Source organism: Oncorhynchus mykiss, chromosome 19 (assembly GCF_057628025.1).
Source record: "Oncorhynchus mykiss isolate SJ-2025 chromosome 19, ASM5762802v1, whole genome shotgun sequence".
In the NCBI taxonomy this organism is placed as follows: Eukaryota; Metazoa; Chordata; class Actinopteri; order Salmoniformes; family Salmonidae; genus Oncorhynchus; species Oncorhynchus mykiss.
In genome coordinates this window covers 58941659-59085837 of record NC_143040.1, presented here as the reverse complement: position 1 = coordinate 59085837, position 144179 = coordinate 58941659, and the positions used below count along the sequence as shown (strand labels likewise).

The following is a 144179-nucleotide window of genomic DNA, read 5'->3' as shown; positions in this document are numbered from 1 at the left end:
TCCGATGATGTTGTGATGCACCGCATCAGACCGTGACGGACCCTCCACCTCCAAATCGATCCCGCTCCAGAGTACAGGCCTTGCTGTAACGCTCATTCCTTCGACGATAAACGCGAATCCGACCATCACCCCTGGTGAGACAAAACTATGACTTGTCAGTGAAGAGCACTTTTTGCCAGTCCTGTCTGGTCCAGCGACGGTGGGTTTGTGCCCATAGGCAACGTTGTTACCGGTGATGTCTAGTGAGGTCCTGCCTTACAACAGGCCTACAAGCCCTCAGTCCAGCCTCTCTCAGCCTATTGCGGACAGTCTGAGTACTGATGGAGGGATTGTGTGTTCCTGGTGTAACTCGGGCAGTTGTTGTTGCCATCCTGTACCTGTCCCGCAGGTGTGATGTTCGGATGTACCAATCATGTGCAGTTGTTGTTACACGTGGTCTGCCACTGCGAGGACTTTCAGCTGTCTGTCCTGTCTCCCTGTAGCGCTCTCTTAGGCATCTCACAGTACGGACATTGCAATGTATTGCCCTGGCCACATCTGTAGTCCTCGTGTCTCCTTGCAGCATGCCTAAGGCACGTTCACGCAGATGACCAGGGACCCTGGGCATCTTTCTTTTGGTGTTTTCCAGAGTCAGTAGAAAGGCCTCTTTAGTGTCCTACGTTTTCATAACTGTGACCTTAATTGCCTACCGTCTGTAAGCTGTTAGTGTCTTAACGACCGTTCCACAGGTGCATGTTCATTAATTGTTTATGGTTCATTGAACAAATATGGAAACAGTGTTTAAACCCTTTACAATGAAGATCTGGGAAGTAATTTGGATTTTACGAATTATCTTTGAAAGACAGGGTCCTGAAAAAGGGACGTTTCTTTTTTTGCTGAGTTTATAAGCCATGTATTAATCAACATGCTAAGGGTCTTGGTAAGGAAACTCTCCAAAAAGAGGCTTCTTTTTTTTCGTTCTTCAAATCCTCTGTCTGCAAAACTTTGAGAGGAGATGAGGTCTGATCTGGATTTTGTGTCAGTAATCCGCTCTTACCCTCAATCACATTTAGATGCTCAAGTTATGGTCACTGGGAGAGCTCACTGTAAGATTCACAGTCAGCAAGTGGGGCTCACATGTTAGTGTTTTCCTGTTGCTCTTGGTGACATAGGAGAAACAAAAACACCTCAATAATTTACATAGGCCGGTGTCGTGTCTTTGGCTATGCCGGATTAAGTGATATGACATGCTATTCTATAAATTCCTTTCCCTGTAATTTATATTACCTGATTGAGCTAATCATGTAAATGTAATTAACTAGAGAGTTGGGCACCACAAAATAATATTTATAGAGCTGTTATCTTCCGAATAAAGTCTTAAAGACCTAGTAATATTTTACATCAATAGCAGTCAATATTAATCGTCATCTTAATTCAGTCTCATCTGAAAGTTGTCAATTCTTGGTTATCTGCACCAACCCTGGCTAACAAGTTGTATCAGCAATACAAAATTGGGTTTAATTATTTATTCACTAAATACCTAACTAATCACACAGAATTACACATACACATTTTTAAGTCATAACTTGATTACAAATTACGTCATAAAGGAAAACATCCCTAGCTGGCGGAACAGATATGACAGCTGGTTACACAAAAGAAAAGGGTCTGGGTTTGAGTGAAAGAGCGGGAAGACTGAGGAACAAAGGGTGAAGCTGTGCTATCGTAAATACAGTATCTTATGCATTCTAAATTACCGTCCATTTGGAAAAGGAAAATGCAATAAATATATACTCTGAGCTGCGTTTCGGCAGGTTGGTGGTAGATGGAAGGCCGTGTTGCCCAACCGAGTCCTTTGTCCCTTGAAGAATGTCTCTGCTGGTAAATTGAATACGTTGTAGGAACGTCGTTGTGTGGTAGACGGGATGCTCTGTCTGTTCCTTCCTAACCCTCGTTTGCAGCGACTGTTGCTAACTCAACGGCTAGGAGGTATCACTTCTGTAGTGAATAAGAGTTCAAAGTTCATACCATTCGCAACCAAAGCTCACGCTGATATTGGCTTCGTTCTGTAGTTATTATCTGAACCATTCTGACATCAGACCGTCGTCCTCACATCCTCGGAACAGGAGGTTACATTGTTGTCAAGGGCTTATATAGGAAGGGAGAGGAGGGCGTGTTTGAAAAGTTTTATAGCCCATGTCCCTTCACAGAGCGGGCCACTGATTGAGCTGAGCCCTATCTTATGAAAACCCAAATCTCACATTTTAGAAGCTAAAATCACATTTCATCCCACCACGAATCATTTCATATTCAAACATTTAAATTGAACAACAATTCCATGTGAATCCGATAACTCTGATGTGTAGACTTTCCACTGTAGAGTTTATGTCATCTTATCATTGATGAGAATGTCTCAGATGACAACCGAACTGACATCATATTCATTAAGTACCACCACATATGTTCAATTGGTCGGATTACCAGAAAATAGTTCATTTCCCTCCACCTTCTGATGTTCCCAGAATCTCTATGTTAACCAAGGGGTTTACAAATGTAACATCAGTAGGGTAGAGAGAGGAAAAAGGGGGGAAGAGGTATTTATGACTGTCATAAACCTACCCCCCAGGACAACGTCATGACACCAGTTAATAATTTAATGTGAGGAGACCCGTGTTTCCCCCAGTCACTACTTCCCTGGTTTGCCCCTCTGGACAGAACAAGGTCCCTTTTGGACCTGACCTGCACCCCCAAATACAGAAACAGCTACCCCATTTACAAATAAACACACATAAAGACAGACACACACGCACCATGCATTCTGACCCCCAGTTTTCATCACTGTGGGAACTTCATCCCTCCCTGATTGCATAACAAAAGCCCCATTGTCCCTCCAAGGCTCCCATCTTATGTTTCAGAGGTAAACTCATTTGGGAGACGTGAAGAGAGGGTTTGGCCACTCTTTCACTATAGTCACCACTGCATGACCCCTTCAATCCAGTGTGTGTTCCACTCTCCTTAACACGCAGACCCCCCCCCGCCCCCCGCCCCCCACCTGAAACCTATAGAGAAACCTGAGTGGTGGTGTGGGGGGTTGTGGTTGGAAGGTGGAGAGTGGGGAAAGAGTAAAGGTTGGGGATTAAAAGCAAGTGAATGGAAGAGAGAGAAAAAGGGGAGGGGAAGGGGATGGGGGCAGAGGAAGGGTGGAGGGGGTTCGAGAGGTATGTTATCAGAGTGGGTAGAGGGCAGGTGAGGGCATATGGCCTGAGGGACACTATGTACTCTCACCACTTGACGAGAGATACGGGGATACAGGGTCCTTGAGCCAGAAATCCGCATTCCAGAAATCACCAGCGTTATCAAAAAGCTACAGTACTGTATGTCTGTCATGCACATTCTGTGATGATTTTGTCTATGTTGCTACAGTGCCTAGGGCTGTTATAGTGACCGTATTACTGGCACACTGGCGGTCACGAGTCATGACGGCAGTCAAAAGCCTACCTGGGTGGCATGAAAATGAACCACAGGAAAAGCTTCCTCTATTCACAATTTAAGTTAATAGATTTCAAAAATCCCCCCATGCCCCTGTCCCGAGACAGGTTCATGATAATGGTCCAGTCTAAATCAAAACTAATTTCACACATATTAATTAGTATACTGTATATCTATATAAGGTCCCACAGTTGACAGTGCATGTCAGAGCAAAAACTAAGCCATGAGGTCGAAGGAATTGTCCGTAGAGTACCGAAACAGGATTGTATCGAGGCACAGATCTGGGGAAGGGTACCAAAACATTTCTGCAGCATTGTAGGTCCTCAAGAACACAGGGAGGTGACCAAGAACCCAATGATCACTCTAACCTAGCTCCAGAGTTCCTTTGTGGAGATGGGAGAATATTCCAGAAGGACAACCATCTTTGCAGCACACCCACAATCAAGCCTTTATGGTAGAGTGGCCAGATGGATGCCACTCTTTAGTAAAAGGCACATGACAGCCCACTTGGAGTTTGCCAAAAGGCACCTATAGACACTCAGACCATGAGAAACAAGATTCTGTGGTCTGATGAAACCAAGATTGAACTCTTTGGCCTGAATGCCAAGCATCACATCTGGAGGAAACCTGACACCATCCCTACGGTGAAGCCTGGTGGTGGCAGCATCATCCTGTGGGGATGATTTTCACCTTCAGAGAATGGGTGAAACTCTCCACAGGTGTGCCAAGCTTGTAGTGTCATACTCAAGAAGACTCAATGATGTAATTGCTGCTAAAGGTGCTTCAACAAAGTACTGAGTGAATGGTGTGAAAACTTTTTTTTGTAACTTTTTAAAAAAAATATCCATTTGCAAAAAAAAGTTAAAACCTGTTTTTGCTTTGTTGTTATGGGGTATTGTGTGTAGATTGATGAGGGTAAAAAAAATAATTTAATCAATTTTAGAATAAGGCTGTAATGTAACAAAATGTGGAAAAAGTCAAGGGGTCTGAATACTTTTCGAATGCACTTTAGGAGGACCTGTTTGTTTGTTAACCTCTCAACACAGAATAGCCGCAGGTGCGTACTTCCTTTTAAATAGTTTGGAGAAAATATCCTTTCTATTTTATTCAGTAATGTTCAATTGTATTCTTCATACTATAATATAATAAAAAAACAATGTCACGGAATTCTAAGTAAATTTTGTCTGCTAAATTAATTAGTATATCCCACAGCCATATGGAATAGGCATATCAGGGCCTAACAGATGGACATCTCAGAGTATGCAAATTCTGTTCTTCTGAAATAGACAACATTTTCTCCTTATAATGTTTCTTTAGACCGGTCTAAAATAAATAAGTGATTCATTGTGATGGTATAATCTAGTAAATGGATTTACTAGACTTTTTTAAAATGTAGATGCTCCAAAGGTCTGTAACAGCCAGGAGATGCTAAATGTGTTTATTATCAAGGATATCTCCAGAGTGTGGTGTGGTCAGCCCAACGCATCATCGGGGGCACACTGCCTACCCTCCAGGACATTTACAGCACTCAGTGTCAAAGGAAGGCCAAGAAGATCCTTTAGGACCTCAGCCATGGTCTGTTCACTCTGCTTCCATTTAGCAGACAGACAGTATAGGTGCATCAGAACCAGGACCGAGAGACTGAGAAACAGCTTCTATCACCAGGGCATCAGACAGTTGAACAGCCATCACTAGCCAGCTACCTTTACAGTACTCAGATCTGCACCTTGATACTAATGCTCCATGTACTGTACAGTCGTGGCCAAAAGTTTTGAGAATGACACAAATATTAATTTCCACAAAGTTAGACTCACTTCTAGACTCACTTCAATTTGCTGACAGCAAAAACCCTCACTAACTTTGACATATGCACAATTGAAAGTATCCTGTCGGGCTGTATCACCGCCTGGTACAGCAACTGCACCGCCCGCAACCGCAAGGCTCTCCAGAGGGTGGTGCGGTCTGCCTAAAACATTACCGGGGGCAAGCTACCTGCCCTCCAGGACACCTACAGCACCCGATGTCACAGGAAGGCCAAAAAGATTATCAAGGACATCACTGCCTGTTCACCCCGCTATCCTCCAGAAGGCGAGGTCAGTACAGGTACATCAAAGCTGGGACCGAGAGACTGAAAAACAGCTTCTATCTCAAGGCCATTAGACTGCCTACAGGCATAGATTAGAAATCACTGGCCAATTGAAAGAATGGAACACTAGTCACTTTAATAATGTTTACATATCTGGCATTACTCATCTCATACGTATATATACTGTATTCTATACTATTCATTGGTATCTTAGTCACTTAATAATGTTTACATATCTTTCATTACTAATTTCATATGTATATACTGTATTCTATACTCTTCTACGGTATATTAGTCCATTCTACTCTGACATCGCTCGTCCATATGTACTATATAGTCTTAATTCATTCCTACTTAGATTTGTGTGTATTGGGTATAGGTTGTGTAATTTTTTTTAGATATTACTTGTTAGATATTACTGCACTGTCGGAGCTAAAAGCACAAGAATTTCACTACTAATCACGTGTATGTGACCAATAAAAATTGATTTGATTTGATATACTGTATTCTCGACATAGCTCATCCTAATAGATCTACTGCTGTACATACCATTTTCCTTCCAAATTATATAGCGTCTATACACACCATGTATTTAGACTCTGGATTCTCACACATACTCACTCTATGTATGCGTTTAGACAGGTAGCCCAATTCTTATAATTGTTTTCACTAATGGTCTTTTGACCAATCAGATCAGCTCTGAAAGAGATCTTATGTGAAAAGATCTGATGTGATTGGTCAAAAGACCATTAGTGAAAACAATTATAAGAATTGGGCTACCTGTCTAAACGCAGACATAGAGTGAGTATGTGTGAGAATCCAGAGTCTAAATACATGGTGTGTATAGACGCTATATAATTTGGAAGGAAAATGGTAAAATGGCTTTTGACCAATCAGATCAGCTCTGAAAGAGATCTTATGTAAAAAGATCTGATGTGATTGGTCAAAAGACCAATTAGTGGAACACATATCAGCATTGAGCTGCCTGTGTAAACACTGAGTTTACAAAACATTAAGGACACCTGTTCTTTCCATGCCATAGACTGACCAAATCAAATCAAATCAAATGTATTTCTATAGCCCTTCGTACAACAGCTGATATCACATAGTGCTGTACAGTAACCCATCCTAAAACCCCAAACATCAAGCAATGCAGGTGTAGAAGCACGGTGGCTAGGAAAAACTCCCTAGAAAGGCCAAAACCTAGGAAGAAACCTAGAGAGGAACCAGGCTATGTGGGGTGGCCAGTCCTCCTCTGGCTGTGCCGGGTGGAGATTATAACAGAACATGGCCAAGATGTTCAAATGTTCATAAATGACCAGCATGGTCCAATAATAATAAGGCAGAACAGTTGAAACTGGAGCAGCAGCACGGCCAGGTGGACTGGGGACGGCAAGGAGTCATCATGTCAGGTAGTCCTGAGGCATGGTCCTAGGGCTCAGGTCCTCCAAGAGAGAGAGAGAGAAAAAGAGATTTAGAGAGAGCACACTTAAATTCACACAGGACACCGAATAGGACAGGAGAAGTACTCCAGATATAACAAACTGACCCTAGCCCCCCGACACATAAACTACTGCAGCATAAATACTGGAGGCTGAGACAGGAGGGGTCAGGAGACACTGTGGCCCAATCCGAGGACACCCCCGGACAGGGCCAAACAGGAAGGTTATAACCCCACCTACTTTGCCAAAGCACAGCCCCCACACCACTCGAGGGATATCTTCAACCACCAACTTACCATCCTGAGACAAGGCCGAGTATAGCCCACAAAGATCTCCGCCACGGTACAACCCAAGGGGGGGGGGGGGGCAACCCAGACAGGAAGATCACATCAGTGACTCAACCCACTCAGGTGACGCACCCCTCCCAGGGACAGTATGAAAGAGCCCCAGTAAGCCAGTGACTCAGCCCCTGTAATAGGGTTAGAGGCAGAGAATCCCAATGGAAAGAGGGGAACCGGCCAGGCAGAGACAGCAAGGGTGGTTTGTTGCTCCAGAGCCTTTCCGTTCACCTTCCCACTCCTGGGCCAGACTACACTCAATCATATGACCCACTGAAGAGATGAGTCTTCAATAAAGACTTAAAGGTTGAGACCAAGTTTGCGTCCCTTACATGGGTAGGCAGACCGTTCCATAAAAATGGAGCTCTATAGGAGAAAGCCCTGCCTCCAGCTGTTTGCTTAGAAATTCTAGGGACAATTAGGAGGCCTCCGTCTTGTGACCGTAGCGTACGTGTAGGTATGTACGGCAGGACCAAATCAGAGAGATAGGTAGGAGCAAGCCCATGTAATGCTTTGTAGATTAGCAGTAAAACCTTGAAATCAGCCCTTGCCTTAACAGGAAGCCAGTGTAGGGAAGCTAGCACTGGAGTAATATGATCAAAATCTTTGGTTCTAGTCAGGATTCTAGCAGCCGTATTTAGCACTAACTGAAGTTTATTTAGTGCTTTATCCGGGTAGCCGGAAAGTAGAGCATTACAGTAGTCTAACCTAGAAGTGACAAAAGCATAGATACATTTTTCTGCATCATTTTTGGACAGAAAGTTTCTGATTTTTGCAATGTTACGTAGATGGAAAAAAGCTGTCCTTGAAACAGTCTTGATATGTTCTTCAAAAGAGAGATCAGGGTCCAGAGTAACGCCGAGGTCCTTCACAGTTTTATTTGAGACGACTGTACAACCATCAAGATTAATTGTCAGATTCAACAGAAGATCTCTTTGTTTCTTGGGACCTAGAACAAGCATCTCTGTTTTGTCCTAGTTTAAAAGTAGAAAGTTTGCAGCCATCCACTTCCTTATGTCTGAAACACATGCTTCTAGCGAGGGCAATTTTGGGGCTTCACCATGTTTCATTGAAATGTACAGCTGTGTGTCATCCGCATAGCAGTGAAAGTTAACATTATGTTTTCGAATGACATCCCCAAGAGGTAAAATATATAGTGAAAACAATAGTGGTCCTAAAACGGAACCTTGAGGAACACCGAAATTTACAGTTGATTTGTCAGAGGACAAACCATTCACAGAGACAAACTGATATCTTTCTAACAGATAAGATCTAAACCAGGCCAGAACTTGTCCATGTAGACCAATTTGGGTTTCCAATCTCTCCAAAAGAATGTGGTGATCAATGGTATCAAAAGCAGCACTAAGGTCTAGGAGCACGATGACAGATGCAGAGCCTCAGTCTGATGCCATTAAAAGGTAATTTACCACCTTCACAAGTGCAGTCTCAGTGCTATGATGGGGTCTAAAACCAGACTGAAGCATTTCGTATACATTGTTTGTCTTCAGGAAGGCAGTGAGTTGCTGCGCAACAGCCTTTTCAATTTTTTTTGAGAGGAATGGAAGATTCGATATAGGACTGATAGTTTTTTATATTTTCTGGGTCAAGGTTTGGCTTTTTCAAGAGAGGCTTTATTACTGCCACTTTTAGTGAGTTTGGTACACATCCGGTGGATAGAGAGCCATTTATTATGTTCAACATAGGAGGGCCAAGCACAGGAAGCAGCTCTTTCGGTAGTTTAATTGGAATAGGGTCCAGAATGCAGCTTGAAGGTTTAGAGGCCATGATTATTTTCATCATTGTGTCAAGAGATATAGTACTAAAACACTTGAGCGTCTCTCTTGATCCTAGGTCCTGGCAGAGTTGTGCAGACTCAGGACAACTGAGCTTTGAAGGAATACGCAGATTTAAAGAGGAGTCCGTAATTTGCTTTCTAATAATCATGATCTTTTCCTCAAAGAAGTTCATGAATTTATCACTGCTGAAGTGAAAGCCATCCTCTCTTGGGGAATGCTGCTTTTTAGTTAGCTTTGCGACAGTATCAAAAAGGAATTTCGGATTGTTCTTATTTTCCTCAATTAAGTTAGAAAAATAGGATGAACGAGCAGCAGTAAGGGCTCTTCGGTACTGCACGGTACTGTCTTTCCAAGCTAGTCGGAAGACTTCCAGTCTGGTGTGATGCCATTTTCGTTCCAATTTTGCAGTTTGGTGAATCCAAGGTGAATCCAAGTGAAAACTATGATCCCTTATTGATGTCACTTGTTAAATCCACTTCAATCAGTGTTGATGAAGAGGAGGAGACAGGTTAAAGGATGTTGAAGCCTTGAGACAATTGAGACATGCATTGTGTATGTGTGTCATTCAGAGGGTGAATGGGAACGGGGTTTTGTAGTAGGTGCCAGGTGCACCGATTTTTGTCAAAAACTGCAAAGCTGCTTGGATTTTCACTCTCAATAGTAGAGTTCATGCCCCATGATACTCAGTGTATCTGCTTTGGATTGTTATTTCTTGATTTCTTGTTTACATTTTAAAATATTGTTTGTGTATTTATATTGTATTTGCAAGACATTCTACTGCACTGTTGGAGTTAGTAAAATAAGCATTTCGCTGCACCTGTTGTAACACCTGCAAATCTGTGTACGTGACCAATAAACATTGATTTGGTTCATACAGTACATTTAGTAGAAAAACATTGGGCTTGCTTTGTAAGTCATACATATCCCAGCATAAAGGATATTGAATTTCAAGGACCTTCCAAAAATCACAAACCGTATCCTTGGAAAAGGATTACGCTGACGTTATGTCACTATTCAATCAGGCTAAAAGCACTCTAGATCTTTTAAACACATACTTTAGGCATAATGTCAATGAGTTGCTGTGTAACAGTGACTGGTCAGAGCCAATATATCAGCAGTTTTCCCCTGATGTTCTCCTGTTCTCATTCAGTAGCTTCTAAGGAGACATCATTATGAAACATTTTTAACTGATTACTGATTGTTCAGACAAATAACATGAAGGACAGTGACTTACAACAACAGTCAGGCAAAAGGGAGAGGTAATTTGACTATTAAATGTACATGATATAGGGGTGTGGATATTCCTTTCTCAAGAACAGAACAATACAAAAACAGAATGATACACAGTAGGTCTCTACACTACATTACCAAAAGTATGTGGACACCTGCTTGTTGAAAATCTCATTCCAAAATAATGTGCATTAATATGGAGTTTGTCCCCCCTTTGCTGTCCACTCTTCTGGGAAGGCTTTCCACTAGATTGGAACATTGCTGCGGGGAATTGCTTCTATTCAGCCACAACAGCATTAGTGACGTCGGGCCCTGATGTTGAAGTGATTAGGCCTTGCAGGCAGTCAGCATTCCAATTCATCCCAAAGGTGTTTGATGGAGTTGAGTTAAGGGCTCTGTGCAGGCCAGTCAAGTTCTTCCACCATTTCTGTATGGACCTCGCTTTGTGCACAGGGGCATTGTAATGCTGAAACAGGAAAGGGATTTCCTCAAACTGTTGCCACAAAGTTGTAAGCACAGAATCGTCTAGAATGTCATTGTATTCTGTAGTGTTGAGATTTCACTAGAACTAGAACTTCACTAGAACTAAGGGGCTTAGACCGAACCATGAAAAACAGCCCCAGAACATTATTTTTCCTCCACTAAACTTTACAGTTGGCACTGTGCATTGGGGCAGGTAGCGTTCTCCTGGCATCCGCCAAACCCAGATTCATCCATTGGACTGTCAGATGGTGAAGCGTGATTCATCACTCCAGAGTCCAATGGCGGTGAGCTTTACACCACTCCAGTCGACGCTTGGCATTGTGCATGGTGATCTTAGGCTTGTGTGCGGCTGCTCGGCCATGGCAATCAATTTCATGAAGCTCCAGACAAACAGTTACTGTGCTGACATTGCTTCCAGAGTGCTGCTAGTGAGTGCTGCTACCGAGGACAGACGATTTTATGTGCTACGTGCTTCAGCACCCAGCGGTCCTGTTCTGTGAGCTTGTGCGACCTACCACTTCACAGTTGAGCCACTGTTGCTCCTAGATGTTTCCACTTCACAATAACTGCACTTACAGTTAACCGGGGCAGCTCTAGCAGGGCAGAAATTTGATTAACTGACTTGTTGGAAAGGTGGCATCCTACGATGATGCCACATTGAAAGTCACTGAGCTCTTCAGTAAGGCCATACTACTGTAAATATTTGTCTATGGAGATTGCATAGTTGTGTGCTCGATTTTATACACAGGTGTGGCTGATATAGCCGATTCCACTAATTTGAAGGGGTGTCCACATACTTTGTTAGGAACATGTGGGCTATGTCATGCATGTGAGATTTCCTATTCTTCTTCTTCTTAACACAGTGGTGATTCTATTTAACACTCAGGACACAAAGTGCACCAGGGGTCTAATCAAGTCCACTTTTAATTGGGTTCTCTGCTAGTAATGACAGGGCAATCATCCAATCATCTGTACCTAAGCCAGATTGTCATCGGCAACCTTCTTGTCACCATTGTGATCTAATGACACCAGACATACGCACTAGCCCTTTCTGTAATCCATCTGTCTGACACCAGAGTGCTACAGTGGGCCTAATGTAACTCAGCATGAGGGTGGAAGGAGATAGGAGAATGTTATTGGATTATGATATGGAAATGTTACGTGTAGCATGACCATCAGGCACAGTTTTATAAGGGTGTGTATGTGTGGCTTTGTCTTCCAAATCTGTATTGAAACCAATGGAAGGGATAGCACCCAAACTAAGCTTCTCGCCACGTCCTGTTCCCATTCTCAGACAGAGTCAGAATCCATGTCTACATGGGAAACCAGACCAGCCCTAACCATATGATAGTAATGCAGATACACAGCAAATTCCTCAGGACAGTGGAGAGATCAAATCTCTGTACAGCTATTGGCTGTTTGCAGAAAGATAACCCAGCCTGCGCCTTTGCCATTACCCTGTGACATTTTGCGATGTGCTACAGACTATCATGCTGCTGGCCTCCATTGCATGGCAGGGCTGTGACCTGTGGCGGAAGGGAGGAGAACTTTCCACCACTGCCCAGTCCATGGAGGTTTGGAAATGAGATGGTGTTGACGTTTAAGTGGCTGATTGTGGATGGCAGCTCTCGTCACAAACAGTAGGTTTCTCTATCGTTTCATCACCACCACTATAATAGCACACAGTGTTGGTTTGTATTCTGTATTTACATGGCTTAAAAATACAACTGACTTTATTGGTCTTTGGGGAATGTCAGTTGTTTTCTTTAGAGATAGGCCTGACTGTTTATCTTTTGAGTGAGGATAGGACAACCACATTCAACATCCCATCACCTGGACGGTGCCCAGCGTACGCACGCACACAGTCCCCAGCTCTAACAGGGCTTAGATACACGCAGATACATACACACACCCACACAAACATGCATACGCGCACGCGCACACATAGTCCCCAGCTCTAACAGGGCTTAGATACACGCAGATACATACACACACCCACACAAACACATGTACGCGCACACACAGTCCCCAGCTCTAACAGGCCTAAACACACTTCACAAATTTGGTTATTATCCTCACCTGCTTTCCACTTGAATGAGCAGGAAGAAGACATCCTGAGCATGGGTTATTTTCGCAATGCAAAGTCCCCAACGATGTCCGTGCAGACAGAAATATGATTTAATAATGGGCTCATGTGGTCATTGCTTTTCATCGCTTTCTTTTCTTCTTGCTGTAAAACAGATGCTGGCATCCACCTCCGAGAACACTGAGATTATGTTTATCATTTTCCCAGTTTTGTGCCATATACTGTATGTTATAGTATGCGAATCACATGGGCAGATGACTATAAGGTTAAATGTAGGTAGTTCATTTGCACATGATCTTGATAAATCAATATAGTGTGGAAACAAGCCATAACACAGTATCTACTGTTACAGAACAAAGATTTTATTAACATGTCCCTCTCTCCTGTCCGTCACTGCAGCAGAGCGCGGGTTACATTTGCATAATGAGTGGTGATGGGGTCAGGACTAAATGGGGAGTGCTGGAAAGAGCACAGGGGGGTGGAGGAAGGGGTACGGAAGAAAGAGGGGAGAGGGGGATACAACACAAATCCACATGTCCAACAGAGAGAATGTCAAAGGTCACAAGAGGAAAGGCAGGGCTCTGAGTTATCCGCTGTGTCAGTGTATGTATGTATGTGCCTGTGTGTGTCCTTCAGTGCAAACATACTGCATTCATGTCGCTAGTGAGTTTTCACTACAGCTCTGTAACTGCAATGAAAATTACTGTTCATCTGATATTTAGGCTACCACAGTTTGGGTTGTGAATACGGGCCCAGATTATCCTACACCTAATCCTAAACGTAACCTTTACGAGGATGAAATTATCCCTCCTATACGTGGGTTAAAATTAGACAGAATCTCTATATCAGACTCCGTGTTTATGTTGTGCCCTCTTACTCCACCATGCCTCAGGGTATGGTAACCTAGCTTAAGGCAAACGAATCTTCTCACAACCGTCTCCTGTGCACTGTTTGGAACTGCACACATGAACAACCCTTCTCAAAATTACAAAAACATCTTCTGAAACATTTGTTACGCTAATCTTATCAGGTCAAATGAGGTAGACATATCAGATTAATATTGCCTGGGAAAGGTTACCTAGCGGAACTGTGTATGGAAAGTTAGGACCAAAAATCAGCTCTGGCATTTCTAACACACCGGCCCATTTTGTGTTTTTTCCAAGGCCCCCACTATTAACCAGAACATTGTAATTTTGCACAAAAAACCTGAGTTAAACCGGATAAAGGCTCATTTGTATTAATAATGGCCATTATGACCAGACAGATGTGTAAACATGTCCCTAATGAAACTCATGAAAGGGTTCTCTCTGTACAAATCAAAAACTACTTGTGTTTATCTTCAGACATGTGTGCAGGTTTATTTGGAACAACATCTCTTAGTCAAGGCCAACTTCCACATTTCATGGTCACGTTACACCTGAAATATAGCAGTTGTATTACTGTATGTAATGAATGGATTTCCCTCAGCTCAGGGGAGGCTGCCTGTCCAATGTTATAGACTAATGGGATGTGAGATTTTCTCCACCCCGCAAGGTCTGATCAAGCCCCCCATTTTTTATGGGGCAGAGCAAAAAATGTGCAGTATTATAGCTAATGTCATGCTCTTTTGCACATTTTCCCAAGAGTCGGAGAGAAATGTTGCCGTTTCAGAGCTCAGGGATTCGTGAAAGATGGGACAATCTCAATTTAACATTAATATGAACAACATTTGAAATATATATTTTGAGAGACCAAAGTATCAGCTATCACACCATAAACAACCTAATTTATGTTTTTTCCTAAATTGCAACTAACTGGATTTATGTCAACTCCGTCAGACACCATAAAAGGCATTTAACAATTATTGACCAATAACTGTTTAAAAGGCTTTGGCTTGTTTAATTTTAACATTAGATTATTCAAATATGTAGCACAAATCTCCAAACTTGTTTTATACCACTATATAATGCTCCAGGGCTAATTTAGTTAGCATTTTGACATGTTTTTCTACATTTAGAACACAAAACATTTATAAAGCAAACATTATCCCTTAGGTTTAGCACAGCAAATATCGCAATCATTTAAGCATATGGTGCAGAACAGTGATTTAAAATATTTTTTTCCTGAATATTTACCCAAAAATATTGACTCAATCAGTGACAGAGTTGACAGATACTCAAAACTCTAAAAATAAAAGTTTAATACAAACATCTATATATAAAATGCTTTATTTGAAAATCCCCAATAAAAACAACCATTCTATCAGCACTTTGACAGAGTTGACGTTAGACAAAGATCTGACAGTTTTTTTTTTTTTTACCTAGTTGACAAAAATGTAATTTTTCTTATTCAAGCCTCTCTCAAAATACAACACTGCCTCTTTAATGAAGACAAACAAGCTTTTTTCCCAACTAGCTTTTCAAAGACAGCTTGAAATGTAGCCTACACGTTTTGTGCTAGGAAGCAGTTGCTGTTGCTGACCAATATTTAAAACTGGGCTAATAGCTTGCTAACTAACAAAGAATATCAACAAACGTGCACACGCTATGCTCGCTGACCTGAACAGCACATTCACTTATGGGTGATTGAAAGACCGTTCACTGCTACCTGTCAATAGAATGCTATTCCGCGGCACTCTGGTTCTGCCTACAACAAAATCACAGACTCTTGCAAAGTTAGATTTGTTTTGTTGCATTGAAAAGGGGCATATATGTTTATTCGATCACATTAAATGGTGCAATCTAATGGGGCGAACTCAGTGAAGTTTAATCTCGTGTCTCTGCGCGGCCTGGCACTTCTTCTGCGCAACAGTCTTGGAGGAGGTCCACGCCGCATGCGGTTTAGAGGCGAAATTGTTGTGACCATTGTGATTCAAATATTGTTTGTTGAAATCTTTCTTTTACACTTTTTTGGATAGTTTGAAAATCGGGATCTATGCATAGAGTCGACATGGAAATAAATAATATTCCTCTAAAATGTACATTTTAAGCTCAAATAATGCAACAAAATGTAAAAAAATTAAATGAATAAATTTCCCTGCCGGACAAGGATTGACCCGACTTTCAAGAATCTATGAGCTATGAGCTAATTTCCTGCTATTTTACACATTTTGCCATGAGGCTGAGGGAACATTTTGCAGTTTTAAAGGTAATGTCCTGTAATTCTAAACATTTCCTTCATGGCTTATGATGTGTTCATATGCTTTCTGGGGTGGCTCGACAAAAACACATTTTAATTTTTTTTTGTGGGGGGGGGGGGCTGCATGCTACGCCAGTGCTTACCACTGATGTTCAACGCCCAGGTTCACAATACTTGTCTTCTGGATACGTGACCTAATCTTTAAGTCATTCATTCAAACTCATACTTGGAACCGCCAGACAAACAGCAAGTAATAAAGTGTCTTTAATGGAAGTCAGTAACTTCAGAACAAATCCAGAAAAGGCCATACATCTTTGAGTATGTCCTTTACATGACCATGATAATGGCACTCATCTGAGTAGCTCTGTATTCATTAGTTTCACCTCATACAACTGAGGTCTGCTCTCGCTTATGGACCTCCGCACCTCGCTCCCCCTGTACGGCATCTCCATGGTAATGGATAGGGGTAAAGCCCACCTTCTGCTCTATCCACTGGGCTACTGTCAGCAGTGTCCTGTCCTGGAGGGTGGGGCCTATTAGTTGCAGGCCAATGGGAAGGTATGCTCGATAACGCTGTTGTCACAGAAACAGCAAGGAGTCCTGGAGCAGAAAATGAGAGTTGGAGGGGTAAATGTAAGAAAGTCGAGAGGGAGAGGGGTTGGCAGGGTAAGGTTGTTTGAAGGCCAGACTGTGAGGGGGATAAAAGATGGGTTAAACTTTAACTGCCCGCAAAGTTATCAGCTTCCCTGATGGAGATGATTTGTTTCAGATAGACCTTCATCTGGATTTGTAATCAAAGGGTTGACCGAAATAGGAATTCCAACCCAATTCCTTTGAAAAGGGAGAGTTAAATGATGAACATATTATTTCCTGCCATGTTGCTGGGTGAAGATGTCCTCCTGGGCACTACGTGTGGGGTTGTCTTCCTGCATGAAGTCCGTGTTGCGCATGGCGTCACTCAGTGTGGTGGGCATGAGCAGCACGTCAACACCCGAGCTGGACACTTGCTTGAAGTCCTCTGCTATCAGACAACGCACCTGCTGGGTCATCACAAAGTAGTGCTCATAATTCCTGTTAGAAGGGAGGCAAACATGAGGGTCTGTCTTAACTCTTGTCCAAATATTCAAATTCCTGCTTCCATCCTCAACACGACCACCGATCTTACAGTAGTAGAAAAGTATTGGTTTATACTGAAAAATGTGTTTGCTGTGTTTTACTGTCTGAGCAGGAAGTAGTTCCCCGATAGGATTCATCCTTGTATAACATTGTTAAATCCCTGGTGGCATACATGGCCACTACGGTGGCCTGTGGAGAACAATTCACAAATAATTCCATTTCAATCTTGCTTTACAATAACAAAATCCCTTGTAAATGTAAACAAATACGAAGTACACATACAGCAACAATTAAAATAAACAAAGGTCGCCATCAAGGGCTCTGCTAGTTATAATAGCAGCATAATATTTAGAATCCACTCATGGTCAATTTGACTTTATTTGGCTTCATAGCAATGGACTTCTGTCTTTGTCTTGCATTAAGTGAGCGCTATTAATTCACATCATAGATCAACAATGAAACAACAGCATTACCAGACAGACAAACAGTCTGACAGATGTGTGGCATGTGCCACATGCCTCACATGTTCAAAGTTTTACCAACAATCTTCATGTTAATGTTAAACCACTGGGATGAATTGAGATGCCTGATCCTACTGGGAGGATAGGGTGATCTCACCTTGGGAATGCCCACACAGATGTTCCTGACATCAAAGTCACCCGGTAGGTCTGTCAGTGTGGAAGGGTTATGGTAGTAGAGTCTGACATCATGGCCTTGGAGAATACCTGTGTGACACAACAACCCGCACCCCAGGTCAACAAACCCCACATAGCAGTTTTACATGCCATACAATTAACATTTCAGAGTAATACTTTTTACCTGGTCAGGAAAAAAATACAGGCCCCATGGGATGGCCATATAACATGCCTGACCCAGGACGGTGGCTGAGTCATGAACACTCCCGAGTCATGATGCCTGGGACCTCCATCGAGTTGACCAGGCGGATGAGGCCGTGTCTGGACACCAGGCCGTAGGTTGGCTTCAGGGCCACTATGTCACACAGGGCCCCTGGGTTACGGGTGGAGCCACCTGTATCCGACCACAAAGAGCTGTCAGGGGCCAGAACCAGGAGATAAGACCTTTAGTGTTTCAGAGTTCAATAAAAAGGTGTTGTTGAGTCTCTTTGCTCCACTACGAGCTAAAAGTAAAGTGCTTCATAAATACATAAACTACGGTATTAGTCAATGCTCAGGAAGTTGCATTGTTAGCCACAGTGGTTGAGTATGTTCCTATTATGCAGCATTTTGCAACAGTATGGGAAACTTGAACTCAGACCTGTGTCTGCAGACTCACAGGAAGCTGGTGAGAGAGGCCATAGCTGCAGCACTTCCTCCAGAGCTGCCTTCCGTGATTACCCAGTCAGAGTCAGGGTCAGCCCCAGTCTGCTCTCTGTAAGGGGCGGCGTAGCTCCAGGTGTTCCGGACAGGTTCAAAAGCACGGTCAGTACTGCCTGCACTGGAAAATAATGGAGGGAGGGTACTATACACTCACTTTCAGTCATGAATGCAGGTTGGGGCAGTTTACAGATATGATAATACTTTGGTAATTCTGCAAATACATGTATTTCCTAAAGGGAGATTGAGAGCCTTAGCCTATAGCAAACTCATCCAAGTTAGTTTCCCCAATGAGAACAGCACCCTGGTCAAGGAGCTTCTGAACCACTGTGGCATTGTATGGATGAGTGTATTCTACAAAACATATACTATAATAATAAATGCATCCAACTGTAAAGAGGAGGAATGAATTCATTTTTAGGCCTGTCAGCAGATATACCTTTCAGCATTTGAGGCACAAGTGTTCTTGATGTTCTCTGTGTAGAAGTTGTCCTTCACAGCAAAAGGGATCCAGTGGACCTTTGGGGGCACCTGCAAGGAAGATAAAAATGTGAGACCAGATCATAATGTGCAACACATGCACGTCCAGTACACACAGGCAGGCAGACAGACAGACAGACACAACACACACCTTTGAGGAGCCTGCGCTCAGCCTCCTCTGCCTGTTTCAATGCCAGCTCCTCTGTCACTGTGATGTAAGCATTGAGATTGTGGGTTTTCTTGATAAATTTCAGGCATTTTTTAGAGCCAAGGAGACCAATAAAATAATGTTGAATAGGTACTGTATAATTATTTCCATTTGTTATTATTACCAGTATGCTAGCTGAATCAACATGACTGAGCGGACTGCTGAAAGGGTGGAAAATAATGTGTAACGTTCCAACAGGAATCTGTTCCAAAAACGTCGTAAAGTACAATGTTGCCAACAAACAACGCATACAAAGTAGCACGATCAATTCATGAAGCTACCTAGCTGCCGAATAGGCATCAACTCACCACGTAACATATTCTTAATTCTTGTCCATAGGCTACCAGAGTGAGGACATACATTTTTCGGAATAAACGTGGGGACTTAAAAACTTAATGAAATTGCCCACTCCCTACCGGGTATCTTATTCGGCCGCTATACAGCTTTGTATGCGTTGTTTGTTGACAACCTTGTATTTTACGTTTTTGGAACATGTTCCTGTTGGAACGTTCCACAAATTATACCCACCCCAGCTGAAATGGTTGGAAATGTGTGCCATTCAACTTTGACCACGTTTTTGCTAGATGTGATAACGTTAATAACTAGCTAGCTCCCACCAGAGTTTGATGTAATAATTGAGTTGTGTAATTGTTACATTGCAGCTAGCAGACTACACGCATTGTGACAAAATTAATCAGAATACAAACTAGCTAATGCTATTGGTAACGAGTTGATTTAACTTACGTCTCTTATTGACAAGCTCAGCATGCTTTCTGTGTGTCAAATCAACCCAAATATACAGCAACCTTCAGTTTATGCGGCGACAGGGGGTTCTACCATGTTTGTTTAGCTTCTGGAAGCTCAACATCGGATGAGTAAACCGCACTCCAATTGCTTGAGTATTAGCTGTCAAATGGTGTTTGCCAGATGAGGAAGCAGCATGAGTGCAAGAGCTAGCTACATTTTTGTCCTTCCAGAGTGTAAAAACGATAACACAGGTAGAACAATGAGACAGATATTTCAACGGATGTACAAATGTGAAGCATCCGTTTGGCGTTTCTACTCAGTACCAAATATGGTAGTGAGAGGGATCCCATCCCAGCAGTTGGAGAATAAGGAAGGAGAAGGATTTTGGCCGACATTCTGCAAAATCGATTAAACATTTGATCTCAATACAGTTTTCTGTTCCCAAAACTAAAATATGTTATGAACAGGGTGGACTAAGTTTTGTAGACTTTACCGTTTGCCAAAGTTTATAAAATGTCATTGTTTAGACAAAGTACAAATGCGAATTGAGTTATTGCACATGTGCACTTCACAGAGTAGTTATTCCCTTACTGAAATATGCAGATGTGTGCTAGAACAGACCAATTTGAATCTTGCTAGCTCGTGCTTGGCTCTGTCACCTTGCTTGTTCTGACCGCTATGACTCATTTGTTCCCATTGGAAACAGCAGGCTGTGGTCTATCTATAAACATCTTTGGTAGTATCCAACTTCCTTGCTCATTTTTAGGTCAAATATACACTATGCAGACTACCATGAACATCTTGCAAACTAGTTTTGCAAATTAAGACTAGTCTCAAATTATGGAAGCAACACTTCACTAAGGTCTAGTAAAAAAATATTGACCAAGACCACTGCTCCAGAGTTCAATGGCGGGCGAGCTTTACACCACTCCAGCCGACACTTGGCGTTGTGCATGGTGAACTTAGGCTTGTGGAAATTCCTTTCATGAACCTCCTGACGAATATTTATTGCGCTGACGTTGTTTCAAAAGGCACTTTGGCACTCGGTAGTGAGTGTTGCAACCGAGGACAGACGATTTTTACAGGCTATGTGCTTCAGCACTCCTGTTCAAGGTTCAGCCTTTACTGACATTTTTTGTCTATGGACATTGCATGGTTATGTGCTCGATTTCATACACCTGTCAGCAACAGGTGTGCCTGAAATAGCCGAATCCACTAATTTGAAGGGGTCTGTAGTGTATCTGACTCTGCTCATTCATGTCACGTCCACTCCCGCTCCGGAGCTTGACATCGCCGGTTTACTAACCACCCGCCCTGGCCCTAGATACGCGACCATTTGGATCCGGCACAGTTACCCACATCACTGCAACACTCACCCTCACCAATGGACCCATGCACCAGGAAAGTCTTCCCTTCATCACCACAGCACCCGTACACAAGGTAATCCTCGGCCTCCCATGGCGCCAACGTCACAACCCCACTATGTCAACTCATGTTCCATATCTCCCTGGCACACTCCAGCAGGGAAACTCCTTCCCGTTCCCATGCCTCAGCGGCCTTGGTCTCATCTGTCCATTGATCTCACTTCTGATGGTTACACTACTATTATGGTTGTTGTGGACAGATTTTCAAAATCCTGCTATTTTATCCCTATCTCTTGTCTCCCTACCGCTCTCCAGGTCGCTGAGGCCCTGTTCCAGCTGGTCTTTCGGCACTATGGCCTTCCAGAGGACATCGTCTCTGGCCGTGGCTCCCAATGGAGCCTTCCTGGAGAAGCTGGGGATCACTGCCAGACTCACTTCCGGGTACCGGCCTTATACGGGCAGGTGGAGAGGATGAACCAGGAGCTGGGGAGGTTCCTTAGGAGTCATTGTCAGTAACGGCAGGGGGAGTGGGCCCAGTTCCTTTACTGGGCGACGTATTCCAAGAACTCACTTCGTCATTCCTCCACCGGGCTGTCTCCTTCCAGTGCGTCCTGGGGTACGAGCCGGTCCTGGCCCCATGGACCCCGATCCAGATTGAAGCCACTGTGGTGGACGAGTGGTTTTGCTGACAGAAGGAGCAGGCGGACTGCCACTGCAGTGAGGTTCCCGTGTTCCATTCTGGTGATCATGTCTGGCTCTCCACCAGGAACCTCCCATCTGCTTGCCCTGGGTTCCAGTGGATGACGTTCTAGATCCCAACATCATCTGAGATTTCCACCTTCGCCGTCTGGACTGGCCCGCTCCTCACGGGCCGCTCTTAGGATTTTAGACACAAATCTGACGGACCAAATCTGGAGACACACATCTTTTAGGAATCACAGTTTTGAAATAAATATTATTTTAAGTCAGTGGGATTTTGCAAGAAACTACATAATTTCATTTTCAGTTAATAACCATTATTGACAGATTTTATTTTTAAAACTTTTTGGGAGATTTAGAAATTGGGATCCAGGCATAGAGCCAACATGGAAATGTATAATATTGAAACTACACTAAGAAAATGATCCTAAATGTAAATTATGGTAATGCAGCAACATGTATTTATTTTCAACCTTAAAAATGTTTCCCTGCCGGATTAGGCTTGTCCTTTACATGACCATGATAACATCACCCATCTGAGTAGCTCTGTATTCATTAGTTTCACCTCATACTCATACCTCATACTGAGGACTCTTATGGACTGCCACACCTCGCTCCCCCTCTCAGGAATCTTCATGTTGCGCTTCCAGAAGCTAAACCATCATGCTCTGTGTTTGGATGTAGGATGAGTAAACCTCACTAGCTTGAGTATTAGCTATCAGAGGGTGTCTGCCAGACGAGGCAGCAGCATGAGTCCTTCCATACTGTAAAAATGATAATATACAGTATCTGCAACTTAATCCATTGTATTTTCTAATGAATTTAATTGAGATATAATTCATTTAGCTAGCTAGAGTCGATGTCCGTGAAGACCGTGGAAATCTAATTAGCATAATACAAAAATCCCCATAAAAATCTGTCAGTTTAAGCTAGAGATATCTGTTTTTATGCATTGGATGCATCTCAATCCATGTCGCACTAGGCCAACCCGCTCTTCTCACGAAATCGCCTGTCTCAATCCACCACATCCACCAATGTCTCACTTCTGCATCTGCAGTGAAAAGTGAAAGAGCTCGAGCTATGTTTGTCAGACCATGAGACATCCCAAAACGTATCTTCTTCCATATGTGTTATTTCACAGTTTTGAAGTCTTCACTATTATTCTACAATGTAGAAATAGTAAAAATAAAGACCAACATTTTCGGGATGTCTCATGGTCTGACAAACATCGCTCGAGCTCTGTCACTTTTCACCGCAGATGCAGAAGTGAGACATTGGTGGATGTGGTGGATTGAGACAGGCGATTTCGTGAGAAGAGCGGGTTGGCATACTATTATGACCCCTCTATGGAAAGATGAGACTTTTACGAACACTATGGTGTACTCCGTTTTGCTCTATGACCCCCCACAAGCATCTGAAGTTGGTATAGCCGATCTGCCAACTTCTATCTGTAGCGTCAGTACAGCTTGAACTACACACTAATATTACCCCTCTGTGGAAAGGTGAGACACTCACGAACACGTACAGTGACAGTCAAAAGTTTGGTGGAGGGCATACAGAAAATATCCCTATTTGGTAAAATACGAATTTCATGTTATGGCATGAACAGCTCAAATAAGCAAAGAGAAACGACAGTCCATCATTACTTTAAGACATGAAGGTCAGTCAATCTGGAAAATGTCAAGTTTCTTCAAGTACAGTCGCAAAAACCATTAAGCTCTATGATGGAACTGGCGCTCATGAGGACCTACTCAGGAAAGGAAGACCCAGAGTTACCTCTGTTGCAGATGATAAGTTCATTAGAGTTAACTGCACCTCAGATTGTAGCCCAAATAAATGCTTCACAGAGTTCAATGATCAGACACATCTCAACATCAACTGTTCAAATGAGACTGCGTGAATCAGGCCTTCATGGTCGAATTGCTGCAAAGAAACCACTACTAAAGGACACCAATAAGAATAAGAGACTTGCTTTGACCAAAAAACACCATCAATGGACATTTTACCAATGGAAATCTGTCCTTTGGTCTGATGAGTCCAAATTTTAGATTTTTGGTTCCAACCGCTGTGTCTTTGTGAGACACAGAGTAGGTGAACAGATGATCTCCGCATGTATGGTTCCCACCGTGAAGCATGGAGGAGGAGGTGTTATGGTGTGGGGGTGCTTTGCTGGTGACACTGTCAGTGATTTATTTAGAATTCAAGGCACACTTAACCAGCATGGCTACCACAGCATTCTGCAGTGATACGCCATCCCATCTGGTTTGCGCTTAGTGGGACTGTCATTTGTTTTTAAACAGGACAATGAACCCAAAAAACACCTCCAGGCTGTGTAAGGGCTATTTGACCAAGAAGGAGAGTGATGGAGTGCTGCATCAGATGACCTGGCCTCCACAATTTCCCGACCTCAACCCAATTGAGATGGTTTGGGATGAATTGGACTGCAGAGTGAAGGAAAAGCAGTCAACAAGTGCTCAGCATATATGGGAACTCCTTCAAGACTGTTGGAAAAGCATTCCTCATGAAGCTAGTTGAGAGAATGCAAAGAGTGTGCAAAGCTGTCATCAAGGCAAAGGGTGGTTACTTTGAAGAATCTCAAATATAAAATATTTTTTTATTTGTTTAACACTTTTTTGGTTACTATATGATTCCATATGTGGTATTTCATAGTGTTGATGTCTTTACTATTATTATACAATGTAGAAAATAGTACAAATAAAGAAAAACCCTTGAATGAGTAGGTGTGTCCAAACTTTTGACTGTTGCTGTACATGTTGTATTTTTCTAGGACGCCCACAGGCCTCAAGACTTGTCTGAAGGTCCCCTGGTACCAGTTAAAAACATTTACAGTGCCTTGCGAAAGTATTCGCCCCCCTTGAACTTTGCGACCTTTTGCCACATTTCAGGCTTCAAACATAAAGATATAAAACTGTATTTTTTTGTGAAGAATCAACAACAAGTGGGACACAATCATGAAGTGGAACGACATTTATTGGATATTTCAAACTTTTTTAACAAATCAAAAACTGAAAAATTGGGCGTGCAAAATTATTCAGCCCCTTTACTTTCAGTGCAGCAAACTCTCTCCAGAAGTTCAGTGAGGATCTCTGAATGATCCAATGTTGACCTAAATGACTAATGATGATAAATACAATCCACCTGTGTGTAATAAAGTCTCCGTATAAATGCACCTGCACTGTGATAGTCTCAGAGGACCGTAAAAAGCACAGAGAGCATCATGAAGAACAAGGAACACACCAGGCAGGTCCGAGATACTGTTGTGAAGAAGTTTAAAGCCGGATTTGGATACAAAAATATTTCCCAAGCTTTAAACATCCCAAGGAGCACTGTGCAAGCGATAATATTGAAATGGAAGGAGTATCAGACCACTGCAAATCTACCAAGACCTGGCCATCCCTCTAAACTTTCAGCTCATACAAGGAGAAGACTGATCAGAGATGCAGCTAAGAGGCCCATGATCACTCTGGATGAACTGCAGAGATCTACAGCTGAGGTGGGAGACTCTGTCCATAGGACAACAATCAGTCGTATATTGCACAAATCTGGCCTTTATGGAAGAGTGGCAAGAAGAAAGCCATTTCTTAAAGATATCCATAAAAAGTGTTGTTTAAAGTTTGCCACAAGCCACCTGGGAGACACACCAAACATGTGGAAGAAGGTGCTCTGGTCAGATGAAACCAAAATTGAACTTTTTGGCAACAATGCAAAACGTTATGTTTGGCGTAAAAGCAACACAGCTGAACACACCATCCCCACTGTCAAACATGGTGGTGGCAGCATCATGGTTTGGACCTGCTTTTCTTCAGCAGGGACAGGGAAGATGGTTAAAATTGATGGGAAGATGGATGGAGCCAAATACAGGACCATTCTGGAAGAAAACCTGATGGAGTCTGCAAAAGACCTGAGACTGGGACGGAGATTTCCCAGCATTTTGTCTGTCATAGTTGAAGTGTACCTATGATGAAAATTACAGGACTCTCTCATCTTTGTAAGTGGGAGAATTTGCACAATTGGTGGCTGACTAAATACTTTTTTACCCAACTGTATATGTATGTATATATATATATATATATATATATATATATATATATATATAAATAAATGTTTTCCTTGGTATGACCTTCTAAAAAAACAATCCCCCCCCCCCCCCCCCCCCACCCCCGGGCTTTGACAGGGCTTAGACTGTAATGGGATAATACAAGACTGAAGAACAAGTGTATTGACATATTATAGCTAGTTGATGAACATAATCATGCATCTTTTGAGACAGTTGTCATGCGGTCAGGGGTCTTGTCTCCTAATCAGGAGAGCACCATGTGTGAAAACATTCCTCCATGGAGGTCAGAAGAGACTGTTCAACACCACCTCCAACAGCCGTATGACAATCATGCCTGCTTGGGAGATCAGTAGATACGGCAGCAATGATGTCTTTCGGTTCACTAAAAACGCTGGGTTATGGACTAAGGAAGTTATCCTCAAAGTCCATGCTGCAGGTCTTAACCACATTGACGTCAGCATGAGAGGTTGTTGTGATATTCTAGCTTGATAGATTCCTTCTTCTTCTTCTTCTTCTTCTTCTTCTTCTTCTATGAAGTTTAACGGCTGTTGACATCCAATAAATGTTGCATTAACGCCACCAATTAGACTTGAGTACAACTCCATTATACTTTGCTTTATAAAAGGTAAATTAATCAACAAATAATCTACCTTCTAACCCTACATTCATTAAAAACCCACCACCTTACTCCACTATTTAAATCTATCTAGTCCTACCTCAGGCCAGCAGCCTGAAAGAAGGGGACACCACCACTCAACACAACCTGTAACACAACCTGACGTCAAATCTCTTACACCCAAATACTTTTCTGCAGCTGCCACCACAACCTCTATTTTCTGCGACTTGCATTCTATCCCTGCAGTACAGTTGATAACCATTGCTATGAAAACTAAAAAGTCAATCTTACTGAAGCATATATCATTTATTGGCCTATCTCTCTGTACTGATACATATCTACTACTCACACGAATACTCTAAGGATCCTTCCCCCTTGACCCATCTTCCTCAACTTTCCTCACTGCCTCAGTATGCGACACCCTTCGCTCTACTCTAACCCTGGTAACCTCAACCTGCCTCTCTCACACTGGACATTTCTGATCCCTAGCCCCATGGGCACCCTTACAATTAACACATACCGCTTATTTCCCCAATGCTACACATTCCTTTGTCTCATGCCCTTCTGCACACTTCTCACACCTAGGAACCTCCCTCCTACACACTGCTGCCAAATGCCCATAAGCTTGACACCTGTAACAACGTACTGTATTCAGCACATAAGCTCATACGGGATAACTGAAATAACCTAACAACACATTGTCGGCCAGAGACTCAACATCAAAACAGACAATGACTCTTCTGCTTCACCACTCACCCGATTAATTCCCTTGAAGTGACCTTATTTTTATAGGTTAACTCTTCATTTCAAGTCAGTGGTTTTCCTATGACCTTCTCAGAGTTCTTAAAGAAGATAGACTATCAGATCTTTTATAGATAGCTTATATGAAGACAGTTGTGAGACATCTTCACAATAGCCTTTTTGTGCACACACCACAGTCTCGTGAAAAGGAAACTGCCCTCATTCAGAGCTGACTGAGCATCTGTTGTTTTGCTATTCACGTTTGGTCTGTGTATGAGAGAGAGATCTGAGTGTGCAAAATAGATCACCCCTGGAGATGAGGAGAGCTCTTCTGACACAAAGGGAAAGTTGACTGCTATGGCACATTTGGTTTGGGTGTTAAATTCAAACTGTGAATGTTAGGCTAAACCTCACACGTAGGCCTAGATGTGCTCTTTGAAGAGGTGGGGACCTGCTGTTTCTTATTAGACCTCTCAGTCTAATCAGTGATGATCTTCCCAGCTAGTTTCAGTGTTCTTGTCATCTTGTGGCCTCTGTTCGTATCTGAATGTACTTGTCTACTTGAACTGATTGCGTTTTGCCTTATTCCTTATAGCCTGAATTTCCCTTTCACCTAGTGAAAAGGATATTCAGCAACCCTTGGAGGACAGTGATAAAAGAGCTTCTTTATGGTTAAAAAGTAAAACCAACGCGTTTTGTACCTTGGCCTTCGGGAATTACAGATGGTGATGAGCATTTTATAAATGTTTGTATAATGTTACATCATCACACCACCTTGGGGCCAACTGGTCAACTCGTCGTCAGTGTGTCAGTGGAACACGATCCCATCATATGGATGTGAAGATATACACAAACAGAGAATTAAAAATGTCACAATCTTGGTATCTGTGCCATCCATGCAGGGTGTTACCAGTGCTTGGTTGGTTAATAAGCCAGTGTTTTTTTCCTTCTCAGGTGTGGGCGGCCATTCCCCCTTGGAAACATGGAAGCCTGGCTGAGATTGTGGTGTTGAGTGCAAATGTGGTACTGTTTTGTTTATGATCCCTTTATGTTTTTGTGTTGTAGTTTGTTTTCCAAACCATTGTTTGTTTGTGGCTATTTCTACAATAAACATATGAGTAGTGAATATTACTACTGCCAGGGATACTCTGCTTTCTTTAGCATGTTCAAGAGAGAATGCATTTGGATACATTAGTATAGGCAATTTTAGGTGTCTCCTGTGGGCTAAATGCTATTGCTAGGCTGGAATGGAATTTTGGGATGGTGTCAGATTTGAGAATAAAAGCTACCGGCAGAGTTAGACTCCATGGTGCTGCTCAGTGAGGCATGGTCATTAATGACAGACTCATTAAATAGGCTTTCTGTGTGATGAGGAGCCAAATGAGGAGCAAGCAGGACTGCAGACAGACTAGCCAGCTCTGAGTTGGCATCGTTACGCAGGGATTTTTAATGGATGATGATGACTCAACATTTTCAGATAGTGACAGGTTTGGTCAGAGGTTTGTGAGGCTCAAGGTAGAAGTTATCTAGGATCAGATTTCCCTTCCCCCTTATCCTACCTAACCTTTTGAAGGATGAACCTATATCTTTGACCTACTCTTGAGTCCTGAGTGTGACTGGGTCCGGTGTCCAAAAAGCCCAAATTTCTGAGTCACACGGAGGTGGCGGCCGCTCCTTACGTGTCTGTCAGAGCCTGGTCTGCCCTGGTCAACTCAGGAGGCCTTAACAAGGACAACTGTGCCAAGAAACAGCAAACACACACACACACATGCACATCTCCTGCCAATTTGAGGTCAACTTGTCTCTTTCCCCCTCTAACCCCTGCTGTTGTCCCTATTCATCCCATATAATCCTCATGTCTTTGATCTTGTTGATTATTCCACTTGGTTATTTCATAAAAAGCCTGTCTGTATGAAACCAGTTGGTTATGAGCATGGGGAGGGAATTGTACTGTGGAATAGTGGGCCCGTTGGAAATGGGCTTCAGCAGTGGCTGATATGGCATGGGACTTGGCACTCTGAAGCCACTGGTTCACATGCAATAGATAGAAGAGTTTAACACGTTTTTGTGTTGGATTTGATATAAATGTATTTTATTTTCTCCATTTTCACTCTGTGTCTACTTATCTGGTGTTTTTCCGTCCCCATACAGCACTCTGATCCTGGGAGCTTCAGGAGGGGTCTGAACATTTTCCATACAGATGTAGATACTGATGTTGACGACGACCATAATGTTCTGGTACTGTAAATTCATGACTTCATTTTCACTGTGAAAATGTTTACCGGCAATCTTAGGTATTCAAACCCCATCTCCATGACAATAGCTACATGGACATAATACAAAGCCTTAATAACAAATAACAATGACATATCATTTCTATAAAAAAAATTTATATTTGTGTGAGTAACATCATACGTGTGTCTGGGCCCGGCTGTCCTATTGTGTCGCCCTAACCCATTGCTGTGACCTCAATCAGCACATCTAGCAGTGGGGTAAAAATACTTTAAAGTACTACTTATGTAGTTTTTGGGGGTATCTGTACCCAACTTTACTATTTACAGTTTTGCCAACTTTTACTTTTACTTCACTACATTCCTGATGAAAATAATGTACTTTTTACTCCATACATTTTCCTTGACACACAAAAGTACTCATTAGATTTTAACACAAAAATTCCCACACTTATCAAGAGAATGTCCCTGGTCATCCCTACTTCCTCTGATCTGACGAACTCACTAAACACAAACGCTTTGTTTGTAAATTGTTTCTGAGTGTTGGAGTGCGCCCCTGGCTATCCGTCAATAAAAAATAAAAACAAATGATGCTGTCTGGTTTGCTTAATATAAGTCATTTTTATAGATCATTTAGGCTAAAAAAACAACCTGATGATTGAAAAAAAAAATCGTTTGACATGTTTCTATGAACTTTATGGATACAATTTAGATTTTTTTGTCTGATTGTTTTGACTGAGTTTGGGCCTGTGGATTACTGAAGAAAACACGCTAACAAAAAGGAGGTTTTTGGATATAAAGAGACTTCATCGAACAAAAGGAACATTTATTGAGTAAATGAATGTCTTCTGATTGCCACCATATGAAGATCATCAAAGGTAAGGGATTCATTTTATCCCTATTTCTGAGTTTTGTAACGCTTCTGCTTGGCTGGTTACTGTTTGTAATAATTTGTCAACTGGGCTATGTTCTGGGCTAGGTATGTTCTGGGCTAGGTATGTTCTGGGCTAGGTATGCTTTCGCCGAAAAGCATTTTATAAATATGACACTGTGATTGGTAAAGTTAATCTTTAAACCTATGTAAAATATGTTTTCTTTTCTGAATTTTTATAATGAGCATTTCTGTATTTGAATTTGGCGCTCTGCAACCTCACTGGATGTTGGCCAGATCACATACCCTAGAGAGGTTAATGGGATTCTGAGAGATTCTGGCGTTTAAGCCCTTGTTCTACTTACCCAAAGCAATACTACTATACAGTCGACACAAATATTAATTTTCACAAAGTTTTCTGCTTCAATGTCTTTAGATATTTTTGTTAGATGTTACTATGTGTAACAGTACAAATTTTAAACCGTCCCCTCGCCCATACCCGGCGCGAACTAGGGACCTTCTGCACACATCAACAGTCACCCTCGAAGCATCGTTACCCATCGCTCCACAAAAGCCGCGGCCCTTGCAGAGCAAGGGGAACTACTACTTCAAGGTCTCAGAGCAAGTGACGTCACTGATTTAAATGCTATTTAGCGCCCACGCTAACTAAGCTAGCCGTTTCACATCCGTTACATATGGAATACTGAAGTATAATTACAAGCATTTCACAAGTGTCAAAGGCTTTTATTCACAATTACATGAAGTTGATGCAAAGAGTCAATATTTGCAGTGTTGACCCTTCTTTTTCAAGAGCTCTGCAATCCGCCCTGGTATGCTGTCAATTAACTTCTGGGTCACATGACCCTGATGGCAGCCCATTCTTGCATAATCAATGCTTGGAGTTTGTCAGAATTTGTGGGGTTTTGTTTGTCCACCTGCCTCTTGAGGATTGACCACAAGTTCTCAATGGGATTACGGTCTGGGGAGTTTCCTGGCCATGGACCCAAAATATCGATGTTTTGTTCCCAGAGCCACTTAGTTATCACTTTTTCCCTATGGCAAGGTGGTCCATCATGCTGGAAAAGGCATTATTCGTCACCAAACTGTTCCTGGATGGTTAGGAGAAGTTGCTCTCGAAGGATTTGTTGGTACCATTCTCTATTCATGGCTGTGTTCTTAGGAAACATTGTGAGTGAGCCCACTCCCTTGGCTGAGAAGCAACCCCACATATGAATGGTCTCAGGATACTTTACTGTTGGCATGACACAGGACTGGTGGTAGCGCTCACCCTGTCTTCTCCGGACAAGCTTTTTTCCAGATGCCCCAAACAATCGGAAAGGGGATTCATCAGAGAAAATGACTTTACCCCAGTCCTCAGCAGTTCAATCCCTGTACCTTTTGCAGAATATCAGTCTGTCCCTGATGTTTTTCCTGGAGAGAAGTGGCTTCTTTGCTGCCCTTCTTGACACCAGGCCATCCTCAAAAAGTATTTGTCTCACTGTGCATGCAGATGCACTCACACCTGCCTGCTGCCATTCCTGAGCAAGCTCTGTATTGGTGGTGCCCCGATCCCACAGCTGAATCAACTTTAGGAGACGGTCCTGGCGCTTGCTGGACTTTCTTGGGCGACCTGAAGCCTTCTTCTCAACAATTGAACCGCTCTCCTTGAAGTTCTTAATGATCCGATAAATGGTTGATTTAGGTGCAATCTTACTGGCAGAAATATCCTTGCCTGTGAAGCCCTTTTTGTGCAAAGCAATGATGACGGCATGTGTTTCCTTACAGGTAACCATGGTTGAATGAGGAAGAACAATGATTCCAAGCACCACCCTCCTTTTGAAGCTTCCAGTCTGTTATTCAAACTCAATCAGCATGACAGAGTGATCTCCAGCCTTGTCCTCGTCAACATTCACATCTGTGTTAACGAGAGAATCACTGACATGATGTCAGCTGGTCCTTTTGTGGCAGGGCTGCAGTGGAAATGTTTTTTGGGGATAACGTTTGCAATTAATTGCAATTCATCTGATAACTCTTCATAACATTCTGGAGTATATGCAAATGGCCACCATACTAACAGAGGCAGCAGACTTTGTGAAAATTAATAATTGTGTCATTCTCAAAACCTTTGGCCACTTGTAGACTTCCAGTCATTGCGTTAATGCTAGTTAGCCTTGGCTCGCAAAACGATCGCTAACTTCCTTCATGCTGCACGCAGAGACATACAAATGGTATCCACAAGTTCATCTGACTCTGGGTAAGTAGAACACAGAATCAGCATCCCTTAAAAACCTCCATGGTGGCATTTATCTGAATAGGATGAGGATTGTTCCCCTTGGGTCAGTTAACTGTAATCAAGGATTGGGCACCTCTCTCTCACTGCCACAGTAAACTCTCATTAGTGTGTGGGAAAATAAGTCTCTCCAGTTAATGAAATAAACTCTCCCTCTCTCCCTCTCTTTCTCTCTCCTCCACCGTCCTAGTTTTGATCTGGTTCTGGATAATGTGGGCGCGGACACAGAGAGCTGGTCTCTGGGCCTTCTGAATCCGTGATATGGCACCAAGCACGTAACCCTGGTAACGCCCTTCCTCCGGAACACCGACCTGCTGGACATCGCTGACAGAATGCTCCGGGTCTCCGTGTTATCCAAAGCACTCAAGGCAACCATGGCAGCATTTCTGTATTTAATATAATGCATTCTTTATTTACACAGATTGACGACAGAACCATATACAACACCTACCATGAACATGTACAGCAAAGCACTTACTAGACTTTTGAAATGTCCCCTTATAAGGCAACACCCAATCTCACTCCCCTTGCTTGTCATCCCGCCCTCACATAGTAACACCGACATCCTGTTGGCATTTGTGGTGTACAAACTGCAAAATGTGCAGTGCATTTGAGGTTTTGTGCACGCCTTTTTTCTCTCCTTGTCATAGTCCCACCCACCACATCACCACATGATCCACAAGATGTACTGATAGCTGTATGTTTAAGTGGGTCTCATCACGGAGAACCAGAGCAGTGCTGATTACATTTATCACTGCTCAAATACTGCAGCAGGAATAGGTAGGACTTGAACACAACATTTGTTCCTCAACTGCAGTGTATGATATACCATTTTCTAGCTCTGAGTCTCTACTTTTATCCACTGTAAAGAAAAACATTTCACATTTTGCTACATAGGATTGAATCCAGGTGGTAGGTCACAAATGGTACTCCAGTGCCATCAGTAATGTAGTAATTTCTAGTAACGGAAATGGAAAACCATTTACTCTGGGAAATAGAAACTTAAGACGAGGTGGATGTGTGTGTGAAGACATGGTTTGTCTTGGGGGAGCCCCATAGAAACATGCACTGTCCCTGTCCCCCACTATAGGTGGAATGGCACGGTGGATCTGAACCATGGGGTTTGTCCCGTAGCAGTGTTGACAGGAGAAAGAGACAGACCTTGGTTAGAATATAGAAGAGGTGGGGGGAGTAAAGTGTAAACACACCGTATCTATTTCGCGCCCCATACTGTCGATCACTTTTTGAACACCCACTTGTCTCCCCCTATTTCTCCCCTCTATCCCTCACCCTGTCTCTCTCCACTCACTCATATGATCTCTCATTTCCAAGACAAAGTGCAACCAGATCTGTAAACCATGTGTCTTTTGCGGCATCTCCTCTCCCTAGCTTCTCTTTACCAGTAACGGAGCCCCCTCAGCCCTCTGTGCTGGGCCAACACTGCGATAAATAATCAAAGGTTCTGGATCTTCACCACTCAATGGCCTACATCCTGCTCTTGGTAAAAACATGCCCCCCAGGCTTTAGATAAACAAAGCTGGCTCCATCGGTGTGGGAGCGTCGAGCTGATCTCTCAACCAGCCCAGTATTAGTGGGCCTTGGGTAGTTTGGGTAGAGAGAAGGCCTCTGTACCCAGAGAGAAGGTAGGAGGTACAGCCACGGAGACCATTGTGTCTGTGACAGAAGGTAGGAGGTACAGCCACGGAGGCCATTGTGTCTGTGACAGAAAGTAGGAGGTACAGTCAGGGAGGCCATTGTGTCTGTGACAGAAAGTAGGAGGTACAGCCACGGAGGCCATTGTGTCTGTCTGGGTCTTGACTTGTGTGTGCCAACACTGGCTCACAATGGTATAGTGAGTGATCAACTGCAAAAATAAAACCATTGCATTCGTAATGAGATTAATTATTAAACATGTATAACACATGCAACAAAGGAAAATGTAATCAGATATTCAGACTGAGGTGGCCATCTACATACAAATGTTTCTATATATTATTTCAGTTTATAACTCACTCGTAGTTAGGAGTGAGTTATAAACTGGTAATAAACTCTGATTATGGACAGTTTGAACGAGATATGGTATACAGTACATCTTAGACACAGATCTTTACTTAAGCATCTGTACTTTAGTCTGTGTAAGGGCTGACAACAACACCCAACATAAATGTCTTTATTTTATTTGAGTGTAACAAAACACTAGTCTGGCACGTATACTGCATGTGGTTTCCTGTTTAACCTTGTTCCTATCTCTTTTTTGCCTTGTGCACTATCGCTGGGGGAAGTTTGCACCCAATGGACCCACACTTGATGACATCAGCGAGATGGTGGTTAAGCATCTCTGTTGAACCACCAGCTGTAATCCCTTTTATAACAGCAACCAAGCTGATTAACAAAAGCTTAAAGCTTCCTGACTGAATGGTTAGTGGTACAATATTAAACTATACAACCATCTAGGAAATTATGAATACTTAATAGCAATGGCTAACAGAGCCACAAGCATGAAGATAATCAGACAGTGACGTTTCAAGGTTCTGTTCGACTTGTAACCTAACTTTTTAATCTGAATCGAACAAAGATACATTTTAGTGTTTCTCTCCTGTCTCATTATTTGTGCATTTTATAGACTTGTTTTAGTACTGGTGAATCATGATTCAGGATTTGACGTAAATAGGGAAGTAAATTAATCAGCTAAATTTGACCCGTTTCTCAATCCCTATGGGTGTTTTGGCTCGGAAAAGGCTTGCTTACTACTTATCCTACTTCAATCTCTTAAACCCAACTTGTTCGCTTTTTGGCTTCGATTTTACTGTTACTTTAAAGCTGAACAAATACTGTTTTCTCACTGCCATTTTATCCTGCAACATGAAAGCACACATCACGACTAGAGGTTCAAACAGAGATAGTAGAATCAAATGAGGTGGACAAGTTGGCCATGAGAGTATGAATTACCAAGTTAGGAATCTAGCCAAGACACAGGGATTAACATCCCTACTCTTGGAGAATGTACCATGGGATGCTCAGTGACCAGCATCAAGACCATGTTGTCTATCATCTGAAAGAGATAAATGTGATTTGGACAAATATGTAACATTCATAACTGTATAGAAAACTTAACATGGAATAATTGTAACGGTTTTCTTCCTGGGAAGGATTGGAGGACCAAAATGCAGCGTGGTTATTTATAAACATCTTTAATGAAAGATGAAAACACTATACAAAATAAGAAACCGTGGAAAAACCGAAACAGTCCGAACTGGTGCAAAACACAGAGACAGGAACAATCACCCACCAGATACCTAAAGAATATGGCTGCCTAAATATGGTTCCCAATCAGAGACAACGATAAACACCTGCCTCTGATTGAGAACCACTCCAGGCAACCATAGACACCTAGAACACTCAACTGAACACAACCCCATAGACTACAAAACCCCTAGACAAAACAAGACACATAAATCACCCATGTCACACCCTGGCCTAACCAACATAATAAAGAAATCACAGAATACTAATGCCAGGGCGTGACAATAATACTACCCCTAAAAATCATTTTGGTCATTGATAAAGATACTTTTTCTCATATCCACATCCCTCTTTGCCAATGTCAACAAGGTATTTACTGGCCTCCTGTACAGCAATGCAAAGTAGAGATGATTTTCTGCCAAAAACAGTTATCAAAGTTCTGAATGATTGCCTGTGTTTTTACAATAAAACAATATGGCTGCTCACCTGCATATTTATAATTTTGAGCCCCAATTATTTTGCAAAAAAGGCTTGCCTGTTTTGATATGGGTTCCACATGTTTATTGAATGAAACACACAAAAACAATAAAGAACAAATGAAACGTGAAGTAAATGAAGTGCTCACAGGCAACTACACATAAACAAGATCCCACAAAACACAGTGGGGAAATGTCTGCCTAAATATGATCCCCCAACCAGAGACAACGATAAACAGCTTCCTCTGATTGGGAACCATACCAGGCCAACATAGAAATAAACAACCTAGATTACCCACCCTAGTCACACCCGACCTAACCAAAATAGAGAATAAAAAGGCTCTCTATGGTCAGGGCATGACACGCGCATACAGTGACACACACACACACACACGCACGCACACACACACACACACACACACACACACACACACACACACACACACACACACACACACACACACACACACACACACACACATAGAGTCGTGCACACACGCACAGAGACACACAGACACACGCACACAGACACACACTCACACAGACACACACACAGATTTGCACACAGACACACACACACAGAGACACACACACACAGAGACACACACATCTGGATGGGTTTTTGACCAACGAGGGATGTGACACACCATCAATGGGCACCCACTGTATTTGTAAAGCTGGAGACATGATATTATTACAGTTCATATGGTTGGCAAAATATGTCATATTGCGGCATACTGCAGCTAGGATGGAATGACATTGGTCAATAGTGGCACATTATATTGGTCAATAGTGAGATTTTTATGACCCTCTTGTCCAAGTGGAGGAAGTTAATCAGTGAGCTTCAGCCATTTCAATTGTCTGAAGCCACACACACACCACACACACACCTATTCTGCTCTCTCTGTCAGACATACAGTGAGGCAGGCTAGGTTTGATTTGGTATGGTCAGCCAGTGACGGTCAGACCAGATGAAGAACCGCTGTCTAGGGCTGTGCTGACCAACCAGGCTGCAATGCTAGTGTAATCCTGGTGCTAGGCCCCTAATCCAGTCCCATTATTCAGGCCCTTTGTCTGTGGCCCTGTCGGGGCTCCCGGGTCCGCTCCCCAGCTTGGAAGCAGAACAGATTCCTGTCTGCCTGAGCATTATGGAAGCGTTCCACCATGACATCATGGCTCCGTTTTATTCTGATGAAACAGCAACAGCTAGCCTGGTCACCAGAACCTCTGTTGGTTGCAATACCATACTGTTTGTAAGTTTGCCATGATAACAAACACAACAGGATGCAAATGTATATGTTGAGTGGAAGGACATAGGCCTTACTTAATTATAATGTTAGGTTAGAGAAAGACTAAGCAGTATACTGTATACATTTTGTACTTTTCTCTTTAGTGATCTCTTTCCATTCCATGTTTTCTACTCTTTCATATACCCAATACCCAATACTATGTACGATGAGAGCAGCTTTGTTCAGGTCAGGTGAGGCTGAACAGGGTGTTGTTGTGTATGGCGTTGGTGTGCATCATAGGTTGTTGTCTGATAAGGATGTCAGAGCATCCTCACCAGTTCAATACAGTTTATTCAATCCACACCGACGTACACATCAGGTCATTCTGTGTAGAAGAGGAACTAGATACCCATGTGCTGGTCTAATCATCACCACAGCCATCCTCTCCATTTGATCTATTTCTATGATCTATTATTCATTTATTATTTGGAAGATGGACGGTATTCATTCAACGGCGTGTTGCAGGGCTGCACACTGCACTACCGACAATTTTGCATTTACAAGGCAATTTCCCCGACATTTTCACCCTGCGGATGTCAGCTCAAGCATAAATTATCTTTAAATGTCAAGTGCAACGCACTTATTGAGAACAAGCCTTTTATTGAATCCCGACCGTTGCCCCGTCACACAGCTCTAAAGTCAGTTTAAAAAATATATGTTTTACTCCTTGTGACCTCTCTTCCTGTTCTTGGAGGAGGAGTTTACCATCTCCCAGGTGCCTCAGGCCATGCTGAATGTGGAGAAGGATCACGGTCAGGGAAAGACGTCAAAATCAGCAGCGGAGAGGACTCATCCTACAAACCACTGGACGACTCCACTGCCGACTCCACTGCCGCCTAGCGTTTCCTAAAAACGCAGGGGAACAACACCTACCACTGTCACTCCTAAAAACTATAAGGTTTTCCTTAAGCCTACACCGTGAGGCATTTCTGAGCAACAAACAGACTTGTGGGCATAGAGCGTAGCCTGATATGGAAATGCTGGGTTTGTTTCAGTCAGAGAAATGACTGCCTTTAGGATTGTCTGTGCTAAGCTTGTGAGTGTGTGTCTGTTTGAGTAGAGCTGTTGTAGTGGATGTGTTAAGGAAGTTGACGATAATTCAAGTCCTTGACTTTGGAAGTGTTATTGAGATGCCTCAACAACATAACACAAATCAAGAAAAGGAAAAGTAGATCGTAACAGCATTTTGATGACATTACATTTAAGACAAAGTGGTTAGCATGATATTGTAGCACAGTGTTGAAGCGGATCTTTAATCATTTGACATATGAAATACATGCACCTGTTGCAGCTAATGTTCTGTGAATAATGTGTGAAGTAAAGTATAAATCCAGACAAGAAAATTACTTATAAAACATGAAAAAACATATCAGTAACACTACTTGACGGTCATAACCATGTCATAATATATCATAACTGACAAAACTTGTCATAACCTGTCATAATATGGTCATAACACGGTCATGGCCCATATAGTTACACCTATTCTGACATATTGCATTATTTTTTGTCTGGTTATGACACTTAGTGTCAAAACCCAAATGTATTCAAATGTGTTTTTTCCCTGCCAAGAAATTCCCTTTCGTTTGAAAGTTTGTTTCTTAAGTCCTTTGTTGTTGTTATGAATACTTTACATACATTTTTTTTTCATAATATTTGAAATAGCTTTTCATAAAGCATTATGACCATCCTATGTCACTTTACTTGGACTAAGAAAATACACTTTATGAAACAGTCCAAATGCATTATGACCATCCTATGTCACTTTACTTGGACTAAGAAAATACACTTTATGAAACAGTCCAAATGCATTATGACCATCCTATGTCACTTTACTTGGACTAAGAAAATACACTTTATGAAACAGTCCAAATGCATTATGACCATCCTATGTCACTTTACTTGGACTAAGAAAATACACTTTATGACACTGTTAAGAAGCATTATTACCATCATAATCATCTAAGCCATATAGGCCTATCACGCACATGCCCTTATGTCAGTCATTAGTCACAAAGAGGGTGTCTTGTCCTGCTCCTAAAATCTGCTCCTGCATTTATCCCAGTCATCAGAAACAGAGCATTGGGGTAGGCGCATGTCTAACATCAATGTGTGTGCAATTACAATGATAATTGTATATGGTCAATTTAAAAATGAATAACAAACATACTGTTGACAAGTAGGGTATGGTGTAATGGAATGTTTTGCCTTGTGTGGTCGTTTTTGGGTTATTTGACACTCTTATATACATGTCATAATCTTCCATAAAATAACTACCATGGTAGGTTTTATGTGGTCATAATGTGTTATGACGCTGGGTGTCAAGTGTTACCAACATATCTACTCAAAACGTACCTTTGGAGAATTCAAGGAGTGTTCATCTATGACATTAAGAATGTGTGACTTCATAGACTAACCCTTGTGTGAAAACATATACATTTCAGTAGTTGACTGGTGAAGCACACTTAACTCAATGTAAATGCTATGAATATAGTAGAGACACACACATATTCCACTACCGTTTTTCTTTGGTATGGTCAATGAAATAATTAATTGTGGAATTTGTAAAGCATCATTCAAGTCCTGACTGTATATTGTAGTGCTCCTTAAATGTACTTTTAAGTTATTCATCAGATGCTCTTATCCAGAGGAATTAGTGCCTTGCTCAAGGGCACCTCAACATTTTTCACCTAGTCGGCTTGGGTATTCGAATCAGCAACCTTTCAGTTACAGGCCCAATGCTCTTAACCGCTAGGCTACCTGCCGCCCTTGTTCCATAGATAGTTCTGTAGCCACATGTTGTTTGGTCTCTTTCTCGTTGCAGTGACATGGAAATGTGTAGTTTACTAGTTTATAGTTGTGTTTTACAAAGACAACCTAGTATGGATGCGCACAAGCTCAACACATGTTTCAGAATATCTCGAGGCCCACTGCAGACTAAAATCACAGAGCACTAAGGCCCTTGTAGGAACTGCATAAAGAAACAAGAGTGTGGGTCCCACGGTGGAACTGCATCACAGAGCTTTGAGTCCCATGGCCTTCTGATGCAAGAAAGCTCTTAAACACTTGGCTTAGCTGCACCAGAGAGCTCTGAGGCCCACGACAGAGCTGCACCAGAGAGTTCTGAAGCCCACGGCAGAGCTGCTGTAGAAGGGCCAGGCCTATTGACACTATATTACAGGATCTCCAAAGACCATCTTTGGTTGTGTTTTCTCTCATCAAATGTGTTGAGAATCACTTGAGTTTTGTCATAACTTTGTCCACCTGTGAGTAGAAGATATTATACAGTTTAGTGTAGGCTACATATTCAATGGCATCGCAACAGATGGGTAATGAAAATAACTAATTAAACACTTCCTAAACTTACCACCAGATAGAGCCAGATAACTGGGGACAGAGCTCCTATACTCTTTCTATGCTGAACGAAAATATAAATTCAACATGTAGTGTTGGTCCCATGTTTCATGAGCTGAAATAAAACATCCCATAAAATGTTCCATATGCAGAAAAAGCTTATTTCTCTCAAATTATGTGCACAAATTTGTTTACATCCCTGTCAGTGAGTATTCTCCTTTGCCAAGATAATTGATCCACCTGACAGGTACGGCATTTCAAGAAGCTGATTAAACAGCATGATCATTACACAGGTGCACCTTGTGCTGGGGACAATAAAAGGCCACTCTAAAATGTGAAGTTTTCTCACAGATGTCTCAAGTTTTGAGGGAGCATGCAATTGGCACGTTGACTGCAGGAATGTCCACCAGAGCTGTTGCCAGATAATTGAATGTTAATTTCTCTACCATAATCCACCTCCAATGTCTTTTTGGAGAATTTGGCAGTACATCCAACCAGCCTCACAACCGCAGACCACGTGTAAACCCCCCCAGCCCAGGACCTCCACATATGGCTTCTTTACCTGTGGGATCGTGAAAGACCAGCCACACGGACAGCTGATGAATGTGAGGAGTATTTCTGTCTGTAATAAAGCCCTTTTGAAGGGGCTCATTCAGATTGGCTGGCTCTCAAGTGGGTGGGCCTATGTCCTCCCAGGCCCACTCATGGCTGCGCCCTGCCCAGTCATGTGAAATCCATAGATTAGGGCCTAATGCATTTATTTCAATTGTTGCATGTTGCGTTTATATTTTTGTTCAGTATAGATACTACTGTAGCTGACAGAGCAAGAGCAGGAGAGCGGATCTGACCTTTAACCTCAAGCACCAGATCAGGTTTGAGGTGGCATCGGACCAGGCCGTCTGGGGTAATGTTCCACAGCTGGTTGTCTTTCCCTGGCTCCGGAGGAGACACACTCAGCCTGCTGCCCGCCATGACAACGCTCCCCGTGATCTGCAGGCAACAGTCCTCCACCAGCTGTAGAGACAGGGAATAGAGGTTCAGATGTGGGTGGATTCTGTATTGAATACATACTTATAAGCATGATACAGATACAGTTTTGCAAATGACAATTGTACTGGGATATGCTCAACACATGTGACATGAAACTATGTTGAAATAATGAGGAAGCCAGTTCTGTAACACTTGAAGGTGGTGATGATGGGAATGAATAAGGATGTCTGTGAGAGGAAAAGATGATCCATTGCAAAATCTGGAGCCCATGCGGTACCTTGCAGCGTAGGACTCCGTCATGGAAGAGCCAGACCTGGTCCACTCCCCCAGTCTCCTCCAGGGCCTGGACCCGCAACAGCTTGATGTCATCCAGAGGCCCTGACAGGGACATCACGTAGCCCGTCTCCCTGCTTCGCAGACGGAAGTACACCTGCTTCTGTAGGGGGCAACAACACAGATAACATGATCTTGTCTTGACTAGGCTAGAAAAGTTATTTTCACCCGAAAGTGGTCATTATGAGTTATAGGGCTTGCTGTGGCTCCTTATAATTTCCATTGTGTAATCATTTGCATTGATGACTGAATGAGATTAGTGCAGAAGTTGAGTTGTAGTCAATAAGTTTGAACATTAGTCATGAAGATTAGGCTTTTTTGTATGTGGCCGATATGGGCCGATTCCAACCCGAGTTAAGCGAGCGTAAGTGCGTAAGAACGCATTTCCCTTTACATGCACTTTTCAATATATGCGTATTCTATATTTTTGTATATAAAAAAAACTTTTTACCTCTTTTTCTCCCCAATTTTGTGATATCCAAATGGTAGTTAAAGTCTTGTCCCATTGCTGCAACTCTGCACTTGCTACTTGACACACTGCTCGCTTAACCCGGGAGCCAGTTGCACCAATATGTCAGAGGAAACATTGTACAACTGGCAACTGAAGTGCATGCGCCTGGCCCACCACAGGAGAGTCGCTAGAGCGCAATGGGACAAAGACATCCCGGCCAGCCAAACCCTCCCTTAAACCGGACGATGCTGGGCCAATTGAGCGCAGCCTCATGGGTCTCCCAGTCGCGGCCCGCTGCGACTCAGCCTGGTATGGAACCCTGGTCTGTAGTGATGCCCCTAGCACTGTGATGTAGTGCCTTAGACTGCTGCGCCATTCGGGAGGCCCCTATATGTGTATTCTGACCTTGAACTTAAGCATGACAATAGCATGCTATTCGTCCAGGGTGGAGAGCAAATAATTGAAGGTGCGGCAGAGGTGTGTCTACAGATGCTGCATATTCTGACCTTGACTTAATTCCCCAACAAATCTACCACCTTTATGTGTGAATGAAACCTTGAATAAGGTCAAGCGAAGCTAACGGTTCCAAGAAAAAGCATAGAAAAAGCATCCATTTTATATTTTCCAATAGAAATAACACCATTCTCTATGCACTGTAATTTACAACTTGATAAGAGCTATTGATAAGAGCTAGGTATATGATTAATCCGTTTGGATAAGGGAATTGTAAATATAAATTACACTTGTTTTAGATATATTTTACCTTATAATCCCTGGAGACAAATGTGAAACCAGTCATATGGCAGCAATCTGAAGGATGTCAACTTTCCCACAGTAAAGTTTATGAAATGCTGTGCATTATGCAGAATTTTAATTGTACGGCCTTTTAACTTAAAGGGATGAGCACTCTCTAATGTCGACTTTCTCTCTTTCCTATTTCTATCATGTTAAATATTAGCCACTATCAGTATCGACCGTCAGTAGGCCTAATAACCACACATTCAACTGCCAATTTACGGTTAGTTCCCTTCACTTGGTATACATTATCACTACATTTAATTACATTATTTTGATGACCTTCATTTGCTTGCTCTGAAAACGTTGTCACAGCCGTGTGGTTGTTGCTGTCGATCATTAGGGAGAGTTGATAATATGAAAAAGAGGCTAAATAAATCATTATGGAGCGGAGCGCAGACCAAGCGGTAACAGTTTGAACTCGACGTGTTGCGCAATACTTGGCCGTGTCGTCACACAGTTTCATGGTATATCCTACTGTTGTACACTATTCTCCCTATTATAATTATATGTACACTAGTCGTCCGACATTACCATGGGTTGAAGAACAATGTTTTCTTTCTTTCGTGCATAAAGGCTCCCCAAATCTGTTTTTTTTTATGATGAATAAATACTTTCCTAACCACAGGAGGTTGGTGGCACTTTAATGAGGGAGAATGGGCTCGTGGTAATGGCTGGAGCAAAATTAATGGAATGGTATCAAATACAGCAAACAGTTGGTTTCCAAGTGTGTGATGCCATTCCATTCCCTCTGTTCCAGTCATTATTTTGAACCGTCCTCCCCTCAGCAGCCTCCACTGTTCCTAACCCTGAATCATCTACAAGATCAGAACATTTTAAAACGAACAATTGGTGCTGAAATGGAGACGAACATGCATATATTTAGATGTATTTCTTTCATTGACCCTAATATTCGTTCTCTCGATATATTGTAGTGAGCCTGTTGACAAAATTCTAACTAAAAGATACACCATATTTAAAGGGATGTCATAAGATAAATGTACTGAAAACTCTACTGAATGAAAACTCCCAGAGAAAATCTGTTGGTCCGCATGCCCCGCCTCCATACCTGCAATAGTGGTCGCAGGGATCCGATTCGCGGCCAGCTACTGAACTTGCACCAATCACCCAGTTTGCTGGGCGGTAGCAGGATCTGACGGCCGCGGTGATGACAGCCCTCATACAGCACCCACCTGTAGAGCAGGAATTATCAATCACACACAGTCAGTTGCTCTACTTACACAAACCTCAAACACACCTTAAATGTAAACAATCCACATTCCTACAGCACTCCTCTTTACAATAAGCTAGCAAATCTAGTTGATGGATTAATAGGTGCTTAGACAGTGCTTCATCAACTAATTTGAATAGTAGGTGCAACTCTTGCTTTACAATGTTCTGTTTTGTTTTATTGCCTAATAAAAACTGTCAAATCTATTCAGGTGTGACTTACATTCCTCCGTCGATAACCAGGGAGCGTATGCGTCCGTCCACCCCAGCCAGCTGCAGGTTCACCACCCCTTCCGTCAGCACCACCCTACGGCCTCTACAGCCAACCTTACTGAACAACGTTATGGACGGGAGGGAGAACTCCTGGAAAGATAAGGGGGAAGTGATGTGTGAAGCGTGAGATTATACATCATTATGGTATTGTAGGTACAGGACACATCCAAGATGTGCAGTTCACTTCACACAGACATGACATAGGTTTACAAATACGGTACACATTCATGCCATGCCAAAAGGGTTGGGTAGGTTACCTGTCCCAACTTTTGGATTACCCAAACTCAGTAACGTAATCTGATTACATTCCATTACTTTTAGATTACTTTCCCCTTAAGAGACATTAGAAGAAAGCAAAAATGTGTGTTACCAATTGAATGACATCCATTGCAGGATAAATCAATGTTAAAGTTTACATAGCTGGCCATATATGGATGTTACATTTTACTTTATGGGTTGGTTATGTAGGCTTTTCCCATTGCTTTCTACTACATATAATAAAATGATTAAATTATTTCTTGACATTAAAAACCAAAGTCTATCAGAATTCCAGTCATTCCAATAAATGTTATACCCTTTTGATCTTCAAGAATAGGACTTGGAAGTATGGAAGTATAGATTAGCCAAATTGTTTTACCTGAGGATGACGTCAAAAACGAAGGACTTATTAGCCAGCCCTACTCTGCTGTTTATGATTTTGTTGTCATGAAGGACTGATTGGGCTTATTGAGTTGAATTGAAAAATAAATGCTGCGCTCATGGAATGGCGTGCTTTGAGCACTACTGAAAAGTGCTATTTACATGTGAAAAATGAATGCCATATCCTGCATCTGCTATAGGCCTATATATATATAGAGAGAGAGATGAAGTCGGAAGTTTACATACACCTTAGCCAAATACATTTAAACTCAGTTTAAAAAAAAAAAATCCTGACATTTAATCCTAGTACAAATTCCCTGTCTTAGGTCACTTTATTTTAAGAACTTGAAATGTCAGAATAATAGTAGAGAGAATTATCATCTCATTCCCAGTTGGTCTGAAGTGTACATACACTCAAATAATATTTGGTAGCATTGCCTTGAAATTGTTTAACTTGGGTCAAACGTTTTGAGGAGCTTTCCACAAGCTTCCCACAATACGTTGGGTGAATTTTGGCCCATTCCTCCTGACATAGCTGGTGTAACTGACTCAGGTTTGTAGGCCTCCTTGCTTGCACACGCCTTTTCAGTTCTGCCCACAAATGTTCGATAGGATTGAGGTCAGGGCTTTGTGATGGCCACTCCAATACCTTGACTTTGTTGTCCTTAAGCCATTTTGCCACAACTTTGGAAGTATGCTTGGGGTCATTGTCCATTTGGAAGACCCATTTGCGACCAAGCTTTAACTTCCTGACTGATGTCTTGAGATGTTGCTTCAATATATCCACATAATTTTCCTACCATCTATTTTGTGAAGTGCACTAGTCCCTCCTGCAGCAAAGCACCCCCATAACATGATGCTGCCACCCCCGTGCTCCACGCTTGGGATGGTGTTCTTTGGCTTGCAAGCCTCCTCTTTTTCCTCCAAACATAACAATTGCCAAACAGTTCTATTTTGTTTCATCAGACCAGAGGAGATTTCTCCAAAAAGTACGATCTTTGTCCCCATGTGCAGTTGCAAACCGTAGTCTGGCTTTTATATGACGTTTTTGGAACAGTGGCTTCTTCCTTGCTGAGCAGTCTTTCAGGTTATGTCAATATAGGACTCATTTTACTGTGGATATAGATACTTTTGTACCTGTTTCCTCCTCCGCTGTTGTCCTGGGATTGATTTGCACTTTTCACACCAAAGTACACACCAAAGGATTAAATGTCAGGAATTGTGAAAAACTGAGTTTAAATGTATTTGGCTAAGGTGTATGTAAACTTCTGACTTCAACTGTATATATATATAAATATAATAATAATGGATGTAGGAACTACAGATTGCCCCTTTAAGTCAATCAAAAGTGTACAAGTTTGAGCATTTGTCCTTTCGGCCTATGGATAATTTTTTTTTATCAGCATGAAGTAGATTGGGCAATAAAAGCCCCACTTTTATTCCATAGGTTGAATTCGCACTATGCAGCTGTTGCAAGAGTGCATTTTTCACTGGCTGTCCACTAGTTTCAAAAACAGTGAATGATATGCAGCTTAAACTTTTTAAACCGCGATCCATTAAACACATTTGGTGTGTCATCATAGTGGTCTCTGACTTGTGGTCAGACTCGCTCAGGTGGAAGAAATGTAAACTTGTGCCTTTTTTCAATGCTGATTTGAATGCGATTCACATCTTGGCGGGTAACTGTATGGCTTGCTTTTGTGGCTGAACGCTGTTCTCAGATTATTGAATATTGTGCTTTTGCGGTAAAGATCTTTTGAAATCTGACACAGCGGTTGCATTAAGAACAAGTTTATCTTTAATTCTATGTAAAACATGTATCTTTCATCAAAGTTTATGATGAGTATTTATGTTATTTGATGTGGCTCTCTGCAATTTCTCCGGATGTTTTGGAGGCATTCTGAACATGGCGCCAACGTAAACTGAGGTTTTTGGATATAAATATGAACTTGATCGAACAAAACATACATGTATTGTGTAACATTGAGTCCTGGGAGTGTCATCTGATGAAGATCGTCAAAGGTTAGTGATTCATTTTATCTATATTTCTGCTTTTTGTGACACCTCTCTTTGGTTGGAAAATGGCTGAATGCTTTCTGTGACTAGTTGCTGACCTAACATGTTGTTAGGAACATATGTTCTGCTTTCGCCGAAAAGCCATTTTGAAATCGGACACTGTGGTTGGATTAACGTGAAGTGTATCTTTAAAATGGTGTTTAAATACTTGTATATTTGAGGAATTTTAATTATGAGATTTCTGTTGTTTTGAATTTGGTGCCCTGCACTTTCACTGGCTGTTGGCGAGGTGGGACACTAGTGTCCCGAACGATCCCAGAGAGGTTAAAAGTAATCCTCGAAGAAATCATCTAGTTTTTCAAAAGTATCTGTAATCTGATTACAATATTTTAGCTGGTAATGTAAGGGACTATAGTTACTGTTTTTTGTAATCCCTTACATGCAACAGATTATATGTAATCTGTAACACGTAAGGGATTACAAAAAAGCCTGCATGTCAACACACATAACTCCAGGATCTCCTCTGTACTCACATGGCTGATGGTCTGTATGGAGCGGATGGTAGAGTCAGGACCCAGACAGCCCATGGACTTGGTATTGGGGTAGTCTCCCTCCTCCAGGACATACATGTGCTCTGTGAACTGGGATCCTTCATACGCCACCCAGCTGGAACACAGCGCAGAGGCATGCAGTGAACTACAGCTCTCTCCAGTACTAAGTCCTCTTTGAGTGTAATATACAACTAACATTTCTGTATACTAAATGTCACTCTATAACAAGTAGAATGAACATGCTGTGTTTAAAGTTGATGTTCTGCTCACCTCCCAGCCAGTACTCTACAGGAGCCAGGGAAGAAGTCTTCCTCCAGGGCTACCACACTGTCCTCCAGTACCACCACTCTGCCCTGGAACCCAGGCTTTGAGAACAGCTGGAGCTAAGGCATACACAGGAGAAAAACATGACCTACAACTACAGTGGATTACAGCTAAGATACTTCATGCAAAAGTATGGTATAATCACATCCATAGACTATTGACTATGTTAAGATAGTTAATATTATTTGTTTATCACAATCAGAACATACCCTGAACTTGCTTGATCCACCCAGGTTATCCTGAAAGTAATAAAGGAATTATGGGTAAACCAGTTCAAAGCTTCCTCACCAACCTCATAGTTTATCAGAGTCATGAAAGTACACTGTAAGTATGATCAAGTATGATACTACAAAGGTGGTACTACTGTGATTATTATTGTATCATAGTCTTGCCCTAGTCCACCCATTGACTGTACTTAAATATGTTATGTTTACCTGGAAGACTGGCTGCAGTGAGGATATCTTGAGGTTCGGTCCTCCCCAGTCCTCTGGGCTTCCGTAGAGGCCTTTCTCTAGAATGTAAAGTTCTCCGGAGAACCCAGGGTTCTCAAAGGCAACCCACCTGTTTAGAACACATTCACAACAGGTAAACTGGTACATTTATACTTAGGACACTCCATAATAACATTTCACAATACAACATGTTGTAAATAGCATCATTCCCATCCGTATGTCATAAACTTTAAACAGGAGGTCTGAATATGATCGTTATAATTTTACTGTAGTTTCTAATCCTGTAATATTAGATGTTTATAACTTGAAATCACTAGCTCTAACTCCATTTTATCACTAACCAAACACTGAGCTACGGCATTTTAAAAGGCCATAAAACAATTAGCCAGGTAAACTACACAGGAAACAGTAGAAGGTTATAAAGAGAATATGTGAAGGCTATCCCTATTCAGTGGAGTTCATTTTCAACTACATAAGCTTTAGGCGTATGCTCTACATAACCAGTTTGGAAAATTGTATTAAAATGAAAGCTGTTCATTCTAACAGAGAGACTTTTGTGATAGCTTATGAACCACTGAGACAACTGACTTCATCTATAAAAGAGATAGACAATGAACTAATAGCCAATGAACATCTAAGTGATTAAATTCAGATATGTCTGGAACATGGCCACTCCCTTTCTTTACTGAAATATGTACAAAGCTTATACAGTTTGAAATGTGACTCCGCGACTGGACCTTTACAATCTATTCTCCTCTCTAAGAATATATAACCCCAGAAATTGATCTCATTTTCCCACCTATTGTCTAACCTTCAGTATCACTGTACTAAGCGTGACATTCACACCAGTCTTTCACGTTTGTGCATGTGTGCGCATGTGTGTGTGTGTGTGTTAATTAAAAGCTTGCAATCAGAGGAAAGAGAATAGGAGTGACCCACCTATATTTCTCTAGCTCAGCCAGCCAAAGCCCTTGGCTTTTGTGACACACCGAGTTATTTGAATAGATGCAGGAGACTGCTACATAGGACTGTCAGAGAAGTTGACTTACACTCCACCCTGGACATTGATGGACTGTGTCTTCGAGCCGAAGCCTGTGTCCTCCATGTTAATGACAGGCCCTAGCAGGTCCATGTTGACCCCTCTCTCCCCAAAGTCCCTCTCACTGAACAACTTCACATGGGGAGACAGGACATCCTACAACCCAGGGAATGTAAACACAAACACCCAAACAATCTCTATTTACAAAGACCAAACTGACTTTATTTTGGCTAGGTACTTTCAATCATCACAAACATTCTATATATTCTTTGTAGAAGCAAACAGATTTAAACCATGGCTCTGAATAGATGAGAGTTCCAGTACTTACAGTGCGTACAGGGCGAAGTGACAGGAGCTGGTCTCCGTAGCCTCCCCACTCCCTCCAGTCAGGATACTCCCCCTCCTCCAGGAGATACTGGTGACCTTCAAACTCTGGTTCATCATAGCCAACCCAGCTACAGGGACAATCAGGAACACACAGGGTGATAGAGTAGATCTGACCCAGCTACAGGGACAATCAGGAGCACAGATGGCTCTGTTTGGGCTAGTTTCAAACACTAGCCCACATTTTTGTCAAATAAAAAGCGTCACACTGGCATGTTCCAGCCCGCCAGATTCGGCAATTTACCTGTATTATATCAGCTCGCTTGCGCTCAGATGGGCGGGGTGGAAATACTTAAGGTGTGTCATTAAAAACATAATCCAAAGTGCTAATTTCAGGTAGCACTGACAGGGATATGTAAAACCAGCCAGAAGCTGATTTTAGCGGTAACGCAGTTGGTTATGGCATGAATTCTGACAGCGGAAAGGCAGCCTATCCAGACATGACGCACATTGCCCAGGTGCGCATGGTACAAGAGTAGCCTAATGTGCTTTTGGTGACTGTATACTTCGTATTTAGAAAAAACATTAAAAACGCATGTTTTTCCCCATTTTGTTTTATTTGATTAAAAACCAAGCATAGCTCTCCTCTCAATGAAGGCTTTTTTGTCTGCCCAATACAACTGCAAATATCAAGTTGGAGAGGAGTAAAACAGTGATATATTATATTCCCTTTTTGTCTATGCATTGTAAGCATTTTTGCCATGCAGGTCCCATTTTGGACATCGGTAACCCCCCCTACGTGTCCATGCCCATCATGAAACTAGAGATGAGAACCTTGGTGAATACCGGTGAACCTGGCATTTAGAAGTTATCTGTAACCTGTGAAAATGGCTTGTTTTCCGTTTCATATGTTCAAAACCCAAGCCCTCCCTTTACGCCTACTATATCGAAGGCTGGTTTTCAAATCAAAATCAAATCACATTTTATTAGTCACATACACGTGTTTAGCAGATGTTATTGTGGGTGTAGAGAAATGCTTGTGCTTCTAGCTCCGACAGTGCAGCAATATCTAACAAATAATATCTAACAGTTTCACAACAGCAATGTGTGTCTTTTTTTATCCTGGGGATGATGTCATTACATTTGACATTTATTTATTATTGTTGTTGTCTAACAAAAATGGATTGCTTGTTTTTCGTTTACATTTATTACAGCCAAACCTATTTGAATGATTCACCTTTCCGGTTTCATGGTGACAATGTCCGTGGCGTGCTTGGAATGCAACTTCTGGAGATGTGTGAATGCGATCTGATCTGTAAAATGGTTCCGAATATATTCATAAAACATAGGCCTATTTGGGGGCACTATAACGGTGAGTGGACATTCTCCATTTCTATTTATTTAGGATCTTTTTCCAGCTACTGTGAAAAGTTTGGATGAGCCATGAAACCCTCCATTGTTTTATATGCCCACAGGGAGAAATTATGTTGCCTGTAAGTGTGACATAGCCTATTTAAAACAAGTTGCTGTTTCGTTTAGAATTTGATTCAAATGATTCATTCTCTTTTTAGGCCTTATCAATCATTTATTTAATCTTGTTTATTGACAATGTTTAGCATGTCCATGGCTCAGTCATAATGCAATTTACAGTAGGCCTAGCCACTATATCAGTGTGAATGCTATTTACAGTAGGCCTAGCCCCTATATCAGTGTGAATGCTATTTACAGTAGGCCTAGCCCCTATATCAGTGTGAATGCTATTTACAGTAGGCCTAGCCCCTATATCAGTGTGAATGCTATTTACAGTAGGCCTAGCCCCTATATCAGTGTGAATGCTATTTACAGTAGGCCTAGCCCCTATATCAGTGTGAATGCTATTTACAGTAGGCCTAGCCCCTATATCAGTGTGAATGCTATTTACAGTAGGCCTAGCCCCTATATCAGTGTGAATGCTATTTACAGTAGGCCTAGCCCCTATATCAGTGTGAATGCTATTTACAGTAGGCCTAGCCCCTATATCAGTGTGAATGCTATTTACAGTAGGCCTAGCCCCTATATCAGTGTGAATGCTATTTACAGTAGGCCTAGCCCCTATATCAGTGTGAATGTAATTTACAGTAGGCCAGGCCCCTATATCAGTGTGAATGCTATTGATGCCATGAAATTACTTAGAACAATGTGAACTGCAAATGGGTTCAAGTTTTAATGTATTTAGCAAAGATAGGATTAAATTTAGTTATTTAGTTTCTGTAAGCCATTTAACAAACTATAACAGACTAACGTTGGAATTGATTCCAAGGCAATACATAAAAGACTGTAAATACACCACTTGATGCAACCACATATTTCGTCATTGGGGCGCGTTCTGATTGGCCAGTGAGGGGCCAAGCCTCGACATACCCACAACTTGTTCATTCATTTAAACCCAGGCCTTTCGCGCACTTACCAATAATTGTGATAGTGAAAATAGCTAAAATATTTCTAACACACACCTGAACCCTATAGCTCTACCGCCTGTGCTTAATTTACCATTGCTTTAGGGTTGTTAAAATAAATCCCAGAGGGTGATGTTAGAACAGATCTGACCCAATACAGTATAAAATGAATTGACCGTTAACCTTTTTGGGATAGGGGGCAGCATTTTCACTTTTGGATGAATAGCGTGCCCAGAGTGAACTGCCTCCTACTCTGTCCCAGATGCTAATATATGCATATTATTATTGTTATTGGATAGAAAACACTCTGAAGTTTCTAAAACTGTTTGAATGATGTCTGTGAGAATAACAGAACTCGTATGGCAGGCGAAAATCTGAGAAAAATCCAACCAGGAAGTGGGACATCTGAAGTTTGTAGTTTTTCAAAGCTTGGCCTACCGAATTCACATTGAGATATGGATAAAGTTGCACTTCCTACGGCTTCCACTAGATGTCAACCGTCTTTAGAAACTTGAATGAGGATTCTACTATAAAGGAGGGGCTCATGAGACCTCTTTGAGTCAGTGGTCTGGCAGAGTGCCTTGGTCTAATGACGTGCGCTCCTGACAGAGTTACCTCTCGTTCCACTGCATTTCTTCAGACAAAGGAATTCTCAGGTTGGAACATTATTGATGTTTTATGTTAAAAACATCCTAAAGATTGATTCCATATATCGTTTGACATGTTTCTAAAGGACTGTAACGGAACTTTTTGAGTTTTTGTCTGGACGAAGTGCCTGCGCCTCATGAAGATGGATTACTGGGCTGAACACGCTAACAACAAGTGGCTATTTGGACATAAATGATGGACTTTATGGAACAAATCAGTCATTCATTGTCGAACTGGGATTCCTGGGAGTGCCTTTTGATGAAGATCATCAAAGGTAAGTGAAAATGTATGGTGTTATTTCTAACTTTGTTGACTCCAAAATGACGGATATTCCTCTGGCTGTTTTGGGTTCTGAGTGCCGTTCTCAGATTATGCTTTTTCCTTAAAGTTTTTTTAAAATCTGACACAGCGGTTGCATTAAGGAGAAGTCTACCTTTAATTCTGTGAATAACAGTTGTATCTTTTATCAATGTTTATTATGAGTATTTTGGCAAAATCACAGGATGTTTTGGAATCAAAACATTACTGCACGTAACGCGCCAATGTAAACTGAGATTTTTGGATATAAATATGCACATTATCGAACAAAACATACATTATTGTGTAACATGATGTCCTATGATTGTCGTCTGATGAAGATCATCAAAGGTTAGTGATTAATTTTATCTATATTTCTGCTTTTTGCTTTTTTTATTTATTATTTCTGCTATACTTCTATCTTTGGCTGGAAAAATGTTTTTTTGACTTGACTATGACCTAACATAATCATATGTTGTGCTTCTGCTAGCGGAACCCCTGCCCTAAAAATGATGCTGATCTTATATTCATATTCTGCTTGCCACTGACACGGCCTGCAACGAAAACATGCGGTCTCTCCTTCACTGCAGCCGAGGTGAGTAAGACATTTAAACGTGTTAACCCTCGCAAGGCTGCAGGCCCAGACGGCATCCCCAGCCGCGCCCTCAGAGCATGCGCAGACCAGCTGGCCGGTGTGTTTACGGACATATTCAATCAATCCCTATACCAGTCTGCTGTTCCCACATGCTTCAAGAGGGCCACCATTGTTCCTGTTCCCAAGAAAGCTAAGGTAACTGAGCTAAACGACTACCGCCCCGTAGCACTCACATCCGTCATCATGAAGTGCTTTGAGAGACTAGTCAAGGACCATATCACCTCCACCCTACCTGACACCCTAGACCCACTCCAATTTGCTTACCGCCCAAATAGGTCCACAGACGATGCAATCTCAACCACACTGCACACTGCCCTAACCCATCTGGACAAGAGGAATACCTATGTGAGAATGCTGTTCATCGACTACAGCTCGGCATTCAACACCATAGTACCCTCCAAGCTCGTCATCAAGCTCGAGACCCTGGGTCTCGACCCCGCCCTGTGCAACTGGGTACTGGACTTCCTGACGGGCCGCCCCCAGGTGGTGAGGGTAGGCAACAACATCTCCTCCCCGCTGATCCTCAACACTGGGGCCCCACAAGGGTGCGTCCTGAGCCCTCTCCTGTACTCCCTGTTCACCCACGACTGCGTGGCCACGCACGCCTCCAACTCAATCATCAAGTTTGCGGACGACACAACAGTGGTAGGCTTGATTACCAACAACGATGAGACGGCCTACAGGGAGGAGGTGAGGGCCCTCGGAGTGTGGTGTCAGGAAAATAACCTCACACTCAACGTCAACAAAACTAAGGAGATGATTGTGGACTTCAGGAAACAGCAGAGGGAACACCCCCCTATCCACATCGATGGAACAGTAGTGGAGAGGGTAGCAAGTTTTAAGTTCCTCGGCATACACATCACAGACAAACTGAATTGGTCCACTCACACAGACAGCATCGTGAAGAAGGCGCAGCAGCGCCTCTTCAACCTCAGGAGGCTGAAGAAATTTGGCTTGTCACCAAAAGCACTCACAAACTTCTACAGATGCACAATCGAGAGCATCCTGGCAGGCTGTATCACCGCCTGGTATGGCAACTGCACCGCCCTCAACCGTAAGGCTCTCCAGAGGGTAGTGAGGTCTGCACAACGCATCACCGGGGGCAAACTACCTGCCCTCCAGGACACCTACACCACCCGATGTCACAGGAAGGCCATAAAGATCATCAAGGACATCAACCACCCGAGCCACTGCCTGTTCACCCCGCTATCATCCAGAAGGCGAGGTCAGTACAGGTGCATCAAAGCTGGGACCGAGAGACTGAAAAACAGCTTCTATCTCAAGGCCATCAGACTGTTAAACAGCCACCACTAACACTGAGTGGCTGCTGCCAACACACTGACACTGACTCAACTCCAGCCACTTTAATAATGGGAATTGATGGGAAATGATGTAAATATATCACTAGCCACTTTAAACAATGCTACCTTATATAAATGTTACTTACCCTACATTATTCATCTCATATGCATACGTATATACTGTACTCTATATCATCGACGGTATCCTTATGTAATACATGTATCACTAGCCACTTTATACTATACTATGCCACTTTGTTTACATACTCATCTCATTTGTACATACTGTACTCGATACCATCTACTGTATCTTGCCTATGCTGCTCTGTACCATCACTCATTCATATATCCTTATGTACATATTCTTTATCCCCTTACACTGTGTACAAGACAGTAGTTTTGGAATTGTTAGTTAGATTACTTGTTATTACTGCATTGTCGGAACTAGAAGCACAAGCATTTCGCTACACTCGCATTAACATCTGCTAACCATGTGTATGTGACAAATAAAATTTGATTTCATTTGATTTGGATTTGAAAAAGGTTAATCTGTGTTAATATGGGTCAATATGGGCAGAGGAGGGGTCATTTCATTACAATACTATTCCCTGCTGCATGTCAGCTGAGATCAACCACAAGTACTTACAGTCCACGAATGATCTTGATGGATCCCACAGAACACAAAGTCTTCCTTCTGACTGGATTACCTTCTGCCTCCTCCTCCACCACCTCCTCCACCCGCCCCTCTTTTTCCTCTCCTCCCTCTCTGAAGTCGTACACATCATCGTCAATCTCCACACACTCGCCCTCGAAGCACGGCCTCTCGTACACCAGAGCCTGAAGGAGAGAGAAGGGGTTAAAGTTGAGGCTGATGTGCTGAGGTGGGCAAAGTGATCTTGTCCATACCTGTCAACATCCCAGGGATGCATGCTCCTCATACCACAGATTCCACCCCCCTAGGCCCTGTACCTCTGGACAGAACATTTCACAACTGCCTGTCTGACAGTGCAATATTGAGCCCAGAGGGCTAGGTGGTACTTTTCCTAAACCATCAATCAATTGTTTATTTTAATGGTTGAACAAATGTTCAGCAGATATTGAGCCATACTGCTACATTATTAGCCCCTTGAAACCTATGAAATGCGCTTGCATATTTCTACATTTTAGACCTCATCTGGTCTGCCAGAATGTCCTAAACAAACAGCTCTACTGGCAACCACAGCCCAGCATGCAGAGACAACACACTTTTGTGCTATGTGCCCATAGAGCTGCCGGGGCACACATAGTTTTATCACTAGTCACTAGTCAATCCACCTGAAACAACAGGCCTGTTGGTCTGTTTCACAATTAACAGATTTTATAAGACAGAGAACTTAGGATGACAGCTGTGCTATAATAATATGTGGTCCCATCATATCACAGCTAGTCTTCAGCCATGTCACCAGAAAAAAGCCAAGCATTTGGATATTATGAAGTTTTGTGGTAAGAGGCGATTGCAGTTGTTTGAAGTTCCCACTGTCATTCACAGACTGTTTAAAAAAAATGTATCCTTAAAACTTATTGTGGCTAGGGGTTCCGCTAGCTGAATCTTTTTTTTTATTTATAGAAATATAGAACTTTCATACATTCACAAGTGCAATACACCAAATTAAAGCTTGACTTTTTGTTAATCTACCCATCGTGTCTGATTTCAAAAAGGCTTTACAGCGAAAGCACAACATATGATTATGTTAGGGCAGAGCCTGGTCACAAAAACACATACTGTACATCCATTTTCCAGCTAAGTTCCAGCTAGAGTCACAAAAAGCAGAAATAGAGATAAAATGAATCACTAACGTTTGATGATCTTCATCGGATGGCACTCATAGGACTTCATGTTACACAATACATGTATGTTTTGGTCGATAAAGTGCATATTTTTTATCCAAAAATCTCAGTTTACATTGGCGCGTTACGTTCAGTAATGTTTTGCTTCCAAAACATCCGGTGATTTTGCAGAGCCACATCAATTTACAGAAATAGTCATCATAAACTTTAATATAAGATACAAGTGTTATGCACAGAATTAGAGATATACTTCTCCTTAATGAAACCGATGTGTCAGATTTAAAAAAAACTTTAAGGAAAAAGCAAACCATGCAATAATCTGAGTACACCGCTCAGACAACAAAACAAGCCATACAGATATCCGCCATGTTGGAGTCAACAGAAGTCAGAAAGAGCGTTATAAATATTCACTTACCTTTGATGATCTTCATCAGAATGCACTCCCAGGAATCCCAGTTCCACAATAAATGTTTGATTTGTTCGATAAAGTCCATCATTTACGTCCAAATACCTAATTTTGTTAGCGCATTCAGTTCACAAATCCAAACTCACGACGCGCAGGCAAGTCCAGGCGAAAGTTCATATTACAGGTCTTAGAAACATATCAAACGATGTATAGAATCAATCTTTAGGATGTTTTTATCATAAGTCTTCAATAATGTTCCAACCGGAGAATTCCTTTGTCTGTAGAAATGCAATGGAACAGAGCTAACTCTCACGTGAGCGTGCATGATCAGCTCATGCCCCTCTGGCAGACCTCTGACTCATTCAGCTCCCATACCCCCCTCCTTCACAGTAGAAGCATCAAACAAGGTTCTAAAGACTGTTGACATCTAGTGGAAGCCTTAGGAAGTGCAAAATGACCCCATAGACACTGTATATTCGATAGGCAATGAGTTGAAAAACTACAAATCTCAGATTTCCCACTTCCTGGTTGGACTTTTCTCAGGTTTCCGCCTGCCATATGAGTTCTGTTATAGTCACAGACATCATTCAAACAGTTCTAGAAACTTCAGAGTGTTTTCCATCCAAATGTACTAATAATATGCATATATTAACAACTGGGCCTGAGTAGCAGGCAGTTTACTCTGGGAACGCTTTTCATCCAAACGTGAAAATGCTATCCCAAACAGGTTTTAAACATTGATGTAAATATGAATGGTCATAGGAATAGCTATAAAAACAGGATAATTCAAAGAGGGGAAGCATACCTTTACTTCATTAGGATGCTCCACCTTTATCCCACCCTGTAAGAGATGGAAAACCACACAGGCCTTTAGCATCATGGAGATAAAACAGTAGAATACACAGTAAGGGGACAGTGTTTTTTAAAAGATAATTAAGAATGACATAATGATCCAGTACCATTTTGAGTGTTTTCAGCGATCCGATGAAGGGCTGAGGGAATGCCCAGGCCTCTGGACAGGGGTACTCGCCCGCCTCCAACACCGATAAGAGACCCCCAAACCCTGGGTCACCATACACCAGCCAGCTATGGGATAGCAACAAGGGCCACACACAAACAAAGATTAGACACTTGTACAATACACTAAATCACACCCTTGTTCTTCAGCTGTCATATTAACTTTAAAACACATCCAAATACGATTTCAGGCCATTAGCACTATGATTCGACAACACACCTAAGACAGACAGACATGAGCAGATTCACTAAACTACATACAAAATAATCAACACACACCGTTAGCAATGCTTTTTCTATCTAGAACCTAAAAGAGTTATTCGACTGTTCCCATTTGATAAACCTTTGAAGAACCCTTTTCGGTTCCAGGTAGAACCCCTTTGGGTTCCATTTAGAACCCTTCCACAGAGGGGTCTACATGGAGCTCAAAAATGTTCTACCTGGAACCAAAAAGGGTTCTCCTATGGGGACAGTCGAAGACCCTTTTGGAACCCTTTCTTGGAACCCTTTTTTTCTAAGAGTGTAGCAGCACCAATGTACTGTCTACAAAAAACAACAACATGTTTGTGACTGAGATAACATCTCCTAACAGCAAATTATGTCATTCCAACAAGCACATGCAGGCCAGCCTGAATTCCAATGAGAAAAGTGAAGAAAGATCAGCCTCCATGACAAGAGTTGCAAAAGAAACGCATACACACTATAGTGAGTGAAAATGCAAAATTATAGTTTGCACACCATTTCTTTTTTTAATTTAAAAACATTTTTGTACCTGTTTTTCGTGGTATCCAATTGTTTTAGTAGCTACTATCTTGTCTCATCGCTACAACTCCCATACGGGCTCGGGAGAGACGAAGGTTGAAAGTCATGCATCCTCCGATACACAACCCAACCAAGCCGCACTGCTTCTTAACGCAGCGCGCATCCAACCCGGAAGCCAGCCGCACCAGAGGAGGAAACACTGTGCACCTGGCAACCTTGGTTAGCATGCACTGCGCCTGGCCGGCCACAGTAGATGAGCGATGAGACAAGGATATCCCTACCGGCCAAGCCCTCCCTAAACCAGACGACGTTAGGCCAATTGTGCGTCACCCCAGGGTCTCTGGTGGCACAGCTGGCACTGCAGTACAGCACCCTTAACCACTGCGCCGGGTGGCGCAGTGGTTAAGGGTGCTGTACTGCAGTGGGGTGACGCACAATTGGCCTAACGTCGTCTGGGTTAGGGAGGGCGCAGTGGCCTGTATCATCCATCTCAACACGCTTTTGAACATTAGCAAGCCTGCTGGGGCAAGTATAGTATATTGAATTTAATTTAATAATGAAGAAAATGCTTTACTAAGATTTGAACCTACAACCTTGTTAGAATGAAGGTAGAACTTACACTCCAGAGTGGACCTTGATGGAGCCGGTGTTCTGTATGTTCCCATAAGAGCAGATCTCAATAGTGTCGTCGCAGAAGGATGTCATTCTCCCCAGACCATTCACTTCAGTGAACAGGTCAATCCGAGGTAGACTGTAGTCCCTCACTGCCAGGCGGATAGATCCGATGACCATGGGTGAGGTTGGCACAGGCAGACCCATGTGATCCAGTGCCCCTGGTGTCACCTCCTCTGCCCACACGTTGACCAGCTCCATGGGCCCCTCCTCCAGGGCGATGGTCCGCCCCTGGAACCTTGGCTTCTCATACAGCAGCCAGCTACAGGGACAGGATGTGATGACACACTGAGAGACATGTTCCCAACAGTCACAAAATATTGAGTTGCTGTCATGCGTCTTTAACATGAGACATTAATCAATTAATAATGTAATAGAGGATTGTGACAAGTTAAAAATTGAAGATTTGTATGAAATAAAGCATTAATTTATGGAATACAGAGTGATGGAATGAGGAATGAAGTTTGTCCCCAACAAACTATTGTCATTAGTTACCACAGCCACAAAGTCATTGCCTATTTCTACAATTTACCTTCTTAAAATTTAATTTTAAACCTAACCTTAACCACAATACTAACCTTCTGCCTAACCTTAAATTAAGACCAAAAAGCAACAACCAAAAATGTACGATATAGACAATTCTTACTTTGTGGCTGTTGTAACCGGTGCCAATCACAACAAATAGTCTTACCATCCCCTGATGACCCTGACTGAGATGACGGGAGACAGCTTCATCATGGAGGCATCCTCTACGTCCCCAAACACCTCGTAGGCCTCTCCTTCAAACTGAGCCCGCTCATGGAGCACTATCTACAACAGGATGTAGAAATTTACAGTAAGTACATCTCATGGTCATTACAACATGTGACACTTGGTGATTGTATCATTGTCACTTGCAATTTCTGATCCAATAGACTGAGTTGAATACTGCAGACGTTTTATGAAATATCTTTCCAGATAATCACCATAAAATATCAAAAGTATATGAGAATAAATAATGTAGAACTCCCCAACACACAACTAGTTGTAAACCTTGCATCATATCGTGTTACTATAAAACACTGGACGGTGGATGCAGTATTTTGTTTTGAATGTAAAGTCAATCGTACCTTCCCAGGCCGTTTGTGGAACCCTCTCACTTCTGGAATCTGAAAAGGAAAAGAAAGAATGCTGACTTTCATTTTCCTCTGAGGGACTGGGAAATAACTCAACAAAAGACTACCAGTTATACATTTGCCAGCTTAAAAACATCAATAGTTAGCAGCCTACATGCCATGTACTGTACATTAGTGTGTAAGAGCAAACCAACATTGGTCTACACACGCTGGGCAGAAAGTAAGATGGCAGTCATGTAAGCAAAACAGTGTGAGAGAAGTAGGCTTATTTGCATGTTTGTGTGCATGGTCTGAGCATTAAAATGTATGTACAAAATGGAGTGGTTCTGGCAAAGGCATATATAAACGTTTATTGAGGAATGCCTCTTCTTGTCTTTACTTGCAAACAATTCATGACTTGTTTCTAAGAGCCATAACTTGTAAACGTCTAGAACTTTTTATTGTATTTCAACATTCCAAAATACAAAGCTGGACCTGATTTGATTAAGTGGCGTGTTGCCATGGAGATACTTTAGATGCCTGTACAAAGTGAACAGGATCTGAACTATCTGCTCAGCCCATTAAACAATGCCCTGCAGGTCAGAACTCATTTAGCTGTAAAGCTGAATCCTCTGTTTCCAGGAGTAAAGCAGTACTGAGAGAATATGAGAGACTTGGGCAGGTAGAGACAACCATAGTTATGTCTCAATCATGCAATTTTAGTCTCTATGGAAAAAAACGTATTTCTCAATCTAGCACAAAGTACCCGTCTATAGAGATTTTAGATGGATAAAAAAATAACATAGATACATACAGTACAGTAATGAGGCAAAACCCCAAACTGTCAGTTGGCTTCATGCAGTCTTGTCTGAGACTCTTACCTTGGGGTTGGCTGCAGGAAGACCATTCAGAGGGGGCTGTGGGATGTGGTTGGTGGCTGGATGAAGTCCTAAGGTAAGTCCCTTTAGTCCAGTAGTGTGACCGAAGCCCATTACAGGGCTAGCCATTGTACTCTGTGTAGTACTACTCTGTGAGGATCCTTTGTCTGTCCTGAGATACTGCTCCAGGGGATCTGGCAGCTTTAGCTCAGTGAACAAGGGGAGAGGAGGAGGTGAGGAAGGACTGATTATTGACTCACCAGTTGCAACCACACCCATACTCAGGCCCGGATTCATACTTCTCCAACCCGCCCTTTCTGGCACTGTGCCCTGGGTGGTAGGAGAGGGAGGAGCACCATTAGAGACTGAGGAGGAAGGATCCCCTTTGTTCCTTCTGGAAGTCCTGGGGGAGCTCAATAGGTTGGAGAGTAGGGACATCCTTCCTAGCCGTGACGTGAGCTGACCGGTTTCTTCCCCTTGCTCCACTTTCTCCTCTACTTCCCTCTTCGCCTCTACCTTAATTTTTGCCTCTACCTTAATTTTCACCTCTCCATCTTTCCCATCTGTTTGACACCCTGGTTTTCTTCGGGCTCTAGATGGAGACTGGAGGGCTTTGAAGAGAAGGCTGTCCTCTGCATTAGCCCTTCTTGGCTGTGTCTTCTCCTCCCTGGCCTGTTTCTTTATCAACATGGCCGGGGTTTCTTCATCCTTTGTCCTCTTTTTCAGGCCAAACTGGAAGCCATCAGCGTCAAAAGGGTTCTCGAAGCGGTCCTCCTTGATGGCGGGCAGGGCAAAGGGGGGCGAGGAGGTCTTGGCATGGTCGTGGTGCCTCTTGGGGGGCAGGGGAAAGGGGGTGCCCAGTTCCTTAATGCTCCTGATGAAGTCATCCACATTGTCAATCTCAGCCAGACTCTCATCCTCGCTGACTGAACAGTCCAGCCTTCTCTTGGTCTCCCTCTTCTGCTCCTGTTTTGAGCCGCGCTCCACGTTCAGCCAACTGGACGGAGATTCCTGTTTCAGAGGGAGAGGTTTAGGGGGAGAGGGGAGCTTCAGAGAAGTTGGCAGCTGAGGAGGCAGCTCAGCCTTGGGGTTTGCTTTTGTCGTTTTAGGGGGTTCTTTGAGGAGCAAGACCTTCTTCTCCTGAGCTTTTGTTCTTATGGATATTGAGTCCTGTTTTGTGTCTAATATCTTAGTCGCTCCTTCGCTGGGTCTTTCTTCTTGTTTTGCCACTTTCTCCTTCTGATCTTTTATAGTTATGGTCTTTGATTCCTGTTTTGCATCCATCTTAGTAACTGTGCTCTTAGTTGCCGCCTCACCCAGTTTGTCCTCTTTGTTTTCTTTGTGTGGCCCGCTATGTGCATCCGCCAAATTCTGTGTCAGTGAAGGAAGCTCTTTGTTCAGTTGGACCTCACCATTTTTAATTGGTTTCAGAACAATCGCAGGCTCTGTTATGATGTCGGAGACCTTCACTGGCTCTCCCCCCTTCTGTACTTCAGTCTCTTTCCCAGACACTATGGATATATCAGAAACTTTTCCATTACGAATAGGTACTATATCGGGGGTTTGAGCATTAGCTAGTTTCTTAGATTTTTCCTCTGAGCCAAAGAAAGGTGACTGTGTTGCCGTATCTTGACTCTCTCTTCTTTCAACCACAGTGGAGGCGTTTTTGGGTGAGCTATCCTTTGCTACATCCAGGCCATGTTCCACAGGCTGATTCGTATTGGATATCCCTTCCCCAGCACTAAGTATGAGCTTCTCTGAAGCTGTAGAAGTATTTTCATTGTACTCATCACTTTTCTGATTAGCTTGGTTCTCAGTGTCAGTATGAATGTAGTCAGTCAATTCAGGCTTGGTTGATGTATATATTACTTCCTCATGGGTAGGTGTGCTTGAGGCAGACACAATGAGGCTTGGTTCAGTTGGGCGTTTCTCCAGGACTACACCTGGGTTTACAGGACCCATCTGCTGCAGTGGTGTATTGGTTAAGGCTTCCACATAGTTGTGGTCAGAGTTCATAGTTTGCTCATATTTCTTGAGGGGCTTGCTGGGCTTGCCTTTAGGGGGAGTTACCTGACGGAACATTGCACGCTTGCTAGCCACAGTCACAGAATCACTTGGATCTTTCACTGGACTTTTCAAACTCAGTGGTGAAGCCTTCCCAGAATCATCAGCAGTCATGTCCATGGTGGGAGATGTGATGTTACTCTGCTTCTTAAGTCCAAGGGAGGCGGGTTTCTCTTGCTTGGTTGGTAACAGTGAGGGAGGGGTGGGTGTGTCCCCATCATCACGGGGGGTGCTCTTATTGGAGGCCTGTTGGGGCAGGTTTGTTTGCAAAGGGCAGGGCAGCTTGCTTCCTGTTGGTGATACAATAGTTAGTCAGACAGTTAGTATAGCAGTTTGTTGGTTAGTTTTCATAATGCATTGCAAAATGAGAGCTATCCCTTTCTCTTAAATATGTGACATTTACAATTCCTCTTGTCCATCAAAGAAATTAAACCATTGGATAATTTTGAAACATTACCACCACTAAACACATAACTAAAATGTGTTAGCTAGACAGGGGCTATGAATAAGCAGACAAAATCTTATCAATATCCCATGTTCAAAATCCATGACAAGTTTGTCTTACCCTTCTCAGGTTCAGTGGTCATTGTCTCATCTGGGGGCATTTCCTCTGGGTTGGGAAGCTCCTGCTGCTTTGGGCTGGTTGGTGTGGAAGGCCTACTATTGACAACTGATGCTCTCTCAGTGGTCTTGGTAGTTTTACTCCCTGTGTCGATGGTTTGGAGTTTGCCGTCTTTCATCTTTCTGACCAGAGACAAAGAGTTGTCAGGGGCTTTGGGTAACCGGCTCTTTGGTATCATGCTGCTGTTGGTGCTGTCTGGGCGTGTGGGAGCCTGCTTTTTGACATCTTTGGGTTCACTTGTTTTGGCTATGTCAGTGTTGTTGTCCTCAGGGTCTTTTTCCATCCCATTGGATAGGTTTACCTTATCTGAGTTCACAGGTGACATGACTGGTACTTTAGTAGGTGATGCCTCTTCTGACGTAACAGGCCCTGGAGTTGGTTTCCCCCCTGAACCCACTTCATTCACCTCCTCGGTGATAGGCTTTTTGTCTGTTTTAATCATTAAATGTTTAGGTTTAGGGGTCTTCTGGGGTTTGGAACCAAGCACATGTAGAGACACAGCCACTGAAACATCAACCACTGAGGTTGTGCCTGGTGACAGTGGAGGTTTTGATACAGCTTCTGTCTGTGACTTTTTGGGAATTTTTGACTTGGGGCTGTCGGTGACCTCTGTTTTTCCTGCGGTGGGTTGATCTTTTAATGTAGGTGACATAACCTTTGTTTTTTCACTGCCATCTTTAGGTGTCCTTTGTGATGGAGCCCCACTAGAAATCCCTGCCTTTCCACCATCTTTCAGACCCTTTCCCTTAGCCATGCCCAGGACAGCTTTGGACTTGGGTCCAACCGGAGGAGGGGGGCACTTTGACCGACTGGCTCCATTACCGACTTTGTCACCTGGTTTAGACGGGGTGACCTGGGTCGTCCCCTGACATCTAACCCTTGAACCTCCTGTGTTGGGCTGTGTTTTACGTCCTGGCATAGTTGTGGTTGGAGAGGCCTCATCCAGCTCTGGGGTTGGGGACGTTGGGGAACTGTCTACAGCCATGGGGTCATGGTGTCTTTGATCAGAGTCTGTACCCTTGGTTATCTCCCCAGCAGTGATGATACAGTCATTGTTTGGTTCCTTGAGGTCTACATAAACTTTTTGGGGGCTTGGCGAGCTGTTTAGAGAAGAGAGAAAATGTGTGATTAACTTTGAGGACAGGAGGGTAAAATAATTTTGTGTGCAGAACAAACTTGTCACCACAAACAGGTGTTGTTGTTTAACTACATTGATAGGGTACTTCATTCATACCAACCATTATAAAACCAAATAAACATGTTATCCGGATAAGGAAAAACAGCCTTTAGCAATACGTGCAAAGTGAACCTGAAATAAATCTTTCTGCACTGAGTAGCTTGACCAAACCGATTGTGAAAAACTGCTCTCACTTAAAACTTCCAGCAGTGCAGAACATCTCCTCAGGTATCAGTAGAACAATAAATCCATGAAGAGTCTTGGATGAATTCCAAGCATTTTAATCTAAAAAACAGGCTACATCACATTTATATGACACAACAAAAAGCATGCCTTGTGGCATTACTATGTCTGAAAGATATGTGGATATCAGAATGGTGTGCCTTACTTTTGTCAGCCTTGTGCTGAGTCTACTCATTAAACCCTTTAGTCAAACAAAGTGACTAGTTGCTTCTGCCATCAGTCATCATTCAAGATGGAAATAAAACATGGAGTAAAGCTCCATTTTGATTGAAATAAAACAGTTCATTTGAACAACTGACTTAACAATTTAAGGTAGTGTACTGACTGGGTTGTAAAGTGCACACTGTATTTTGTGACAATGACATAGGAAGATACAGTATGGTTGCATAGTCGATAACCTGTAGTAGTACGATCAGTAATCATGTAGTCCAAGTAAAGTATACATTAAGTAATGTGACATTTTAATGACGCAGGACTTTTTCAGCTGTACTAAGAACTGCTGTTATTGTTCTCCTCTGGTACAAATAGGCACAGCTCAGGTATTTTTTACTTTCTCTCACTCAATCTTTCAATCGCTCTCTCAATCTCTCTTTCTCACTTTAGGATCAAAGCACTCTTTAAAAAGACCAAAGAAAATGTAAAATAAAGATACTTACAGTTTCACCTCAGACTTCTGAGGAATCTTTGAAGCCAAGTCTGCGATGTCATTATTTTCTAGCTCTGTTTTTGTCTGCTCGTCCCCGTCAAAACTGGGCTCAGGGCTCACATACACCTTCTTAGGGAAAATCTTCTCACTGCGGGACAGTTTCACACTCCTGTGCTTTTCCTCTTTGCTCAGGGCCATCTGGTACTCTAGAGGGGTGCTGCTCTCTGAGTCTGTGCCTGGACTGTTCGCCCTTGGCTGGGCTTTGTTTGTTGTTTTGGACTCCTTGGAGGCTGGTGCTGTAGATACAGCCAGCTTTGGCTTTGGCTCTCTGCCACTGGCCTCTGCTGCTGATACTGCTGAAGGAGTTAGAGTGGCCAGGACACCTGCAGTATCAGGGTACTCCACAGGGGCCACAGTCATAGGTATGGCCAGGACTGAATGCAAATTTACACTCTTCCTCTTCCCCTTCCTCTCCCCCTCCTCTTCTCCCAGGTGTGTTTCCACCCACAAGGCTTTGTGTAGCTTCACTGGTGAGTCCTGCGTCGTCCCCTCCTCTCCCCCATGTAACGTGGTCTGTGTGGGGGGAGCTGTTTCAGGCGTGCTGCTGCTGATGGATTTCAGAGCCCTCCTCCTGTTTTTCTTCCCCATGGCTGGGCTGTCCTTCCCCTCCTCCCCCTCTGGCTGGGGATCTGAGGAGGACGGGGTGTGTGACTGAGAGCCTACAGTCACTCCCACCAGGTAACTCCCCTTCCCTCCAACAGATGTTTTCAGGGAGGTCTTTTTAGACTCTGTGACCAGAGAGGTGAAGTCAGCCTTAAGGTGAGATTGGGAGAGGTCAAACGACCTGAGGGTGTTTTGGACCACTGGTCTGCCCCCTCCAGACCCATCTCTGTCTTTCACAGTGGTTTGTTCCAGATGTACCTGTAGCCTCCTGCTCGCCTCTCCCACTACATCCTCAGTGGGGCTGAGCCCTGGGACTTGGTCTGCTCCGGAGGAGGACGAGTTCGTGGGAGTCAGATTCCAAGAATTCCTGTCTGCCTCTCCGTCTGCCTCTGCCTCGGCCCGGCTCGCCCTGCACACCTGCACCTCCCTCACGCTGCCACGACCGCTGCTGTCGCTGCCTGCAAACAAAAGGTCCCCTCTGTCCACCACCACCAGAGAGGCTAGGCTGGAGGTACCAGGGCTGGAGCTGGTACTGAACACCGATCCCTCCTCCTGGAGCTCTGACAAACTTCCCTGCACTGGCCCAGCTCCGGCTTCCACTACCTCCCCCTCTCTCCGGGTGGTGGTGGGGGTCCTTTGCCAGTCTTCCTGTGGAGGTTGGTGGGGAGAGAGAGGAGAACCAGGGGACTGGGGGGAGACGGGAGAACCAGGGGAATGGGGGGAGACGGGAGAACCAGGGGACTGGGGGGAGACGGGAGAGCCAGGACCAAGCCAGGATCCATCCTCTGAGTCTGCTGAAAGTGAACCGCTCCGGCTCTTCTTCTTCTTTATGGAAAAAAAACTGCCGATGCGGTTCAACACTCTGTCTGAGCTCTTGGAGGAGACAGAGAAAAAAAACGGAAAGATAAATACACAGATGGAGAACCGACACACCTGTTGTTTTTGGCACAGCTGTACAAATAACCACAGACGTTAGTTCCCCTCTCACTTTTTTTTTGTCCTTGATATAAAGCTGGGTTCTCCAACCCTATTCCTGGAGAGCCACCGTCCAGTAGGTCTTTGCTCCAACCCTTATCTAGCACGCCTCATTGTAATAATTATCTGGTTGAATATCTGAATCAGGTTAGTTACAACTGGGGTTTGAACGAAAACTTACACGGGGGTAGCGCTCCAGGAACAGGTTTTAGAGAGCCCTGATATGAGGTGTGCTCAATGATGTAGTACATTTACATAGAATAGATTCATTCTCTGATTAACGCATTAACCTTAGATCCTTAACATCAACTATTACCTCTAAGATTCCGTAAATATTCCATCCCAATTTATTTGGATAGTTCTTCTGTAGATGCTATACAGATGGTCATACTATCAACAAATGATCTGATAATCAACTGACTATCTATTGATAAACAACTGCCTGCTAAGGTTACGGTTAAGGCAAGGTTTAGAATAAAGGTAAGGGTTAAGATTAGGGATAGTGTTAGGGTAAGGGTTAAGTTTAGGGTTAGGATAAGGGTTAGTGTTAGGGTTAAATTTGTAGGTAGTAAGTTGAAATGTTACTGATAGTCTATAGTATATAGCATTCTTGTCAAAATCAAACAGGCCAAGCTGAATGGTATAGATCAGTGTTTCCCAACTCTGGTCCTCAAGTACCCCCCAACAGCACACATTTTTGTTGTAGCCCTGGACAAAACCACCTGATTCAACTTGTCAAGTACTTGATGATTAGTTGACAAGTAGAATCAGGTGTGCTTGTCCAGAGTTGGGAAACACTGGTGTAGATGTCTCTCTGGTAACAGCCAGGTAGGAAAATGATCAGGCTTCTACAGCACCTGGGCAAAGACCATAGAGATCCTATTAAAGTAATTTTCTAATGGCTAATTCTATGGTATTGACAACATTAGGCAGACCTCGGGAGACTGAAAAGATTTGCCGTGGGTCCTCAGATCCTCAAAAGGATCTACAGCTGCACCACCGAGAGCATCCTGGCGGATTGCATCACTGCCTGGTGTGGCAACTGCTCGGTCTCCGACCGCAAGGCACTACAGGGGGTAGTGCGACACGGCCCAGTACATCACTGGGGACAAGCTTCCTGCCATCCAGGACCTCTATACCAGGCGGTGTCAGAGGAAGAACCTAAAAATGTTCAAAGACTCTAGCCACCCTAGTCATAGACTGTTCTCTCTGCTACCACACGGCAAGCGATACTGGAGCACCAAGTCTAGGTCCAAGAGGCTTCTAAACAGCTTCTACCCTCAAGCCATAAGACTCCTGAACACCTAATCAAATGTCTACCCAGAATATTTGCATTGCCCCCCCCCCCCCCCTCTTTTACACCGCTGCTACTCTCTGTTGTTGTCATCTATGCATAATCACTTTAATAACTCAACCTACATGTACATATTACCTCAACTAACCGGTGCCCTCGCACATTGACCCTGTGCCGGTACCCCCCTGTATATAGTCTCGCTATTGTTATTTCACTGCTGCTCTTTAATTACTTGTTACTTTTATTTCGTATTCTTATCTGAACTTTTTTAAACTGCAGTGTTGGTTAGGGGCTCGTAAGTAAGCATTTCACTGTAAGGTGAAATACCTGTTGTATTCGGCGCATGTGACTAATAAAATTTCCCACAAGTCAGTATCGACAGGTTTTGAATCCCACTGCCGGACAGGTCGAATGAGAACCAACGAGGCAAACAAGGAATGTGAGGATCACCAAATAATACTAGTTTTCTATAAGATCTATTGGATTACATACCATACCTAGAAATAAACACAACAATGTACGCCCATGTCTTATTCAATTTAGACAGTGGGTATCATAAATATTCACCCCCTTGGATTTTTTCAAATTTTGTTGTGTTACAAAGTGGGATTGAAATAGATTTAATTGTGATTTTTTTTGTCATTGATCTGCACAAAATACTCTATAATGTCAAAGTGAAAAGAAAGTTCTATCCAGCCATGACGCACACTGCCCATATGCACATGGAACAAGACTGTCCTAATGTTCTTTTGGTGTCTGTATACTTTGTATTCTGTCATTTAATTTATTTTCATTGATTTAGCCAGGATAGTCTATTTAGCCAGGATAGTCTATTTAGCCAGGATAGTCACTGTTTTCCAGGGAGTCCAGGATCCATAAAATCAATACAAACATACACATCACATAAAGGCTGTCTAAACAAAAACATAGTACACACAGTAGCATACATACAAAAGCCCAGCACACTCTGTTGGTCTGTTTCCTACTATAGTTACAGGCTGGAAGAGTATACAGAACATCATAGCTAAAGATAATACACACAAACACTTAAAATAAAACCGCTACATACCATTTTAGCGATACTTGCTGGATTTTAGCCTGTAGATGTATTTTCCTTACAGTCCCGGTATAATAACCATATCCTGCACCAATAGCAAATCAGGTGCAAAAAGTGAATGTTTATCAGCTCATAACTTCCTGCTAAGCTGCTTGGTTGAAGATAACAATATACAATTACTAAGCTGGAATAAAAGTCAACGCCGCCAAATACAATAAGTGAACTGTCTAACTTTACAGACAGACAGAGAGACAGTGTGTGTGCGATATCCGTGTGTATCTATATCCGTCTAGCCCTGAGTAGACTTGTATCAAACAAACTGAGGTACATTGCTTCAGGGCATAATTCCACTTCTATCACAGGTGCAGCATAAAGGCTATTGTGAAAGAGCTTTCACATAAAAAAAAACCACATTCACTAATTATCCAATGAGAATGTATGGACACGGATGTCTGACTAACATCTCCACCCTTCTTCCCTCAATCAAACTGGGGCAAGTCAGTAGCCCCGGGACATCTTTATCAATATCATGATACAGTGGAAAAGACTGAGACAAGGAAAAAACACAATATGTACATTTGTGAATATTTGCTAATTATTACATGATTCAGCAGTGTACAGTGTGAATGGTTCCACCATCTCTGACACACGAAAGGATGTACATTTTTGCCCTTTTGTGCCTATAACTGGCACGAGTTGAACGATTTGCTGTTGTTGTTTCATATGGACCTGTGCACATCCTTCCTTCAGTAGTAGAAACAGACTCTGGATCTCCACAGGATTTTCACCTATTAAAAATCCTGTTGAAACAGAGCTGATTGTTCTTTTGTTTCCAAATGGCCTCAGACCTTTCAGGAAACACATGACAGGTACAGGCACAAACTTAGTGGTTATTGTGTTCAAGTTCATGTTCCAAATTGTATGCCTAGCTTAGAAATACTTCATTTTAAATGAATAAAATAAAGGACACAGGATCCTATTCTTTCTACTCCAGTAACCAAGTTTCCAGGGAAAACTTCATTCTTCTTGAACGGATTAATGTGCTCAATTACGTATTTGTGAAAGCTGGATTGATATCAATAGAACATAGATAGTGAATCCTACCCCCTTAATAATATTAATTAATAATAACTTTAATATACAGTGCACATGTTGGACAACATGTTGGACAAGTAGGTGTCAATGGAGAATAACACAGGAAGAAATCCTGTCACTGCAGGATTATTTTGCTGTGACAATATAGGTCAAATTAAGATACTGCATCTGTAGGTGGGCATATAATTTACCCTTCAACCCTAATGATTTGTATACAACTTAGAGGGGCTTCTGATAAACGTGTCTACATTTATCTTAATAACCCAAGGCATTGAAGAAATTATCATATAGATCGGTATTCAAAACCTAAATGTTGCATAATACAAAGCTATAAACTGACTCAAACTTTTATTGAGGGGTCTGTCTGAAGAATCTGAACTGCTGTACTGTTTATGTACATCTCGCATATCAAAGGGTCTAATTAGCACCTACATCCTCAATAACACTTGATCGTGCAAATGGAGGGCCGAGGAGTGAGGAGGGAGGAAGGGACTGGTTTGGGATTTACCTTACTTCTGTTCCAGCCCTGCAAAGTGAGTCAATACTGCCCTCCTCTGCACACCTTCTATATGACTGCACAGCCAGGCTCAGTGCAAGAAGTGGCAAGAAGTAGTATGGGGTAAATGTCTCCAAGCAAAGAAACAGATTCTGTCACTGAAATTATGTTTAGTAATCGTTTTGATCAATATCAAGTGTGTTGCATATGAATCTATCCACTCTGAAAGTTCTCTCTTTTGACACATACTTTTGACAATTGCAGAACAGAACTATGGTAAAAATGTATGGTACAGTATGTTTTGCTACTATGTATAGTATAGTCACATTTCATCATTACTCTTAGATGAGTCTGTCCTAAAAGACTTTAGATTGGCCTCACAGAAGGTAAAGAGGGTGGGGTTTAAAAGTACAGTAATTCAAATATAGAACAGATATTTCCAGATGACTTCTCCACAACACAACAGAGGACTCCTATTGTAGTCTACTATATAGTGCCATACCTTATTTCTGGACTTGTTGGGACTGAGGCTGTTGAAGGCTGACATGTCATAGCTGATCATGGAGGTAGCATCCCTGTCAGTCGTGGTGCTGTATTCTGTTTTCACGCTCAGTTGGTCAAAACTCCTGATGCACGCACGCACGCACAGACAGACAGACAGACAGACAGAGAGAGAGAGAGAGAGAGAGAGAGAGAGAGAGAGAGAGAGAGAGAGAGAGGTACTGTTAGGCTTAGATCAGGCTGCTGTTCTCACCCAGTAACCACTGATAAGATGCTGAAACTTGGTTTCTATCCCTCGCCCACTCTCGCAGTCTTTCTTTTGATTTCATCTTTTCTATCATGGTTTTAACCATTCAGCATTCAGGATTAGACCCACTTCAGGATTATAACATGTCCTTATCCTCTGGTCCACTTTCTCACACACACATTCACAAACCCCATGGCATGGCTAATTGTGCCACCCGTGACCCATTCCACCTATATGTTGCTATCACATTAATGATGTATGGCCTTTTCAAAATGAAAAGGTACAAAGGTCCAGTCATCGCCCATGGCCACTTGACACACTGAAAGTAACTCAGCTGTAAGTACACATTTCTTAAACATCAACATATCCAAGAACACAACCACAACGCTTCTGTTTCCTGTTTTAACTGTGACATCTGACACCCTCGTTGTGCTTTACATGACAGACTTGACGATTTATAGCAGAGAGAAATGGTACACTGGTCAGACGACAGTCACCCACACAACTTATTCACAATTCACAACAGTGTGTGTGCAGTAGTTAGAATAACATTGTGCTTTCTGGGACACACATGTCAATAGGCTCTGGTCTGTTTTCAGGAGGTCAAATCAAATGTTGTTTGTCACAAACACATGGTTAGCAGATGTTAATGCGAGTGTAGTGAAATGCTTGTGCTTCTAGTTCCGACAATGCAGTAATAACCAACGAGTAATCTAACCTAACAATTTCACAACAACTACCTTATACACACAAGTGTAAAGGGATGAAGAATATGTACATAAAGTTATATGAATGAGTGATGGTACAGAACGGCATAGGCAAGATGCAGTAGATGGTATTGAGTACAGTATATACATATGAGATTAGTAATGTAGGGTATGTAAACATTATATTAAGTGGCATTGTTTAAAGTGGCTAGTGATACCTTTTTTACATACATTTTTCCATTATTAAAGTGCCTGGAGTTGAGTCAGTATGTTTGCAGCAGCCACTCAATGTTAGTGGTGGCTGTTAACAGTCTGATGGCCTTGAGATAGAAGATGTTTTTCAGTCTCTCGGTCCCTGGTTTGATGCACCTGTACTGACCTCACCTTCTGGATGATAGCGGGGTGAACAGGCAGTGGCTCGGGTGGTTGTTGTCCTTAATGATCTTTATGGCCTTCCTGTGACATCGGGTGGTGTAGGTGTCCTGGAGGGCAGGTAGTTTGCCCCCGGTGATGCGTTGTGCAGACCTCACTACCCTCTGGAGAGCCTTACGGTTGTGGGCGGAGCAGTTGCCGTACCAGGCGGTGATACAGCCCGACAAGACGCTCTCGATTGTGCATCTGTAAAGGTTTGTGAGTGCTTTTGGTGACAAGCCACATTTCTTCAGCCTCCTGAGGTTGAAGAGGTGCTGCTGCGCCTTCTTCACCACGCTGTCTGTGTGGGTGGACCAATTCAGTTTGTCCGTGATGTGTACGCCGGAGGAACTTAAAACTTACTACCCTCTCCACTACTGTCCCATCGATGTGGATAGGGGGGTGCTCGCTCTGCTGTTTCCTGTCCACGATCATCTCCTATGTTTTGTTGACGTTGAGTGTGAGGTTATTTTCCTGACACCACACTCCGAGGGCCCTCACCTCCTCCCTGTAGGCCGTCTCGTCGTTGTTGTTAATCAAGCCTACCACTGTAGTGTCGTCTGCAAACTTGATGATTGAGTTGGAGGCGTGCATGGCCACGCAGTCGTGGGTGAACAGGGAGTACAGGAGAGGGCTCAGAACGCACCCTTGTGGGGCCCCAGTGTTGAGGATCAACGGGGTGGAGATGTTGTTACCTACCCTCACCACCTGGGTGCGGCCCGTCAGGAAGTCCAGTACCCAGTTGAACAGGGCGGGGTCGAGACCCAGGGTCTCGAGCTTGATGACGAGTTGAGGGTACTATGGTGTTACATTTTGAGCTGTAGTCGATGAACAGCATTCTCACATAGGTATTCCTCTTGTCCAGATGGGTTAGGACAGTGTGCAGTGTGGTTGCGATTGCCTCATCTGTGGACCTATTGGGGAGGGAAGCAAATTGGAGTGGGTCTAGGGTGTCAGGTAGGGTGGAGGTGATATGGTCCTTGACTAGTCTCTCAAAGCACTTCATGATGACGGAAGTGAGTGCTACGGGGCGGTTGTCGTTTAGCTCAGTTACCTTAGCTTTCTTGGGAACAGGAACAATGTTGGCCCTCTTGAAGCATGTGGGAACAGCAGACTGGGATAAGGATTGATTGAATATGTCCGTAAACACACCAGCCAGCTGGTCTGCGCATGCTCTGAAGACGCGGCTGGGGATTCCGTCTGGGCCTGCAGCCTTGCGAGGGTTAACACGTTTAAATGTTTTACTCACGTCGGCTGCAGTGAAGGAGAGTCCGTAGATTTTGGTGGCGGGCCATGTCAGTGGCACTGTATTGTCCTCAAAGCGAGCAAAGAAGTTGTTTATTCTGTCTGGGAGCAAGACATCCTGGTCCGCAACGGGGCTGTTTTTTTTTTTGTAATCCGTGATTGACTGTAGACCCTGCCACATACCTCTTGTGTCTGAGCCGTTGAATTGCGACTCTAGTTTGTCTCTATACTGACACTTAGCTTGTTTGATTGCCTTGCGGAAGGAATAGCTACACTGTTTATATTCGGTCATATTTCAATCCACGGTTTCTGGTTTGGGAATGTTTTAATAGTTGCTGTGGGTACAACATTACTGTACTCAAAGGGTTTTAAGTTGACTCTGTGTTGTCAATGGAAGTGTTTAGGCTAGCTCACAACCATTGTGCCTTCCCAATATAGTGAGCTATGAGAATCTCTCTTAGAATTCAGAATGGGAACCAGCATTCCACTGTTGATTCTGTTGATCAGTGGAGGCTGCGGAGGGGAAGACAGCTCATAATAATGTCTGGAATGGAATGGCATCAAACACATGGAAACCATGTGTTTGATGGATTTAATACCATTCCAATCCAGCCATTACCACGAGTCCGTCCTCCCCAATTAAGGTGAAACCAACCTCCTGTGCTGTAGATACAGGTGCAACACCATGGATGTGTTCAGAGGGGTGAAATGTTCTGAGACATTTTCAGCAATGTTGAAGATAAATGCACTACACTTAAAAAAACTTTCCCCATCAGTCAATAAGATAATTGTCTTACTCTGCTACATGTGGGACGTTTCAACCACCTGAGTAAAACGGGCAGTCATGTACATTTTTCAACAAAAGAGGTTTGTTTGTTCATCATTGATCAGCATCTTCTGGCTTTGTTATACCATCTTTTCCCACAATAGGGTGTATGCAGAATATATTTTCATCATGACAAAGTTGCCTGATGAGTCATACAGAACCATGAATCACCAAACTGCTACTCTACAGAATCTATTGATTCCGTTGGCATATGTTAAGTTACCCTGGCCATGCCTACTTTGCCAACACATTGAAGCCAGTCTCGTCAGTTAATGATTTATTTGTACAGTGACTTTGGGTAAATAACAAACTGTGCAGAATAGATTGCTGTGACGTTGGGTCTATGAGCCATGAATTAGGGTTGAACCAGGGATCTTTTTAATGCATGAATGGTTTGATTATGATACATTTTTTTCCTAAATTATGCAGAGTTAGCAAGACTTCTACAGACGAAGCATCCATAAAGTGTTATTCTCTTGTTTTCTAGTGCTGCCCACTGGTCACAAACTGGTTGAATCAACATTGTTTTCATGTCATTTCAACCAAAATAAATCTATGTGATGTTGAATCAATGTGAAAAACTGATTGGATTTGGAAAAAAGTCAATTTTAAGATAATTTTATATTTGAATCTAAATCCAATGATATAGTGAATTTTTTGCTGATTTCAAGTTGAATTCACATTTGTTGACAACTCAACCAAATGTAAATCAAAACTAGACGTTGAACGCTGCTGACGCTGCTGTTAACTTTTAAATGATTGGAATGAATTATCCAAAGAGAGTATAAAGATTTTTTTTACGCCCAGCGGGTGTCTACTTGCAGACAGCGGTATCTGTTCCAACTTCAAGCCCGAAGAGGAAGCACATCTGGCAGAACGTGTTATCTCACATACACAGCTTGATCTGAAAGGATATGAATAAATATGAATGCTAATTGCTTTCTCATTTTTCATAATTAGGACCCTGTGTTTTGGACAATCATGTCACAGGACCTTTCTCATGTTTCATAATGGATAATGACTATGACATATCTAATGCAACAACTATGCACTGAGTAATTATAAAGACCACAGGAACCATCCACACTCCCATGTGGCGCTGTATGCAGATGCAACATATTAACCATGCAGCAAATCAATATGACTTGAGGTCTGCGATCGGAGGTCAAATAAGTAAGATGGAACAAAACACACAAAAGCAATCGTTACGTAATTACATAAACTTAACCCCCAACCTTGCCCTTTGACCTCAGTAAGACATCAGTCACCAGTTTTGGGTAAACATTTCCTTAGTCTCTCTATCAGTTTGCAGCCTCTGAACAAGTCTGAGGCCTAAATCAACCAGCTCCAAACTGCTTGGAGTCTTTCTCTGTTACTCCATGCCATCTGATCCCATCCCTCCCCTACACTCTTAGATAAAAGGGTTTCAAAAGAGTTCTTTGGCTGTCCCAATAGGAGAACCCTTTTTGGTTACAGATAGAACTATTTTGCGTTCCATGTAGAACACTGTGGAAAGGGTTCTACATGGAACTGAAAAGGGTTCTACCTGGAACCCAAAGGGTTCTTCAAAGGGTTCTCCTATGGGGACAGCCAAATGACATTTTTAAGCCCTGTTTATACGTGGTTCTAACATGCATATTTTGTCCTGATCGGATTGTGCCCACATTTTTAGACTGGTGTAGACGATTAAAATACTCATTGTGATCTGATTGTAATCAGATCTTCCTGGCCACCTCCGGTGGTAGTCAGGGACTCATTGTATCTGAATATCAATCAAGTATAAACAGATATGGATGGATAAAACATTTAAATAATTATATCGGCCTCAAAATCATTGACAGGTAGCACCATTGACTTATGGCATCAATAATTGTCTTAAAATAAATAAATATTATTTTGAAAGAATATCTGTTAAATAATCTGCATACAGGGAGGCACCAGGAAATCTGGTTACATTGTGGACAGAGTGGATGGATAAGAGACACATTTTATCACCATGTGTAGATGCTACGTCTTCAATGTGGACACAATCAGAATGTGGATAAGATCAGGACAAAGGACGTGTCACGCCCTGAGCATAGAGAGCTGTTTATTCTCTATGTTGGTTGTGGCGTGATGGTGACTAGGGTGGGTCATCCAGATGATTAGTGATTTGTTGGCCTGGTATGGTTCCCAATCAGAGACAGCTGTTTATCATTGTCTCTGATTGGGGATCATATTTAGGCAGCCATTCCCCCATTGTGCTTTGTGGGATCTTGACTATGGATTGTTGCCTGTTAGCACTGTTATTTAGCTTCACATTTCGTTTGGTATTTTGTCTGGGTTTTTTCGGTGTTCATTTAATAAAGGAAAATGTACGCCTACCACGCTGTAACGGTTTTCTTTATGAGAAGGAGAGTCGGACCAAAATGCAGCGTGTCGATTGCGATTCATGTTTAATGAAAAACCACACTAAACACAAACACTACAAAAACAATAAACGTAACGAAAACCTAAACAGCCTATCTGGTGAAAACACATAGACAGGAACAATCACCCACAAACACACAGTGAAACCCAGGCTACCTAAATATGGTTCCCAATCAGAGACAATGACGAACACCTGCCTCTGATTGAGAACCATATCAGGCCGAACATAGAACTAGACAAACTAGACATGTAACATAGAATGCCCACTCAGATCACACCCTGACCAATCAAAACATAGAAAATACAAAGTAAACTATGGTCAGGGCGTGACAGTACCCCCCCCCCAAGGTGCGGACTCCGGCCGCAAAACCTGAACCTATAGGGGAGGGTCTGGGTGGGCATCTGTCCGCGGTGGCGGCTCTGGCGCTGGACGTGGACCCCACTCCATGACAGTTTTAATCCCCCTCCTAAACGTCCCTAAATAGGTTACCCACCACAATGATAACATGGGACAGAGGGACAGCTCGGGACAGAGGTAACTCGGGACAGATGGGTAGCTCAGCACTGAGAGGAAGCTCAGCACTGAGAAGAAGCTCAGCACTGAGAGGAAGCCCAGGCAGGTAGTAGAAACTACCAGAACCTGGCTGGCTGGCGGTTTCAGCAGATCCTGGTCGACTAGCAGATCTGGAAGAATCTGGTCGACTGGCGGATCTGGGAGAATCTGGTCGACTGGCGGATCTGGGAGAATCTGGTCGACTGGCGGATCTGGGAGAATCTGGACGACTGGCGGATCTGGGAGAATCTGGACGACTGGCAGATCTGGAAGAGTCTGGTCGACTGGCGGATCTGGGAGAGTCTGATCGACTGGCAGCTCTGGCTGCTCCATGCTGACTGGCTGCTCCATGATGACTGGCAGCTCCATGATGACTGGCAGCTCCATGATGACTGGCAGCTCTGGCTGCTCCATGCTGACTGGCTGCTCCATGCTGACTGGCAGCTCTGGCTGCTCCATGCTGACTGGCTGCTCCATGCTGACTGGCAGCTCTGGCTGCTCCATGCTGACTGGCTGCTCTGGCTGCTCCATGCTGACTGGCTGCTCCATGCTGACTGGCTGCTCCATGCTGACTGGCGGCCCTGGCTGCTCCATGCTGACTGGCGGCCCTGGCTGCTCCATGCTGACTGGCGGCCCTGGCTGCTCCATGCTGACTGGCGGCCCTGGCTGCTCCATGCTGACTGGCTGCTCCATGCTGACTGGCAGCTCTGGCTGCTCCATGCTGACTGGCTGCTCTGGCTGCTCCATGCTGACTGGCTGCTCCATGCTGACTGGCGGCCCTGGCTGCTCCATGCTGACTGGCGGCCCTGGCTGCTCCATGCTGACTGGCGGCCCTGGCTGCTCCATACTGACTGGCGGCCCTGGCTGCTCCATACTGACTGGCGGCCCTGGCTGCTCCATACTGACTGGCGGCCCTGGCTGCTCCATGCTAACTGGCAGCTCTGGCGGCTCCTTGCAGACTGGCAGCTCTGGCGGCTCCTTGCAGACTGGCAGCTTTGGCGGCATCCTGCAGACAGGCAGCTCTGGCGGCTCCTTGCAGACTGGCAGCTCTATGCAGACTGGCAGCTCCTTGCAGACTGGCAGCTCCTTGCAGACTGGCAGCTCCTTGCAGACTGGCAGCTCCTTGCAGACTGGCAGCTCCTTGCAGACTGGCAGCTCCTTGCTAACTGGCAGCTCTATGCTAACTGGCAGCTCTATGCTAACTGGCAGCTCTTTGCTAACTGGCAGCTCTTTGCAAACTGGCAGTTCTGAACAGGCGGGAGACTCCGGCAGCGCTGTAGAGAAGGAAGGCTCTAACAGCGCTAAACAGGCGGGAGACTCCGACAGCGCTGGAGAGGAGGAGGGCTCCGACAGCGCTGGACAGGCGAGGCGCACTGTAGGCCTGATGCGTGGTGCTGGCACTGGTGGTACTGGGCCGAGGACACGCACAGGAAGCCTGGTGCGGGGAGCTGCTACCGGAGGGCTGGGGTGTGGAGGTGGTACTGGAAAAACCGGACCGTGCAGGCGCACTGGAGCTCTTGAGCACCGAGCCTGCCCAACCTTACCTGGTTGAATGCTCACGGTCGCCCTGCCAGTGCGGCGAGGTGGAATAGCCCGCACTGGGCTATGCAGGCGAACCGGAGACACCGAGCGCAAGGCTGGTGCCATGTAAGCCGGCCCAAGGAGACGCACTGGGGACCAGCTGCGTAGAGCCGGCTTCATGGCATTAGGCTCGACGCTCAATCTAGCCCGGCAGACACGCGGAGCTGGAATATACCGCACCGGGCTATGCACCCGCACTGGAGACACCGTGCGCACCACTGCATAACACGGTGTCTGTCCGGTCTCTCTAGCCCCCCGGTAAGCACAGGGAGTCTGCCCAGGTCTCCTACCTGGCATAGCCATACTCCCTGTTAGCCCCCCCCCAAGAAATTTTTGGGGCTGCCTCTCAAGCTTCCATCCGCGTCGCCGAGCTGCCTTCTCATACCAGCGCCTCTCTGCTTTCACCGCCTCCATTCTACGGTAACCTTCCTCGCACTGCTCCAGCGAATCCCAGGCGGGCTCCGGCACTCTCCCTGGGTCGGCCGCCCACCTGTCGATCTCCTCCCAAGTAGTATACTCCATACTGTACTCCTCCTTGGGCTGTTCCTGTTGTTTCTTCTCCCGCTGCACCTTAGTGCGGCTACACTCCCCTGGTTTAGCCCAGGGTCCTCTCCCGTCGAGGATTTCCTCCCATGTCCAGAAATCCTTATTGCGCTTCTCCTCGCTCTGCTCCTGCCTGTTGACACGCTGCTTGGTCCGTTGGTGGTGGGTGATTCTGTAACGGTTTTCTTTATGAGAAGGAGAGTCGGACCAAAATGCAGCGTGTCGATTGCGATTCATGTTTAATGAAAAACCACACTAAACACAAACACTACAAAAACAATAAACGTAACGAAAACCTAAACAGCCTATCTGGTGAAAACACATAGACAGGAACAATCACCCACAAACACACAGTGAAACCCAGGCTACCTAAATATGGTTCCCAATCAGAGACAATGACGAACACCTGCCTCTGATTGAGAACCATATCAGGCCGAACATAGAACTAGACAAACTAGACATGTAACATAGAATGCCCACTCAGATCACACCCTGACCAATCAAAACATAGAAAATACAAAGTAAACTATGGTCAGGGCGTGACACACGCTGCACCTTGGTCCACTCATTTCGGCGAGCATGACAGGACGCATGTTAGCAACAGGTATCAATTTGGCTTTAGGCTCTAGATAAAACCTTTTTTAACTAAGAGTGTAGGAGATATTCAGATCTGGCACAATTCAACATAACAGGAAATACAGGCGGGTAATATTAAGTTATTTGAGATTTTCTGAAACACTAACATTCAAAACTTGTTTTTAGACATTCAATGAACTGTTCAATGAACTGTTGTGCAACTCCATTGGTCACTCCCACTAGTTTCCTGGGTATGTTTAGGAAATATGGCAGCTAGCCTACAGTGAAGTTATAGTATTACAGAAGTAGAACTGCCTCCCACGCTCTCAAGCAGATCATTTAGACAACACACTGTAATGTTGCAGAATAGTCAACAGAGGAGTTGACTGATAAAAGCCAGCAGCAGCCTAGCCACAGAGCATTATCCTCCTCAGTAAAACAATGGCTCTGTTGTTTTGCATTAACTGTATCAATACACTTTTACAATGGCAAAGCTCAACACAGCTGTTCAGTCAGCAAGGCAGGGTATCAAACACACACACACACACAGACACACACACACACACACACACACACACACACACACACACACACACACAGACACACACACACACACACACACACACACACACGCACACACACACACAGAACAGCTTGGCACAGGCTACAGCTTGGCACATATCAATGGTATCAAAACAGTCACATGACTCGCATCACTCATCATATAGAAACAGACACAAACATTTTTAATAAACGTATGCAGGGAACGAACCTGTGGGACTTCATAAAGTCAAACAAGGGATGGAGTGAAGTCAAGGCATGACTCATACATCATTCTACAGGTTATGAGTGGGGCTGGCTGGGTGAGTCACCAGTGGCTGTTGAAAGATATATTTGCTCCTACCAAGCCCAATCTAATGCAAACTCCAAAACAAACTTTAACCGCTCTAGTTTGGACAGCAGCTTACAATAGCTGAATGATGCATATGTTTGAGTTTAATGAATGCATATAGAATATGAACATTAAATATCATTAAATGTGAATATGAACATTAAACACTATATAGCGCTCTGTGCGCACACAGTACAGTACACAATTACCAGCAGAAAGCTGAAAGATAGAGCTACTGAACCTGAAACAATTACTGGAGACCAGTACAGTAGAGAGTAATAAAGACTCCATTTATCACTTTTTTAATCATCAAGGGACTGAGAAACAAGTGTGATGTTACCACAACAGCCCAATGCAGTGATCTGCTTGGATTACATGCTTTCACAACCAGGCCTGTCGTAACCCTGAACGTGTTGACTTTGGAGGAGGATGAGGAAAGAACGCACATTCATCCTGGCACTTATCTCTCTCCCCTGTTCACTGCTCCACATAAAGATAGACATCTTTGGGACATGTATAACGCAACACTTGACATGATGATGTTAAGTCCATAATAACAACCTATGCAATGGTATTTCGATTAGTTTAGCATGAATGTGCAAGCTTTCAATTTCTGACAAATGGACCATGTGCTGTCTATTGGAATAATTTGTATTTAAAATATCACCAGAAAAAAAAGTGGGTGGCACAGAAACAAGCACACCATGTCTCCAAGTAAGCAAGTAGCCATGTCCGAGCCAGAATGGACACACCAGATGTCTGATTGTTAGTAAAAACAGGGTAAAGGGAATGGTGATAGGAAACCATTTTTTTCTTCAAACAGTCATCCAGTCTGTATGCTGCAATAATGACTAAGTCCAGAACTACCTTAACAAAGAAAGCTTTATTTCCACTGGACAATGACTGGTGTCAGCTAAAGGTGTAGGCATGATACCTACTGCAGGTCTTTGTTGGATATTACTCGTGGGTTTGTGTGTAGATATACTATGTGATTTTATCTTTGTATACATGTTTGTTCAGGGGGTTAAGAGGTTCAAAGCAGGGTTATGTTTTCATTGCAGCCCCCTAGAGAGATTGATTGTTTCTCTCTCTCTCTCTCTCATCCTGATACTGTTCATGACATTTTGAGCTGTAGAGATTTGCAGATTGATAAGAACTGCATTACCAACAGTCTGAAGGTAATGCAGCAGGTGTCAAAACAAACACATTCACAAGAGTAGCTTGGTTTCCATCCAATTGGCGACCAATTGATGACTGTACCGAAAAATAAATAAACGAGGAACATAGGTTAACTCTACTAAAAATGTCACAAAACATGTTGCTTTATATAGCGAATGTGCCCAATCTGGCATTGGCACGTGCGCTCTAGCCAACATCTCGCAGATAGAGTGCGGGTATAGCCTACATGATTAAATTTGTCAAACGGCAGCCAAGCATCGATCATCATGTGACCACAATAAGTCATTTAGTATGTATTTCATCTGTAGCCTAATAAACCGTATGCTTTCCAGAGTCGTGACAACATGTCATTGCATGACTCCAAGTTTACTTCAATACGATGGTTATTATATCAATATTTACACATAAAAGTATTTCCACTGCCATTTCTCGCATAATACATTTTAATGACACAAAAAGATCCCACCTTGTCTACAGTGGTGTAAAGTACTTGAGTAAAATACTTTAAAGTACCACTTAAGTATTTTTGGGGTTAATCTGTACTTTACTGTTTATTTTTTACAACTTTAAATTTTATTTCACTATATTCCTAAAGAAAATAATGTACTTCTTACTAGCATAATGAATTCTACTGACACAAAATGATCCCACGTTGTCTAGCAAATTTACTAGTTTGGTAGACATTTGGAAAGTTTAGTGACAAATTTGCTCTTTCCATCAGGCCTGTCATGACATTTTTTATCCAACATGCACTTTACGGGCATAAAAACGTTGGATGGAAACCTGGTTAATGTAGTTTGTTTAGTCAAACTACAATTTATATAGACTCAAACCTCCGCCCTATGTTGTGGCACAGAGTCCCCTGTCTTACAGCTCGAGACATTGGGTAAACAAATCAGTCCATTAAAACAAATTAATCCAGGTGTATGCACACATACACACACGCAGGGATAACAGGATGTGCACACACACACACACACACACACACACACACACACACACACACACACACACAGATCATTGTCACATGCCACCAGCTAATCTGGCCTTTTAACTAACTACAACTGAATCTGGATCAGTTGTAAAATGTTGCATATCTATCTAGACTCAGACCAAACCGGACACATTCTTTTGACTGATTGATTGTCTCTGCTGTAACCAAGAGGCTTGGTCTTGCAAGCTAGCCACCTTCCGACTTTGACTGTAGACAAATCAGTCCATTAAACAGTGATGATGCTTCACAATGGAAACGATGCAGCCATGTGGGGCTGGGGCTCTTCAGCCTCAGAAGGCCTTCTTTAATGATCATACCAGTCATAGTCCTCCTCCCCTGACAGACATATATACCGTATACAGGGGTATTTTGAAATACAGACGGTATGATTTTAAATACTCACTCACTTATCTTCGCTCGCTCCTTGGAGCACAGTGAACGCCACGCCATCCTATTCTAGGCAAGGTCCCAGGCTGATGTGGTGTTGGGTCCCAGGCTGATGTGGTGTTGGGTCCCAGGCTGATGTGTTGTTGAGTCCCAGGCTGATGTGGTGTTGAGTTCCAGGCTGATGTGGTGTTGAGTCCCAGGTTGTGTAGGACAACCTCCAACTGGTGACCAAACCAGACTCTCGTTCTTTATCTTGGGTGTGGCCAGTTGGGGGATGGCTCCTTGAGGACAAGGGCAGGCTCCAGAGGTGGGTTTGATCTGGCCAGGTGACCAAACAGTCGTAGTCGGGAGTTGGTTAGCTTGCAAGATCAAGCTTCTTGGTTACAGAAGAGACAATCAATCCTCTCCTGGATCAAGTGTGAGTAGCCTTTTGAGATAGTTGCATAACTTTATGAGCCAGGTTTGTCTGTCCTCTCTTGAGCTTGTGAGCATTTAGCTAGTGTCTGCTATGGGTAATCACTAGTACTTTGTTGGCATAATATTTTTTTAAATAACGTTTGAATAGAAATAGCGGCCCTTGTGTGCACTGCTGGTAATACCGTATAGCCGGGTATGGTACAGGTACGGTATGAAGGTATGGAAATCTGGATACGGCCCAACCCTGTTTACAAAGACCTAAATGATATTTATGATATGTAATACAACCTTTTACTTCAGGCTATGGTAGGGTAAGACACTTGTACTAAGCTCAAGAATCTAAATGACCATTGAACAGCAAAACCTGCATTGTCTCAAAATACAAGAGTTGGCCTTAAAGAGACACAACAACACCACCTACTCAATGCCGATCGGTGTCAGTACAAAGCTCTAGGCTACGTCCAGCCCTGTCCATCCTTTGATTGTGTCAGTAATTATGCGTTGATGATAGAGTGATCCCTAATCCATCACTCTATCACCATGTTAATGAACTTTCATTAATTAACGTTTGATTGCTTAATCTGCTTAAAGTCTATATTAGAGGGTCATGGTGTTGTATGTATTGTGATCTTGTTTCTGCTTTCTGATGTAGTGTTGATGAATTTGGTTGGTTTTGTTTTATATTTAATGTTTGAAATGCACTTTACAAATAAAATATTGTTATTATTAAATATTATTATTATTATTAATTTAACCTGTGGATGTAGACAGACATCTGAAAAAAGTGGGGAGAGAAAATAATAAAGACCAATTGAGCAGGGATCAACACTAGTGTCCCTCAGACATAGTGGTTACATGGTTACTGACACCTTGCTAACCACCTCGCTCAATGGGTAAATGGCTGTTAAGCTATGTATTTCCTAGTTTTCTTAATGCATGCATTTTGTTTTCAAATTACCTAATAAAGGACTAGTTAAACAACTAATTTAATTCAGGAGAGAAAATTCTACAAGATCTCTCAACCTTGGTTCCAGGTTCATACCATACACATTCCATTTCACTAAAGACAATATATATATAAAAATTCAAGTTAGACTTACAAATTAAATACTTGCATTTTTTTTTATATATATATAAAAATTCAAGTTAGAATTGATGTAACGAAACAGGGATCAATGAGCTGACAGACAGAATGGAGAATCAATGTCTTATCTAATGGTCCTAAAGTAGGCACTATTTGTCAAAGCTTTGCTGGCTAAGTGCATTCCTCTGGAGTGACTCTGCTGATCTAGGGAACAAGGGGCAGGTATGTGAATAAATTATGTCACATCAGAGGAGATTTACTGCAGATTTCTCTGATAAAGAAAAGCCGTTCAAGCCTGGGGGATATGAATCATGTGAGCAGGGAATGTTTCAATAGTTGAAAACTTGATTGGAACTACAGTAGAACCATCTAGAATGTATTGCAATGGTGATCAATCAACACATTTTATTGATATGTCTGAAACATTATGTCAGATGATGAACTTCGCCACTGTGTCTGCATGCTGCGTCTCACCACAATATTATCAGTCAAACATTGTGGCAGCTTTCCTTTCGCTCTACAGGAAGTTGCATACAAACACTCTCCCTTGGTCAGCTGGGATCAAAGTCAAAGCAGGGAGCTGGAGAGAGACCACTGACAGACTGACTCTGATCTGCAGCAGTTGGCAGTCAGGCTGCTTCTGTTTATTGTTCATCAACTCCATCAACAGACGTGCAAATAACTGGTTATTACAGATACTATATGTGTCAGCTTCTGTTTGTATGTACACAATCTGTACCTGAACTGCCACATTCCCACAAAACCTATAGACAATAACATCCAATCATTCAAATGTATAATGAATCATAGGATATGAATCATACAGTAAATGAATCATAGGATATGAATCATACAGTATATGAATCATACAGTATATGAATCATACAGTATATGAATCATACAGTAAATGAATCATAGGATATGAATCACACAAGTAAATTAATCATAGGATATGAATCATACAGTATATGAATCATACAGTATATGAATCATACAGTAAATGAATCATAGGATATGTGGTGTGTTAGAAATTGCTTCACTTGATCATCCAATCTACCTGGCCCTGCTCCACATCCTCCTCCCAGGCACACACCACAACGTGGCTGTGACATATCATACTGGAGAGCCTGTCAGTACAGAGGCTAGTAAGAATATCAAACACGAGTCCACTCAGCCATACTGCTAGAGACTTGTTTGTAAAGCTCATAGCCTCAAGTTCTGATTCAGTATCGTGGCGAAACATGCATGTTGGGGGAGTAGGACTACATGAGAGAAATTAAACAAAAATATTATCATTCATGCTCTGCTCTTATGTTACTCCTGTCCAAAACATTAACTGACTACATAGCGTAAAATGTACAATACAACCACAAAATGCATACACGGATGAACACAAATACACATACAGTACTCATTGGCCTACACTGCATTGCACCAGGCCTAAGAACACCCATTAACTGTGTGTAATCCACAATATACCATGGGCTGTCATGCCTTATTACTTATTATAAACAGGGTCGTTTGAGCCCTGAATTCTGATTGGCTGAAAGTCGTGGTATATGAGACAATATACGGTACCATTGGTATGACGCAACACTACTTGTGTACTGTTCTAATTACGTTAGTAATCTGTTTATAATAGCAATAAGGCACCTCATGGGTTTGTGGTATATGGCCAATATACCATGGCTCAGGGCTGTATGCAGTCCTCAGTGCTGCCTCGTGCCTAAGAACAGCCCTTAGCTGTGGTATATTGGCTATATACCACAAACACAGGCCTTATTGCTTACAAATGCCATTACTCAATTCATATACTTTAGCACACAAAAAGAGAGCAAACAAATGTCAATCAAAATGAACCCTTTCTGTCACAAAAAGCTGTAGACCTAAATTGATCTATTGATTCTATACACTACAGTACAGTACAGTATGAAGAGCATAGAAGTAAAATAAAAATACAGTTATTCAAGCTGTAAGGTTGTGAATGTTTGGTCAAACTGTGAAAACTGAATATGTGGGTTCTATCTAAAACCGAAACATCACTTCCTACTATTACTTCGAATGAAGGAAAATTAGTAAGGCCAAACAAAAAAGGAACTCTGTTTCAGGTATGGTTGGTCTTATAATTCCAAAGGAAGTCTGTTTCAGGTATGGTTGGTCTTATAATTCCAAAGGAAGTCTGTTTCAGGTATGGTTGGTCTTATAATTCCAATATGGGTCAGCAGGGCAGCAAATATTAGAAAGGGAAGCTGAAGAAATGCTAGAAGAACTAAAAGCCATGGGTTACTTGGTTAGAAATGTTGAAATGGAGATGGATGATCAAGTAAGAATCTGAAGTTTACCAAAAGCATCTACAGTACAAAATAACCTTATGGCACAGTGCAAATGGTATGTGACATGTCTTTTCTCACCCACAACCATAACTTCAGGCATGCTGGAGCCATGAACTACTGTAGCAACACACTAAACCTCACACACTTTTGGCTTGCAGTCTGGCAACTGTGCCTCCTGACAACCCAGAAGGATATCATTCCATATCCTTATTCAAGGATTGTATGACTACTCCGTACACACTTTCAGCTGAAGGCCATTTGAGACCGAACACTTATTTTGAGCAGAAGACATGTCATTCAAGAGGGTAAAAGCTACTGCAAAACGTATACCTGATGACTGAGAATAAAGGACAGCACTAGTTACTGTAGGGTGCTAAAAAATGGGTTTGTAAAGGTGTTGTTGACAGAGTACGGTAGAAGGTTTGTTATGTTATGTAAACTGAATGGTCTGTGTTTCTTTGATGGTATCAGTAGGAGGAAAACAACATTGTCTCTGAATTAATTTGATTGAATTTGATTTATTAGGATCCCCATTAGCTGAAGTCAATGGCGACAGCTAGTCTTACAGGGGTCCGACATGTAACTAAAAAGACATTACAGACAAAATACTTTACAATTGACATACATTTAAGAACATTAACATGTAGTGTTGGTGTGTGTGCATCTATCAGTTACACATACATGTCAGTACATACACACAACAAGTAGGTCACATGTTGGGACTGTGAAAAGACCCCTGGTGACATGTCTGATGGGGTAAGTGTGTGTGTCAGTGCTGTGTGTAACAATTTTGAATTTCCAACACATTAACATTTCTCATAAAAACAAGAAGTGAAGCAATCGGTCAATTTGTCATTCTGCCCATGATTTCCTATAAAATATCAATTTACACAAATTTACATTTGTTATATAATTGATCTTGGCTTCATAATACAGTTTCTTCTTATTTTTGCTGAGTTTAGTCACATATTTTCTTATCTTGCAGTAAACCAGCCAGTCAGTTGCTCAGCCAGACTTATTAGCCACTCATTTTGCCCCATCTCTTACAACCATACAGTTTTTTGGAAGTTTACATACACCTTAGCCAAAAACATTTCAACTCAGTTTTTCACAAATCCTGACATTTAATCCTAGTAAAATATTCCCTGTCTAAGGTCAGTTAGGATCACCACTTTATTTTAAGAATGTGACATTTCAGAATAATAGTAGAGAGAATGATTTATTTCAGCTTTTATTTATTTCATCACATTCCCAGTGGGTCAGAAGTTTACATACACTCAATTAGTATTTGGTAGCATTGCCTTTAAATTGTTTAACTTGGGTCAAACGTTTCAGATAACCTTCCACAAGCTTCCCACAACACGTTGGGGGAATTTAGGCCCATTCCTCCTGACAGAGCTGGTGTAACTGAGTCAGGTTTATAGAACTCCTTGCTCGCACACGCTTTTTCAGTTCTGCCCACAAATGTTCTATGGGATTGAGGTCAGGGCTTTGTGATGGCCACTCCAATACCTTGACTTTGCTATCCTTAAGCCATTTTGCCACAACTTTGGAAGATTGTTTGGGGTCATTGTCCATTTGGAAGACCCATTTGTGACCAAGCTTTAACTTTCTGACCGATGTCTTGAGATGTTGCTTCAATATATCCACATCATTTTCCTACCTCATGATGCCATCTAGTTTGTGAAGTGTACCAGTCCCTCCTGCAGCAAAGCACCCCCACAACATGATGCTGCCACCCCCGTGCATCACAGTTGGGATGGTGTTCTTCGGCTTGCAAGCCTCCCCCTTTTTCCTCCGAACATAACGATGGTCATTATGGCCAAACAGTTCTATTTTTGTTTCATCAGACCAGAGGACATTTCTCCAAAAAGTATGATCTTTGTCCCCATGTGCCTTTGCAAACCGTAGTCTGGCTTTTTTTATGGCAGTTTTGGAGTAGTGTCTTCCTCCTTGCTGAGTGGCATTTCAAATTATGTCGATATAGGACTCGTACTTTTGTACCTGTTTCCTCAGGCATCTTCACAAGGTCATTTGCTGATGTTCTGGGATTGATTTGCACTTTTCGCACCAAAGTACATTCATCTCTAGGAGACAGAACACATCTCCTTCCTGAGCGGTATGACGGCTGTGTGGTGCCATGGTGTTTATACTTGCGTACTATTGTTTGTACAGATGAACGTGGTTCCTTCAGGCATTTGGAAATTGCTCCCAAGGATGAACCAGACTTGTGGAGGTCTACAATCTTGGCTGAGGTCTTGGCTGATTTCTTTTGATTTTCTCATGTCAAGCAAAGAGGCACTGAGTTTGAAGGTAGGCTTTGAAATACATCCACAGGTACACCTCCAACTGACTCAAATTATGCTTCTAAAGCCATGACATCATTTTCTGGAATTTCCCAAGCTGTTTAAAGGCACAGTCAACTTAATGTATGTAAACTTCTGACCCACTGGAATTGTGATATAGTGAGTTATAAGTGAAATAATATGTCTGTAAACAATTGTCAGAAAAATGACTTGTGTTATGCACAAAGTCAAAATTATTCAAAGTTATTGCCAAAATGCACTAACCGTCTTGCCCAAATTATAGTTTGTTAACAAGACATTTGTTTAGTGGTTGAAAAACAAGTTTTAATGACTCCAACCTGAGTGTATGTAAACTTCCGACTTCAACTGTACATTCAGCAGTCCATTAATTAGTTGGTGTGTGTAAGTGTCTGTGTGTGCTGCGGGACCCATAGGCTTGGCTTTCTCATCCCTTCCAGGCTTTTGGGAGGGAGGACGGACAATGAGCCTTTCATTGCGGATCTAAGCAATGAACGCATGCATATTTGCAAGGTCAATTACACTGGAAAGCACCTTGTGAGTCCCACCATGTACAATCAGTGGTGTAGAGGCTAAACGCAAGTAAAATGCAGTTTGTCCACCTTTTGTATTTTGCGCGACAGTTTAGCCACCTTCAGTGGAAAAATGCAATGAAAGTATAGGAAGCAACTGGTAACAGAATTTACCAACACCCCTTTTTTTACCACTACATCACATAATAGAATGTATTTGTCTGACAGTGGAACCCAGTTAGGTTGTGGTTGTTGGTTATCATCTAGTGGGGATGTTATGGAATATGTTAATGGAAAACATATACAGTACACTTGCACAGCCATGAGAAGAGTCTATAGCTTGTTGAAAGTAATGTATTTTCTTAACTTTATCTCCACCGTAAGGACAACATAACACTGTCATAGTCATGAGATAACCGCCATGAACAATTAGCAGCTGTCATGACTGTTTATGCCATATGTTATGTCATGTGTAGCTTCAAAATACGTTTAAACTATCGAGAAACATTTCCTCAACCTCATTCCTCAGCTTTCCAAATGGTGGCAGGGTTAGGCTGTTTAAAATTACAGACTGCACATTTAAATCCACCAAACACTTAAGAACAAAATAACTATAAAATACAGCTTAACATAATTTGCTTTCCATTTTTATTTTCACCTCTTTCACCCCTATCACACCTTGCTGTTACTTCTCTTGCTTTTCCCATTGATATGCTGTTGCTGCTTGCTGGTAAATTCCCCATTTTGTCTCACAGATGGATGGATGCCAGTCATGACCCAAACTTCAGATCAAACTTGTCTGCCTTCAACAGTTAACAAAACCGGCGCAAGTCCGAACTAGACAAGCAGGAACAAGACACCTCACTGGTTTACCTGTACAAACTGCCACAGGGAAAAAGATTCACTCTGCTCTGCGTTTAAAATGAAATTAATACATCAAAACACATTTCAGTCGACAAACACCTCCGGTGTGGTAGGACACACACGACCATAAGGAGGATTATTTAGTTTAACTTGAGAAACATATGTCTGGTCTGGTGGTGTTTTGTTACAGTATTTATTTATTGTTTACTTAAGAATGTATTTACAAAATAAACTGAACACTTATTTTTTTCTGTTGGTTAAGGGCTTGTTGGTTAAGGGCCACTGCGCCACCCTGTAAGGTCTAGACCTGCGCATGTGACAAATACAATTTGATTTGATTATCCGGGATTCAGGATTGTAATCAATGTAAATATTTGAGGAGCTCAGTTTATCTTTATAAGTGTAGAGTGCAGATGGAGAAGTGCATATTACCGAGCCTGGTCCCAGATCTGTTTGTGCTATCTTGCCAACTCCTTGTGACTCATTGTTTGGAATGAAAATTACCCAGCCCAGTCATATCTGTTGAAATCCAGTAGCTGATCCCAACTACATTGCTAACAAACACACACACACGCACACACACACACACACACACAACTAATAGCTATGCAGGTCATGAGCAATCACACATTTTTTTTATTTTGTGAATTTTTACCCCTTTTTCTCCCCAATTTCGTGGTATCCAATTGTTGTAGTAGCTACTATCTTGTCTCATCGCTACAACTCCCGTACGGGCTCGGGATTGACGAAGGTTGAAAGTCATGCGTCCTCCGATACACAACCCAACCAAGCCGCACTGCTTCTTAACACAGCGCGCATCCAACCCGGAAGCCAGCCGCACCAATGCGTCGGAGGAAACACCATGCACCTTGGTTAGCGCACTCTGCGCCCAGCCCGCCACAGGAGTCGCTGGTGCGCGATGAGACAAGGACATCCCTACCGACCAAGCCCTCCCTAACCCGGACGACGCTAGGCCAATTGTGCGTCGCCCCACGGACCTCCCAGTCGCGGCCGGTTACGACAGAGCCTGGGCGCGAACCCAGGGACTCTGATGGCACAGCTGCCACTGCGCCACCACTGCGCCACCCGGGAGGCCAAATCACACATTATTTGATAAAGAAAGTACACTGTAAAGGAGTGGTCGTGAAATTGACAGTAATTTACAGGCAGCTCAGTGTCAAGTAAAATGATGTATTTCATATTACAGTACACCCACCATATAAATATGGTATCAAAAAAAGTACTGTAAAATGTACTGTATTAGGACTATTCTGTCAAAAAGTAAATTCTACCGTAATCGTGATGAATTAATGAATGGATAGATGAAACTCATTGAGGGAAGGGGTTTGTATTTCACAGTATCTTATTGTAATTACAAGGGATTGGCACAAGCAGCTTGGCCGCTAGGTAAAGTGTTTGCATATAACAGCATATTAATGAATATATGGTGTTTTATATCACTTGCACCTCTAGAGTCCTTAACAAAGGCTTCCAAACCGGCAGCGACTACAAGACAAAACAGACCAAAAGGACATGGCAAAATGCAATCTGTCGCCTATATACTGTATTTCAAATTGATTGAGCACTATAACCACATACTGTACCAGTTACATTGGTACAGCATTTTCACAGACCGATTTCTTTTCCATCACTCACAGCTGAAGATATTAGCATTTTATATTCATCCAATGACTGCCATGTTTTTGGATGACGTGATGATATTGTCGCTGCTCACGCTGGTTCCTGTGCGCACTGAATACTAGTGTGCATGTGAAGTTGGGCTGTGTAAAATATAGACAGTCCATGAATCAGTGTATGCGAACGTGAGTAGATTATGTTGAAAACAACGGTCAGACATCTTGGATGCAGTCTCCAGTTCTTTATACCTCAGTGGTGAAATAACAGTACCATTTGAAAATGAGAAATTCTTTCCCTGCCCACCACATTTTTGCACAATGCACCATCATTTACAGTATGCTGCAGTAAAATGTTTCAGGGTATTTTACTGTTGATATCCCCCAAATTACTGTAGAAATGACAGTTTTCCATTTCAGTGTAGCCAGTTCTGATATTGCTTAAGATATAAGACACGAAAGTGGGATAAGGATTAGGCCATCAGTTGAGGATCTGGGATAACTCCATAGTGATTTAAAAGCTAAGCTATTCTTAATCACATCTCTGATTGTGCATAACTTATTGCTCAATAAAGTAAAATCCCCAATAATTAATTATAGAGGGCTTTTAGGGTAGGCAAATCATACTGTTGAAATCAGTCTATATATTAATTTGTTGTCAGAAGTATAACTCTCCCTGAGATTAGGTGCCTGTATCATAGCCTAAATGCTGGCTAACTGTACATTTGAATGCCAAGCAGGTGCTGACAGGTATCAACGCAGGTAGGCGGCACGGTAAGACATGAATGGATGGCATGAAAAATTGGGGGCAAACTAGGATAGGTAGGCCTATCTATTTTGTGTCTTACCTTTAACCACAAAATCTAGGCTACCTACAGTGCCTTCAGAAAGTATTCACACCCCTTGACTTTTTCAACATTTTGCTGTGTTAAAGCCTGAATTTAGAATGGATAACATACAAATGTATAAAAAATTAGAAGCTGAAACGTCTTGAGTCAATAAGTATTCAACCCCTTTGTTATGGAAGCCTAAATAAGTTAACAAGTCACATAATAAGTTGCATGGACGCACTCTATGTGCAATAATAGTGTTTAACATGACTACCTCATCTCGGTACCCCACACATACTGAATCTGTAAGATCCCTCAGTCGAGCTGTGAATTTCAAACACAGATTCAACCACAAAGACCATGGAGGTTTTCCAATGCCTTGAAAAGAAGGGCACCTACTGGTAGATGGGTGAAAAATACAAAAAAGCAAACATTGAATATCCCTTTGAGCATGGTGAAGTTGTTCATTACTCTTTGGGTGGTGTTTCAATACAGCCAGTCACTACAAAGATACAGGTGTCCTTCCTAACTTAGTTGCCGGATAGGAAGGATACCGCTCAGAGATTTCACCATGAGGCCGATGGTGAATTTAAAACAGTTACAGAGATTATTGGCTGTGATAGCAGAAAACTTAGGATGGATCAACAACATTGTAGTTACTCCACAATACTCACCTAATTGACCGAGTGAAAAGATGGAACCCTGTACAGAATAAAAAATATTCCAAAACATACATCCTGTTTGCAACAAGGACCTAAAATAATACTGGAAAAAAAAGAGGAAAGCAATTAACTTTTTGTTTTGGATACAAAGTGTTATGTTTGAGGAAAATCCAAATTTACCCCAAAATCCATATTTTCAAGCATAGTAGTGGCTGCATAATGTTATGGGTATGCTTGTAATCATTAAGAACTGGGGAGTTTTTCAGGATAAAAAATGTACCTCTATGGGATCTGTGTCCCGTCCATGGGATGGTTGAGCTAACATAGGCTAATGTGATTAGCATGAGGTTGTAAATAACAAGAACATTTCCCAGGACATAGAAATTTCTGATATTGTCAGAAAACTTAAATTATTGGTAATGTAACTGCACTGTCCAATTTACAGTAGCTATTACAATTAAATAATACCATGCTATTGTTCGAGGAGAGTGCAGTGCAGTTTTGAACTTGAAAAGTAATTAATAAATAAATTAGGCACATTTGGGCAGTCTTGATACAAACGGTTGAACAGAAATGCAATGGTTCATTGGATCAGTCTAAAACTAGTGGCCATAATCTAAATTCCGCTTGGGCTGGAATTACACATTATGGCCTTTCTCTTGCATTTCAAAGATGGTACAAATATTTTTTTTTCAACTGTTATTTTTTTCTTTGTATTATCTTTTACCATATCTAATGTGTTATATTCTCATACATTCCTTTCACATTTCCACAAACTTCAAAGTATTTCCTTTACAATGGAATCAAGAATATGCATATCCTTGCTTCAAGGCCTGAGCTACCGGCAGTTAGATTTGGGTATGTCTTTTTAGGTGAAAATTGAAAAAAAGGGGTGGATTGAAAAACACTTAAGGAATGGAGCTATAAGCGCAGGCTAAATCCTAGAGGAAAACTTGGTTCAGTTTGCTTTCCACCAGACACTGGGAGATGACTTTACCTTTCAGAAGGACAATAACTTAAATCACAAGGCCAAATCTACACTGGAGTTGCTTACCAAGAAGACAGTGAACAATCCTGACTGGCCGAGTTACAGTTTTGACTTAAATCTACTTGAAAATCTATGGCAAGACCTGAAAATTGTTTTCTAGCAATGATCAACAACCAATTTAGAGCTTGAAGAATTTAGAAAAAAATGATGGGCAAATGTTGCACAATTCAGGTGTGGAAAGCACTTAGACACTCACAGCTGTAATCGCAGCCAAAGGTGCTTCTACAAAGTATTGACTAAGGGGTGTGAATACTTACGTAGATGAGACATTTCTGTATTTCACTTCCAATACATTTGAAAACATTTCTACAAACATGTTTTCACTGTCATTATGGGGTATTGTGTGTAAATGGATGAGAAAAATAAATCCATGAAATTCCTTTTGAATTCAGGCTGTACAACAAAATGGTGAATAAGTTTTAATAATTTCTGAAGGCACTAAATGGTGTATCCTGGTACACAAATCAAGGTGATAATAGACCTACCCCAGTGAGCACAATTTCGATAAGGTAAATAAAGGTTTAATTTACATGTTACTGCTGAAGCTGTGGAGCCCGTCAGCACCGTTATAGAACAGTGGGTCGTCGATGCGCCCTTCCTCCTTTGAGCCTTTCTTCTTGAGCTGCAAGGACAAGAACCGCTTCTTCTTCTTTTTCTTCTCACTTGCTGGACTCCTATGCAGCGTCCCATCCAGGGGGCTGACGGGACTGACAAGTCCGGGACTCGACGGTAAACTCGGGCCTGGGCTCGCAAGCTCTCCATCTCCATATGAAGTTGCATCTTTAAATGTGTGCTTTTCCCCGTCCTTGTTTTCTTTATCCAGTGACTTTGTTTTATGAAACAAATTCTTTATTTTTAATGTTCCTGATTTACTCATGGTTGCCCGAAATGCTGCTTTTTAAAAAAAAGTCGATAATAGACTTATTTGAAAAAAAACTATACAACAATCGAAATGTGAAACCAAAAAAATGGATAGAACCAATCCATGCAGACTATTTGTAGACTACAGCGATTGAAAAAGCGCATACCAAGTGCCCAAGCGCTTGTTTCCAAATGCGCAGCGAGAAATATTCTCTACCCGTCTACCCGTGAAACTCCTAAATGTTTAAACTCCCTCACTGCAGAGTGTCGTCTTCCGGGTATTAACGGAGTTCAAGCACATATAGTAGGTAGTCTTGGTTCATTTTCAGAGCCACCTGCAGCTACAGGTAAAATGTGTTCATATCTGTCACAGTGATATATGACATAAATCACACATTGCTCATGCAGAGCTGTGTGCACTTTTCTGCACAGCCTGGCCTCAGAGCAATACGAAATGTGCTTTTCATCTTTCTGAGCACCTCCAAGTCTATGATACCTATTATTAGTCTAATAAATTACTTGAAACATAATCCACAACCAGCAATCTTAAGGTTATATGTACGAGTTGCATCCGGGACAACTGTAGCATTTAAGCTAACCCTTTATACATTTAAACAACGGGTGGTTCTAATCTTGGACGCTGATAGGTTAAAACCGTATTCCAGCAGGTGTCTATTCAATAAATTACCAATGGCTAAAGCTATGATATTGAAATGCCTATTTACTCTGTTCCATCTCACTGCGCAATCCACTGTCTCATCAGCCCAGCCAGCCAATTTCTAAACCCCACTGCATCTAGAAATGAGCTCCCATTTCTTTTAGACTAACAATTGGTTTTCAATAGTGGAGATTTGCATAAAACTTGTGGTCTGTCTCTGACATTTGGAACATTGTTTCAACATTGAAATTCGATCTCATGTCCCATAGTAATGAACATGTAGGGGTTGGGATGAGACAGAAAGGCAGGGAGGCAGCTTTTCTCAGCCAGTTGAAATCATGAATCAGCATAATTTTTATGGACATATACAAATAAATGTCAATCGAAAACAGGTAAAACGTTTATTAATGTTAGTGGTTTTTGGCTAGCTCTGAACAACAGTGACCTGACGAGAGTGCATTTTTACTATGCCAGTTGAAATCGCGCATCATTAGCTCATTCTTACGAATATATCCAAATAAATGCCACTAGAAAACAGCTTAAACAAATGCCAATGCAGCTACTTTAATGTTATTCTGGCTGCACTGTTTGACGTGACTGTAAATTAGCCGTAGTTGGCTAGCTAGCAAGGGATAAGAACGCTGCCAGCCAGTATGGTAATAGAACATTTAGAACCAACGACTGGGTCACGTCCATAGATACAGAACAAAAGACAGAACAAAAGACATAACGACTGGGTTACGTCTCCGGCAACTGAATGATAGAACGAACAACCAGCCGGCTTGGGTAGCAACCCTAGATTTGTGTCAGAACTATATTTTGTGGAAAGATGAAATAGTACTTTAAGGATCTGCCCCTTTAAAAAAAATTTTGGCCTAAAATGACATACCCAAATCTAACTGCTGTAGCTCAGGCACTGAAGCAAGGATATGCATATTCATGGTACCATATGAAAGGAAAAACTTTGAAGTTTGTGGAAATGTGAAAGGAATGTAGGAGAATATAACACATTAGATCTGGTTAAAGATAATAAAAAGAAAAAAACAATCGTTTTTTTCCCTGTTTTTTTTGTACCATCATCTTTGAAATGCAAGAGAAAGGTCATAATGTATTATTCCAGCCCAGGTGCAATTTAGATTTTGGCCACTATTTGGCAGCGGTGTATGTGCAACGTTTTAGACTGATCCAATGAACCATTGCATTTCAGATCATTTTTTTAACCAAGACTGCCCAAATGTGCCTAATTTGTTTATTAAATACTTTCATGTTCAAAATTGTGCACTCTCCTCAAACAATAGCATGGTGTTCTTTCACTGTAATAGCTACTGTAAATTGGACCGTACAGTTCGATTAACAAGAATTTAAGCTTTCTGCCAATATCAGATATGTCTATGTCCTGGGAAATGTTCTTGTTACTTACAACCTAATTCTAATCGCATTAGCCTACGTTAGCTCAACCGTCGCGTGGAAGGGACACTGATCGTGAATAAGATTTTATTGAAAATATGTCAGTCATTATTTGAATATGTTGGTAACCCGTTGTATAAAAGTGATAATTCCCACAAAGCCGACGTTTGGAGGATATATTGGCACGGTTGGCCCAACAACACCCGTGCCAATATCCTCCAAACACCAGCTTCTTGGGCATTATCACTTAATTAACCCAATTCACTTAACCTGCAACGTAAATTCACCTAACCGTTGCATTTTAGCTAACCCTTCCTCTAACACTTATTCTAAACTTAACATTCACCTAACCTGCTACTTAAATTCACCTGACCTTTGTCGTTTTAGTTCTCCTAACCTTTGCCATTAGTTCCCCTAACCACCAACATTTGTCTTTAGTTCCCCTAACCACCAAAGGAAAGTCTCCCCATAATTATCTTTGGTTGTTAGTGCAAGCAACCTGGTCTCAGATAAAGATGTGCAATACTATACATCCTCCAATATGTATGAAAAGTTATGGAATTCAATTCCGAGCCCGGACTCAAACCAGGATCTCTAGTGGCACAGCTAGCACTGCGATGCAGTGCCTTAGACCACTGCACCAATTGGGAGGCCTTGCATTAAATTCTTAATCTATTGTATGACCGAGTAAGACATACGATACTATACGATATAAAAAATAAAAACAAGTTATATCCAAACTGTGTCAAGTGGGAATTGTGTGGCGTAAAAGCCTAATCACTGGGCAAAACTGGTCTCAATAGTTGTAAAAGCATACATACATTCTAGATTTGTTGGCCCTCCCTGCTGGCCATATTGGGGAAGTCCAAGTTTCAAATACATTACAGTAATTCATTCACATGGATCCCAGCCCTATTCACTTTTGGAAAGGATTTAATAAGTATAAGTAATGCTATTGCCATAGTGCTTATTCCCATCATATCCTTTCAGATGCTGTTCCTAGGGTGTTGGGGTAGGGTCCATGTTCGCATGAATGTCAATTAATCTAATTATAAACATGACCAGTGCTTGTTGTGTACTCAAACTGTAAATGTTAGATTTTAATATGAAGCTGGGAATGTCCCAGGGATGCCATACTGTGTACTGTTTCATTTCAGAGCGTGTGTTACATGAAAGCCTTTCTGTATCTTTGAACACAGGTGGGATTTAGATGTGCAGGAGACAAGACCAAAAGAGGAGAGATGAGATAAGCAATGATCAGATAAGCTATGCAGAAGCTGTTAGCTGTGGGGATTCCACCTCCCAGTAAATACACAACCAACCACACTGAACCTCTGTGTCCACCTCCCCACCACACAAACAAACAGTAACTTCAGTCTGCCAAGGGAGTCAGGTAGCCTGTTGTTGTAGTTGCTATAACAGGAGTACTCTCAACTCAAGCTCATATTTCTAGGCATCGTAGTTTACAGGATTGACCAGCCTTTGTCTGATTTGATTTGGAGGACTTTATTTTGGAGAAAACCTGGCCAGAAAGTACTTCATCAATTGTTTTGTATCCCAGCAACCTGTTCTCCCAACAACTTTTCTACAGGTATGTACTGATCATTTACTAAATGTATTTGAAATAATCTAGTTCTCAGTTACAACTGAAAATAAAAATGTTCGGCAATGAATTTGGCACATCAAAACTCAAGCAGGGTTGAGCAGGTTATTTCCTACATGTAGTCCGCTACAGTTACTATGTAGTTAACTGTCCAAAATTGCAATCAGTAACGTCATTTTTTGATTACTTTCCGTTACTTTTGGATCACTTTTCCCCTAAGAGGCATTAGAAGAAGACAAAAAGAATCCATCAAACACATTTGGTGTGTCATCATAGTGGTCTTGGACTTGTGGTCTGATATGATCGAACAAACTTTAAAGGTCTAATGCAGCCGTTTTTATCTCAATATCAAATAATTTCCGGTACTTAGGTTAGATGACATGAAAATAGAGCTCTTTGGTCATGCACATCAAACTCCACAAAGAAATGGTTAATTGGCCACAAAATTCTACATTTGCAATGGCCATCTCAGTCTCCAGACTTGAAACCCATTGAAAACCAATGGTTTGAATTGAAGAGGGCAGTCCCGAAGCGCAGATGAAGGGTATCAAGGATCTGAAAGGATTCTGTATGGAGCAATGGTCTAAGAATCTGTCCCAGTGCCACTAGAGATTCTGGCTTCAAGTCTAGGCCCTGTCGCAGCTGACCGCAACCAGGAGACCCATGGGGCGATGCACTATTTGCCCAGCGTCTTCCAGGTTAGGGGAGGGTTTGGCCGGCAGGGATGTCCTTGTCCCATTGCACACTAGAAACTCCTGTGGAGGGCCGGGCGCAGTGCACGTTGACACGGTCACCAGGTGCACAATGTTTCCTCTGACACATTGGTGACGCTGGCTTCTGGGTTAAATGGGCATTGTGTCAAGAAGTAGTGCAGCTTGGTTGGGTTGTGTTTCGGAGGACGCACGGCTCTCGACCTTTGCCTCTCTCTCTCTCTCTCTCCAGTCCATACGGAGTTGCAGCGATGAGACAATTGGATACCACGAATTTGGGGAGAAAAAGGGGTAAAAGTAAACAAATTAAAATAAATAAAAGAACCGGCTCAATGTGTTCTCCAGTTCATAAAACATTTTAGTTGAAAGGCTCAGTGCTGTTGAAGTATTGAAAGGTATTGAAAACAGGGGTGTCAATTTTGACCCCAACCTTTGTTGTTTTTTTAGGGGTAGATCAGCTTTAATAGTGAGGATTGATTGTAGATTCCATCAATGTAATCTTTTGCATCATTTCCAATCCCCCATATATGCTTTTTTATTCATCACAATTTTCTTTAGACAATTTTGGTCTTTAATGCCGAGAGACACGTTTCTTACTTTCCTCCGTCCACTTACCACTTCCATTTTAGCTGTAATGTTGCAATTAGTTTGTTTGTAATTGAGTAGAGCAGAAATTCCCATATATTTTTGTTAGCTGCATGTGTGACATAACTATTACATGTTCAAGAGAATCTCTCCCTCTCTCTGAGCAAACGATTAGTATAAAAAAATATAATTTAATTTTTTTTTTTGCTTACAATATAGCTCTGTATTTGAATCGTTTATTTTATACAGTCATTTTTGCTCTTCTTTATCAAAGGTGTCAATCATTTCAGAACCCACTGTGTACACAGTTGAAGTCAGAAGTTTACATACACCTTAGCAAAACACATTTAAACTCAGTTTTTCACAATACCTGACATTTAGTAAAACTTCCCTGTCTTAAGTCAGTTAGTATCACCACTTTATTTTAAGAATGTGAAAGGTAAGAATAATAGTAGCGAGAATTATTTATTTCAGCTTTTATTTATTTATTTATTCCCAGTGGGTCAGAAGTTGACATACACTCAATGAGTATTTGGTAGCATTGCCTTTAAATTGTTGATCTTGGGACAAACGTTGCGGTTACCCTTCCACAAGCTTCCCACAATAAGTTGGGTGAATTTTGGTCCATTCCTTCTGACAGAGCTGGTGTAACTGAGTGAGGTTTATAGGCCTCCTTGCACGCACTTGCTTTTTCAGTTCTGCCCACACATTTTCTGTAGGGTTGAGGTCAGGGCTTTGTGATGGCCACTCCAATACCTTGACTTTGTTGTCCTTAAGCCATTTTGCCACAAATTTGGAAGTATGCGTGGGGTCATTGTCCATTTAGAAGACCCATTTGTGACCAAGCTTTAACTTCCTGACTAATGTCTTGAGAAGTGGCTTCAATATATCCACATCATTTTCCCACCTCATAATGCATTCTATTTTGTGAAGTGCACCAGACGCTCCTGCTGCAAAGCACCCTTGCAAGCCTCCCCCTTTTTCCTCCGAACATAACGATGGTCATTGTGGCCAAACAGTTCTATTTTTGTTTCATCAGACCAGAGGGCATTTCTCCAAAAGGTAAGATCTTTGTCCCCATGAGCAGAGCAGTTGTAAACCGTAGTCTGTCTTTTTTATGGCGGTTTTGGAGCAGTGGCTTCTTCCTTGCTGAGCAGCCTTTCAGGTTATGTCGATATAGGACTTGTTTTACTGTGGATTTAGATACTTTTGTGCTGTTGTTCTGGGATTGATTTGCACTTTTTGCATCAAAGTACGTTCATCTCTAGGAGACAGAACGTGTCTCCTTCCGGCTGCGTGGTGCCATGGCGTTTATACTTGCGTACTACTGTTTGTACAGATGAACATGGTACCTTCAGGCATTTGGAAATTGCTCCCAAGGATGAACCAGACTTGTGGAGGGCTACATTTTTTTTCTGAGGTCTTGGCTGATTTCTTTTGATTTTCCCATGATGTCAAGCAATGAGGCACTGAGTTTGCAGGTACGCCTTGAAATACATCCACAGGTACACCTCCAATTGACTCAAATTATGTCAATTAGAATCTTTAGAATCAGAAGCTTCTAAAGTCATGACATCATTTTCTGGAATTTTCCAAGCTGTTTATTAAAGGCACAGTCAACTTAGTGTATGTAAACTTCTGACCAACTGGAATTGTGATACTGTGAATTATAAGTGAAAAATCTGTTCGTAAACAATTGTTGGAAAAATGACTTGTGTCATGCACAAAGTAAATGTCCTAATCAACTTGCCAAAACAATAGTCTGTTAACAAGAAATGTGTGGAGTGGTTGAAAAACGAGATTTAATGACTCCAACCTAAGTATATGTACACTTCCGACTTCAACTGTGTAATATGGTGTATGTAGTTAAATGTTTTACACTCTTGAACTCTTTTCAGTCATTTTTAAAATTCAAACAGAAGTGAAACCATAGTACTATTAGTGTTGACTCCTGATAACAGTCTGTGAGCTGATTCTCAATGTGCTTATCTTTGATTATGACCAGCAGACTCCACTAGCACCACTTTGACCCGTTTTAGTCAGATGCCCTGTACAATGTGTCTGAGTATCTATTATCAAATCAAATGTATTTTTAAAGCCCTTCTTAAATCAGCTGATATATCAAAGTGCTGTACAGAAACCCAGCCTAAAACCCCAAACAGTAAGAAATGCAGGTATAGAGGCATGGTGGCTAGGAAAAACGCCCTAGAAAGGCCTTAACCTAGGAACAAACCCAGAGAGGAACCAGGCTGAGGGATGGCCAGTCCTCTTCTGGCTGTGCCAGGTGGAAATTATAACAGAACTTGGCCAAGATGTTCAAATGTTCATAAATGACCAGCATGGTCAAATAATAGTAATTACAGTGAACAGGTCAGAGTTCCATAGCCGCAGGCAGAACAGTTGAAACTGGAGCAGCAGCACGGCCAGGTGGACTGGGGACAACAAGGAGTCATCATGCCAGGTAGTCTTAAGGCATGGTCCTAGGGCTCGGATCCTCCAAGAGAGAGAAAGAGAGAATTAGAGAGAGCATACTTAAATTCACACAGGACACCGGATAAGACAGGAGAAATACTCCAGATATAACAGACCCTAGCCCCCCGACACAAACTACTGCAGCATAAATACTGGAGGCTGAGACAGGAGGGGTCAGGAGACACTGTGGCCCCATCTGATGATACCCCCGGACAGGGTCAAACAGGCAGGATATAACCCCACCCACTTTGCCAAAGCACAGTCCCCATACCACTAGAGGGATATCTTCAACCACCAACTTACCATCTTGAGACAAGGCCGAGTATAGCCCACAAAGATCTCCGCTATGGCACAACCCAAGGGGGGGGGGGGGGGGGGGGGGCGCCAACCCAGGGAGGAAGACCACGTCAGTGACTCAACCCACTCAAGTGACGCACCCCTCCTAGGGAAGGCATGGAAGAGCACCAGTAAGCCAGTGACTCAGCCCCTGTAATAGGGTTAGAGGCAGAGAATCCCAGTGGAGAGAGGGGAACTGGCCAGGCAGAGACAGCAAGGGCGATTCGTTGCTCCAGTGCCTTTCCGTTCACCTTCACACTCCTGGGCCAGACTACACTCAATCATAGGAACCAACTGAAGAGATGAGTCTTCAATAAAGACTTAAAGGATGAGACTGAGTCTGCGTCTCTCACATGGGTAGGCAGACCATTCCATAAAAATGGAGCTCTATAGGAGAAAGCCCTGCCTCCAGCTGTTTGCTTAGAAATTCTAGGGACAATTAGGAGACATGCGTCTTGTGACCGTAGCATACGTGTAGGTATATATGGCAAGACCAAATCAGAAAGATAGGTAGGAGCAAGCCCATGTAATGCTTTGTAGATTAATAAGACTCCAGCTTCAGTAATTTTTGCAATTCGTTCCAGTCATTGGCAGCAGAGAACTTGAAGGAAAGGCGGCCAAAGGAGGTGTTGGCTTCGGGGATGACCAGTGAAATATACCTGCTGGAGCGCGGTAAGCACCATGGTCTTGTAGTCAACCTTTATTTCCAGTGGTGGACAAAGTCGTTAACAGAGAGGTAGGAGGGAAGAAAGAAGAAAGAGTAGCTGGAGTAGCAGTGTTCTTTAGGGTGATCCATGTCTCTGTCAGGGCAAAAAGTTAAGGGACTGAAGAGCAGTGTCATGACGTTGGCCTGGGGGTATGTTTATGACAGTCATAAATACTTCTCCCCCCTTTTTCCTCTCTCTACCCTACTGATGTGACATTTGAAAATCCTTTGGTTAACATAGAGATTCTGGGAACATCAGAAGGTGTGGGAAAATGAACTATATTCTGGTAATCCAACTAATTGAACATATGTGGTGGTACTTAATGAATATGTCAGTTCAGTTGTCATCTGAGACATTCTCATCAATGATAAGATGACAAACTCTACAGTGGAAAGTCTGCACATTGTAGTTATCGGATTCACATGGAATTGTTGTTCAATTTAAATTGTTGACTATAAAATTATTGGTGAAAAGATTAAATGTAATTTTAGCTTCCAAATGAGAGATTTGGGTTTTCATAAGGTTAGGGCTCTGCTCAATCAGTGGCCCACCCCTGTGAAGAGACATGGGTTATAAAACTTTTCAAACACACCCTTCTCGCTCCACTATATAAAGCCTTGACGAAAATGTAACCTCCTGTTCCGAGGATGTGAGGACGCCAGTCCATATGTTAAAAGTACTAACATGTTACCTGTTCCGAGGATGTGAGGACGACGGTCCGATGTCAGAATGGTTCAGATAATAACTACAGAACGAAGCCAATCTCAGCATGAGCTTTGGTTGCGAAAGGTATGAACTTTGAACTCTTATTCACTACAGAAGTGATACCTCCTAGCCTTTGAGTTAGCAACAGCAGCTGCAAACGTGGGCAAGGAAAGCACAGACAGAGTATCCCGTCTACCACACAACAACGTTACTACAACGTATCCATTATACCCCCACATTCTTCAAAGGACAAAGGACTCGGTTGGGCAACTCGGCCTTCCATCTACCACCAACCTACCGAAGCGCAGCTCAGAGTAAATATTTATTGCATTTTCCTTTTCCAAATGGGCGGTAATTTAGAATGCATAAGATTCTGTATTTACGATGGAGTAGCTACTTACGGCCCGATAGAGACATCGCTTCTCCCTTTGTTCCTCCGTCTTCCCGCTCTTTCACTCAAACCCTTTTCTTTGTTTAACCAGCTGTCATATCTGTTCCGCCCGCTAGGGACGTTTTCCTTTATGATGTAATTTGTAATCAAGGTAGGATTCATTCTGTGTATATGTAATTCTGTGTGATTAGTTAGGTATTTAGTAAATAAATAATTAAACCCAATTTTGTATTGCTGATTCAACTTGTTAGCCAGGGTTCGTGAAGACAACCAAGAATTTACAACTTTCAGATGAGACTGAAATAAGGTGACGATTAATATTGACTGCTATTGATGTAAAATATTACTAGGTCTAAGAGTTTATTCCGAAGATAACAGCTCTATAAATATTATTTCGTGGTGCCCCAACTTTGTAGTTAATTATATTTACATGATTAGCTCAATCAGGTAATATTAATTACAAAGAAAGGAATTTATAGAAAAGCATGTCATATCACTTAATCTGGCATAGCCAAAGACACGACAGTAGCATAGGCTGAGATGAACTCGGCGTTCTTGACCACAGATCGGCTTAGAAGGATTGCAGCCGAGGGGTGGGGAGCTTGTGTAAAGCCTACAGGGAGAGGTGTGAAGGTATAGAAAACACATGCATAGTTGACAAAGCTACAAAAGAGCAAAATTTGATAATCTGTAAATAACTAGGCAAAATACTCAAGCAAGGGAGTGGTGTGGAGCCTTCCTCTCTTTCCTTCCTCGAACTCTTCCGAATAACTCAATCCGTCTTTGTTTCGGCTACGGTCTTAATTTTAAGACAAAACCGCCACTGACATTACCGACACTTACAGATGCTGCTGAGAAACTAGGGGAGACTGAATAACTAACTCTAATTGCTAATAGCCTAGCACAGGTGGAGAGCACACTTCCCTGTACTAATTGCTAATTTGTCCCCACCCCCACAATCCTGGTTGATGTGTCAATAACTATCGGCAAATTATGCACAGTCAGCAGTTCACACTGCCAGTAGGCCACTGGGAAGACAGGCAGCAGTTAAAGTAGATGGCCCTAGCCAACAAAAAGATAGTACTAGACCACAAAAGATAAAGAGACAAAATAAATATACTTATAGATTGAAGTATGACAATGCCCCCGTGCACAAAACGTAGTCCATACAGAAATTGTTTGTTGAGAGTAGTGTGGAAGAACTTGACTGGCCTGCACAGAGCCCTAAACTCAACCCCATCGAGCACCTTTGGGATGAATTGGAACGCCGACTGCAATCCAGGCCTAATCACCCAACATCAGTGCCCGACCTCACAAATGTTCTTATGGCTGAATGGAAGCAAGTCCCCGCAGCAATGTTCCAACATCTAGTGGAAAGCCTTCCAAAAAGAGTGGAGGCTGTTATAGCAGCAAAGGAAGGACCAACTCCATATTAATGTCCATGATTTTGGAGATGTTCGACGAGCAGGTGTCCACATACAGCATTCCATATAAGGCATCCAGACCATATGAAATTTGCACAGTATACCCTTGTAATAAATCAAATCTAGTGACACATAACTTTACATTTCTGCCATCCATTTTGACATTGTGGGAGGATAACCAACATCCCAATTAATGGCAATGCATTTCATACCCACTATAAATGCTAGGTTACACTGTTTCTTCTGATAACAGTCTCCAGTATCAACATTTCCAAGCAAAGAAAAACAGGGAGGAGGGAGAATCTGTAGACATACTAAGATAAAATAACACACTCTTTGCCAGAATTCGCTCAGCATTCACCAGAGCATAACATATGCAATAACATTGAAATATATCCCCTTTTGTGTTTTATACCTCCAGTAGAGGAATTACATATCTGAGTGCATGGTGTTCAGTTTCACTGGCATATAGTACGTTCTATGGATGGTCTTAAACTTAAGTAATTTATGTCTGAGATTATATGTACATGATGGGTTATTCAAACATATCTGTATCCATTCATCATCATCAGTAGTGTCTCCCAGGTCTTCCTCACATTTTGTTTGTGTCATCGGTAAAAGCCTCTGTCACCCCTTGATACAGTTTGGAAATCAACTTTAGAGGTTTGTCACACTGTTTTAAAATAGTTTCAATCTTTGAAGCTCCTGGCTTGTCCAGTGTTTGCTGCGCAGAGAGAATAAAGTGTTGCATCTGCAAAAGTTAACCTCCAAGCCATCACAGACGGGTCTTCCCTGCTTCCCTGACCCTGCTGAGACCCCTGTCACCATCTGATCCTGGTGTACATTTATACATTATCCAAGAATAGAATCAATGGTTCAATAATTGAAATGACCATTATTCCCAGATCCCAGACTGTAACCTACCTATCAACTCAAGATGGAACTTTGTATCAATTCACTGATTGTTATAATATACTTCAAAATTCACCTCCGCTCCGAAGACTGGTCTTCCCTGGCTGTCTGACCCGGCTGGGACACCGGTCACCATTTGATCCTGCTAAGACATGATGTGCATAGTGTTGTGTACTGAATGTTCCACCATGACAGTGAAGGCTGTAGAGCTGTTTATACCGTGTCAGTGTGAAAAGTAGGGAATTAGCTAGGGAAACTGACAAATCAATAACGTTACATTGACTGTGATTGGGGCTGTGATCACTGACTGTGAATTGGGCAAAAATAATATCTAACGTTAGCCAACTTTTGCCAATTAGCCAACATTTGGCGTTATCCAACTGGCGAAAACGAGCCAAGTTCATTTACTTCTGTTGAAACCAGACAAAACAAAGTGGTGTCCCTGCGGTCCTAAATCCACTTAGCTGAAACCGCCAAACAGCCTGACCGCTCTGGTACTAAAGCACACCGATGCCGCTTTTTGTATCACAATGCCATGATAAACTGTGGGGTGGGGGTCCAAATGCAATTTTAGGATGTGTGTGTGTGTGTGTGTGGCCCCTGGCCACAACAAAGCGGAATTCAGAAAATATACACTACCGGTCAAAAGTTTTCGAACACCTACTCATTCAAGGGTTTTTCTTTATTTTTTACTATTTTCTACAATGTAGAATACTAGTGAAAACATTGAAACTATAAAATAACACATATGGAATCATGTAGTAACCAAAAAAGTGTTACAATTTTTATATATGACAAGGTAGGAGGGTATACAGACAATAGCCCCATTTGGTAAAAGTCAATTTCATGGCAAGAAAAGCTCAAATAAGCAAAGAGAAACGACAGTCCATCATTTCTTTAAGACACAAATGTCAGTCAATGCGGAACATTTCAATAACTTTGAAAGTTTCAAGTGCAGTCGCAAAAACCATCAAGCGCTATCATGAAACTGGCTCTCATGAGGACCGCCACATGATTGGAAGACCCAGAGTTACCTCTGCTGCACAGGATAAGTTCATTAGAGTTACCAGCCTCAGAAATTGCAGCCCAAATAAATGCTTCACAGAGTACAAATAACAGATACATCAACATCAACTGTTCAGAGGAGACTGTGTGAATCAGGCCTTTATGGTCGAATTGCTGCAAAGAAAGCATTACTAAAGGACACCAATAAGAAGAAGACTTGCGTGGGCCAATAAACACGAGCAATGGACATTAGACTGGTGGAAATCTGTCCTTTGGTCTGGAGTCCAAATGGGAAATACACATGATCTCCGCATGTGTATTTCCTACTGTAAAGCATGGAGGAGGAGGTGTTATGGCGTGGGGGTGCTTTTCTGGTTACAGTGTCTGTGATTTATTTAGAATTCAAGGCACACTTAATAAGCATGGCTACCACAGCATTCTGCAGCAATACGCCATCCCATCTGGTTTGGGCTTAGTGGGACTATCATTTGTTTTTAAACAGGACAATGACGCAACACACCTCCAGGCTGTGTAAGGGCAATTTTACCAAGAAGGAGAGTGATGGAGTGCTGCATCAGATGACCTGGCTTCCACAATCCTCCACAAACGCAACCAAATTGAGATAGTTTGTGATGAGTCGAACCGCAGATTGAAGGAAAAGCAGCCAACAAGTGCTCAGCATTTGTGGGAACTCCTTCAAGACTGTTGGAAAAAGCATTCCAGGGGAGGCTGGTTGAGAGAATGCCAAGAGTGTGAAAAGCTGTCATCGAGGCAAAGGGTAGCTATTTGAAGAATCTCAAATATAAAATATATTTTGATTTGATGAACACTTCTTTGGTTATTATATGATTCCATATGTGTTATTTCATAGTTGTGATATCTTCACTATTATTCTACAATGTAGAAAATAGTAAATAAAGAAAAAACCTTGAATGAGTAGGTGTTCTAAAACTTTTGACCTGTAGTGTATATATTGCAAATTCTTAACATAATGTACAAAATGGATGATGGACATCCACAAATGAATACATACCATACGAAATGTAACATACCATACTAAATGGAGGGAGACATATTTACATTTACTATGTTACATCTATCCCAGAGTCCAAGTTGCAGCGCTCTACAGTATGTGTAAAATAAGAAATGTCACATTGTAGCTACAGGCTAGTTCACAAATACTGTGATGTTTATCTCTTCTTTTCTGTCATGGACTTGATTGTACAACATTAAAGAGCCATTTAATGACTAAATCATTATTATCATTACTACTATTTTCTACAGCAAAATATGTCTTCTCCACAGGTGATAAAACATGAATGAGACGTTCACAGATGCATATGATTATGACATCACAGAAAACGACAATAAAGATTATCCAGATGATAACGAATATATCTGTAACCTGAATCCCAACCGTGGTATGGAGATAGTCATACAGACCTACTTCCATTCCTTCATCTGTGCATTCGGTTTCTGTGGCAATGCATTTGTGATAGTCACATATGCCTTCTACAAGAAAGCCAAGACCATGACGGACGTGTACCTTCTGAACGTGGCGGTGGCAGACCTGCTCTTCATCGTGGCCCTACCTCTCATAATTTACAATGAGCAGCATGACTGGAGCATGGGCTCAGTGGCCTGCAAGGTATGGAGTTCTCACAGTTCCTAATGAAGTTCCCAATACAGGTTCTAAAGTTCAACATTTGTTCCTTTCCACATTGCTTGGACAATAATGTTTTTCTTAATTGTCTTCATTATTTGAATTTATAAGGCTTTGCGAGGAGCCTACAGCATCAACCTGTACAGTGGCATGCTCCTGCTGGCCTGCATCAGTGGAGACCGTTACATCTCCATCGTCCAGGCCAGGCGCTCCTTTGGCCTCCGGTCCAAGAACCTGATCTATAGCCGCCTAATCTGTACAGCCATCTGGGCTCTGGCCATAGCCCTGTCCGTCCCCACAGTCATCTACAATGAGCGGGTTGAGGAGACCATCTTGCTGGAAGGGACTATAACCGTGTGTCAGGAGCAGTTCCAAAGTAACAGGACCGCCCGGCTGATGAAGGTGCTGGTGCCTAGCCTGCAGGTGGCCATGGGGTTCTTCCTGCCCCTCCTGGCCATGGTCCTCTGCTATGCCAGAATCCTATGGACCCTACTGAGGGCCCAAAGCACCCAGAGACACAAGGTTTAAGTATCCACCAAAATTCCAGTCATAGAATTGGAATGTTTAATTATAAGAATATATTTGTGTCCAAGTAAATGTCTCTTATTGGGTCAATTAAGTTTCCCATCTTCTCTTCAGGCGGTTCGTGTGGTACTAGCCGTGGTGTTGGTCTTCATCGTGTGCCACCTGCCCTACAATGTGGTGCTACTCTACCACACGGTGGCGCTGTTCCAGCAGAGGGAGTGTGAGGTAGAGAAGATTATCCTTACCACCCTCACCATCACCAGGAGCATGGCCTACCTCCACTGCTGCCTCAACCCCATCCTGTATGCCTTCATCGGGGTCAAGTTCAGGAGCCACTTCAGGAAGATCCTGGAGGACCTGTGGTGCATGGGCAGGAAGTACATCTACCCGTCTGGACGCTCCTCACGCATGACCTCTGACCTCTATATCCCAGCACACAAGTCCACCGACGGATCCAACAAATCCAACAAGAATGTCTCGTCGTTAACCATGTGAACATGGGAGTAGGTAGAGATTGCCTCCAATTACTATGGGTGATGATAGCATGGTTAGTCAGGAAATCAAGTAGTGATTTATATTCTGTGTACAGTGTGAGTATGTTTGCTACTGTATCTACATAATTTACCTATAGTATTTGCTGTATTAATCCAATTGAATGCTCATTGCTACTCTAATTACAGATAAAAGCCGGGAATTTTACCAGAGAATTTTAGAACATGGACACTGTCTCGTTGGCCTAACGTTATATCCTATTTTGACTTTGGTGCAGGTCATGTTGTTATTCACGTTACCATCTCTGGTAGATACATACTACAGTCTATCAAATAAAATCTGTTAATTTCTCACATGAACAGGATACAGAAGGTGTGGTGAAATGGATACTTGCATAGTGGAGTCTTTTGTTTAGACATGTAGCTAGCTAGTTAGCTAGCTAAACAATGAAGCATAATTCCAACTCAAAACATTACTACCCTGCATGACACACACACACACACACACACAATGACATATGCACTATACACACACATGGATTTAGTACTGTAGATATGTGGTAGTGGTGGAGTAGGGGCCTTAGGGCACACAGTGTGTTGTGAAATCTGTGAAGGTATTGTAATGTTTTTAAAATTGTATAAACTGCCTTAATTTTGCAGGACCCCAGGAAGAATGGCCTTCACTTTTCTCAGGATCTGTAGCTACACCATTCGCACTGACGACAATCATTTGTTCTCAACAGACTTACCTAGTTAAATAAAGGTTAAATCAAATTTAAAAAATGATATGCCCCAACAACATCAAAAGTGACACCTTTTCAGGTTGAGCTTGAAGTTGTGGGCCTTAAGACGTTCAAATACCATTTCCAGTCCCTGCAGAACCCAGGTCTTCAGTGGGCGCATAGACCAAGACATCATCAAGGTAAAACAGCAGGCTATGAAAGTTCTGATCTCCGAAGATGTTTAGCATCATCCTCATGAATGTTACAGACTGTTACATAACCCCTATGGAATATGGTTGTATTCATAAAAACCAAACGGTGATGTAAAGGATCTCTGAATCTCTGGTCATCCTGAATCTCTGGTCATCTCTGGTCATCCAATGTGCATCTTCACATTGTAGTAGCCAGGGGTAAGGTCCGTTGTCGAAAAAAAGGCATTTCCACCTAAAGCAGCCAGCGCGTCAGCCTGGTGAGGAAGTGGTGAGAGTCTTTGATGGTGCGACATGCAGAAATCAGTAGCGCTGCTATAGATGACATAGAAAAGGAGAGAAATTAAAATAAATGGCCTCGTATTATTTCTTTAATGAAATTGCTATGGGTTTTTACAAGAATTACATTCTTTTGCATATTTTGTATTGTGAAATGTTGAATTAATCTAGCAAAGAATTACTAAAACATGTAACTGGATGCAACCTAACACAATACAAATACTGCATTTCAGGTCTCTAAAAGAAATGTATTTGCCTAGGACAGATATAATCTTGCACGGAAAATACAAATAAGCTCTCACTAACATTTCCATGGGATGATTTGAATATACCAATCTTTTCCTTCAAAAGTAACTTGGTGCCAGAGGGAGCCTTTCCAACAAAAATACCAGACAGAAGCAGGGTGTGATCTTATTGGGTGAAAGGAAGGAATACATCCCTAATAAATCCCTAATTGACCCCTGTGCCATTCATATCATTATAGCCTTAGCATACAGTATACTGTTTTTATCATAACAATTACAGTACTCCGATCACTTCCCCATGTCCAATATCACTACAAAGACACATTAAGACCTTCCTCTTTATTCTATTAACATCCTGTTTGTGATTCAACCACCACGGTAGTTTATGAGCTTTTCAGGGAAAGGGCACATTTCAACAACATAGGTTTTGGTTTGTGAAAAATTATAGGATGGAAAGTAAAGACTGCAGTAAAGACTGCAGAAACACATGAAAGTGTTTGTGTTGAGTAGAGTTAAAAGGCACTAGCCCTGTTTATACTTGGTTCTGACATGCTCTCTTTGTCCTGATCTTGTCCACATTGTGATTGTGCTCACATTTTTAGACTGGTGTATACATTAAAATACACATCTTCCTGACCACCTCCAGAGGTAGTCAAACTCGCATTGTATCTGTAGATCTTACAAGTGTAGTCTGCTCTGGACAGCGAAACCATTTAAATCATCATTATTCCACCCTCTAAAACAGTTGACAGGTGACACCATTGACTTATAGCATCAATATGTCTTAAAATAAATATATATAATTTTGAAAGAATATCTGTCAAACAATTTGCATACAGGGAGGGACCAGGATATCTGGTCACACTGCGAACACAGTGGACGAATAAGAGACACATTTTAGTACCATGTGTAGACACAATGGCTACAATGTGGGCCCAATCAGAATACGGATGCATGTTAGCACCAGGTACAAACAAGGCTTTAGATGCAGTGGAGGAAAAGGTTAAAAAGTGGCATCCATAAAACAGTTGTACAACATTAGCGGTAGAATTGGAGCGAATAAACAACAACGAAGTGACTACTGGTAGGACAATGTCCACTGTATTTGTGTCACAGACACCCCCTGTAATGGCCCTAAACCTCTACTAAACCCTAATGATGATACACTAACTTTTTCCAACCATGTAAACAGTACCCATTGGAAAAAATGCTGGAAATATTCCTTGTGAATATGGTATTTTGGACTAATACAGATTCTCATGCCATCTGCCTTTGAATAAAGCCTTCAGAGGAAGCAGAGGGGAGAAAGTACAATGAGATAGTCAGTGATATAATATAGCCTATCATATGCAGTGTTGATTTTATCACACTGCATACAGTATGCACTAGAAACTATAGCTTCAACAATAGCAGTAACATTGAAGACGTTCTATACTGCAGTACAACTGTCTCTAAGATGACAGAAAACGCTCTCAGGGAATGGTGACAGAGTTCATCTCATATTTTCCTATGAGGACAATATCTGTAGATATGAAACAGTCATGGAGCCGAGCTGTGAGCAGCACTTGATTATCATCAACTGCTTTGGCTTTTCTCTAACCATCAAGTTAGAGATTTTCAGGTACTTTTGTATATTTTTTTAGTCAGCAGTTCTAAAAGTAGCGTTCACGAGCCAAAAGTGGTCGCCGAAAATTGCTACTAGGTCACAAACACTACATGGCCAAAAGTATGTGGACACATGCTCATCGAACATCTCATTCCAAAATCATGGGCATTAATATGAAGTTGGTCCACTCTTCTGGGAAGGCTTTCCACTAGATGTTGGGACATTGCTGAAGGGACTTGCTTCCATTCAGCCACAAGGGCATTAGTGAGGTTGGGCACTGATGTTGGGCGATTAGGCCTGGCTCGCAGTTGGTGTTCCAATTCATCCCAAAGGTGAGGTCAGAGCTCTGTGCAGGCCAGTCAAGTTCTTCCACACTGATCTCGACAAACTATTTCTGTATGGACCTCAATATGTGCACGGGAAAGGGCCTTCCCCAAACTGTTGCCACAAAGTTGGCTGCACAGAATCGACTAGAATGGCATTGTATTCTGTAGTGTTAAGACTTCCCTTCACTGGAACTAAGGTGCCTAGCCCAAACCATGAAAAACAGCCACAGACCATTACTCCTCCTCCACCAAACTTTACAGTTGGCACTATGCATTGGGGCATGTAGCATTCTCCTGGCATCATCCAAACCTAGATTAGTCCATCGGACTGCCAGATGGTGAAGCGTGATTCATCACTCCAGGGAACACGTTTCCATTGCTACAGAGTCCAATGGGGGCAAGTTTTACACCACTCCAGCCACCGCTTAGGATTGCACATGGTGATCTTAGGCTTGTGTGCGGCTGCTCGGCCATGGAAACCTATTTCATGAAGCTCCTGACAAACAGTTATTGTTCTGACGTTGCTTCCAGAGGCAGTTTGGAACTCGGTAGTGAGTGTTGCAGATGATTTGGAAACGTCAGTCCTCGCCGGTCTCGTTCTGTGAGCTTGTGTGGCCTACCACTTCGCGGCTGAGCTGTTGATGCTACTAAACGTCTCAACTTCACAATAACAGCACTTACAGTTGACCGGGTCAGCTCTAGCAGGGCAGACATTTCACAAACTGATTTGTTGGAAAGGTGGCTGAAATAGCCACTAAGTCTATGCCCTGTCAGTCATTTGTCAGCAGTAGGGATTATTCAATTAAGTATTTGTTGTCATTTAACAATAGACTTGTTTTCATGCACATTTTTTCACCTGAGAAATACTGCACCAAACATCTTAGTTATTAATAAAATATTTCTTGAGTTCGGCAAGGCGCCAGCCCAACCGAAGCATAAGGAAGGATTTAGGGCCCCTTTGAGCAAAGGGACATTTTTCAAACAACCCCAACACTCCATTTGCAAGAATTAGCATAGAGATAAAGGGTCTTCCCCATAAACTGCAGTTTCCTGCACCAAGAGAAAGGTAGTTAACACCAATAGAGGGGAAACTGTTACTATGCACATCAATTTGAAAGCCTATGGATTCTGTAGTGATAATGTACTTAGAATTGAGGTTGTATTCTTGACAAGTTTATTGCATAAAGCATTGTGTTTAAAGTATTATAGTAAATAACTGAGAAAAACAAACTGGTATAAAGAACGTTGCATACCACTTCTTGAATAAAACAACCACATACACAATATCTACAAAAGTATGTGGACGACACTTTAAATAGTGGATTCGGCTATTTCAGCCACACCCAATGCTGACAGGTGTTTAAAATTGAGCACACAGACATGATGTGGCTGAATGGAAGCAAGTCCCCGCAGCAATGTTCCAACATCTAGTGGAAAGCCTTCCCAGAATAGTGGAGGCTGTTATAGCAGCAAAGGGGGGGGACCAACTCCATATTAATACCTATGATTTTGGAATGAGATGTTTGAAGAGCAGGTGTCCCCATACTTTTGGTCATGTAGTGTAGGTTCTGTATACTGTCGTGGAAATTTAGTACTGAGAGAGATTGTAATTTCTTCAAACAATCATCTTTATTAAATATCGATTAATTATTGCAATAAATAGGCTGGTCAACCCCACACCCTTGAGTGTTGGACTGAGTAACCTAACCTTTACACAAATGCAGAGTACTATATATAGCTGACACTAACAATGCTCTGTCATGGTTGGTTCAACCCCCCTCATGCAGACCAAGGAGCATCAAACCACTCTGGGTTCATCCTGCCGTTATCTGCACGTGGGTTGTTGTCTTTACCCCACCCTGGCTTAGATGATTTAGAGACAATGAGGAATTGTTCTAAACTCCTCCTGGCTATCTCCATCTCGGTTACACCCACCACATACATCTTGTCTATGTAAGGCAGTCTAACTAAATTGTCAGCTCAAGCCATCTCTGGTGACCATATGCCCAGATTAGCTGCAGGAAACTAGAGGGGAGACCATAAAAACACAGACACTAACAGGACAGAAATATCCTCCTATTTGTTAAGTATCAATTGCTAACTATTAATATCAAACAAATCAGGTAAATATGTAATTTTGTGGTTATGAGTGAAGCAAGCAGATGCAAGACACAGTAACATGCCATTGAATCCTCTTAGTAACATCCCGAACATCTTCTATTCACAAGCAAGTTTGCAACACAGAATAAGTGAGAAGCGCGATGTAAAAATATTGCACATTACAACATAACACAAAGCCATACACTTTCTCTACTGTCACTCATAATACAGATATTCTCTATTTGGAATAAAGCATTGCTTTTCTTTTGTTGTACATGGGACTGAGGTAGAAAACTGAATCAGTGACGCATGTCGGCAGATAGGGAAAGGCATAGAAGAACAACATATCCAGCTTAGAGACCAACAGATATCTGCGTTTAGGTCTGTCTGCTGTGAGGGCTTCCACCATAGCGTCTATGACCAGGCTGCTGTCCTGGTTGCCAGTCATACATGTAGACATGTGGTAGTTATTAGCCAGGTCCACATACTGTCTGTTGAACATCTGTTGACGCTCCTCGTCCAGTTTCTCCCAGATTTCTGTCCCTGTTCTCCGCCTCAGGATGCTGGTAGCAGGACCAAAGTTACCTGGCTGGATGATGCTCACCTGAGATCATCACCACAATGTTAAAGGGGCACTCTGAAGTTCAAACAATAAGCAGTCACACCGCCAGTGTCTTGGTGAAGACCTGAGGGATGGGGCTGGAGAAATGTGACCTTTCTCAAATTCATAAACAGAGCTATGGACAGAGCTATATCAAAGTTATAGATTTAATTGGTGTTTTGAAGCTATAGTGTTTGTTTACAATTACATTGTTAACCAACAAAGAAGTGAAACAAGCTTATATTTTGGATTCTGATGGGGTACCACAGTTGAACTACGTTCATGAGGCATTTATAATGTTATATTCTTCAACAATAAATGGTTATACTGTATATCATTAACTTAAATGTCCATAAATGGATATAGCAATCACAGATTAACATTTTAAGGGGAATGTGTTGATTCCAATCAATGTAAAACAATCTACAGAGTATTAAAAAGAGACACAGTAATTATGATTACCAACAGTTGTCTTTACCTTTACTCCAAAACAGTCCATCTCTACCCGTAGGCAGTCGGCAAACGCCTCCAGTCCTCTCTTTGACATACTGTAGGCCCCCATGGTCAGACAGTTGAAGAAGGCAAAGATGCTTGAGACGTACACCATCCGTCCTACGGAAATCAATGAACATTACACATTTTAGAACACTGTGGAGTAATATGAACATTGAATGTGATAAATCAAGAACTGTGATCACCATTATGAAATGGTGATGGTAAAATAATTATTAATATATATTTAATATATATATATATAATATATATATAATATATATAATATATGAAATGGTGATGGTAAAATAATAATTATATATACCTTTTGAGGCACGAACCAATGGGAGGAAAGCTATGGAGGTCCTGATGCTGCCAAATAAGTTGACCTCAGCCATATTGCGATAATCATCAATGGTGTTCCACTCTGTCTCTGACCAGTCTGAGATGCCAGCATTGTTCACAACTGCCCAAAGCCCTTCAAACAAAACAAATCAACTTATATTAACAATGTGTTTAAAACCTGTTTAATCAGTTTTGTCATAAGTGTCTCACAATACAGCCTGGCCTCAGAGCCATATGAAGCATACTATACATAATTCTGAGCACCTCCAAGATGATTGAAACTGTATATACAGTTTTTGGGGTGGCAGGTAGCCTAGTGGTTAGAGCGTTGGGTGAGTCACCGAAAGGTTGCTAGATCGAATCCCCGAGCTGACGAGGTAAAAATCTGTCGTTCTACCCCTGAACACTGCTTATAACAGCTGAAAGTACAATATTTTTGGTTATGGACAAGCTATTTTGCAGTGGTTTAGAACTACTCTATTTTAGCAACCAGGAAATGGCGGAGTGATTTCTGCATAGTACATCTTAAACATATCTGGAGCAGGCTGTAAAATGGTTTTGATACGCCCGCGGAGCGGAGATGAGCTCACGATTCACAGTGACTAGGCCTTCATCAAGGAGCTTAGGCCTTGTGCTGGAAGGTTTTTGTAGGATATTAGCCTACATTTACTGATTGATTCATCTTAATCTATTAACCTACATGGCTATATAGCAACAGTATCATATTTAGAGTCAGCAAACTAGCTAAGTGTTTTGATTTTCCACTACCTCAGGAGGTGAAATAATATTGCCTATAGGTGTCTGCAAATTCTCTGAAGAGCCCCCCAAAAATCTGATAATTCTGGATAATTTTTTACAGGTTTCACATCACAATTTCAATCATGCATTCCCTGGATAGGTTTGATGAAATCGCTACTCTTTGAATCATATATAGGCTACCATCTCCGTTGTCTTACTTGGCACTGGAAAAACATATTCTAGAGCCCTGCAAAGCAACTGTCCATCAAAATAGTTACATTTGTCACATTACTTTTTGTCCACATTATCGTCAGGCTCTATCTAGCACCTCCCACAAAAAAATGATTTATCGCTGATTCATCACCAAAAAAATAAGTCAACATATTGGGATATGGATTTTTGTCCGTGTCACCCAGCTCTACCCTAACCTTAATTCCTGCAATCCAAAGGTTGCGAGTTTGAGTGACAGTACAAGTCCTCTAATTCGTATGATATTGTATGACCGCTATTCAATTCATAATGTTACCTAAGGAAATGTAATATAACATGCTAAATGGAGGTATGCACAAAATCCTACACATTGAGCACCTGAGCCCAGGTTGCACATTTTATGTTTTAGTTGACAACAGGTGCTTTTGAGAAGGAAAAGGTTCACTCTTCGTGTTAATAACAGTCAATGCATCATTAATAAAGCCCTGGGGGAAAAGGGACTTGTGAAGGGCAGGAATATTAACCTCTGAATAGACTTAGTCATGGGTCAGCAACAGGTGTCCCACAAGCCAAAAGCAGCCCCCAAGTAATTATATATTTTTTTAAAGAGGCTAAAATCACCAGGAATTTATGACATCTGTTCCAAAGTACTCCCACAAATAAAAAGAGACGTGATGATGTATGACATGATTCTTAAAAAAAATACATCTTATTGGGTTTAGTCGTGCTCAATTTGCAGTGTACAGTTGGGCTATGTTCCGCCCCTGACTATCCGCTCCGACAAAAATTGGCCCATGGCTGAATATACTGTAGTTGCCTACCCCTGCTTAGTCTTAAGAGTTTCTTTTGAGAAGGAAATTGGATCATATAAATACATTTGATTTGATCATTTTTTTTGCATTAACAGTCCGTAATTGTTATGTTAAGTAACCTACTTGTAACAAAGCTTACCTTTCTCTGGCAGGTTAGATTGGACCACAGTCCTTGCCTGTGTCACATCTTCATCTTTAGTGACGTCTAGCTTGAGAATGTTCATATTGCTGGAGCTCTCTCTGTGCAGAGTTTGGGCACCGTCTCCGTTGGGAAACAGACAACCGGCGAAGACCACAAACCCCTGAGCATCCAGCCTGCGGGCCAGATGATGACCGAATCCGCTGTCACAGCCCGTTATCAGCACCGCACGGCCCGCTCCTATCACCTCTTGGTTCCTGCCTCGGCATGACAAGAGCATGAGGGCCAGGAGAAAGATCGCACAAACGGATGAGACAACTATTCCTCCAAAGGGGAAGGAAGTGAGCGCAGCGGCATCCATTCCAACGATGTTTAAAAGTTATCCAATAATGCTTCCCATCATTGCAAAATTGTCAGCAACTGCGTCCATTCTCAACCAGGGGTGTAGGCTATTTATTCCTGAAAGACAACAAAGAAGTGTTTTGTGCAGACTGTTGGGATGTTCTCTATGCTTTAGGACAGGGTTGTCAAACAAACAAACAAACAAACAAACATGCTTGTAGCTCCAACAGTGCAGTAATAACTAGCTAACTAACTAACTAACTAAAAAACAATACACACAATCCCCAAAAATTCAGAAATATCAGAACGAGCAATGTCAGATTATTTATATATATAAAATATTATAATTAAGTTCTGTATAGACAGTATATGAATAGAAAAGGTGCACAGCAGTAGTCATGTAGGTTGAGCCATGACTACATATGAAGTGGGTAAAACAGTATGGAAACATGAATAAAGTGACCAGTGTTCAATGACTGTACATAGGGCAACAATCTCTAAGGTGCCGGGTAGAGTACCGGGTGGTAGCTGGCTAATAACAGTGACTGAGGTTCAGGGCAGGGTACTGGGCGGAGGCCGGCTAGTGGTAGCTGTTTAACAGTCTGATGGCCTGGAGATGGAAGCTGTTAATCTCTCGGTCCCAGCTTTGATGCACCTGTACGATCTCCACCTTCTGTGGTGAACAGGCCGTGGTTCGGGTGGCTGAGGTCCGGGTGAGTGGAGTTCGGGATCCATGGTTTGGCCCACTGAAGTCTGGCCTCTGGCCATCCAGACCAGATCACTACCTCTGATTGGCCAGTGGAGGTCACAGGAAATGTCCAGGAGACAGTTTATGAGACCTTTTTGACCCCTTTTTTATTAATTGATTTTTATTTCACCTTTATTTAACCAGGTAGGCCAGTTGAGAACAAGTTCTCATTTACAACTGCGACCTGGCAAAGATAAAGCAAAGCAGTATACAAAAACAACACAGAGTTACACAAACAAAATGTACAGTCAATTACACAATAGAAACATGTATATACAATGTGTGCAAATGTAGAAGATTAGGGAGGTAGGCATAAATAGGCCACAGAGGCAAAATAATTACAATTTAGCATTAACACTGGAGTGATTGATGTGCAGAAGATGATGTGCAAGTAGAGATACTGGGGTGAAAAAGAGCAAGAAGATAAATAATAATATGGGGGTGAGGTAGTTGGGTGGGCTATTTACAGATTGGCTGTGTATAGGTACAGTGATCGATAAGCTGCTCTGACAGCTGATGCTTAAAGTTAGAGAGGGAGATAAAAGTCTCCAGCTGCAGTGATTTTTGCAATTCGTTCCAGTCATTGGCAGCAGAGAACTGGAAGTAAAGGAAGTGTTGGCTTTGGGGATGATCAGTGAAATATACCTGCTGGAGCGAGTGCTACAGGTGGGTGCTGCAATGGTTCCCTGTGAGCTGAGATAAGGCAGGGCTTTACCTAGCAAAGACTTATAGCTGACCTGGATACAGTGGGTTTGGCGACGAATATGTAGCGAGGGCCAGCCAACGAGAGCATACAGGTCGCAGTGTTGGGTAGTATATGGGGCTTTAGTGACAAAACGGATGGCACTGTGATAGACTACATCCAGTTTGCTGAGTAGAGTGTTGGAGGCTATTTTGTAAATGACATCGGTGAAGTCAAGGATCAGTAGGATAGTCAGTCTTACGAGGGTACATTTGGCAGCATGAGTGAAGGAGGCTTTGTTGCGAAATAGGAAGCTGATTCTAGATTTAATTTTGGATTGGAGATGCTTAATGTGAGTCTGGAAGGAGAATTTACAGTCTAACCAGACACCTAGGTATTTGTAGTTGTCCACATATTCTAAGTCAGAACCGTCCAGAGTAGTGATGCTAGTCGGGCGGGTGGGTGCGGGCAGAAATCAGTTAAAGAGCGTGCATTTAGTTTTACTAGCATTTAAGAGCAGTTGGAGGCCACAGAAGGAGTGTTTTATAGCATTAAAGGTTGTTTGGAGGTTTGTTAACACAGTGTCCAAAGAAGGGCCAGATGTATACAGAATGGTGTCGTCTGCGTAGAGGTGGATCAGAGAATCACCAGCAGCAAGAGCGACATCATTGATATATACAGAGAAAAGATTTGGCCCAAGAATTGAACCCTGTGGCACCCCCATAGAGACTGCCAGAGGTCCAGACATCAGGCCCTCTGATTTGACACACTGAACTCTATCTGAGAATTAGTCGGTGAACCTATTGAGTCTGCTGTTAAGAATGCAGTGATTGACAGAGTTGAAAGTCTTGGCCAGGTCGATGAAGAAGGCTGCATAGTACTGTCTTCTATTGATGGCGGTTATGATATCATTTTGGACCTTGAGCGTGGCTGAGGTGCTCCCATGACCAGTTCAGAAACCAGATTGCATAGTGGAGAAGGTACGGTGGGATTCGAAATGGTCGGTGATCTGTTTGTTAACATGGCTTTCAAAGATTTTATAAAAGGCAGGGCAGGATGGATATACAGTGGGGCAAAAAAGTATTTAGTCAGCCACCAATTGTGCAAGTTCTCCCACTTAAAAAGATGAGAGGCCTGTAATTTTCATCATATGTACACTTCAACTATGACAGACAAAATGAGAAAAAAAATCCAGAAATTCACATTGTAGGATTTTTAATGGATTTATTTGCAAATTATGGTGGAAAATAAGTATTCGGTCAATAACAAAAGTTTATCTCAATACTTTGTTATATACCTTTTGTTGGCAATGACAGAGGGCAAAGGTTTTCTGTAAGTCTTCACAAGGTTTTCACACACTGTTGCTGGTATTTTGGCCCATTCCTCCATGCAGATCTCCTCTAGAGCAGTGATGTTTTGGGGCTGTTGCTGGGCAACACGGACTTTCAACTCCCTCGAAAGGTTTTCTATGGGGTTGAGATCTGGAGACTGGCTAGGCCACTCCAGGACCCTGAAATGCTTCTTACGAAGCCACTCCTTCATTGCCCGGGCGGTGTGTTTGGGATCATTGTCATCCTCAAAGACCCAGCCACGTTTCATCTTCAATGCCCTTGCTGATGGAAGGAGGTTTTCACTCAAAATCTCACGATACATGGCCCCATTCATTCTTTCCTTTACACGGATCAGTCGTCCTGGTCCCTTTGCAGAAAAACAGCCCCAAAGCATGATGTTTCCACCCCCATGCTTCACAGTAGGTATGGTGTTCTTTGGATGCAACTCAGCATTCTTTGTCCTCCAAACACAACGAGTTGAGTTTTTACCAAAAAGTTATATTTTGGTTTCATCTGACCATATGACATTCTTCAGACGGGCCTGGACATGTACTGGCTTAAGCAGGGGGACACGTCTGGCACTGCAGGATTTGAGTCCTTGGCGGCGTAGGGTGTTACTGATGGTAGGCTGATAACAAGTTCAAACAGGTGCCATTAATACAGGTGGAGGACAGAGGAGCCTCTTAAAGAAGATGTTACAGGTCTGTGAGAGCCAGAAATCTTGCTTGTTTGTAGGTGACCAAATACTTATTTTCCACCATAATATGCAAATAAATTCATAAAAAATCCTACAAAGTGATTTTCTGGATTTTTTTTCCCCCTCATTTTGTCTGTCATAGTGGAAGTGTACCTATGATGAAAATTACAGGCCACTCATCTTTTTAAGTGGGAGAACTTGCACAATTGGTGGCTGACTAAATACTTTTTTGTCCCACTGTAGGTTTATAACAGTTTGGGTCTAGAGTGTCTCCTTTTGTGCTGGTGATATATGGCCAATATACCATCTCTAAGGGCAGTTTCCAGAAATGCCTTGTTGTGTCGTGCCTAACAGCCCTTAGCCGTGGTATATTAGCCATAAAACACACATCCTTGAGCCTTGTTGCTTAAATATAATATAACATTGTGCCAAGACTATAGATGTTATTGTTCAAAACAGTGTCATCATCATGCGGTCTACTTTTTCCTGAAAGAATTCACACAATGAATAGGCACTTCAGTTAAATACTTGGAAAACCAACTGCATCTTACGCATGGTGGATCAACAAAGTGGTTATCTTCTGGACTCTTAGAATGCCTGTTCTAGCAGTAATCGCCTGTGACAAACCAGTTAGAGATACTTGGAAGGGGTACATAACAAACAAGTGAAAGGTCTTTTCATATGGTGGGGTATATTTTACCAATGTGAAGTTTATAGGAGACTGTCAAATCTGGTGTCAAATGAAAGCAAACTGTCTATATTTGATAAATTAAGGCATGTATACACATTTGACTAACATTTTCTATTCAAAATAGTAGGAATAAGCAAATACTTTGATTTCTGTTCAAACAGATAGAAAAAGGGCATTGGAAAACATCTAACAGAAAATGTATTAAAGTATTAGAAATACATCAAAACACAATAAATGTTGAAGTAACGACCCCTGCGAACTAATATCAACATATATTTAGTTTTGGAGAATTTATTTGCCTTGTGCAAGATTAAGAAACATTGCCCTGTGCCTTGAAATTCCGTAGCCAAAAACAAATCTTTAAGATTCATAGGTTCTAAAATCTCGGGAGGGAGGATAATGAAAGTTCACAGAAGTAAAGTTTTTTTTACTGATATCTATGTGGTGCATGAATCATTAAGTGTTAAACATGAAATTCTGTTCCCAAATTGGTAGCGGAACTTCACAAATATTTGTAATAGAATTACTGCAATTGAAATGGCATCAATGGGTAATCATAGTAGTCACTAACCACAGTTGGGTCACTTGCTACAGTCCTCCCTTCCACTGATATACGCTTATATTCAACTCATAACGGTTGTCTTTCTCTTTCTGTCATCTGGTTGTCAAAGCAAGTGTGAAAACAGTCTGGACAACCACTCCATCTCTCTCTTCTTTCCATTTAATGTTGCCTCTCCCGGCTTTTAATTACACCTACCCATGGGCCCAATCTCTTTCCATTTAATGTTGCCTCTCCCGGCTTTTACTGACACCTACCCATGGGCCCAATCTCTTTCCATTTAATGTTGCCTCTCCCGGCTTTTACTGACACCTACCCATGGGCCCAATCTCTTTCCATTTAATGTTGCCTCTCCCGGCTCTTACTGACACCTACCCATGGGCCCAATCTCTTTCCATTTAATGTTGCCTCTCCCGGCTCTTACTGACACCTACCCATGGGCCCAATCTCTTTCCATTTAATGTTGCCTCTCCCGGCTCTTACTGACACCTACCCATGGGCCCAAACTCTTTCCATTTACTGTAACCGGCATCCTCACCCACAGAACACCGACCAACACTGGACATCCATGGATGTTGAAAAGTAGTTGATTTGGTGAGTCCAAATGTTGGGGTTTTGTTATGGTCCAGACCAGCTTTAATTTCAATGTCGAGAGATGCTGATTTGGCCCAATTATAGATGTCTGTGTTTCACAAGTTTTGACATCAAAGTACAGCACAGCACAGAACAGTAGAGTTAAGTAGAGTACATTACATTATAATGTCCTCAATTATAGTGTTCTCTACTGTGTTCTGGACTGAACTATACTTTACTAAACATAGTTTATTTTTTACTTCACTGTGCTCTCAACACTTGTGAAACATAGACGTCTATGATTGGTTCAGATTTGTTCCGGTCCAAACAATTGGTCTTGTTTAGGGGAAGAGCTCATTAAAATAGTAGCCAGTGTGTACCCATAATTATGCATGTCTGTGTAGTACAGATCAGGGACCCATGATGAAATTCCACTTCCTGTAAATCCACTTCCTGTAGTTCAATAACCAAAATAGATTTAAATGTGTCATGTCATAGCTGACAACCCATTCTTTCTGCAGACATCTTTGAATCTTAATTCGGGGGAGATATTTAAAAACAGAGGTCACAAACTGAGGATGAGTATACCAAACGTTGCATCTCCACATAGTATACATTTTTTTAATGAAAAATCGGACTCTCAGCGCAATTCCGTTACCATTGAATTGCCAATTAACTCTGTTGGGTTTAGGGTGCTCTTGATATTATGGCAATATGATGGTTGTCGAGTTGCTACGTTCCCAAAAGACAAACTGAAAATGTTGTGTCACTGATCTACACACAATACCCCATAATGTCAAAGTGTAATTATGTTTTTTTAAAAAGACAAATGAAAAATGAAAAGTTGAAATGTCTTGATTCAATAAGTATTCAACCATTTTGTTATGGCAAGCCTAGATAATACATGTGCTTTTCAAATCACCTAATACGTTGCATGGACTCACTGTGTGCAATAATAGTGTTTAACATGATTTTGAAATTACTACCCCATCTCTATACCCCACACATACAATTATCTGTAAGCTAAATTGAGCAGTGAATTTCAAGTACAAAGAGCAGGGAGGTTTTCCTATGGTTCACAAAGAAGGGCACATATTGGCAAATGGGTAAAAAATCAGACATTTAATATCCCTTTGAGCATGGTGGAGTTATTAACCTTATACTTTGGTCACTACATAGATACAGGTGCCCTTCCAAAAGAGGAAGGAAACCGCTCAGGGACTTCAACATGAGCCAAATGTGATTTTAAAACCGTTAGAGTTTAAATGTCTGTGATAGAAGACACCGGAGGATGTATCAACAACATTGTAGTTACTCTACAACACTAACATAAATGCCAGAGTGAAAAGAAGGTAGCCTGTACAGAATATTAATACTCCAAAACATGCATCTTGTTTGCAATAATGCACTAAAGTATTACTGGAAAAAATGTGTCAAAGAATTAAACTTTTTGTCCTGAATACAAAGCATTTTGTTTGGGGCAAATCCAACACAAGACACCATTGAGTACTACTCTTGATATTTTCAAGCATGGTAGTGGTTGCATCATGTTATGGGTATGCTTGTCATCGGCAAGGACTAGGAAGTTTTGTAGGATAAAGAGCAAAATCCTAGAGGACAACCTGGTTCAGTCTGCATTCCAAAAGACACTGGGAGACAAATTGACCTTTCAACAGGACAATAACCTAAAACACAAGACCATAAATACACTGGAGTTGCTTACTAAGACGACATTGAATGTTCCTAAGTGGCCTAGTTACAGTTGACTTAAATTGGCTTGAAAATATATGGCAAGACTTGAAAATGGCTGTCTAGCAATGATCAACAACCAGGGCTTGAAGAATAATGGCAAAAATTGTACAATCCAAGGTTTTTTTTTCATTTCACTTCACCAATTTGAACTATTTTGTGTATGTCCATTACATGAAGTCCAAATTAAAATATTTATATTACAGGTTGTAATGCCACAAAATAGGAAAAAGGCCATGGGGGATGAACACTTCTGCAAGGCACTATAATTAGTGTTTTATTTTTAATAAAACATCTATAAATTCCTTCACTTTCAGAGTATTTTGTGTAGATCGTTGACAAAAAATGACAATTAAATCAATTTTAATCCCACTTTGTAACAACAAAATGTGGAAAAAGTCAATGGATATGAATACTTTCTGAAGGCACTGTGTTGTCTATAGGTGTATCAATTTCACATGTATATTCCCCCTCCCCCCTACATACACCCCCCTACCCCTGCTCAGTGGATCAGACACAAGTTTCACACACACACACACACACACACACACACACACACACACACACACACACACACACACAGGTTTGGCAGTGAGTGGGAGACATAACTCACTTTCATGGGTTGCTCAAGTGAAACTAATTGAGACAGCATGTAAAATGGAGGCTATAACCCATCTTTGTTAAAGAGAAGACTTTCTTTCTGACATGTTCAACAGCAGCCTGTGCTAACTGATTATAGTCAAACAATCAACAAGTCTATCACATGTTTGGGAGCCCAATACTCCTACAGTAAAAATGACTGAGGAAATATAACACATTTTCAGAAAAAATACAAATAAATAAAAAATTTAAATCGCACAATGAATAGACACTTCAGATAAATACTTAGAAAACAAATTGTATCTTGCGCATGGTGGATCAACAAATCTTCTGGACTCAGAGACTGTTCTAGCAGTAATCGCCTGTGAAAAACCAGTTAGCAATACTTGGAAGGGGCACATAACAAGCCAGCGAATGGTAAAAGATACCCCACCATAACAAATGACCTACAGTTGAAGTCGGAAGTTTACATACACTTAGGTTGGAGTCATTAAAACTTGTTATTCAACCACTCCACAAATGTCTTGTTAACAAACTATAGTTTTGGCAAGTCAGTTAGGACATCTAATTTGTGCATGACACAAGTCATTTTTCCAATAATTGTTTACAGGCAGATTATTTCACTTATAATTCACTGTATCACAATTCCAGGGGATCAGAGGTTTACATACACTAAGTTGACTGTGCCTTTAAACAGCTTGTGAAATTCCTGAAAATTAGGTAATGGCTTTAGAAGCTTCTGATAGGCTAATTGACATCATTTGAGTCAATTGGAGGTGTACCTGTGGATGTATTTCAAGGCCTACCTTCAAACTCAGTACCTCTTTTCTTGACATCATGGGAAAATCAAACGAAATCATCCAAGACCTCAGATTTTTTTTGTAGACCTCCACAAGTCTGGTTCCTCCCTAGGAGCAATTTACAAATGCCTGAAGGTACCACGTTCATCTGTACAAACAATAGTACGCAAGTATAAACACCATGAGACCACGCAGCCGTCATACCGTTCAGGAAGGAGATGCGTTCTGTGTCCCAGAGATGAACGTACTTTGGTGCGGAAAGTGCAAATCAATCCCAGAACAACAGGAAAGGACCTTGTGAAGATGCTGTAGGAAACAGGTACAAAAGTATCTATATCCACAGTATAACGAGTCCTATATCGACATAACCTGAAAGGCCGCTCAGCAAGGAAGAAGCCACTGCTCCAAAACTGCCATAAAAAGTCAGACTACAGTTTGCAACTGCACATAGGGACAAAGATCATACTTTTTTGGAGACATGTCCTCTGGTCTGATGACACAAAAATATAACTGTTTGGCCATAATGACCATCGTTATGTTTGGAGGAAAAAGGGGGAGGCTTGCAAGCCGAAGAACACCATCCCAACCGTGAAGCACGGGGGTGGCAGCAACATGTTGTGGGGGTGCTTTGCTGCAGGAGGGACTGGTGCACTTTACAAAATAGATGGCATCATAAGACAGGAATATGATGTGGAGATATTGAAGCAACATCTCAAGACATCAGTCTGGAAGTTTAAGCTTGGTCGCAAATGGGTCTTCCAAATGGACAATGACCCCAAGCACACTTCCAAAGTTGTGGCAAAATGACAACAAAGTCAAGGTAATGGAATGGCCGTCACAAAGCCCTGACCTCAATCCTATAGAAAATTTGTGGGCAGAACTGGTAAAAGCGTGTGCGAACAAGGAGGCCTGCAAACTTGACTCAGTTACACCAGCTCTGTCAGGAGGAATGGCCATAATTCACCCAACGTATTGTGGAAAGCCTGTGGAAGGCGACCCGAAACTTTTGACCCAAGTTACACAATTTAAAGGCAATGCTACGAAATACTAATTGACTGTATGTACACTTCTGGAATGTGATTAAATAAATAAAAGCTGCAATAAATCATTCTCTCTGCTATTATTCTGACATTTCACATTCTTAAAATAAAGTGGTGATCCTAACTGACCTTAGACAGGGAATGTTTTACTAGGATTAAATGTCAGGAATTGTGAAAAACTGAGTTAAATGTTTTTGGCTAAGGTGTATGTAAACTTCCGACTTCAACTGTATGTTTATGATGCTGGCCTTTTCCATGTACAAGGAACCATGAACGCCAAGGATGTTTTTGTCGAATATCTAACTGAAATGTACACAAATGCAGTTTTACTCCTTTGGCATTGCATGAATCTACCAGGTATAAAGGAAGAATATAAAAGTATATATTTTGGGAAAACTAGGTATTTTCTATGTTTGAGAGACAGCTTCTACCCCCAAGCCATAAGACTGCTGAACAGCTAATCCAATGGCTACTCAGACCCCCCCCCCCTTTTTTTACTCTACTGCTACTCACTGTATATTATTTACGCATAGTCAATTTACCCCTACCTACGTACATGTACATATTTCTTAATTACCTCAACTAAAAAAACAAACATTTTATGTCCATTAAAATAACATCAAATTGATCGGAAATACAGTGTAGACATTGTTAATGTTGTAAATGACTATTGTAGCTGGAAACAACTGCTTTTTCATGGAAAATCTACTTAAGCGTACAGAGGCCCATTATCAGCAACCATCACTTCTGTGTTCCAATGGCACGTTGTGTTAGCTAATCCAAGTTTATCATTTTAAAGGCTAATTGATCTTTAGAAACCCCTTTTGCAAATATGTTAGCACAGCTGAAAACTGTTGTCCTGATTAAAGAAGCAATAAAACTAGTCACAATAACATTTCAAAAGGCAAATAAGTAGGACATTTTTTGTCATGATTGTGATGTCACCAGATTGACTTTAGATTCAGTACAACTTTAGCCAACTAAATATGAGGGGACCACTGTATTTTAGCTAGCTAACATTAGTATTGCTAGCTATTTTTGAAAAACGAATATTTCAGCTCATGAAACATGGGACCAACACTTTACATTATACATTATATTTTTCTTCAGTATAATATGGTGGGTGCTTATATTTGTCCTATTTCACATAAGTGTGTATTAATACTCACGTGTGAATTGGAAATGTATATTTTTTGCATAACTTTTTCTAGTTGCCATTTAAAGTGCCGTCAAGATGTTATCCGTTCAACCTCATTTAACAAGCAAACGTAGTTATTGTATTATAGCAATGTCTTCATTTCTGGAAAAGGGACATATCAACTTGTGTTCAGAGCCAAAAGGAAACCTTCTGGAATGAATGTCAGTTATGTATTTGATTCCAGTTTGTATTAGAACAAAAAACCTTTCCTGCCCATATTCTCATGCAATTTGATTAGACATGACAATGCACTAGGCCTGCATCACCACGGTGCACCCAGAGCCACCTCTTCCTCTGCACTGCGCGTAGGGCCCCGCTGCTCTAAGGGACCCTGACTCAGTCGAGGTCTAAACTTAGCCTACTGTTAAGTAAGAAAAGTAGAAAATAAGGTGCAATTTTAAAATGTGGTAATACAATTTTCCACTTGTTATCTCACTGACATTCACTCAATTATCCCATGTCAGCTAAAAAAAAGGAAATGTTGATTGCTAGCTAAGATCGTCTAGAGCGCTATCTAAAGCTTATAGTAGCCTAATCATCAACAAATTAACGACTGCAATGGTCTCAGGTAGTCTCCGTATACACTATTCCCTCCGTACAGAACCACAGCACCAAGATGCCCTTCTGGAGGCAATCAGTCAAAGTCATTATACCCTAATATAGGCCTATTTGCCTACTAGCCAAATAAAGTGCAGAGCATGCATGATGTGTGCAACTCGTCATTCCAACATATTTGAACATTTCATTCGTCCTACATATAGTCAAATGTAATTTTTGGAGTTGCAATAGGAACTAAATCAAAGACAATAGAACAGTCTTATTCATTTGTTTGTTAAGATCCATGTGTATTCAAATTATCTAAATTCTCCTATGTTCTTTAGCCGATCACTTTAATAAATAAATATAGGCCAAAACGCACATCACGACAAGAGAGACAACACAACACTACATAAAGAGAGACCCAAGAACATAGCAAGGCAGCAACACATGACAACACAGCATGTTGCTACCAACATGGTAGCAGGACGAAACATGATACAAACATTATTGGGAACAGACAACAGCACAAAAGGCAAGGTAGAGACAATAATACATCACACAAAGCAGCCACAACTTTCATTAAGAGAGTCCATGATTGAGTCTTTGAATGAAGAGATTGAAATAAAACTGTCCAGTTTGAGTGTTTGTTGCAGTTCGTTCCAGTAGCTAGCTGCAGCGAACTGAAATGAGGAGCGACCCAGGGATGTGTGTGCTTTGGGGACATTTAACAGAATGTGACTGGCAGAACGGGTGTTGTATGTGGAGGATGAAGGCTGCAGTGGATATCGCACATAGTGGGGAGTGAGGCCCAAGACGGTTTTATAAATAAGCATCAACCAGTGGGTTTTGCGACGGGTATACAGAGATGACCAGTTTACAGAGGAGTATAGAGAGCGGTGATGTGTCCTACAAGGAGCACTGGTATCAAATCTGATGGCCAAATAGTAAAGAACATCTAGCCGCTCGAGAGCACCCTTACCTGCCGATCAATAAATGATGTCTCCGTAATCTAGCATGGGAAGGATGGTCATCTGAATCAGGGTTAGTCTGGCAGCTGGGTTGAAAGAGGAGCGATTACGATAGAAGAAACGAAGTCTAGATTTTGACTGCAGCTTTGATATGTGCCGAGAGAAGGACAGTGTACCATCTAGCCATACTCCCAAGTACTTGTATGAGGTGACTACCTCAAGCTCTAAACCCTCAGAGCTAGTAATCACACCTGTGGGGAGAGGGAAATTCTTCTTACCAAACCACATGACCTTTGTTTTGGAGGTGTTCAGAACAAGGTTAAGGGTAGAGAAAGCTTGTTGAACACTAAGAAAGCTTTGATGTAGAGAATGTAACACAAATTCGAGGAGGGGCCAGCTGAGTACAAGACTATCATCTACACATAAATGGATGAGAGAGCTTCCTACTGCCTGAGCTATTTTGTTGATGTAAATTGAGAAGAGCGTGGGGCCTAGGATCGAGCCTTGGGGTACTCCCTTGGTGACAGACAGTGGCTGAGACAGCAGATGTTCTGACTTTAAACACTGCACTCTTTGAGAGAGGTAGTTAGCAAACCAGGCCAAAGACCCCTCAGAGACACCAATACTCCTTAGTCGGCCCACAAGAATGGAATGGTCTACAGTATCAAAATCTTTGACCAAGTCAATAAAAATAGCAGCACAACATTTCTTAGAATCAAGGGCAATGGTGACATCATTGAAGACCTTTAAGGTTGCAGTGACACATCCATAACCTGCGCGGAAAACAGATTGCATACCGAGAGAATACTTAATAATAGTTGATTATTGACAAGTTTTTCCAACACTGAGGCCTATAACAGTTAGCATCAGCTTGATCTGCCCCTATAAATAAAGGGTGAACCGTGGCTGCCTTCCAAGCAATGGAAACTTCCCCAGAATTGAGAGCAAGGTTAAAAAGGTTGGAGATAGACTTGGCGATGATAGGGGCAGCAAACTTAAAGAAGAAAGGGTCTAAACCATCTGTCCCAGATGTATTTTTGGGGGTCAAGTTTAAGGAGCTCCTTTAGCCCCTCGGACTCAGTGACTGCCTGCAGGGAGCTTCTGCATAGTCACATTAGAAGGGGTGGGAGATGAGGAAATGTTGGGATGGGCAAGGAGGCATGGCTGAGTCAAATAGGATTCCTGACAATGAAGTGCTGATTAAAGAGCTCAGCCATGTGCTTCTTGTCAGTAACAACCACATCATCAACATTAAGGGACATGGGCAGCTGTGAAGTGGAGGTCTTGTTCCCCAGGACTTTAACCGTTTTCCAGAACTTCTTGGAGTTAGACCCACAGAGAGACAACTGCTCCTTAAAGTAACTAACTTTGGCTTTCCAGATAGCCTGAGTGCACTTATTTCTCATTTGCCTGAACGAGAGCCAGTCAGCCTGAGTATTCGTGTACCGAGCCTTTCACCAAATGCAATTCTAGAGGTGTAGTAACTCTGCAAGATCAAGGTTGAACCAGGGGCTGAATCGTTTTTAATTCTCATTTATTTATGGGGGAGTGTTAACAATTACAAAAAAATGAAAGGTCCAACCATCTTCGACAGAGGGGATAAAGCTGATTCTAAGCCATTTTACAGAGGCCAGTTCATGGAGGAAGGCTTACTCATTAAAGTTTTCAGCAAGCGTCTATGACAAATCAGGAGAGGTCGTTTCACTGAGCAGCCATTACGGACAAAGGCTGTAAAACAGTGATCACTAAGGTCATTACAGAAAACACCAGATTAATACATATCAGGATTATTTGTGAGGATAACGTCGAGGGGAGTAGCCTTTTCTGGGTGTTTGGAGTCATACCTTGTGGGATTGGTAATAATCTGAGAAAGGTTTAGGGAGTCCCATTGCTTTAGGACTGGGTAAATTTAAGCACGTCCTAGTTTGGTCACCAAGCAGGACAAATTCATACTTAGTGTAAGGTGCCAGGAGAGAGTTTAGGGCAGGTAGGGTACAGATCAATGAGGACGATAGCACCAAGAAACAGTCAACAAAAGAGGCATTTGAACGTTTAATGCTTAAAACCAGTAAATCAAATTGTTTGGGGACAGACTTGGTGGAGACAACCGATCACTGAAGGTGATCCATAGTAAAGATTGTCACTCCCCCACCTTTGGAAGATGTCTTGTCGAAAAAGGTTATAACCAAAAAGGTTAACATCAGTATTCAAAACACTCTTCCTTAACCACGTCTCAGTAATGACCAACGCATCGGGATTGGAGCTGTGAACCCACACTTTCAATTGATCCATTTTAGGTAATAAGCTTCTAGTGTTAATGTGATGGGCCAGGGTGTACATGCACTTTTCCAGATATCATCAACAGTAATACAATCAAGGCACAGCATAAAACAGGGAGAGCTCTGCAGTGTTGATTTATGACATCTGAATGTGTAAAAGCTCTGTCCAGGTTGATATACACTGCTCAAAAAAATAAAGGGAACACTAAAATAACACATCCTAGATCTGAATGAATTAAATATTCTTATTAAATACTTTTTTCTTTACATAGTTGAATGTGCTGACAACAAAATCACACAAAAATTATCAATGGAAATCAAATTTATCAACCCATGGAGGTCTGGATTTGGAGTCACACTCAAAATTAAAGTGGAAAACCGCACTAAAGGCTGATCCAACTTCGATGTAATGTCCTTAAAACAAGTCAAAATGAGGCTCAGTAGTGTGTGTGGCCTCCACGTGCCTGTATGACCTCCCTACAACGCCTGGGCATGCTCCTGATGAGGTGACGGATGGTCTCCTGAGGGATCTCCTCCCAGACGCGGCAGGGTAGCCTAGTGGTTAGAGCGTTGGACTAGTAACCGGAAGGTTGCGAGTTCAAACCCCCGAGCTGACAAGGTACAAATCTGTCGTTCTGCCCCTGAACAGGCAGTTAACCCACTGTTCCCAGGCCGTCATTGAAAATAAGAATTTGTACTTAACTGACTTGCCTGGTTAAATAAAGGTAAAATAAATAAAAAGCATCTGCCAACTCCTGGACAGTGGTGCAACGTGGCGTTGGTGGATGGCGCGAGACATGATGTCCCAGATGTGCTCAATTGGATTCAGGTCTGGGGAACGGGCGGGCCATCAATTCCTTCCTCTTGCAGGAACTGCTGACACATTCCAGCCACATGAGATTGTCTTGCATTAGGAGGAACCCAGGGCCAACCGCACCAGCACATGGTCTCACAAGGGGTCTGAGGATCTCATCTCGTTACCTAATGGCAGTCTGGCGTGCACATGGAGGGCTGTGCGGCCCCCCAAAGAAATACCACACCATGACTGACCCACCGCCAAACCGGTCATGCTGGAGGATGTTGCAGGCAGCAGAACGTTCTCCACGGCGTCTCCAGACTCTGACACGTCTGTCACATGTGCTCAGTGTGAACCTGCTTTCATCTATGAAGAGCACAGGGCGCCAGTGGCAAATGCCAAACGTCCTGCACGGTGTTGGGCTGTAAGCACAACCCCCACCTGTGGATGTCGGGCCCTCATACCACCCTCATGGAGTCTGTTTCTGACCGTTTGAGCAGACACATGCACATTTGTGGCCTGCTGGAGGTCATTTTGCAGGGCTCTGGCAGTGCTCCTCCTGCTCCTCCTTGCACAAAGGTGGAGGTAGCGGTCCTGCTGCTGGGTTGTTGCCCTCCTACGGCCTCCTCCACGTCTCCTGATGTACTGTTCTGTCTCCTGATAGCGCACAGCAAACCTTCTTGCCACAGCTCGCATTGATGTGCCATCCTGGATGAGCTGCACTACCTGAGCCACTTGTGTGGGTTGTAGACTCCGTCTCATGCTACCACTAGAGTGAAAGCATCGCCATCATTCAAAAGTGACCAAAACATCAGCCAGGAAGCATAGGAACTGAGAAGTGGTCTGTGGTCACCACCTGCAGAACCACTCCTTTATTGGGGGTGTCTTGCTAATTGCCTATAATTTCCACCTGTTGTCTATTCCATTTGCACAACAGCATGTGAAATGTATTGTCAATCAGTGTTGCTTCCTAAGTGGACAGTTTGATTTCACAGAAGTGTGATTGACTTTGAGTTACATTGTGTTGTTTAAGTGTTCCCTTTATTTTTTTGAGCAGTGTATTATCAAATAGATATTTGAAAAACACCTTGAGGATTGATTGTGAACAAGGTTTGCCATGTTTCTGTCGATATTATGGAGCTAATTTGAAATATCTTTCGGCGTTGTCGTGACTGCAATTTCCGGTTGTTTTCTCAGCCAAACGTGAAGAACTAACAGAGCTATTTTTGGCTACAAAAATATTTTTTTCTGGAAAAAAGGAACATTTGCTATCTAACTGGGAGTCTCATGAGTGAAAACATCCGAAGCTCATCAAAGGTAAAATATTTAATTTGATTGCTTTTCTGATTTTCGTGACCAGATTGCCTGCTGCTAGCTAGGCATAATGCTATGCTAGGCTATTGATAAACTTACACAAATGCTTGTCTTGCTTTGGCTGTAAAGCATATTTTCAAAATCTGAGATGACAGGGTGATTAACAAAAGGCTAAGCTGTGTTTGAATATATTTCAGTTTTGATTTCATGGATATGAATATTTTCTCGTAAGATTTTTTGTCTGTTGCGTTATGCTACTTAGTGTCAGTTGATGACAATTCTCCCGGATCTGGGATGGGTAGTTACACTATTAACAAAGTGAACCATTTTCACTGTAGTGTCCAAAACGTCTTTCAAGCTGTCAGGTATTCCTTTGGCAGCAAGAGCCTCTCGGTGGATGCTGCAGTGTACCCAAGTTGTGTCAGGAGCAACTGCTTGCACGTGCTCTACCACTCCACTATGTCTCCCTGTCATGGTTTTTGCGCCATCAGCACAGATACCAAAACATCTTGACCACCAAAGTCTATTTGATGTCCCAAAGCTGTCCATCCTCTCCTGTTGTCCTGGTTTCCAGTGGTTTGCAGAAGAGGATGTCTTCCTTAATTGACCCCCTATAAACGTAACGGACATATACCAGGAGCTGTGCCAGGCCCACCACGTCTGTTGACTCATCCAGCTGTAACGCATAGAATTCACTGGCTTGTATGTGAAGCAGTAATTGTTTCAAAACATCTCCTACCATGTCACTGATGCATCGTGAAACAGTGTTTGATGAAGAAATTGTCTGTATAGTTGTTTTTTGCCTTTTCCCCCAGCATTGTCCCAGCCATATCCACGGCAGCAAGAAGAATGAAGTCCAAGCCACTCGGTAGCTCACCATATAAGATGCTTCTAGCCCCTTCTTATTAATGGTGCTTGCCTGTCCTAGCCACTCGGTAGCTCACCATATAAGATGCTTCTAGCCCCTTCTTTTAATGGTATCTGTTGCTTTCATACATGTCTTACTACTCGAAAGTCGTCTTAATTCTCGATCAAAAATGTCCTTTGGCTTATTTTTCAAATTAGCATGTCTGCGCAAGAGTGAAGATTTCATAGAGTTGTGAGATTGTACTTTTGCACATATATCACACTGTGGCTGTGAACCCCCCCAAAAAATGTAGTTATCATCATATTTACGCCTTTTCGATGGTCCAACGTCCCTGTCTGTTGTTTGGTGCTTTCCCGGGTCAGGGGGCAGTTGCTCTTCGGCTGCATGAGATTCACAACTGTCAGTGTACACGCTGGCTGGGCTAACAACAAATGTAGAATTACTGATGCTAGCATTAGATGTGCTCGTGGAAGCGGAACAACTTGTGTCGTCGATAGGTGCAGGTATAGTACTGCTGGTAGTAGCAGTACTACCAGTAGAGCTGGTATGTGTCTCTATGGATGCAGGCCCTACTTTTTTTAACCATTCATCACTTTTCGAGCAAACGGAATGAGCAACAGCTACCGTTGGCTACATACGGACCATTAGTGGAAGTCCCGCGAGAGAGTAACCGTTAATGTGATTGAATGTTAGTTATTTGACTAGGCTACCTGTATTTGACATTGTGTTGTTATTTTGCAGAACACAAGATGGTTTAATTTTATTTTTGGCAGTGAAATGAAGCTACTCAGGCGAGAAAAAAACCTCCCCCTAATGTATAGCCCTGTTGGAAAATATAAATGGACTGTTTGAAAATGTGAAGACATTTTTGTATTTTTTTAAAATGCACATTTTGTATTATTATTATTAATTTATTTTTAAATGTGAATCACATTTTTATTTTGCATAATCCCGACGGCATACCACAGTTTGAGAATAACTGCACTTATACTACAGTCAAAATGCCTAAGGCCTACAGTCCGTGCTCCCAAATACTGGAAAAAGTGTTACATATTAGGTTACATGATCACCACAATAGCCTCACGCGGCTATACAAATAAATTATGCAATTATATGGCCATTAAATAACACACAACAGTATGGCATATTTAGATAGCAGAATAGGCTTAGGCTAGTGCTCCCGAGTGCAACAGCGGTCTAAGGCACTGGAACTCAGTGCAAGAGGAGTCACTACAGTCCCTGGTTTGAATCCAGTCTGAATCACATTCGGTTGTGATTGGGAGTCCCATAGTTAAATAAAGGTAAAAATTAAACTAAAATAAAATGTTTATTTTGTAGCTCAGGCGGTTGTTCTAGACAAGGCACTTCTGTGTCTATCATTCTCACACAAGTCATTTGCTGAAGGCCCAAGCCTCTACTACTTCATCTACTGGTATAACGTCATTATTAAATGCAGTTCTAAAACAAGCTCTAGAATTGTATTTTGGAAATGAAACCGGAAGCTGCAAAGCAACTCTAACGTCTGGGCTAGTTATCTCTAACGTCTGGGCTAGTTAAGTTGCTTGAAGGACTAGCTAACTTCGACTAGTTATGTTTGGTTCATGTACTTTGCAGATGCAACATTGCTGACAAAAGTTTGTATGCATTAAAAAGATCTGTAGCCGACGTAAAGTAAGAATTGAACATGTAAATGTTAATTCATAGTCGTAACAGATCTATTTTAAACGTTATATTTCATGTTTCATGTTTGGCTTTTCTTAAGATCCTAACAATTTACGTATGCATTTTCTTATGATCCTAACGATATGTAAGTTCAACCTTTTGAAAAGGTATCTGGCTCCATAATAACACTACTGTCAGGGGGAATTCTCAACAATACCTACTTTGACTGGTAGCCTAAAGCATTGAATAATTTGTAACATGCTTACATGTGTAAAGTTACTCACCAGCTGGTCGATGTCACGTCAACTTCTTTGAGATGTTCTATCTCGAAGAAGGCGATGCACATACAAATGAGAGGTGCATGCCGCCACCTCCTGTATTGGCTGTGTATCAGGCTCCTAAGAAGGTTCTAACAATGAATTTAGACTTGTACTTTGGGAAAGTATGTGTCAGATGTGAGTTGTTTTTCCATGCTATGCACAAATAGCCTGTGGGGGTTGGGTGCAGGACCACTCGAATGATCTACCCCAAAGGGCTGTGAAATGGTGATAACACCACTGTCAGGGGGAATTCTCAACATTGCCTACTTTGACTGGTCGATAAAGTAATTTGTAACATACTTATATGTATAAAGTTACTCACCAGCTGGTCGTCGTTATGTCGACTTCTTGGCGATGTTCCTGTGACACGCGCAGTGGCGACCCGTCATTCAGGGCAGGTGAGAGCCCCACAATTTTAGCAAAAAAATGATCAATAAATACGAATGAAAAATGGTGGGAGTGGCTTGCCTGTTTTGCATGTTATTTTGGCATTAATACATGTTACATATCAGTTTGCAAACAATGTAAAATATATATATTTATCGTTGGCTATGTTTTAAATCTTTAAAGACACCCTATCCCCTCAACCCTCAAATTAAGTGGACTCTTCTGATGACGTACAGCTGGTGAGTAACTTTATACAATTATTTTTGTTGCTAAAATTGACGTCTGACGAGTATACACTTCGTCACGTTCATCCAGCAATGATTGTGTTTTCAGCCACGGGTAGCTAGTGGGTACTTTGTATGCGCTACAGCCAATTATTTGATTTGATTTGATTTGTGCATTAGTAGCACAATTTCTAACTTATTTGCATTCGTTTTTACTTACACTTGTATGTTGACTCCATATTGACTTTCAGTTTTTAAGTTTTAGCGGACTTTTCTTAGCGGATGTACAATCATCACAAATTTAATTATGGGGCATTTCAGGCCCTGAAGTGAACATAATTCTACACTCGCAAACTCCATTTAAAAGGAGGGCTGAGGGGCGTATGTTGCAAACCTCCCTTGCTTGGCAAGTCATTTGGACCGACGACAAATATGGCAGCGAGGATTCAACCAAGGGCTAAGGGTTTAGGGCTGTCGGTTAGCTAATTCATTTGCTAGCTATCATACAGTAGGCGTATATTAATAACTATATAGTTCATATAAGTAGACATGCAATCATAATTGACCTTAGCGCATATAAAGCACTCACAAGCTACCGGTGGCTGAAAACACAATCTTCGCAGGATGAACAACTGACACATTTTTGGGCAAGGGTAAACTCAGATGTCAAGATAAGTCATCAGAAGTGTCACCTTAATTTGAGGGCATTTCCTTTGCTGCATGATTTTTTTGGGCAGAGGCTGTGTCTGTTTAGTGTTTGGAATGCAGCTATAGATTTACATTGGCCACAGATAAAATTACGTCAAATCACGTTATATGTACAGTAGCTTTGATTGGACTGATCATGTC

At 42.2% G+C, this 144179-nt stretch overlaps 4 protein-coding genes across 22 annotated transcripts; 1 reads left to right on the top strand and 3 right to left on the bottom strand.

Annotated features, from left to right (window-relative positions):
- Window positions 1-16292: 16292 nt before the first annotated feature.
- On the bottom strand, window positions 16293-20223 carry LOC110498072 (glutamyl-tRNA(Gln) amidotransferase subunit A, mitochondrial). 16 transcript variants are annotated; one of them, XM_090209614.1, is made up of 6 exons: window positions 19929-20223; window positions 18936-19027; window positions 18456-18612; window positions 17982-18211; window positions 17781-17887; window positions 16293-17117 (listed from the first exon to the last, which is right to left on the bottom strand). In XM_090209614.1, exons 2-4 carry the CDS (start codon window positions 18943-18945, stop codon window positions 18052-18054), a joined length of 327 nt encoding a protein of 108 aa, XP_090065740.1. In that variant the 5' UTR covers window positions 18946-19027; window positions 19929-20223; the 3' UTR covers window positions 16293-17117; window positions 17781-17887; window positions 17982-18051. The 16 variants fall into 14 exon arrangements, with proteins under 16 accessions (XP_090065744.1, XP_090065740.1, XP_090065753.1 ...); XM_090209617.1 differs by having other exon boundaries at window positions 18438-18617; window positions 19929-20213; XM_090209618.1 differs by having other exon boundaries at window positions 17982-18191; window positions 18438-18617.
- Window positions 20224-39055: 18832 nt separating this feature from the next.
- LOC110498069 (uncharacterized) lies at window positions 39056-98881 on the bottom strand. 2 transcript variants are annotated; one of them, XM_021574639.3, is made up of 22 exons: window positions 98214-98881; window positions 73427-73550; window positions 67355-68880; window positions 65222-66378; window positions 62596-64946; window positions 61730-61768; window positions 61312-61430; window positions 60568-60882; window positions 59129-59255; window positions 58975-59010; window positions 56583-56773; window positions 50605-50731; window positions 50287-50432; window positions 49220-49346; window positions 48995-49024; window positions 48732-48844; window positions 48444-48576; window positions 45206-45345; window positions 44822-44945; window positions 42451-42609; window positions 42032-42197; window positions 39056-41093 (listed from the first exon to the last, which is right to left on the bottom strand). In XM_021574639.3, the coding sequence occupies exons 1-22, from the start codon at window positions 98558-98560 to the stop codon at window positions 41005-41007; spliced, it is 7686 nt and encodes a 2561-aa protein (XP_021430314.3). In that variant the 5' UTR covers window positions 98561-98881; the 3' UTR covers window positions 39056-41004. The 2 variants fall into 2 exon arrangements, with proteins under 2 accessions (XP_021430314.3, XP_090065737.1); XM_090209611.1 differs by lacking the exons at window positions 73427-73550; window positions 98214-98881 and adding an exon at window positions 71346-71771.
- A 2927-nt stretch (window positions 98882-101808) lies between these two features.
- Window positions 101809-114498, top strand: LOC110498070 (C-C chemokine receptor type 6-like). The gene is made up of 4 exons (XM_021574642.3): window positions 101809-102200; window positions 112765-113107; window positions 113234-113644; window positions 113762-114498. The coding sequence occupies exons 2-4, from the start codon at window positions 112775-112777 to the stop codon at window positions 114140-114142; spliced, it is 1125 nt and encodes a 374-aa protein (XP_021430317.1). The 5' UTR covers window positions 101809-102200; window positions 112765-112774; the 3' UTR covers window positions 114143-114498.
- A 4192-nt stretch (window positions 114499-118690) lies between these two features.
- Window positions 118691-143120, bottom strand: zgc:113142 (D-beta-hydroxybutyrate dehydrogenase, mitochondrial). 3 transcript variants are annotated; one of them, XM_021574636.3, is made up of 6 exons: window positions 143042-143120; window positions 142684-142797; window positions 122963-123421; window positions 121044-121196; window positions 120705-120838; window positions 118691-120229 (listed from the first exon to the last, which is right to left on the bottom strand). In XM_021574636.3, exons 3-6 carry the CDS (start codon window positions 123321-123323, stop codon window positions 119864-119866), a joined length of 1014 nt encoding a protein of 337 aa, XP_021430311.2. In that variant the 5' UTR covers window positions 123324-123421; window positions 142684-142797; window positions 143042-143120; the 3' UTR covers window positions 118691-119863. The 3 variants fall into 3 exon arrangements, with proteins under 3 accessions (XP_021430311.2, XP_036810909.1, XP_090065736.1); XM_036955014.2 differs by lacking the exon at window positions 143042-143120 and adding an exon at window positions 141046-141117 and having other exon boundaries at window positions 142684-142798; XM_090209610.1 differs by lacking the exons at window positions 122963-123421; window positions 143042-143120 and having other exon boundaries at window positions 142684-142779.
- Window positions 143121-144179: the final 1059 nt, after the last annotated feature.

Excerpts from the sequence above, each read along its gene's own strand:
- LOC110498070 (XM_021574642.3), top strand. The coding sequence starts at position 112,775 with ATGAATGAGACGTTCACAGATGCATATGATTATGACATCACAGAAAAC. Across the intron at positions 113,108-113,233 it reads TGGGCTCAGTGGCCTGCAAG|GCTTTGCGAGGAGCCTACAG; the intron begins GTATGGAGTTCT and ends TGAATTTATAAG. Across the intron at positions 113,645-113,761 it reads AAAGCACCCAGAGACACAAG|GCGGTTCGTGTGGTACTAGC; the intron begins GTTTAAGTATCC and ends TCTTCTCTTCAG.
- LOC110498069 (XM_021574639.3), bottom strand. The coding sequence starts at position 98,560 with ATGAGTAAATCAGGAACATTAAAAATAAAGAATTTGTTTCATAAAACA. Across the intron at positions 73,551-98,213 it reads CACAGCTTCAGCAGTAACAT|GAGTTTTGACCAACTGAGCG; the intron begins GTAAATTAAACC and ends TGCGTGCATCAG. Across the intron at positions 61,431-61,729 it reads TCCACAAACGGCCTGGGAAG|ATAGTGCTCCATGAGCGGGC; the intron begins GTACGATTGACT and ends ATCCTGTTGTAG.
- LOC110498072 (XM_090209612.1), bottom strand. The coding sequence starts at position 19,952 with ATGCTGAGCTTGTCAATAAGAGAC. Across the intron at positions 19,028-19,928 it reads TGAGCTTGTCAATAAGAGAC|GTGCCCCCAAAGGTCCACTG; the intron begins GTAAGTTAAATC and ends TCTTCCTTGCAG. Across the intron at positions 18,618-18,935 it reads TGTGCCTCAAATGCTGAAAG|TGCAGGCAGTACTGACCGTG; the intron begins GTATATCTGCTG and ends ATTATTTTCCAG.
- zgc:113142 (XM_021574636.3), bottom strand. The coding sequence starts at position 123,323 with ATGGATGCCGCTGCGCTCACTTCCTTCCCCTTTGGAGGAATAGTTGTC. Across the intron at positions 121,197-122,962 it reads ATCTAACCTGCCAGAGAAAG|GGCTTTGGGCAGTTGTGAAC; the intron begins GTAAGCTTTGTT and ends TTTTGTTTGAAG. Across the intron at positions 120,230-120,704 it reads TGGACTGTTTTGGAGTAAAG|GTGAGCATCATCCAGCCAGG; the intron begins GTAAAGACAACT and ends TGATGATCTCAG.